The 143,023-nt window shown below is 46.1% G+C and overlaps 1 protein-coding gene across 3 annotated transcripts; it reads left to right on the forward strand.

Moving 5' to 3' along the window:
- Positions 1 to 2,529: 2,529 nt before the first annotated feature.
- SKI (SKI proto-oncogene) lies at positions 2,530 to 103,904 on the forward strand. Of its 3 annotated transcripts, none has more exons than XR_014227042.1 (8): positions 2,530 to 4,198; positions 91,731 to 91,856; positions 92,325 to 92,440; positions 93,939 to 94,219; positions 94,617 to 94,918; positions 96,974 to 97,204; positions 99,223 to 99,462; positions 99,587 to 103,904. XR_014227042.1 is itself a non-coding variant. In XM_082295882.1 (8 exons), the coding sequence occupies exons 2-8, from the start codon at positions 3,287 to 3,289 to the stop codon at positions 99,409 to 99,411; spliced, it is 2,157 nt and encodes a 718-aa protein (XP_082152008.1). In that variant the 5' UTR covers positions 2,530 to 3,169; positions 3,277 to 3,286; the 3' UTR covers positions 99,412 to 103,904. The 3 variants fall into 3 exon arrangements, 2 of the variants coding, with proteins under 2 accessions (XP_082152008.1, XP_082152007.1); XM_082295882.1 differs by having other exon boundaries at positions 2,530 to 3,169; positions 3,277 to 4,198; positions 99,223 to 103,904; XM_082295881.1 differs by having other exon boundaries at positions 99,223 to 103,904.
- Positions 103,905 to 143,023: the final 39,119 nt, after the last annotated feature.

Raw genomic sequence — 143,023 nt, forward strand, 5'->3', positions numbered from 1 at the left:
GGATTTCAGAATATAAAAGTACAAATAAAACACAAGAGCTTGGTGTGTGCCCTGCCCCATTACGGTGAGTCTGAGTAAATCACAGTGGGTTTGTTTTTGCAATTGCTCTTTTAATCACTGTTTGGATATTTGTCTGTTTGCTCCTTCTTTTTTGTCCTGATGTGTCTTTTCTGCTGTTGCACTGCCATGGTGACCTCTTTCAGAGGAGACTGTCCAAAATTCAGTGTCTGTGTCACTCAGTCACACTCTGTGGATGAGCAGTGCTTAAAGTCCTTGTTGCATTACAAACACTATTAACAATTGTACTGGTGTGAAAGTGCTCCCCAGCCCTTTTTGGCACACACTGTTGACAGAGCAGTGAGATAACAGTGGAAACCTTTTCAGCTTGTTCCTTATGGTGGTGCTAAGTGGTGATTGAAATGTTTGTTAGAATTCTGGGTGTGCAGTCCATGGAAAATGGGAGAAGACACAGTTTTTTTGCTTTGAAATTTGATATTAATAGAAAGTAAGAGCATCTCACTCCTGATCTGAATAATAAATCCATAGTGGAGTTGGCAGTGCTGATGGGTGCCCGTGCCTGGTCGTTGGGTGTCCATGCTGTGGCCCATGGGTGTCCATGCCCTGGGCAGTGGGTGTCTATGCCCTGGGCACTGTGTGTCCATGCCCTGGGCACTGTGTGTCCATGCCCTGGGCAGTGGGTGTCCATGCCCTGGGCAGTGGGTGTCTATGCCCTGGGCACTGTGTGTCCATGCCCTGGGCAGTGGTGTCCATGCCCTGGGCAGTGGGTGTCCATGCCCTAGGCAGTGGGTGTCCATGCCCTAGGCAGTGGGTGTCCATGCCCTGAGCACTGGGTGTCCATGCCCTGGGCAGTGGTGTCCATGCCCTGGGCACTGGGTGTCCATGCCCTGGGCAGCGGTCAGTGGTGTCCGTGCCCTGGGCAGTGGTGTCCGTGCCCTGGGCAGCGATCAGTGGTGTCTGTGCCCTGGTCAGTGGTGTCCGTGCCCTGGGCAGTGGTCAGTGGTGTCCGTGCCCTGGGCAGTGGGTGTCCGTGCCCTGGGCAGTGGTCAGTGGTGTCCGTGCCCTGGGCAGTGGTGTCCGTGCCCTGGGCAGCGGTCAGTGGTGTCCGTGCCCTGGGCAGTGGTCAGTGGTGTCCGTGCCCCGGCGGCGATTGCGCGGGGCGGTCGCGGTGATCTCTCGTCGGTCGGTAGAGGGCGCCCGTCCCCGGCGTGCGGGGGGCGCTTGGTGCCCCGGACAGCCCGGACACACCGGACAGCCCCGGACAGTCCCGGACACACCGGACAGCCCCGGACACATCGGACAGCCCCAGCCCTGTTGGGTTGGGTGCGAGCCCAGGAGCCGACCCGCCCGTGTGCCACCAGCGTGGCCTTAGTGCTGCCTCTGCCTTCCTGCTCCAGCGAGGGCTCGGGCAGCCCCCAACCTCTGTCCACCCGCGCTGCGGTTGCGCCTCTCGCTCCTTCCACGCGTTAAGCGTCGCCTGTGGGTGGAAGGAGCGTGTGACGTGTGCCGGGAGCGGGGAACACATGTGTGTCGGGACAGGGAAGCACATGTATGTCGGAGCAAGGGAGCACACGTGTGCCGGGACAGGGAAGCACACGCGTGTCGCTCGCCTGTAGCGCTCGGTGGGCTCGGGGCTCCGGTGCCCCGTGGCGCCCCAAGGATGCGCTCTCGTCCCGCGCGGTTGTCGCCCATCAGTCGCGCTCTCACGCCTGTGATTGCTATCGGCGCGGGGCGTGTGCCCGCAGTTGACGCCGGGCAGGGCGCTGTGAGTGCTCACACACGCTCCGTGCCCGTGCGAGCGCGACCAGCGCCGCTCCGTGAGCCTGCTCCATTTCACCGCTGCCAGAAATCCAGCGGCGAGAGGGAAAAAGCCCTCGCCCTACCGCCCCTCCTTGGCGGCGCGGCGGTCCGTGAACCCAGCAGTTTATCCTCCCCCCCCGCTCCCTCCCTCCCTCGCCGGCGCTGCCGCCGGGGCCGCGCCGCGCGCCCGCCCGTGCAGCAGTTCGGCTCGGCTCGGCTCGGCTCGGTTCGGTTCGGCTGAGCTCGGCACGGCTCGGTTTGGCTCGGCACCATCAGCACAGCTCGGCTCGGCTTGGTTCGACTCGGTTCGGTTCTGTTCGGCACAGCTCGGTTCGGCTCGGCACGGTTCGGTTCGGCTGGACACGGCACATCCCAGCTCGGTTCGGCTGGACTCAGCTGGGCTCGGATCAGCTCGGTTGTGCTCAGCTCGGCCGGGCTCGGTTGGACTCTCTCGGCTCGGCCGGGCTCGGCTCGGCTCGGCCGATCCCGGCACATCCCGGCCGGTCTGGGCGCAGCGCGAGGGGGGAGGCGGGCGCTGTTCCTGGAAGAGCCCGGCCCGGGGAGTTGGTCACATTCTTGGCCGGGATTCAATGACTGAGGCAGACACCAACAAACAGAGGGGGGGAGGCGGAGGGCGGGAGGCTGAGCCCGCCTGCATTAGCTCAGCTCTCAGGCACTCTCAGTCACTGCTGGAAAGAGGAGCTGGGAGGATGTGTGCGCTCTCACCGCGGCTCCCCACGGCACAACGAGAGCACCGGCAGAAATAAGGGAAGGAAGGCGAACCGAGAGCCGAGGAGCCCTCCCAGGCCGAGCAGAGGGACCACGAGGGGCAGCGGAGCCGCTCTTCGCCCGTGCGGAGCCCCCGCGCCGCTTCGGCAGTGCCGGAGATTTGGGCCTTTTCTCCTGCGTTGTTCCTTCCACAGACCGAGCGTTCTGCCTCCTCCTGCTTTTTACTTTCCTCCCCCGCGCCTTCCCTCGGTGGATATGGACAGAAGGGAGATCACTGCAGAGAAGCAGCAGCCGCCAGAACATATTTGAGCCCCGGGTGCTCGGAGCGTGGCACAGACTTTTTGTGTTTCTGTGGGTGGTGTGTGTGTGTGTGAGTGAGTGTGTGTTGGAGGTGTGGGAGGAGGGATTGGTTTGCCTGGGGGTTGGCTGAGGGGGTGAGTGCTCGGATGAAGACCTCTTTTTGCCGTGATTCTGTGCTCCATCGGGGCAGCTTGGAGACTTGGAGGGTTTGAAATTGTAACGCGAACCAAGAGAAAAGAAAGAAGAGAGAGACACGCATACAAAAGGATTTATTTCCTCTCCGTTAGTGGATTGCTGAGTGAAAAGGAGGAAAAACACAAGGGTGGGTTGTTTTATTTTGTTCATATTTTTCCTTAAAAAAATCCCTTAAGTGGATTTGCACCAGGGTGGAAGATAATTGGGGATTTTTGCTGTTTGTTTTGGGAATAGAAACTAAAAAATGGAGACTGTAAGTAGAAGCAGCTTCCAGCCTCATCCAGGACTGCAGAAGACCTTGGAACAGTTTCATCTGAGCTCTATGAGCTCCCTGGGTGGCCCTGCTGCTTTCTCAGCACGATGGGCACAGGAGATGTATAAGAAAGACAATGGCAAAGACCCAGCGGAACCTGTACTGCATCTGCCCCCGATCCAGCCTCCTCCGGTCATGCCTGGTCCCTTCTTCATGCCCTCGGACAGATCCACAGAGAGGTGCGAGACCATCCTGGAAGGGGAAACCATCTCCTGCTTCGTGGTGGGCGGAGAGAAGCGGCTTTGCTTGCCCCAGATCCTGAACTCGGTGCTCAGGGACTTCTCCCTGCAGCAGATTAATTCGGTGTGTGATGAGCTACATATTTACTGCTCCAGATGCACTGCTGACCAGCTGGAAATCCTCAAAGTCATGGGCATCCTGCCCTTCTCCGCTCCTTCCTGCGGGCTCATCACGAAAACTGATGCTGAGAGGCTTTGTAACGCTTTGCTTTATGGTGGCACCTATCCTCCCCACTGCAAGAAGGAATTCTCTAGCACAATTGAGCTGGAGCTCACGGAGAAGAGCTTCAAGGTGTATCATGAGTGCTTTGGGAAGTGTAAGGGACTCCTGGTGCCAGAGCTTTACAGTAACCCCAGCGCAGCCTGCATCCAGTGCTTGGACTGCAGGCTCATGTACCCACCTCACAAATTTGTGGTCCACTCTCACAAATCGCTGGAAAACAGGACTTGCCACTGGGGCTTTGACTCTGCAAACTGGAGATCCTATATCCTCCTCAGCCAGGATTATACTGGGAAAGAGGAGAAAGCTAGACTGGGCCAGCTCTTAGATGAAATGAAAGAAAAATTTGACTATAACAACAAATACAAGAGGAAAGCCCCCCGGGTAAGTGGCGCCTGTAATTTTAAAGGGGGCGGGGGGGATTTCGGTAACATTTATCGATATACCCAAATTGTTGCCAGCTGCTTTTCCTTGGAGTCATTTAGCAATTTTAATCGTGTTCTCCATTCTCCCCGTGTGTGTGTTGCTGTGAAGCAGCAGTGCTTGAGATGGCACATTTATTTCTCTGGTTGTGTTCTGAGCACGGTGTTTGGAGTTTGTTTAAATTACGTATGTGTATTTGTATATTTTACTATACGTGGACCCTGGTCTTTGAAGCCCATCACCCTGCCCCAGACTTTATCTGGAAGTGCGTGAGTTCGGCTCTTAAGGGCTTCTTCACTCAGGGGTCAAGACAAGGGAGAAGCCAGAAAAAAGGAACAGGTACTGATGGCTCCAGACACAAGTCCGTGCACTCTTCTGGTCGATTGAGTGTCGCCAGGGATGGAGGTGGGGGTTAATGCTCTAAATGGTTGTATGGAAATAAAATGTGCCTGTTAAGAAAAAAATCGTGCCGGTAGTGCAGGTTACTGGTTTTCAGATGAAGAGTGCGGAACGTGAATGGAGAAGTCCCTGCTTTTAGAGTATCCCTGTGGAGCCTAAATTTCCCCAGCAGACAGGCTTTTGTATATTGGATTATGTATACATCCAGCAAATGACTCTGTCTAGGGCCAGCTGCAGCAGCTCCTTAAGGTATTCCATGCCGTGCTGTGCTGAGCCAGACAGCTAAAGCACATTTTTTTTTTAGGTGTCGCTTGTTTTTCTTTCAGTCTGAGCTGCCTTTAGATCCCAGAATCCCTGGTGTGTGGGTGGGAGGCTGCCTTGGCATCTGGCACCGGTCCTGCTCCATGGGCAGCAGTGCCACAAGGCCTTGAGGACTCCCAGACAGCGGGATGTCTGTCTGGCTCCTGGCGATGGTGCAACTGGCTGGGGATGAGCAATTCTGCTTCCTGCTCCTTCCCCCCGGTGCAAGGGGAAAGCAAACTCCTGCCTCCCGAGTTTTCCCCTGCAGGTTTGTTGCTTGGGCTCTGCCTCATTGTCAGAGATTTCCAGACTTTGGGTTTTTATGTCTGGAGTGGAAGGGCAGTACACAAGCCTGGAAAAGAGAAGCGGTATTTAAAGCCCACGGTGAAAAATCTCAATTAACTTACCAAATACCTGTTTAAAGGGTCAGCCACGCACTCTGACTAAGGTAGAGCTTTTATTTCTAAAAAAGTGCAACAAAAATACCCAACCAAAACCCAGATTTTTTTTTAAAATATGCTGTGCAAACAGTACAGTAATTCCACAACCAGCCTAGGAGGCCTAGTGAGCCCATCTGACTGGGCTCCACACTTCTGGATTAGGGAGCAGAGTCTCACTTTTCCAGTTCCAGTTTCTCTCCTGGCCCCCGGCTCAGTCCTTGTCTTCACCCCTCCTTTTCCTCCCCGGAGTGTCAGGACGCTGTGACAAAGCTGGGCTGTAATGAGGCACATTATCCCCGTGGTTGGAGGTGGATGTGTTTTTAATGGCTTGTCTATTGTCAGTCATGTGCTGAGATGGAAAGGTGGGATAGATCTACATGGATGTGAGAGGAGAATATGGCTCTCAAACTGGAAACATTTTTCATGCTGGGAAAGGAATTTCCTAGGGCATGCTTCGTTTGGGAAGTAAAATTAAAAAACCTCCACATTCTTGTTGTAGAAAGGTCCTGTGCCCCTGACTTGGTCATTTCCAGAGTTTAATTAAAATGAATGTTAGTAGAGGAGTACTTTCCTTTTCTTGCAAGGCTTTTTCAGTGTTCTCTTCAACTGCATCATTTATCCAACACCCCAGGCGAGGCTGCAGGACAAGAACAAGAAAAGGTTACTAAACCTTGGCTGTGCCTCAGTTTTTTTGGGGACCCTTTCATAAGTCCTAGTTCAGAATATGAGAAGCACTCTTCCCTCACCCTCCAAAATCTGCCTGGAGCACAGCACTTCTTGCAAGAGTGAGTTAAAGTTATCTAATAGTGAACGCCAAAAATTCTGTGAGGAAATGGTGGCCATCTATTTTTTGGAAAATTTTGCCAGAAATCCATCATGGTGAAATGCTAAGTCTCCTGCATAAATTCATTTGGAAGGTGGCAAGGGGTGAGGTGGGGAAGAATAGAGTGGTGTCTGCTCAGACGATGGGGTAGAGAAAACAGAATGTTTTATCTCGTATTACGTTTCAAGGCTTTTGAGCTGCCTTCAGGATGCTTCTATTGAACCAGTGCAGTCCTGAGGAGACCCTGACAGTGCTGGCAGTGTTTTGTACGCTTATCCTTCCTTTTCCTGAAGTCTTTTTCCATTGGGCTTAGCCAACGGATATCATATGCTAAGGTCATTTGTGTTGTGGCAGTGTGTGTGGATAATTATGGAGAGATTTAATCAGGCTCTAAGATTGGTAGGCTGTGGCCAGGGGCAAGTAACATTGGAGTAAAGTTTAGATGCCTAGTGAGGAAATGACAGGATGGTCCCATTCCATGTGTGTTAAATCCTGTGTGGGTTTTGTGTGTCTGTGGGGCTCTGGCTGTCTCCGGGGATGAAAGGGTGAAGCACATGTGTCTTTGTGGTGGGCTTCCTTTCTGATGTAGATCTCAGCTTTGCTTTGTTCTGTTTCGTACAGAGGTGTTCCTGTGCGTGGCGTGCCATAAGCTGCTGTGTCAGATATTGGGTTTTCTGCTTTCAGGAGTGGCCTTATTTTTTCAGTTTCTCAATTTATTTATTTCTCTCTGTGTGTACACGCATTGTGTTGTGTGGTGTGTTTGCCCTGGGGTTCTGGTAGTATGTTGGTAGCATGGGTTGCATATGACCAATTTTATGGCTGTTTAAGCAGCAGTGAGTGTTTTGACCTTTTCATGTGTCTCCATGAGGTTTCTGTGATGAGGTCTGGAGATTTCTGCCAGCACAGCTCTGCCTTTTAAGGGTCTGACTTAAATGGAGGAGCTGGGTTGGCACAAGCCCCTGATGCAGATTCAGCGTAGTGGCAGAACTGCCTTTTTTTCCTCTCTTTTTTTTTGTTTCCCTTTTCCTTTTTTTTCCTTGGCATGGTTTTAAAGCTTTGCTACAAGGTATAGCTTTTCCTAGATATTTCATTCCCAGTGCATATTTCTCTGTACATCAAGTATCTGTAGTGCATATCCATCCGTCTGTAGCAGGAGATGGATGTGTAGCTGCAGAGGTCTCATCTCTCGGTCAGCGGTGTTGGTTGAACAAGACTCCTGTTGCCTGGTCTTGCAACTTGCAGAAGAATCCTTTGTCTAGGCCTGTGTGAAGCCAGCAAAGGGTCTTAACCAAAAGCTGGAGGGAGTTGTGACAGCTGGAGCCCCCCACTAGAGCAGGGACCATAAAGGCCTCAGTCACTATCCTTACCCTCTTTTAAAATTTTCAGTTTTATATCCTCCTTGTTCATGCTTGGATGAGTAATTGACTGTCCATAAGGTCTTTCACCTTCCTGCCACTTCCCAATGCTCTTTCTTTTCTTGAGCCCTATAACTTCTCCATTTTACTTATTTTGTATCCTTCACGGGGTGTTCCACCTTCCCATGCAGGGTTTGTTGTGCTTTGCTTTCTCTCTGCACCAACACGGCTTTTACTTGTGTGGGTGTCCTGTTTCCCTACCTGTCTCATTTCATCCACCATTACTGGCATGCAGCACAACCATGACATTCTGGGGTATTTCTAGAAATTAAAAATGTGAATAACCTGATGGGGTTGCAAAACAGGGTCCTAGATATCCACCATCAGTGCCAAAGCCTTTTTCTTGGGCTCAGCCTCTGGTGCCTGGTGCATGCTCTCCTGTGGGACTGATGTGGCTTCAGTGTGTCTGTGGCGCTGCTCTCCTCTCCCGTGTGACAGACAGCTCCCTGCTTGCCTCACATCAGGATGCTCCACTCGCACAGAATTAATTCAGACGCAGCCCTGAAGGCTTTGTTGGTTGCTATTTCCAGAAGAGGAGGGTGGGTTTGACTGTGTCTGTTTCTAACCTTTTTTCTCCAATGCTGAACCGAGCAACATTTCACAGTGCTTTGAGATTCCCCACCTGTGTGCCAGACATCTGTGCTCTGAGCAGGACTGGCTGTGAGCAGGGCCCAGGAGAGCCAGAGCTGTCCTTGCACGCGTGTGAGCACACCCACACACCCAGTGCTGCCGTGTTCCCACGGTTCAAGTCCCAGCAGCACTTCTATGAAGTAGCTAGAAGCCAGAAGCAGCATTCTGGGTACTGACACACAAATGAGCACATGAGGCCTCCCACTTTATTTCACAATGCCTCCCAACCCAGTGCTGCCACAACATGCAGCTCGCTCAGCTGGAGGAAGGTTTAGCCAGGTCAAGTGTGCAGCCGAATCAAAGAACCCAAATTGCTGCGAGTGGAGCGGCGCGGCGCTGGCGCGGCTGGAGGGAGGACGTGGGCTTTTAGGTGCTGCCCAGTGGTTGCTGTGCTGTGCTTTATGGCCACCTGAAAGGCTGCAGGAGTAGGGCTGGAATGTGTGTCTTATCCTCAAGTCCTGCCTCCTGGCAGTAGTAACCTTTATGTGTTAATAGGGTATATCCTATGGTGGGTGTAGCAGAGAGGTTCTGAGTTTATTCCCTGGCAGTGGTGTTCAGACTGCAGGATGGATTTATTCTTGATGCAAACTGACACAAGAAATACTGTTGGAAAATTTTTGCCCGAGAACTGAGGGTTCAGTTGTTTTCCCATAGAATATTGAAGTCCTGTTTTCTACTTGATGTCCAAGAATTGTTTTAGAGATGCTCCAGTAAAAATTTAGAAGTCCCTAAAACAAAAACATTGATGTCTTGGGGCAGTAGCTTGGTTAAGAAGCCTTTTACAGCTTAAAAGTTGGACTTCAAAAGTGACACCAGCCTGAATGAAATCCCATATACCTGGGGAGATGTCAGTGTTTAAGCAAACATCAGCAGTTTTTCTCAACCGTGCAAACAGTTTTACAGATGTTGTAGATCGAGAACAAAGCAGCAGGTACGTGCATGTGTGTTGGACAAAGAGTGTGCTGTGAATGATCTAATGGTGTTGAGTCAACCATGGCTCTCTCTTGCTGCAGAAGAGTTCCTAAGTTCCTCAAGTCAGTTCTCTTGAATTAGGGAGGGAATTATATGCAATCTCTGCTTTTGAAGATCGCTGCCTAAAATATTTAAACCTCTGCCTCTCCCTCCATTGTCTGGGCTGTCTCGCTTGCCTCTCCATTTCTGTGGTTTCAGGCTTGGGCGTGTGTTCTGCCCAAACAGTAGTGTGCTTTGAAGATGCGTGTAAACACTGCTTATTTTTTGGATGTGCTGGAAGCCCGACACCTGGTCCCTGGCAGGCTGAGAGCCCAGTTATCGCTGGCTGGGGCTGGCTGACCCGGGAGGGTGTGTTTGCACTTGCTGAGAGGCTCCTTTGGATCGGTGTTGTAAAAGCATCTGGAGGCGTCTGCGCCAGGCTGCTCCAAGCGTGTCCGGGCAGCGCAGCAGCGCTGGGCTGGAGCCTCTCGTTCCTTATCTGCACCCCCAGCACCAGCACTGCCAGAGCAGGGGGGCTCCAGAGCCACAGGCATTGGGTGTCTACAGAGATGCAGTGTCCAGTCTCACTGAAAACTCACCTTATGTTCATCTGCTGGCAGAGTCATTTCACCAAAGCGAAGGGTTTGAATGTCCCCAGTGCCGTAAGGAGTGGGCTGGCTCTTACTGGGGATCACTGGTGATTGAACTCACATTGCTGACTCAGCTGGCCAGACTGCTTTGCCATCACATGAGGAGCTGTGTCTCCATGTGTGAAGTATTAAGACAGATTTTTTTTCTAAAAAATATTTGGCTTGGTTTGGTTGTTTTGGTTTTATTTTAAAGCACACTTTGGACTTGACACTGTAATTCTTACTTAAGAGGGAACTGTCGTGGAAGAGTTACAGCAAAACCAATAGGAGGATCTTGGAAAAAGTTAGACAAAAATGACTTATACTGGATTGTGGAGAATCTACTGATAGAATCCCATCAATTACTAGGCTGGTCTATTTTAGCTGAGTGGCCGTAGAGCACTTAATTCAAATTAATCTTCACATACAGGAAGCATTACTTTAAAATGTAGGAATATACCATGTTTTTGTTTGAAGTCTGTCAATTAAAGCATGTGTGCTAATGACACATTTTATTAGATAATATCTACTTTGCATATGTTTTGTGTATCTGGGTAATGTGTATTATGAATTAATAAATCAGCACCAGTTTTTTAATGCCATTCCACTCTCTGTCTCTAATACAGGCAGTGTATATTCTTGGAAAATAATTTCAAAGAAGCAGGTTTGCTCTGAAAAGATGTGCTCTGGTCCCTTCCCTCCTCCTTTACACCTTGTGCAGTCTTGTATGCCTTACATTTCATTGTCAGCATAGAGATTCAGACTCAAATCGTTACTGAAATCACCTGCTCTGTATCTTCTGGAGCACCAGAGGTTAATCCGAAGGTTTGGGGCTTTGGAGCCGGTTCTACAGCTCCCACTCAAGCAATCAGCCCACAGTAATTGGAACCAGTTCACCCACAAACCACAGCAGACTCTGTGTAATAGACTCCTTCCTGTGTGTTGACTGGCAGTAGTGGCAGAGACCAGGGACAGACTCTGAACCAGAATGTCCCAGTGCTGAGGCAGAGTGGCTTCACCAAGTTAATGGCCTTAGCTGGTATTTACAGGACTGTGCTGACTCTGAGACCCTGTAGTTCTGCTACTTGAAGTATTTTCATTTTGCTCATTAATGAGGATTTGGTTTAGTAGACATTTGGTGCTCTGATCCTGGTGGACCTCACTGAATGGGGCAACTGAGAGCTCGCTTCAGACTGAAGGGGTTTTGTCTGTTGGTCACTACATGCAAGATTCGGTTCTAAGGTTGTGGTAGAGATCTACCACAGAGATCTTCTCTTCCTGTATTGTCCTTGTTTGTTTGTTTGTTTTTTTAACAATGAAGAAATATGTCTAAGGTTGGGATAAGGATCAGCCTTTTTTGCTGATGCAAATTCAAGGACCATAAGCTTGGCCTCAGAGTTAAATCTGACGCAGTTCATGGGGTGTGCAGCTTTCCTTGGCGTTGGGGACTCCTGCTGGCTGATAGAGACTGGCCCCTCTGCACTGAGATAACGATTTTGCTTTGACTTTTGGTTGGATGAGGTGACGAAAACACTGATACTAATTCGGGCTCTGATCCTGTCAGTGTGTGATGGACAGAGCTCTTCTGGGAGCCAATGGGAATTCCCATGTGTGGAGCTCTTATCATCGCCTCCATCTATGGTTTGGTTGCTATCATGTAAGATTGGGCTTCTCCAAGCAGTGGATGCATATTAACACAGCCTGATAAGCTGCAGAGACATATGTGCTGTGAAATGAGACAGGTCCTGCCATCCTAACTCAGGCAGTCTTGTTCTAACAGTCCTGTTTAAAGAGTCAGGGAAAATGTACCCGAGGCTGGAGATTCTATGGGTATGTAAAAATTGCAGCATCATTCTGTATGCTGGAGGTAAACAGCAAAGTAGCTAATCAATAACGTAGGCTCTGGCTTTGTTGTTTATTGATTTCTGTACAGTTACCTTTGCACATGCTTTGTAGAAAATGGGACTTTTATGTTTGGTTTTCTGTAGATTTTTTTTCTTTTTTCTTGAAGTAAAAATGGAAGCTGTTTCTGTTTTGGTATGAGAATCAGTGCCACTGGAAGCACAAGGACTGCTCAGGCTTTAAGGATTAAAAGACAGGAGCAATATCAACAAGATAAGGTAGAGCGTGGTGCTTGTCTTTTCCTGGGGAAGACTTCAGTGATGGATTTGGGGGCCGTGGTACCCTGTGCTTTGTTCCTCGCCCGCTGTTCACTCAGTGGTATCGTTTTATAGAATAAGGTCATTGACTTGGATTGCTTCTTGGTTTCTCAACTCTTTTCACCAGCCAGTTTGTGTAATGTCTGTCTGAAACATTGAGTAAGGGCATTGAAATAGCAGACAGGATATCAAGTGTTCGGAAGTCTGGGTTAAGTATAACAGACAGTTCTGGCTGGTGAAAGGGGAGCAGCCCCTGGAGCTCTCTCACAGCTCAGTCTCTGTGGAAACAGCAGACTCGGGGCTCTGCATCCCTGTTCCAGCTCTTCCCCTCTGTTCCCTCCACACCCATATAATTAATCGTGTGTGGGTGCACCTCTTTTCTAGATATGTCTTCCTTGTTTCTTAGTGGCACAGAATTGTATGTAATAATGTCTCTTTCTAAGGATTACATAAGTTGAAGATGATTTCTCCACTGGGAGAATTATGCAAGTTTAAACTGAAATGTATTTAGAAAGCTTTTATGTGTGTGTTTTCTGACTTGCAATGCAGAGGGTGATTTATTTGCATCCTTAATTGAACAACATCTGTTGGGGTTGGAAGAAAAACCATTTCATATCTTTTCACTGTCATATCCTGCATTTTTATTAAGTCCTCTACCCCCTCCACTTCCCACATTACCTGTGTTACAGGTGGTGATTTTTGTCCAGGTAGATCAGCCAGGCACTCACGTGGGACATCCTTCTGGGCTCTGCAGCACTGTTGATGCATATCTGCTGTAGTGTTTTCTTTCAGTTGTTGGATTTCAGGGAATCATGCAATCATTGAGGCTGGAAAAACCTCTGGGGTCCTGGAGTCCAGCCACTGATCGCCACCTTGTCTAGAGACACTTGAGTGCTGTGTAAGAAGTCGTTGCCTTTATTACCATTAAAAAGTCTGAAATGCCTCTGTAATGCTGCTCTTGGTATTCTTTGACCATTTATTAAGGAAGTTCCTGCTGCCCTTGAGCAAAATCAAAGTTTGTGTCCCAGGAGAAGAAAGCACTGCAGTCAAGAGTGTTTATTGAACTTGAAGAGGGTGAAACAACTTCTTGTTTCAGTGTGAATTTCTGTGGGAGGCTCTTTGTGTGACCGAGTCCTGGCACCTGTACCCATTCCAGAGGGTGCACAGGTCTGGAGAGCTGTTCCTGCAGTTCCACTGGCATTGGGAGAGTCATTCTCTTTCCATCCCTGTGGAATGCTGGAGTGCTGCACTCATGGTGCTGGGAGCTGCTGTTTCCAGGATTGAGCTCACAAAATTAATTCTGCTGAGTAGTAAAAAACACAGGTTGCACAGGCATCCTGCTGCTTACTGAGACAGAGGTTGCAGTAGTACCAGTTAGAAGCAGTGAATTACTCTCAATAATTAAAAAACTAACTATTAAATTTTTCTAGGTTCGATATTTTTTCACCCTACAAATTCCTCAAGATTGTTCAGGTTTACCTATTCCTAGCAGTAAAATAAGTTTTATAGCTTTTATAAAGAGTAATGGACTAAAAAAGGCAGAAAATGCACAATATTAAGGCTAAAGTATGGTTTGATTTTGGTAACCTTCCTTGATGTAGTGGATTTCAGACTTACACTTCTGTTATTGTGAATTATATGTCAAACAGGCTTTTCTGAAGCACCATCATTCCACAGTTGGAAAACTTATCTGAGTTGAAAGGATAACAGTCATCCAAAAAAAAAAAAAAAAAAAAAAAATTGCCATTCTTTACTCCCCACTGGCAGTTCCAGTTTATTCAGTGAATTATCTCACCCATGCTGGTATAATTTAGAAATATTCCTTTGAAATAACTGTGTTTAGAGTGGTGCAGAGCTGCTGGGAGAAGTAAATCAGCCTCAGAGGAGCACAGACTGCAGCATCAGGTCCATCACTGATATTTCTTTGTTCCCATTCAGTCACTAATAAGAAACAGGGCATGCAATGAGTCCTTGCACTAATATAGCCAAAGATTTACTTTCATTTGGCTTTTTGCCCTTTTTTTACCACAACAGTGGAGTTTTTTGTAAAACCAGGGGAGCCAAATAACCTTTGGGCCATATTTAGTGACAGACAGGGATAAAAGTGGAGTAAAGTGCTCTCTTTTCCTATCAGTGAATATGCAGAACTACTGCTCAAAGGCCTTGGCCCTCACAGCCTGCAAATTAGATACTCCTTTTCTAAAACCTTAATTTCTAAAAACATTTCTGTGACAATCTTTTTTTATAATGGATTCATTGATCTTTCTTTTGCCCTGTTGATTCTAGAGCAAAGGTATTGTATTGAAAACTACCGAGTTCTGAAGGAAAAAATTAAATTATATTTTTATTATTATATGGTTTTATACTTTTATTATATAAAATTGTGAATACAAAATAAATCAGTAATTTTGAGGGGAAAAAGGAGTAGAGGGAGTTGGCAGTGCCTTAACTACTCTTTGCTTGTATTTGTTGTATGACTGTCTTCATTATTTGTAGCATTAACTTACTCATGTGTCTTTTAAGTAAATTTGGTCTTTTTGCAGTTTTTTGGCAATTAACCTAGCTGTGATGAGGCTTGAAAGAATATCATCTGCACACCTGTTTAATGTTAAAGATGAGGCATTCAGTGCTTTGTGGCTTTAGCTTGAAATTCAAGTTGCTTTGAGTCATCCCTTTAGTCTTTTGTTTGGGTGGAAAAAAGGAGTGGCAGCAAAGGGCCTGCAGCTAAGAAATGAAAGAGTTGAATTAGGTTTTAGAAATGTTAGTCTTGGCATTTGGGCCATTTGCATTTGTAGAGATCGTCACGCTTTGCTTTAGTTGGGGTCGGAGCTGGGGATGGAGAATGTTCCGCATCTCTGTCCCAGTCACTGGGCAGAGGTACTGGGACAGTGGGGAGGAGCTGGAGTGGGAGCTGTGGGCTCACTTTCCACCGCATTCCCTCATGGGGATTATTGCCTCACCTGTATTTCCATGCTGTGGTGCACAACTGACTCGTTTTTTTCCTGACAGCAGCTTCTAATTCTGTGACCCAGAGGACTCTCCACTCTTTAAATCACAAACTGAGTCCATGGGACACAAACTGCTACCAAAGAATAGCAGTGTTCTCTTTGTTTCCCTTATTTTGGGTTGTTTTGTGAAGCTTCATGAGTTCCTGCAGCTCCAGGAGAAGCGGCACAAGCAGAGGGGACAGCGTGTGGGGAGGTTCCCAGCAGGAACATCTTCCCTGGAATCATTGCTGAGAATTGTGTGAGCAGCCCAAGCTTGTGTGACATCACTGCACTGCTGAGTCCCTGCACTTCCATTGGTGTACCCATGGTGAGCTTTAACTCCTGCCGTTGGAGAAAAAAGAGAATATTCTAAATGTCCCTGTGCTCCAGACCTTGAGGGTCTTTACCCAGTTCCCTTGGCCTGGGATGCAGCCAGGATAATCCACGTGGCATCAGTGCTGTCAGGGAAACCCTGCCAGGGTTCGATGCAGGGAAAGGGAAGAAGTTGGAGCTTCCCTGCCCCAGACCCTGCCATGGAACCTGGACTGCCTCACTCCAGCCTCTGTGGTTTGACTCCAGTGAGGTCACTGGACTTGGTCCAAATTTATTAAAATGTATCTCAAAGTGGAAATCACTCCCAAATGTGGCCAGGTTTTCCTCACTGGCAATAATCTGAGGGTCACATTCTGCTGAGATGTTACAAGTGAAAATTTTAGTAATTGATGGGATTTCAGTGGAGGTTTTCCTTTCAGATGTCTATTTCAACATTTGAATTCTGCTCTTACAAATTTACATGCAAATTTATAATTTAGGTTTCTAAAAAATTTTATCAAATTTGTCCTTGTTAGCTGGACTAATTTATTGGTGCAGTTTTCTCGTATTATAACTTGATTTGATTTCAGTGGAGTCACACAAAACTCCATATATTCCTTTGTTTCTAAGAGGGATGCTCATTCATATGCTTGTAAAGGAGCAGCTGGATCCCATCTTAGCAGATGTGAAACCCTTACATTGAAATTGCTGTACTTCTTGTATGTGGGTTTTGTCCTTGAAAAAATCTCTTATTAATTAGATCCCCCTCACTTTTGAACTTTTTTGCTCCCTCAGCCAAAATCTTAATTCCCTGTGACATCAGAATTAACTGCTGTAGACAATTATGATGTCACAAAGTCTCAGGGAAGAGAAATATGGAGACACACAGATCCTGCTCAAACCAATTTCTTAACTAAGAAAAGGTTGCTTGGGTTTTGTTTTCATTTTAAAACCAAAACCAGTTCTTTCCTCAGATTATCATGTCAGAGTAACAGTTGAGTTGGTCCAAATTCACCCTCAGCCATCGTGTAAAGGCTTCTCCAATCTGTGATTCCTCCTTGGGCAGGGGAGAGCTGCAGCTTTGGGCGGTGTCACCGTAGGGCCAAAAGTGAATTGCAGCCCTGGAAAATTTGGTAAAGACCAGCAGGGCAGAGCCATGTCCTGAAGGAGAAGTCTGCAGAAGTAAATTCGTAATTACCAGCTCCGTTGCTCCTCTTCCTGCTGGTTTGGACACACTTGGTAGCGCTTCTTTTCCTTCTTTTTTTTGGAGGGGGTATGTGGTGGTGTTTTTGTTGTTAGGTTTGTTGGTTTGGGTTTTTTTCTCCAAGCTCCTTCTCTAGGCTCTGTGCCCGAGTGCATCTCGGGATTTCCCTTTTGCTGAATGAGCTGCTTGTTTGAGAGGGAGGAAGTAAGGTCCCTTCTGGATTAGGAGGGAATGGGGGTGGAGGGTGGGGAAATGTCCTGTTTCATATGCAAAGCACACTGAACTGAAAAAACCCCACATGAAAACCTTTTAACAAAACCATCCATGTCACAGACTGGCAGAGCAGCTGCTGGCTTTGTTAGGGAGAATATTAATGTTTCAAAGACTTACAGAACCTTTTAAAAATGAGATAAAGAATTGATTTTATTTTTTTTTTTATAAGATACAAGAGGAGGTAAAAAAATATCTCCTTATCAATATCTGTGAATGGAATGTGCAAATCAATTGATGTGACACCAACTTCTACACCAAAGTGGTGAGGTGTTGTTATGATCTACACTCTTCTTTTGGAGACTGGAATGCCAGAATGGCCCTGATTCTCCAGGTGCTCATGTGTACATTGGTGTAAGAACTCTCACTTGAAAAGCAGATTATTGAAAGGAACTCCTGGAACCGGTTTTTACCATGTGGGGAGGTTGTGTTCCTGACTCTGAGTCTTTACCCACTTTAAAAAACATCATCTGGCCTCCTTGGAGCAGAGCTTCTGCCAGGCTGGATTCATCCCGCACACCTTGGGTCATTTGGGATGGGAATGGCAGATAGTTGTGCATTTTCCTTGACTGTGGTTGATCTTAAGAGTCAAAGTGTTTCTTTGCTGCTACAGGTCTGGAGGTTTGCTCAAACCTTCCTTAAATGCACACTAAGCTTAGTGGTAGAGAGGGACAGACACTGATATTTTTTCTCCTATGGTTATTGAAATGAAGGTATGGGAGTTCTCCAAGTAGAAATGGATTCTCTTGGTTGTAAACCCATTTTTTAGAGTAACTGGGAGCTGTATGGATGAGCAGACAGTGATCATGGGTTAAATAGTAGGGAAACAGCACAGATATAAAACATTTGCTGTAGTTCTGAATATTACTATTGGAGTAGTAACTGATTGCAGAGAGTTCTGTTCTAATGTTCCTCACAAAACCATGTTGAAAATATCTGCTGAAAATTTTCTATTTCATTCAGAAACTAGGCATTGTTTTTGTCTTATAACTTAGTTTATGTTACTGAGCTGCCTTCCTGTACAAGGAAGTGCTTGTGTAATGCCCAAGCCATTCCCATTCCTCACTGAATGATATGCAAATCTAGTCAATTAAGCAGGGGGGATTTAATTAGCAGTTTAAGTTCATGTGTGAAGTGTCTTGCCTTAATTACTTAACAGTTTTGTTGCAAATTTGCTAAGGGTTTTTTTTTTTTTCCCACAGAACTATCAAAACTGTGATTATATTTATTTATTTATTTAATTTTTTTGGTAACATTTTCCAATCCTGAGCATTGTCCAGTGCCTCTAACCTCTGTATGCTTGTGTCCCCCTCTTTCTGCAGCTCTTTTCAAAACTGGAGGGACAAAGCAGAGCTGTGGTTATTGTCTCAGAGCAGAACAACACATAGAGGAAAGAAAAGAAGGAACTTTGGAGTGAAAAGCCATTTATTTGTTGTTTTTTTGCAGCTAGGTGACACCATTATAGTATCAGTAGCAGCCTGAAGGAGCCTTCAGGACCATGTCGGGGGTGGATGCTGTGGCTTTCTGGCCCAAGGGTTTGATTGCAGCCTGATCCAGGCTGTGGGATGGAGTCATCCTGAACTCTGATCCCTTGAAGAGCCTTTCTTGATGGACTGAAGGTGTCCATCTGTTTGTCTCTCATGGCAATGTGCCACTTGTGATCCTTTTCCTGCTCCCTGGCTCCAGTTTTGCATCTGTGATGTGCATGCATGGAGGAGAGGCTGGTGAGGAACAAGAACATTTTCACATCCAGGGCACTGCACCAGATTTACAGGTGTGATCCAGTGATTTTTTTAAAGGGTCTGTTCTTTAGGATTGACATAACTTTTTGATTTCCCTTCACTACCTTGTGAAATTTTGTCTTCCACAAAGCACAAACTGCCTTTAACTTCTGTGGGTAGTTGATGCTGTAGTGGTGACATCCTGGGTTTAGAACTTTCAGACTTGAAAATGGGGTTTCTGCTACACGGGAGTTTGAGACACATGGGTAGGAAAGTACTGCATTAGTTCTAGTGACTAATTCTCACATCTGGGCATCTTGTAGAGAACAGATTTTAAATAATTCAATGCACAGATTGAATTGTCTGCAGTAGGAGCGTTGTTAGAATCACTTCAGTCAGCAGACTTCCAGTCTGGGCAAAAGGCTGGGGTGCTCATGTTACCTTCAGGTCCTTGGGTTAAAGGATCCTGTTTAAAGATTTACTGTAGCACCCTGTGATGGGAAATTCACCCTTTTAATAATTCTCTGTATGAAACAGGACTCCTCATTTCATGTAACTGCTCTTTGTAAATTGCTTTTGTGAAACAAAGTGATCAAAAAAAAGAATAAAACCACTACACTTCTTACAGGCAGAGACTGAAATCCTGAGTTATCTCCACCACCCAACCCCCAATATTAGTGGAAATGCCAAAGAATACTGTAATAGAAAGCACTTCTCCCTCTCCATGGCACACAGCACATTTCATTTCAGCCTGTTGAGGTCTTACTTCCTAAGTGCGATGTAAGGGGCTCAAGAAAGCAGAAGTTACCAAAGAGCATGGAGTGACCTGACCTGTTTGGTTTCCAAACAGAGGTGTAAACGATGTGATTCAGAGTTTTCATTTTGCTTTTAAATTTCATACCGCTTCTAAAAATAGAATAATAAAAAATACCCACTTTTAATTGGATGTGTTCATTCCTTCATTTTTTTCTTGTGCTTTCCCAAGCTACGTTCTGGAGGCATTTTCTGCAAATGTATTATTATTACTAATCTTATTAAGATCCTGCATTGGTACCAGGATATTTTTGAAGAGAATTTCTTTCCAGTTCAGCCAGGGCAACCCCTTTTGTTGAACCTTCTTTTGGATAGTGTTCCCATGTGCTGCAAAGGCGCTGACACATGACCTCGTTACACATAGAAAATCCTAAATGTCCTGCCCCTTGCCAAACCTATCACAAAACTACCCATCACCCCCTTTTCAGGATCCCAGATGGTAAATAGCAGCAGGAGGTGAAAGGGGAGCTTTGTCTCCATTCTGAGGCCTGTTTTAAGTATTCTGTGTCTGTCTGTATCCCTCTGCTTTTCCCACTCTGCCCATAAATTAGCAAGCCAGCTTTTCTGACGAGGGAAGACAAAATGTCCATAAGCTGCAGTAACATCACCTACTCAACAGAATGTTTTTGAACAGTTCCATTTATTTGCTTGTCATCTCTCTTCGTTTTGCTAGAACCTCTGCCTGCCCTGCCCACTGCAGCACTGAGGGAAAGGCGGCTTTCCCCAAATACCAGGCTGCAGTTTATAATCTCTGCGCCACATTGGAGTTTACCTACAAACGAAAAACCCGAACCCAAAAAAGAAAAACCCTACAAAGATCTGCCTGTCTGGTTCCAGTGTTTTTATAAAGCCAAAGTGACAGGAGGAGCAGCAGTTCCTGCTGGATGGGGAGTGCTGGGAGCAGCTGGGAGCTGAGTTAGGAGGGGATTTCTCAGGCAGGCAGTGAGGATATGGGCAGGGATATGGGCAAGGGATTCAGCAGCAAATCTGGGACCGTTTTGAGGAGCTGTGGGGATGCACCAAGCAGGATATTGTCTCTGCACACTTCCCATGGAGTTCCCCTTGCTGGCAACAATTTCCTGTCGCTTAGTGCAGGAAAGATGTTGTTGACTTTTGTGCAGGGGGGAATTGTGTGGTGTGAGCTGTGCTGCCCTCTGGAACAGCCCTGGCAGGGTCTGTATGGAGGCAATAGCTGCGTACTCGCTGTGGGTTTGGGCTGGCAGGGGTGAAGGACGTGTGGAATTCACACATGAGCATCTCTAAAAGCCAGATGTCAAACTGACCTAAAATGCAAGAATAGAAGACTTGGTGGTTTCTGTGCCCTGCTCTGTGCAGGTTTCACACAGTGGCTCCAGTAACACTGATTTGTGCTGCCAGAGTACATGTCCTTGTTGGCACAGGTTGTTTGTTTTTCCTTAATTAAGATACTGCATTCTCCTTATTCTCCCTTATAATTCCCCAACCACCCTGCATTCATCCTGAACCTGGAATCTGGCAGCTTTGTCAGTCTGGGATTAGTCTTTCCTCTAACCTGGGCTGTAGCTGAAGTAATGACTTTCCAGTTTCAGCTGACTGGAAATCAGAGACTGGTGAACTGAAATACTGAAGGCTTAATGAATTCCCTGGATTCCCTGGTGGTTTTTTGGTACATCTTTATTTTAAACTGTTGAATATTAATAAGGAAAGGGGAGTGGGAGTGCAAGGCCTGTTTACTGTCTAGTACTTGAAAGGGATATTCTTTTTTATTTGTTTGTTTCATTTTATGTTGCAAATATTGTTGTAGAAATCCTGTATGTTTGCCAAGTTCCTACCTAGTCTTTGGATGCCAAGTTGTTGTCAGCTGGGAAGCTGCTAGGAGGGATTTAAAGCAATATTACCTCTTTTGCAAATGTGGCTCTCAAACCAAGAGTGAGTCCACCTTTGACCATTTTTTAATGAGCCTTCATTTGTAAGTTATGAGGAGAACGATGAAGAAGAGAGAGAAGAGCTCATGTGTCGTTTGCTCCTTTTTTCTGGGTGAGATTACTCTGCTTTTCACATTGTAAATTAATTAGCAAAGGTTTTTTCCTCCTCTGAGATCTTCTGTGTTTCTCCTGACCTGTAATTCTATGTATAGTCATCAAGTAAACTCGATCTGATGGGCTCAGTTCTGACATGTTGTGTTTTGACAGCACATTTTGTTCATACTGACTCAATACTTTTGAAGCTGTAGTTGCTTGGTCACTTTAATTTGACATATACTTAGTTGCTGCCAAAACTCCTTTTGGCTTCTGCCCTAACACCAGCCTACTGTTCCTGTCACCTTCTTTGACTGTCACTGGTGCTTTTATGGCTGCACAATGTGCAACAACTCACCAGGGAATCAATCTGCCTGAAAATTAGTTGTTATATAAGGGAGAGTCACAAAAATTAACTGAACAAATGTGCTGTTGAGTGCCCAGCAAAAGCACTTTGGGGTCAGCTGGTTTGTTTACTGGGGTTGTGTGTTACTGTTTGAGATTGCCAAAGGTGTTAGAGTTTCACTTAAAAGTAGGGTGTGTTCATGTTGATGGTTTATCCTTTATCCTAAACCCAAAACCCATAAATAACAGACCAACAATGGTGGGTGTGTGGGTTAGAATCAAATAGTACTTCTCTAAGTACATCTGTAATTTGTTAAACTTTTGTGTAGTAGATATGGCTGCTAAAGCTTAGGTCAATGTCTTAAACACCTTATTATGCTGTTGTTCCTAAACCAGGAGCTTCTGGGAATGCATTTTTCAATTTTTTTAGAAAGGCTTTTGATGGATGAAGCTGTAAAATGAATAGAAATAGTGTCTCCCTCTTCCTTTTTCCTCCTACTCAACGCTCACACACAGTCAGCCCTAGGGTCTTTTCTTTCTGTGTGGTTGGCAGAACAGAGGAAAGAGAGAGAGCAGGAGACTGTCTGGGCCCCTGGTGCTGTCAGGAGAAGAATAGCCGTGCTGTTACCGCTAAATCCAAAGGGACAGCCTGGGAGATGTGTGCTGCAGCAGCCAGCGGGCTGAATTAGTGCCATTTAGGCACTGCTAAGAGGCTAATTGAGTCACTGGTACTTGCTGATTAAACCAGCAAATCCAATAATGTGTGGATGTGCATGTTTGGGTTTGGTTCTGTGCTCCCTAGAAAATAAGCACGCTGGGTTTGCTGTAACCCCTTCCACTTTGTCAGGTTACTCAGTAGCTTAAGGAATATCAAAATGTCAAAATGAATGTTTTGGGAAGAGCTGCCTGTATTCCTGTATTCGATTCTCCTCCTCCTTTTTGCAGTAGGATTGGATGAGAAAACATTTAAGCAGTTCCATTGCCAATGGCTGAACTCCACAGTTTTAAAAACACTGCCTTAAGTGAGCCCTTGGTTTAATGTGGGGTAATCTGAACTGGGAGGTGACAGAAGGTAAAGAACTGAAGCCATCTCTGGTGGGTGATACATCCGTGCCACGTGGGGATGACAAAGCCTGTGTTGGAATTTTGGTTGGCAGCTATCTCCAACCACCCCACCTTCTCAGAGGTGTGTTAGTAATGCACAGGTGGTGCTGGCACTGTGTAATAATGAGGATAGAAGGTGGGTAAAGAGAATTCCTGTTTTCAGTGGGTTATAAGGGGATTTCATTGAGAGTCTGTAAAGCTGACCTAAACTTTAATACACGCTTGCCGTGTATTTTCTACTCCATTGTCACTCCTGAAATGTGCCCACAGGCAGGCCCTGCTTCACTTTTGCTCACAGTGGTTGTTACAATGATTGTGGCTTGATTGACTTCAGCAGAATGATTCCTAATTTGCAGCACTCTGACTGGAGAGCAGAATTAGATTCTTGTGTTTTTCTTTGAAGTATGCAGAGCTCTCAGGGAGGCTGTTGTGCTGAGGGCATATTGCTTTCAGTGATTCTTTTAAATTTCGTTTTTAACATTTAAGAAGAATAAGACGCCTCTCAATCTAAAGCAGAAGGACTTGTATGAAAAAATAGTGAGACTCAGAGGCGAATGGTGGGTTCAGAACCTTGTGAGTCACTGCGGGGAGATTGACAGTTTGGGAACATGAACGCGGAGGAGTGAGGATGGGATGCTCAGGGGCTGATGAGATAAGGGAGTCTATGGAGTGGTAGCACAGGGGTCAGCAGCAGCGTGCATCTCATTCCAGAGTTAAACTCAGGCATTGGGAAATGGCATTCCTTGATGGCAAACACAATCTGACAGTTCTCAGCTAGCTACAGTATTCACCTCCTCCTCCTCCCCCCAACTGCGGAGCAGTGGGTGCTTGGGAGATCGTGTCTGTTCTTGCCTTCAAAGCAGCAACAAGAAAATATTTAAAGCCACAAGCACACCTTGGAGGCTGAGCAGGGTAAGTCAGGTTAGAGAGACATTTCTGCACTTTAAAACCCGTGTCCCTGTTGAGGCAGCTCTGTCCTTGGGGCAGTCAGTCTGGTTTAGCTCCTGCTCGGGGATAACGACGCTTTACTTGATATGGAGCACTTCACTTCTGTCTTTCTTCTTTGTCTTTCTTTCTTCTTTCTGTGTATGTGAAAGAATTTCCCTCTGTTCGTGGGCAGGCCTGAACTGGATCAGCCCCTGGAATTAACTAAATAGGAGTTCATTCATCCCTCCTCTGGAATGACTTGGTGTTTGCTAGGTATAACTTGTTCATGGGTGGTGGTATTGTTATTACCAAAGGTGCAGGGAGGTAATGCTGCCTCAGTGGGTAGGGCAGAAGATTGAGGCAAGAGCAGGTTTTTATAGTCCCAGCTCCTGACACCACTTAACTGGGTGACCTTGGGCAAATTACTTCCCTGGCAAGTCACCTCACTTCTCTGTGAACAGGACTAACAATATTTACCTCCCTGCCCAACACGGCTCTTAAGAGGAATTTGGTGAAGCATTTTACATATAGACAGGAGTGTGTTACTGCTGAGAGTTGTTGTTTCTTTATGAATATGTATGAAAGGTGCCAAGACGTTACCTCACCTTGGCCTTCACACGTTACTCATTACAGGCTTGTGGTTGCTCTGAATTTAGGCAGTGGCAGAGACAGGGAGTGTTGTCCTCAGAAGCTGGTGACGTACTCAGAAGAGAAAGTGCCAAACAATTTCTCCTCTAATTAGCACTGTGTTAAAAGAAAAATGTATTTATTGTGAACGTGCAGTCCTTCTGGTGGCATTTTAGGGATGGGGCCTCGGAAGGCTCCTGTCAAACTAAGCCTGTATTGTTTTTCTGTAGACCTTTTTGTGAGATCCTACAGTGCAACTCATACTGCTGAGGGAGGAGAAATAATGGTGAAACACGTTGTGCTATAGTTTTATTTTTGATTCCTGACAACTGAGCTTTGACAGGGAAATCAAGAGCGCAGCCCCACGAGGAGGTTGCACAAGTGCCGTCTCCAGGGTGTCACTCCTCTGGTGGCAAGGAAAACTTCCTCTTTTAATCAATTCCTCAGTGCAGCTGCTCTGAAAGGGTGCTCAGAGCTGGGAGGGTTTCCAGTTTGTAACAGAGAGACGTGATCCTCATCTCATTGGATCTTTTAAGCAGGGTGGGGAAAGGGCAGGAGTGCTGTAAAGGAGATCATCATGGATCTGGGATGTGGAGGGGGAATGTTCTTAGGCAGAAGCTAAGGAACACAGCCTTGTGTAGTGGCACTGGTGCCCATACAGCCAAACCCTGCTTATTTTATCATAAATGTATGTTCCCAGCTGCCACACGAAGAATTTGTACATTCATTTTTAAGATTTTATGGATGTTATTCTTGAGCTCTGCCAGTATTTCATTCCGTTTCTGTTGTGCTGTCTATGAAAAAAAAAAAAAGGAAGGAAAATTTTTGATGGAGTTGCCATAGGACTTTATGTTTTGGTTGCAGCTGTTGAAAGGCAGACAGACCTGAGGACCAAGTGCTTTGTAATAACATCCCAGCCCTGCAGTCCAGAGGTCTTCTCAGGTGATGTGACTCAGTGGTATAATGACAGCTCTCAGATAACATCTGTCCCTGCTCAGAGCCAGCAATCTTAGATTCAGTCTGCTGTGTTGGCAAGGCAGGTTTGGGTCAGAGAGAAACCTGTCAAAGCTCTGATCTGAATAGAGAACTGGGCTTCGTTCTCTTCTGACACCTTTGGGTTTGTGCTTTTTGGCCAGGGCGTTAACACTCGTCTCTAAAAGCTCGTGGTGTTCATTCCACGTGGTGGATATGAGGAATTAAAAAGTGGATATGTGACATGAAGAAACATAAAAGGCTGTAGAGCGGGTTAAGCGTTGCTGTTGTTCTTATCAGTCTGTAAGAAGTTTCTGGAGTGCTACAATTCGCTCTTCTACAAGTCTTGTCAAGCTGAATGGTTCAAGAGATGCAGTGAATTTTCACACATTTTAGGGGAGGTCTGTGATGAATTAATTGGGGTTTATTCACTAGTAAAACATTTGGTGGTCAGTTTTCTCCCCAGTCCTTACGTGAGTGGATTTCTGTGCTGGCTGAGAGTGGGGCACACACAGTTCCTCAGCTCCCCATCCTTTTTCTGGGACTCATTCTTCCAACTGCTTTTCACCTTCAGTTCATCTGGGACTTCCTGGAGGAGCTCTTTACTCAAGGTGTTTTAGTGCAGACTATGATAAAGGCTGATGGAGGAGGACAAGTTGCTTGCTTTGGTCACAGAAATACTTTTGTTTCTAACTTACCACAGGATCTGTAAAGTAGAAGTGCTTCATATGATCAGACAATGTCCAGTCTTTGAATGAACCCCCTGACACCTTCCCAGCCAGCTCCTTGTGCACTTGGTGTCTGAGGTCTCTTATTTCCTTGTGCCATATTGGCCTTAGCTGAAATCTTTGAAAGAAACAATGGTATTTTTCCTGTATCCATGTGAATTCTGGGCAGATCTGTGTCTTCATTTGCATACTTAGAGATTTCACGTGGGGTTTCTCAGTTTTGTGGGTGTTCACATTTGCAGATGCAGCTTCTGTAAGTGTGTGTGTTCTTATGAAATTCTGTATTGGTGTGGTTAAACTGAAAATGCTTTACCTGGTAAGTGAATGAGCATGTAAGGTCAACCGTTTGTTAAGGTTAAAAAATTCTTAATATAAATCATTATTTACCATTTCGGCCCCATATTCAGATTATTGTTTGGAGAAAGAAAAGTTACTTTCAGTGGTGGAAGATGGAATGAAACTCAAACTTTTTGTTAATTTTTGGTTTTTGTTAATTGAGGACAGAACATAGCTTTTCCAGATTGCAAGCAAGGTGCTACATACAAAAGTCTGGTTGATTTTCACTAGAGGCAGGAATTGCTTGCTGGATTCTGTCCATTTTAAGGTTTGGGAGGTTTTGTTGTTTGTCATGTCTCTGTGGGCTCTTCTACCCCTGACACGGCCTTGATCCTGGAAGGGCTGTGTGAGCACAGTGGGGTGACCTCTATTAAACAGCCAGGTGTTGTGGCTGGTGAGGACTGTTGGAAGGTTACAAAATTTGGTGTGACCCATTCCTTTGTCCTCGCCTTCCTCCTGACCCTGACTTGCTAATAGTTTAAAAATCATAGGTTTGAAAAATGTTATTTTATTCATTTTAAAATTGCATTATCAGTAGGCATCAGGTAGAGGATTGGTGTAGATCAGAACTTTCCACAGTAGTAAAAAAGGTTCACATAAAGAAACACTTCATTTCGTGGTTTGAAACACAAGTGCACTGATTGACACTTCCTCCCTGTATTTGTGACTGACTTTACTTTGTGACATTCGGGGAGATCTGTGTCACTTAGCACCTGATTCTGCTGTGCAAAGGTCAGGCAGCTTTCACAGAGGATCTTTTTGGGATGTATCAGAGATACTTTCCGATATGCTTACACTCATACACACTTAAACTCATGGCACCTGTGCATTCCCTTCTACTCAGCTGACGAAGGGAGTTGAGTGTAAGTGAGAAATAGTTTGTACACTTACTAGGAGTAGCATTGCCTGGAAAGCACGACTGGAACAGTGCAGATGCTTATGGGAAAGGTCTCCAGGTTTGAGGTTGGAATTCTTACCTTTGAAAACAGGAGAGGAATTTGAATACGGGCAATTACTCTATATTAAATGTGCTTTCTTAAAGTGCTTGAAGATGTACTGACATGAATGGCTCTGTAAAAGGGTGAGTCTATGGCAATAAAAAAGGAATTTTGCAGATTTCTGTTCTGTGTGAGGGCTGATTCGACTGGAATGGATTTGTTTAGTTGAAGTGGTTCTTGTTTGAGAAAATTAGAAGGGCTTCATTCCTGTCATAACAGAATTGGGTCACTGTCTTTAACTGGGTCATAGGAGTTTCCAGCAAGAGTTGCCTCTTACCATGTTTGATGAGGGTAAAGTATGAAGCAGCCCAGTCCTGTTAACTCTTAGAAGGTGGTGTGTTTTCTGCCTGAAGTAGTTGAGAGAAAACTGCATGCCCTCTGAAATGCCAGGTACTGCACTACCCGTGTTTTTGGTAACTGAACAGGCAGCCAGGTTTTGGCTTCTGTTGTGGCCCGAGGCTCTCCTGTATCTCATTGAAGGAGAGGGAAAATGCAAATATGTAAGGAGCTGTGACCTGCGTGCTGTGGGCTCATCTATTCCAAAGAATCCTGCTCTAAAATTACTGCGTTAGTGAAGCACTGGGTGAGTGTGGGAAGGCTTTAGGAGTTACGGAGCAAACCCCCTCTCATTAGGGAGAGAGGGAGAGTCTCCCCATTTGTCTGCGTGCTGTGAAAAGAGGCAGTGTCTGAAAACCCAAACAAAACCCCCGGAGCACAACAACTGGCCCGGCTCCATGAGGCAGCCCTGCTCCCAGGCTGTCCCCGCTCCAGGAGGCAGCCCTGCTTCCAGCCTGTCCGGCAGTACCAGGGCACGGGCTGGCAGGCAGAGCCTGCTCTTGTGTGTCCATAAAACCCTGGGATTTGTCTTGGAGCCGGGAGGCTCCTCGAGTTCAGCTCGGCTGGAACACAATGTTCAAGACAATACTGTGGGATCCAGCTGGAGCTTCAGCGTTAGTGCAGCGTCAGCCAGATGGAAATGAGGTGGAGAGGGCTGCGCATCGGTGGGGGATGGGGAATCCCTTCCCTTTACAGGGAGGGGAAAACAACAGTAACTCTGAAATCCATATTCACATGTATCTGCAGAGTTCAATGCGAGCTCTGATGGGCATGTTGGCAGTCAGCTCGTGCCAGCGAGATGTCACTTGTGCTTTGTGTGGGATTGAGGAAACAGGGCAGAGACGGCGCAGAGAGAGCCTGTGCCACTGCACTGGGGCTGGATGGACACCACAGAACCAGAGCAGGATTTGCTCTTTGCCTCTGTGTTTCAGCAGCCCCCGTGAGTTTGTGTGTGCAGCTGCTGTTGACCTGCTTTTCATAAAGTACCAGATGTACACATTCTAAAATTGCCAATATTGAAAGGTGCAAGCAACTCTTTCAAAACTTTAGAATCATTCCTCGATGCACCGTGCAGCCGGTAAGCGGTGATAGCCCAAATTTGTCCTTTCTGACAGCTTTTATTTCTGCTGATGAAAATGGATGTGCTAATGGATAGCTGAGCACAGAGCAAGGTCCATCAAGTTTTTCCTCCTCGATTTACAGCATTGCTTTGTTCTTTGCAATGGCTATGATGGGGTAAGGCATCATCTGTTTGGATAAAATGATAGTGAAACGAAGCTCCCATCTCCTATTTGTGCATGTTGATGCAGTTGAAGTTTTAGATCTCTCTTTGCACTTGATGCCAAAATTTGATATGATGAAAGTAATTTCACGTTAGTAGTTGCTTTGAAGAAAAATCTGTTCTGTTTCATCTCTCACTTGCCATACAAGATTGAAAATTGTGAACTCTAGTGAGCTTCTGGAAAATCTGTGTGCCTATGGAGAAACTGGGAGTGTTGAGTTCATGTTTTCATGGAGAACACAAGGTAACTTTTTACTACTTTGTTTCTCAGTCACACAGCCTTGTGCTGCTCTCCTGAGAGAAAGCATAAAATTCAGCAACCCATTGTCCTTCATATCTTGGTTTAAATGAACCAAAATCCACGGAGTTCACCTGAGGATGGTTGAAGGAGCTTGGTAGGTGGCTTTCCACTGGAGCCATGGAAGTTCTTCACATTGTTTGTCTCTCCATTTTCTGTTCATTTCCCATTGGAACTGAGCAAAAGCAAAACTGCCTGAATGCAGATTGAAAGAGCCAGTTCTGTTTTTACGGAAATAAGGTTTTAACAAGAAGGAATCTCTCCTCTCCCTCTTCTGTTGGTTCATTTTGCTCTTTCCTCTTTAAGACTAGAGGTCAGCAGGTTCTAGTGAACTCTACTTGAAAAGATTGGGAGATACCTCATGTTCCATTCCTGGGAGCAGGCTTGGTTCAGCAATGACTCTTAGAACATCTTTGAAAATGCTGTGGGGCTCTAAACCACGTTTCAGGGCCCTTTTGAGTAACATCAAGCATTAATTTAACATCACAGAGCCTGGATGGCTGCAGTTGGATGGGCAGTGGGGCAGCCAGAACATCTCTGGGGAGAAAACATTTCCTTCATGTAATAAAGGAAACACTTCTAAAGTAAGAAGAAGAACAAGGAGAGGAAGCACAGAGGTGTTGCACTTACTGGCCTCAGTAGGCAAGAGGAGGTGGATTATAGTGGTGCATTCTCTCTCCTGGAATATTCTGAGGTCATTCTCCAAGGGGCTGAAGACTGGCAGTATCAGAGTTGGCTGCAGTCGTGTGTTGGATGCTGAACTGTTAATTAAATTATCCACAGCACAGGTCCCTGGCTAAAGCCTTTAAAAGTGTTCAGCACTCTTTGATCTGTGCCCGAGGATCTTCTGGGAGCAGCTCGCAATTACAGTCAGAACCTGATGAGAACTGTGGAGGCTCTCGAGCAGGGCAGTGTTAGTGGCAGTAAAAAGCCAGCAAACTCAATGATTTACTGGTCAGTGCTGCAAAAGCCCCTGCCCCTTCTTTAAAAGTCGCTTTTAAAGTTCTCCCAAACCTGCAGTTCCCAGGCTCCCATTCACGACTCAGAGAATGAATATGTCTCTCTCCTCCTCTCCTGCATGTTCCTGTGGTCCTGCGATCATAAGTTGTGTTGCTGTGTTCCATTTTCCCCTGCCTGTGGCTTCTGGGCTTTTGTGTGACTTCTTTAGAATTTCACAAGTACATCACAAGATGCTATTTTGAGTCTCTACAGGATAAAGAGTGTTTAAGATCTTCAGGATGCCCTTTGCCACTCCCCATTAAGACTGTGGAGATACTCACAAAACAAAATGAATAAACCAAAACTCTTGGTAAATCTTGGTTCAGCCTGTTCACTTTTACTTGCATAGATGAGTTCAAAAGGTGTTACTTCTTTTTTTTTTTTCCCCTGGGTTTATTTTGATCCTGGCACACAGTTTTCCAAATGCCTGAGTCAGAGGCATATGCTTAATCAGCCACAGAACTGGAGCATGTCCCTCAGCCCCTCTGACACTTCTTACACACTGTCCTTGGGCAAAGGAGCTGGGCCCAGCATGAATAAACACACTGCAGGTATTAATGTTCTGTCTGGGGGCTTCTCATCCCTCAGCTGAGGGATCCTGGGATGTGTCTGAACATCCACCAGGCTGTATTTTGTTCAGGTGTAACTCCTCAGCTCTCTCATGCAGAAGAGGCTTCACTTCTCCATCAAACTTGTCCCTTCTTACATTTGTGGTGCCACCTGCTCTTGGGGATAGGGTGCCCTGTGGGTCATGAGTGTTGCTGTTGAAGGACAGAGTCCCTGCCTTGCACAGAACGTTGGAGAAGCACCTGCCTGGAATCAGCTGAAGGAACCCGCTGGCCCCAGCGCTTCCTCCCTCCTGTGCCGCATTCCTGGCGGTTCCCACTCCGAGCTTATGTAACTGTCTGTGAGGCAGGAGAGGGGTCACTCCAGGTGGCTGTTTTGATCCGGTAGTGTCTCCTCTCCTCTCTAATGCTGTCTGGAAGGATTTGTTCGAGTCTTTTTTCAGCAGGAGAGGCCGGCCGTGCACTTTGGCACATGCACGCGGAGCTGCTGCGCTGGGATTTAAGGGCAAATGGAAGCCAGGGCTGTGACGGGAGGCGTGATTAGGAACACAATCCTTTCACAGCGCTTTGCTTTTGCATTTAAAGAGACCTGTGTGTGCTCAGCGTTCAGATGGCTGCCCCAGTGACATCCCAGCCTGTCGGGACCCGGTTACAGCAACACCCCCAGCAGCGCTTTGCCTTCCCTGCTTAGTTTGCTGGAGACTGTTGGAACATTTACATATGTTAAACAACCATTGTGTGACTCCATGACAAAGAGTTTTATTTTATCCGCTCCTTCGAGGAGTAAACTGAGATAGAGAGCACCCCGTGGCTTGTCTGTGGCCACACAAGAAGTTTTCTGGTGGACCTGCAATTAGAACCCTCCGGTCCAGGCTCTGCTGTGTCCTGATGACCTGATGAGCTTTTCCTCCTGGCACACAGCCTTCGCCTCCAGTGTGATGTTCTGACCTCCCTGGATAAAAGCTGGGTGCCACAATTCCAGCCGTGAGTGCCTGGAGGAAGCCGTGTGGTCCATGGGGAGGATGCCCTGCCAGCTCCCAGGGATCCCGTGCAGCCTGGGATTAACTGAGGGGGCATTGGTAGCTGCCCGTATGGAGAAAATCCGTGTGCTGCCTTTGGCCTGGTGAGCTCTTAGAAACACTTATTGTTGCCCTTTGTACACAGAAAAAAACTAAGCAGGATCCTGTTTGGTAACATGGTGCCTCTTTGAAGAAGTAGAAAATCCAGAAACCAACCTCAGTGCTGGAAAGATGAAAGTTTGGATGAATGTCAAAACGCCCTGAGCTGAATTCAAAGTAGAGTTTCTGACGAGTGTAAATAACGGGGGGGGATTGCACAGCACCAGATTGACACATCTCGGTGTCCTTCCCATACAGCGCTGCCTTGTAAAATGGAAATCGTGTTCAGCTCTGGTTTTCCCCTAAACTGTATTCCACTTTTTTGTGGGAGAAGTATCTGGATGGCATTGCATGTTAGGAGAGCTTTCTGCAGAAACATGCTGTCCAAACCAGCATTTATATTAATGAAAGCTGCTGCTGGGATGTTACTCTCCAGAGAAGATGCTGAAGGAGATACTTAACTATTTACCCAAACCTCTTAATGATAACAACAATTGACTGTAAATAAGCTCAGACTTTACATATCTTGCTTTATAGTGAGCCTTGAACTCATGTGCCTTTCCTCTGGCTCAGTTGTACATAGTTGGACTGGCTCATGTCCCTTCTGGGTTGGGCTGGTTTTGGGATGATTTGTCCCTTTGCTAAAGAAAAATAAGGGTTACATGGGTAAATTCCTAATTTTTTTAAGACAGTGAGTCCAGCTGTATTCAGGCGCCACTATAAAAGGTATCCACATTCCACATTCCCCTTTCTCAAAATGTTTCCCAGGCCTGTGTTAATTAATAAAAAAACCCCACTTTTTTTCCCCCTGGTGTTAACTCATTTATAGGCGAAGTGCATGTTAAATTCAGTAAATAACTTCCTGCATTTTTGTAAGTATTTTAAGAGTATCAGACTCTCTGGCAGTGTTGGAAGGATTCATGTGGTCTGTGTTTAGTGTTGGGATGTGAGTTACATGCATGCAGTAAAGAAGAGGGGTAGATCAGCCCTTCTGCTGACCAGATGTTGCATGAAAAGAAAAACAGAATACAAAATCCTAAACCAAAAAACGGCAGAAAAAAAGGTGTGCAAAGAATTTGCTTCTCAGTTCGGTGTAGGTTTTACAACAAATACCAAGAGAACTCAGTATGGCCAAAATAATGTATCCTTTGTCATAGGAGTGAGTAAGGAAAACTCCATCATGGGAACAGAATTGGAAACCCTTCCATTTTTTCTGGAAGTGGGAAAGAGCAAGAGCCAACAAAGACGAAGCTGAATTTCCCAAAGAAATTCTCCCTTCCAGCACAATATGTACTTATAAAATAAGAGATTAAATGAATTCATCCCCAAGTGGGACAATTGGGAAACTGCGTTCATGTTTTTTGGTTCTGTTCATTATGGAATATTGGACTACATTGACCATTATATTAATTTCTTTTTGGGCCTCATTAGTGAGTTATTTATAGTTTTAATTCTGTTGTATCAAACCTACAGAAACGTGTTTGAAGCTGTCTGATGTGACATATACCGTGCACCTCTGTGGGTTTGGTTTTGTTCCGTGATGGGATCTCATGGGTTACCTGAGGATCCCTGCAAGCATTTGGGCTTGTTATTTAGCAGGAGTCAGATCAGGACCACAGGGAAAAGAAAAATAATAAGCATTGCAAAGTCTTCTTGGTCTGTGTCTTTTTAGAAAATTCTATCAGAGCAGGATGAATCCATACAAGAAAAATAACGCTTAAGTAGTGATTGAGCCTGAACAATCCACATGTAAATGAGAAATTCTCCCTAAAACAACCCGAAGTCCTCATTTTGCATGTGTGACTGTGGCTTCCTCCCAGCGCTGGTGATTCTGTGCTGCTGTGGTGAGATCTTGTTCTGAACCACACTGACTAAAGACAACACCTAAGGGAGAAGAGGGAGCAATAAAATCCAACTGAAGTATGTGAGAGGAGAATCAATCCCCTAATTAAATCTAGGTGATAAAAATTAAGATACCTTCTGAGTTCCTGCCCGTGCATATTCTAGTAAAGTTCAGCAGAAGTTAAAGTTGTGTGTAATTGAGAAGCACGGAGTTGAGGCTTTCTCTGGGTTTGAAAGGCTGAATTCTTTTCTTTTTCACTTTCTTTCTTTCTCCCCCTTCTCTGCTCATTAAAAAGGTGCTATTTGTGGTCATTAGGAGGCACCCAGAGCAATTAGGTCCGAGTGACCTTCGTGATAGCTATTCAAGACAGAAGCTGAAGCAGGATTGTATTGTAAACAACCCCAGAAAGGGGGTCACACTAAACTTTATGGCTTGTTGGTATGTCGGGGGGAGATTAGAGGATGATGCAGTCACCATCCCTGTAAATCTTATTTATCACTGCTGTGGGGGAGGATGCTATATCTGAGGGGAATCCTAGGACAGTGAGGTTGTGAACTTTGGGGTTTTATCAGTTAAAATGGCAGAGGGAGTAATGGGAGGAGGAGGGAATGAAAACAGAGTAAGGCCAAGTGACTCACCTCTGAGTGTGAACTGCTTAAGGACTGGAGTTAGAAGGGAAAAAATGCCTTATCAGCTGTGATGTGTGAGGGTGACCATTCTGCTCATCCACCTACCCCAGTGCCCTGACTTGGAAAGTGGACAGCAGGGGACAAATGAAGGAAAGAGATTGGGCAGAGCATGCAGAGATGCTTTCCCCAATATATACCCCAGCCGAAGGTGGCTTAAGGGCTTCCTGAGTTGGGAAGTTTGTATTTAAGAGCCTTAAGGGACTTCTCTCCCTTAAGTTTGTCAGCTCTCCATTTCACCAGTGTTGTCTCCAAAGAAAAGCTAAATCTGATTGAGTACTGGAAAAGTGAAGCTATAGCCAAGCAGTCCCTGCCATTTGAACTGCCTCGTCCTCAGCTGGGTGGGATCAGCAGGTGGGTGTGCACACTCCCAGCCTGGGAGAAGTGGGTCTTAAAACACATTTGCTTGTATGGCCCTCCTGGCATTTGCAGTGGGACAGCAGAGTGCCCACCTGCTGCAGTGCAGATTAACTGGGGACAGGAGTGCCTTTAGCTTCATAATCCTGTGGGAAGAACCTGTGGTGTCCAGGCTTTTCTAGCAATAAAGATTTTTGCCCCTGAGTATATTGAAGGAGGTTGGTTTACACCAGCCCTTGAAGCAGAAGCAGCATGTGACACTGCTGAGGTGAGGATATGGCCAGAGGAACATGGTTAGGGTGTATCAATAACCAGATTCGTTAAAATGGAGTCGTGGGTGGATCTGCTGCCTCCCCAGTAGAAATTCCTACTTCTTTGGAAAATGAATCCATGAGATTTTTTTGGGTTTTGGTGAGAGGTTTTCTGATTTCTTTGGTGTCTGCTTGAGAGAGATGAAAAGGATCTCTGTAGTGCGTTCACAAGTTGGATGATTCTGGTGATGGGGTAGAGCACGAGGAAAACAGGATTCAGGGAAAAGGATCTGGACAGTTAAAGCCAAACAGGACAGTTGCCTGCAATTGAAGTAGAAGTGGGAACTGTGTTCCCTCCCTGCTCTGGGCTCTGTGGTGTTGCTCAGTCTTAGCCCAAGCAGGGGGTGTTGGAAGTCCAGAGCTTGTCCACGTAGGGAAACTGAGGGCGATGGGAAGAAAAATAAGAGTTCAGCCTCGCACAGCAACTCCCTGCCTGGGATTCTGTGGTGTAATAAAAGTTGACTGTACTCCGTAGCTCTGCTGTGGAAGCTCCCTGGGCACTATGGCATAAAATGCCTTTTATTTGGAGTAGCATATCCACACAGGAGCTGTTCTGGAATAGGTGTTGGGATTTTTTTTGTGTCCACAAGCCAGTATCCTTAAAATTGCAGTTTTGCTTTCCTTGTATGATTATGTTCACTCATTGCACAGCAATCAAGAGAAACAGTTGTGAAATGCTCATCCCTAAGACCATCTCTACCTGTTGTGTGCAGGGCAGTACCGAGGTTTAAATCCCATTCTCAGAGTAAGGAGCTCATCTGGTGTCCCCCTCCTGGGCTTGCTGTGTACTTTTGGTGTAGTGTAATGTTTTACGAATGGCTGACCTGCTGCTGGTTCTAAATCTGGGTGTGAATTCCTTACACAGAATTGGAAACAATGTCGGTACAAATGGGGTCGGCTTCTTTAAGGTTTGGAGGTCTCGGCATCCTCTGTGGTGGGATGGGTAGGGAAAGGCTCGGCCCCTTCCAGTTTTATGTGGGGTCAGGCAGTCACGGGGATGAAGAAGGCTCTCAGTAGAGTCCACCATCTGGCAATCATAAAACAAGTAATCAACATTTTTCTGAGGAGGATGGTGAGGAAACAAGCTGCAGACGATTGTCGTGAGATCCCGGCCCTGCACAGACACCTTTATGGCTTTTCTCTGTTCTGGTTGGGTGTCTGTGCTGCAGGTCAAAAGTTCAGCCTGTCCTCTCCCCCTTCTTTTTTCTTCCAAAGATGGGTATTAGGCAGCGGGCTGGAATGCCGAGAGACTGTAAAATGGCTTGTCCTCGAGCCCCTCCTACCCCTTTCTCCGTGGTCTCCGTGCTGGGAGGAGGTTGGGCAGCGCAGGCTCGCAGTGCTGGGGAAGGCAGGAATTAAACACGGCCTCAACTTTGTCAGGGAATGCAGGAATTAAACACGGCCTCAACTTTGTCAGGGAATGCAGGAATTAAACATAGGCTGAACTTTGTCAGGGAACACAGGAATTAAACACAGGCTCAACTTTGCCAGGCTGTGCTCAGGATGGAGCGGGCAGGCAGCTCCCAAACAATGAGCTGGCAAGGGCAGGCTGGCTGGTTACTTTTTTTTTTTTTTTTCTCCCTGAACACAATTAGTAGCTTATAAAAGTTGTTCTGCTGCAGCAGCAGACCTTGAAGGAAAACACGAACATGAAGATTTTGGAGTCTGCTGTTCAGAACAAGACATGAAATCTTTTTGAAAGGGATGAGGTGTTGTCACTGGAGCAGTTCTGGGCAATGCTGACAAAAGAGCACATGACATTAAGGGGGCAAACATGTCAATGATTCAGCAGGTCTGATATTTCTTTGAATTACACCAAAAGAAAGTAAAACTTAGAATAACTATATAAGGCTTTCTCTTCTGCTGACTTGCACGTTGTGTACAGTCGCAGCTCCTCCCACTGAGCTCCTTACCCAGTGCCGTGGCCATCCCTCCCTTCCAGGGTGAAAGTTCCAGCTGCCCAGATGTGACAGGAGTAACATCTGACAGATGCACTTTGTGCATTGCCCGAATGCCATGATGGTTTCATGCTGAAAACAAAGAGCAGGAGGCACTGCTGGGCAGGCAGCTCCATCCATGGCAGGGCAGGAGGGGGCTCAAGGTGTTCAAACAACTACAACACAAGTCAGAGAGCAGTGTCTGAAACCAGCAGCAAGGATGAAATACAAGGGAGGCTCAGCTGTGAACATGGAATGTTTTTAAAGTGATGGATGGTAAAAGAACTGATCTCTTTTTTTCTAAAGAAGAGAACCTGATTAAGTTCTGTTTCTGAATAATAAAGAACATTTTAAACCAGCCATACCTGGTTAATATGAATCATTCTAGAGACTGTTTTTTCCTCCCACACAGCACAGAACCTCCAGATTAACAAATATGCTGGAATGCAGAAGGCACATCTGGTCTGCATTACTGTGGACCCGGCTGTAATCACATGAGAAAGCTACCTTGGGTTTTTATGTAGAAATGTTTGTATTATACAAACCCCTGTTGCCAAGCAATTTTTATTAAAACAGCCAGTTTATGCTCAATATAGTGTCCTGCTGAGGAGCTTGGAATGCCATGAAAATCTACACACAGCTTCACTCCCAGTGCTCGAGTTCCAGGGGCTGAGCATCACCAGAGGAGGAGGTGATAGCTGAGGTGCCTGAGCTTTGTCTGTACCAACGATTTCCCTTTGGAATCTCCAGTTGTTGCTGCCATCCCGACAGCCTTGCCTTGTCACAGTCACAGTGGATTGCTAAGGAAGCTGGAATTGTAGCCACCATTTTGCGTGGTTCTAATGACATGGAAATTAAAATATCACTACCTAGGCTAAGCTAGTGCTCCAGGTGGACCTGGATTCCAGAAGTGGGGAATTAAACCAAAGCGCATTGTAGCCAAGGGGAGCATGGCAGGGTTAGTTTTGAGGGCCGGAGGGTTTCTAATGATGCATGGAAGATTAGAAATGCTTACTTTGAAATCCCAATTCTCAGGACATAATTTTAGAAGTTGCTTAGGATAATTCTCTTAGGGACTTAAAATGATTAAGATTTACCGTGTGCTTTAAAGATGCTTCACATTAGAATACTGATCTGACCTGACTAGCAGTGCTTCCCAGAACTTGAGTCTAAAAGTGTAACTGCAAATCCAGAAGTTTGGCTGAGTGAAATTTAGGTAACTAAGTATCTGTGAAACTTCTCACACTCAAGGCGTGTTCATCTAGACATACTGGGGAGGTGCCTAGGATTAGAAAGTTGGAAATAAATACTACAAAATTATTCTCCTTTTATCCTGCAAGAGTCAGAACATTTTGTACTTGTGGTAGATTAGGAAAACTTCCCCAGCATTTTTCAAGATTTGACTCTCCTGAGTTAAGAATGTTTTTTTGCCTTTCCAACTCAGAGTGTGCTTCAGAAATTGTTACACGCAGTAAACCTGAACAAGTGATACTAAAGGTCATGAGACAGGAAGGGGAAGGAGGAGGTTTTTTTGGTTGTGTCAGTCACAACTGTCTGCAGGAAACCACAGAAACCTGCCCCAGTCTGGGGGACGTCCAGTCACAACACACGTCGTTGGCCAAGTGGTTCCTTCCTGTCCAACAATTCTGCATGTCCTCAAACAAGGAACTTTCTTCTCTTCCCCAGCCTGTCCAGGGGGAGAGCTGGGAGCTCTCACAGAGTGTGTGCAAATTTATATCCTGCCCTGGCATAGATTGTCTTGCTTTAGTTTGTTTTAAAATGCTGTTGCTGGACAAGCAAGGACTGAGGATAGAGGGACTGCAGGTGCTGCATCCCCTTCCGGTGCCCTTTCCTGCATTCCACAATAGGGACATGGCTCTTCCTGTCCAGACTGGCTGGAAATTGAATGTGCTCTTTCAAATAAATGTGACAATCCTCGATGGTTTTTGCCTCCACAAAGTGGTGAGGAGTTTGTTGAATTGGGCCCTAAGATTTTACACATCTGGGATCCACTACATGCTGTGTCCACATGGAAAATCTGCATAATATTTAACCTAATGGGTGAATTTAAACTCCTGCAGCTAAGTCAGTGCAGCTGTACTTGGAATGTGTGCAAACAGATCTGATAAGAATAGTCTTTTTGTTTAGATTTGTCAGTTAGGAACATCTTTATTTTAAGTACAACACAAAAAAATACGAGCCTGTTGCTGTTGACACCAGTTTAGTTTGAAACGGGTGTGACTTTTCAGTGTAGGAATGATGTTGGTGTTCCTTTCCTCATGAACAGTTTAATTGCTCTCCTTTAAAGAGAAGTTTAAATCTCCAAGGGAGTGTGTGCCAGACTCCTGACACGCATGACAATTGAACTGTGTCTTTTCCTGCCTGCTATTTAACAACACTATTGGCATATAAAATCACTTAAATGGAATGACTTGGCCTAGCTGAAAGTGATGTTAGGTGCAGAGATAAAACTAAGGTAATGAAGTTGCCTTGTTAGCATAAAACTGAATTTTGCCTTGATACTCTTATTACAGTGATGATTAAAAAAAACCCCAACCCACCATGCCTGTCCTGTAGCAGGACTTGTACAGCTTATTAAATCCATACACAGTCATGCAGTGAAGTGCCACTTTCCCTTATTTGTACTGAACATGCTCATTATATTTAATTTTTTAGTGCAGGAGCCCTGTTAGAGCTATAGATGTACCACCTTTTTTGAACACATTTTCTTGGCACAAATTGGTGTGTTTTGTTGGTCTGTCACATCAAGCAATATCCTTGTCAGTGCCAACTAATTGCTATCAATCAACTGCTGAGCATGAAAGGCTGGTCTGAACGTTTATTAAAGCACGTTAAAAAGCACAGGACACACGATTCCTCCTCAAATAGGAGGCTGGGAGGGTGGTTCTGTAGGAAATAGGCTGACACATCCCCGTTTTGTGTGGCGGGTGGGTAGATGAAGCAGGCGTGAGTGATTTATGTCAGGATTTAGTGCCTGTCACTTGAGAGCGGGTGTGAAAGTGGTCAGGAGGAAACCATTCCTCCCTGATTGCTGCAGGGACCATCAGGGACCATCTGCCTGCTCACACACGGCTGGCAGAGCTGCTGCTGGTGGGGTGGTGGTGTAGGGCAGCGAGGAGTGCAGGTGATGCTGCATGGAACAGGGCTGAAATAATCCACCAGCATCCAACTCGGGTAATTTAGGGCATAATTGACTCGAGTCTGAATTTCTCCCTCTTGTTAATTCATCTGTTTGCAGGCTGTTTATTTCAGTGTGTGCTGCCTCTTGGATTGTCTTGGCATCCAACCTGATGTTTAAATTGCATATAATTTATTAAGATAGCAGTAGTCTGTAGCCTGGTTTTCCGGAGGAAAAAAAACCAGGGAGGAATGGTTGCTTCTCCTGCCTCCCTTGTTCCTGGGTTCAGACCCAGGATCCTTCTGAAGGCTTTGCAAGCCCTGAGTGAGGAGCTGCCTCTGCAGCTCCCAGGTGTCCTTCCCATGGAACAGTTGTGTCCAGCACCTCCGTGTGGATCCAAGCCCAAAAGGTCAGAGCTCTCGTGTGTGCGAGTGTTTATTACCTTCCCTTGGGTTCTCAGGAGTCCCATTTCATGACCATCATCAGTCCTGGCCAGGGCACCAGGTGGGTCAGGGCTGTTGCCTCTTTTTTTATGGCTCCTGATGTTTTTTTTAGGGGAAGCAGTCACTCCTTCTCTTTCTCACCAGCTCGATTGAAAGTTCTAGAAATAACGTTGGCTATCAGCGTTTGAAACGTTTTTATTCTCTAAGAGAAGCTGAGTGTTCACCTTAATTTTAAAACAAGACATAAACTTCAAAACCTAAAGCAATTGCAAGACTTCACAGCTGTCTGGAATAACAGCCTGAGTGTAGGAAAACGAGCAGGGTTGGAAATAAGGAACAAACAGCTGTGCCTCGTTTTGGCCTCTCTTTCCTAACAGCAGGAACCCTTTTCCCAGTGAAGGACTTGTAGACTACAGCTTACTGGTGCCCAGTACACTCATAAACAATTTCAAGGGCCCTTAGGATTTTTTTTTTCCCTTGAAAATGTGAAACATAATTCTGGAAAATGTGACTTGCTGTGACAGGAGGCACAAAAAAAAAAATACACCTAAATTCTGAGGAGAAGTGAACAGGTTTGGGGAGAAGGAGGAAGAATCACACTCCCCCTCTCCCCCTTTTTTTAATCTGTGCTGGATGGTGGAGTTGGGTAAGTAATACCTATTTTGTGTCTTGTATTCATTTAAATTGTGGTGATGGGTTTGGAAAATTTTTCCCAGAAAAATATCTTGCATTCTGACCGGAAGATGTGTTTTGTCCTTACTGTTCTATTCTGGCATTCTGTTACCTATCTTCTGTTGTTTCACAAGGGATTCCTTGTGCTTTGGGAACTTTTTATGTAGTAGTAGTTTAGTTCTCCCCCTCCCCTTATTTATTTAAAATAAGCAAACAAACAGAAAGTGGACAAATTATCATCAAAACACTTGAACGCCAGAGCAGTGTATTGCTCCTTCTTGTTAGAAGATATTTGTCTTACCATTCATATGCGTTGTCATTAAATTACATTTTAATTTCCTTGTGAATGGTATAGGAAAATATTTTCCAAATGGATTTCTCGAGAGCTTTGCTGATAACAGGCAGTAATGGGGCATTTTTCTGCAAAAGCACAGCAGAGCTGCTGTTCTGTATCACAGAATTTGAATGTATCTTTGGAGAAATATCCAAGAGTGCTGATTGCTTTGCCCAGGTGGACTGTTAGAGAAGTGCACATTCCCCAACTGTAGATCAGCTTTCATCATTCACAGGGGTCTTTCCTAATCCATCACTGGCGCCTTCGAAGAAAACCCCAGAGAAGCCTGCAGAGGAGACCTGGGCTTTTGCTGGGGTAGCCTAAGTAACAGAACATAGTCAAAATATAGAAAGAGGACTTTAAATTTCATATGCTGCTTTATAAATGGGCTAATGTTTCAGGATAATGTTGTTGTTTGGGTTTTTCTTCCTTTAAAATCAGGCAGTACAAGGCCCAAAAAGAAACATTTGCTCATCAAAAATGAGGGCTTTGAACAGGTAAAAAAAATGAAGATGTATTTAATTAAGATAAGGATCTTCACAGGAAAAGCAGAGGGATTATAATGCACTTAAGGTCTTAATTTTTGTGTTCTCATACTTCCAGGGAAGCCTCAGTTGTCTTGACTGGAAGCGTTGGGTTTCTTTTCCAGTGAAGCTGGGCTTTGCAGACGGTGTTGGATGAGAAGCTTTGCTGAGATGCTGTTTGGAAAGCAGTGCCAGGAGAGGAGAAGCACAGGCTGTGTTAGTCCAGGGTCTCTGTTGTGTATTTGGGTTTGCCTTTGGAACCCATTTCTTTCAGGCCTGTGGACTTCAGGCCATGGGACTTTGCTGGGGTTTGCCAGGTGAAGCTTTGTTTGCTGCAGGCTTAAATTGCATTTTTCAATACATTAATTCAGAAGTATTTCAAGTATGTGTTTTCCCCTTTCCCCCCCAGTTAAAATAAGATCAACCTAAAGTCTGTCAGCTCTCGACTTCCCTCCTGAAGCCTGAGCTGGACCTGTCCTGGAACTTCCCAAATGCAGCTTGGTGGTGTTTCAGTGCAGTGAGTTGTTCGCAATCAAAAGTTCAGCATCTGGCTGCTACTGAACTTTTCCCTTTTTGTCACAAAATATTGAAAGTGAGGAAGTGAGTATTTGTTTTTGGTTGTCCAAACCAAAACCACCTCAAAAGGGTTCAGGTTCTGGGAAGCAGTGAGGCTTGTGTTGGTTTGTAGGTTTGTCATAGAGTGTTCCACAAAGTGTTATTCAATCACTGCCTGTATTTTTAGTCACAGTTTATTTGTATTATGGTAGAAATTGGAGATAGTAAAAACACAATAGATGTTCCCACCACTGGGAGGTTTAGTACATAAACCCAGCGAAAACTCACTGCATGCAGTGGGAGAGTGGAGGAAGAAAACCAAACCCCACAATGTGCAGTGGTAAATGTGTCCTAAAACCAACCCCAAATCCTTGCCAGATTCCATTGGCTTGGTTATCAGGCCAGAGCAATTTCTGAACTGCAAAAAGCAGGAGTGCCATTATGTCCCAGGGAATGTTGCAGGATCATTATTCACATCACACCAAATCTGCCTGTCACTGTTTGAATGTGGAATAGATCTGATTCCCAGCTGCACTTCCAGAGGGAATCTGAAAAAGGCAGGGTCACAGGGAGGTGTCCCTTTTGGCTGTAGAGCTGGTTACAAGATTATTTGCTTTTTTTTGGTGTATCCAGCAACAAGAGCCTGGTCTGTATGTGTACACAACTTGAAAGCAGAATGATTTGCATTCGATGGCACAGACACAAAAACGGACATATGGATTGTTTTGAAGGAAGTGAAAGTTGTTTTGTTTCTGCAAACTGGAGCAGTTAAAAATACATTGTCAAAAAATTTCCAAACCCTCTTTCCCTTCAGGCAGTTCGGTGAGAGAGCTTGTTTAGGGGTTAATATTGCAGGCTTGAGTGACTTGAAGTTGTAAGAACCCTTGGAATGTGTAAAGAGGGGAAGGATTTTGCAGATAAGGCTGAACTCTGAACTCGGGGCACAATCCAGTTTACAGTTAATCTCCCCCCATAAAAGCAGCATCAGCTGTCAGACTGAGCCAGGACACCGCTCCTCCTCTTCACCTTGTCCAAATAAAGAAAGTAGGCTATTGCACCTGAGAGGAGGGCAGGGAAGGTGGATTGTGTGATTGCTGAGCTTTGAAGCACACAGAGCAGTAGTAGAAAAAGAAGGAAAAGAGGAAGTGTTGTTCTGAGGTGGCTGGGTCTGTTCAGTCTCATGGAAACTGAGTCCTCTTGCAGGGGAGTTGTTTCTTGTGGGTTGGTTTGGGTTTTTTAAATACTAAGCCCATTGCTCTGACACCCCGTGATCCCCCCAGCCCATTTCCATTCCTGGATGTCATTGGGAGCTCTCGGGGACTGCATTGTGCAGCTGTGGAAGCAACAAATTCGGAGTTACCTGTTTGTGTGCAAGCAGGGAAGAGGGGGAAAAGAGACACCCACTGCAGCTGTGCTGTCATTCCAAAATGTTTCCGTTTCAAAATGATAAAAATCTGATGAAGATGTGACTCGAAGTCCAATATTTTATCAGTAGAAGCCTGTTATTTAGTTTGCATATTAATGTGCTTTATTTTTTTGGATTGTTATTCTGTCCTAAACTTCACCCCTCAGTGAAGTTCTGAAGAAGTTGCCCATGTTGGAAAACATGGGAGTGAGTAGGTTTGTGTGAGTCTTATTTTCTCAGACACAAAACTTTGATTCTGTAGCCACCAGTGTTGTTCATGTGTTTAATCTTACGTATTTTATGTGAGAGTAACCTCTTTGAGTTGATTCTAGAACACAGAAAAATAGTTTGTGATTATAAACAGAAGTAGGACGAGATTATTGTTGGCTCATACCTGCATCTTGATGATAATGGTCAGCTCAAGGCTATTTGAAATGTGGACTTAACAGTTGCTGAAAAATCTGCAAGGGAAAAAAAATACATCAACTTTAAATCCAGGAATTTGCATTCTTTGCCAAAAGCTGATTGTGAATTTCCATGGACTGCCCAAGTAATGGCTGGGCAGCTGGTGACAATTAGATCTCTTTATCTTGATTTTAGCACCTGATGTGCGTTGACCTTCTCTCTTGCTCCTCCAGAAATGAAGGGATGAGAAATCATAATTTGTTCCCAAAATCTTAAACCAGTCCCACAGGCAGAACAAACTCATATTTGGTCATTCTACCTGGAGCAACAATTTGTGACCTTACTAAAATCAGGAGGTTGCTGTGTCATTCTGACTCTCATTCCCTCAGTATCTTCCCTTTTTACATCATTCCAGCTGATTTTCTGACCTAGGCCATCATTAATTTTCTTACAGAGTATATGGGGGTATTAAGAACTGGGCACAGGCATGAAGGTCGGGCAGTTGGTTTCTATTTTGGACTGTTGCTGAGTGATGGGCTCAAAATCCTTGTCTCTGTTAACCTGCCTGCAAAAATGGAGATAATGCTGCTTATAGACTTATATGAAGCACTTAGAGGGTTATCTTTTTTGATAGGCTGCTTGTTAGAGAAGGATAAAATGGCTTGAGAGCTTGTGCCAAAACTAGACTGCACTGAACATTTGGAGAAATAGATTTTAATTTAAATTTTCACTCTCGCTGCTGGTGGAAGCCAGAAGGGAAGGAGCACTTCAAAAAGCAAGTCTCACTGGCTTTTTTTTTTTTTTTTTTCCTTTTTGGACTCTTTTTGGAAGACAGGAGTGCAGCAGTTCCCACAGAAGAGGTGCAACCCATGTTTTTAATGACTGAGGCTGGGGGATCACTGATGAGGCTGAGTTCTTATTTAAACTAAGTTTCAAACCCAGCTACTTGTGCTGAAGAACAGAGTCCTGTGAGGTGCAGAAAATACCCTGTTCTGCCATTCCTTTTCAAATAGGGCCCTGCTAATATGAGCAGAGGCTCTTGCTTAGGAGATTCCCAAGGACATGGCTGGACTTTGAAATAGAGGCAATACCAGAAAAAACACCCACAGGACTTGAAATGGTACCTTTAAAGTCTGTAGGGCAGGGATGGCAAAGCTTGCTGCTGTCAGCTGGAAAATTTATGATTAAGAGATCATTATTAGGAATGCCAGCTTCTTTTCAGTGCCAGACTTGGTGGTGGTGTCAAGGACTCACTATTCCCACTACAAATTACATATTTGAGAGAAGCCTCCTGTATCCCATTGGGATTGCAATTCCTGTATCCCATTGGGTTGCAATTCCTGTATCCCACTGGGATTGCTGGTGGGGCCAGTGTGTTACAAGAGGCTGTTTGGCTCTTGCTGTGCCCTTTGGAGCTCCTGCAGCCACCCGGGCTTGGAGAGGGGCACAGGAGAGGTGAGGGAGTGTCTGCTTGGCTGGCCCTTATCACCTGCCACCACTTCTTCAAAGGTTGCTCAAGGTTTAAAGTTCTGGGTTTGAGTAATCGGCCCAGGAGGACCTTACAGAGGGAAACAAAGGCTGAATACAGAGCTGTAAACGCCTTCACTAAGGAAGTGACTGGGTTTGTCTGAATTTACAACCTTCTGAGACAGCCCAAAATGCTCTTCTTACATTCTGCCTTTGAAAGAAAAGTGTCCTCTTGGCTATATTTTTCAGCCCAATTTCTGCTCCTTCCCCCCCATATTTTTTTAAGCCACCATTTTCTTCTATGCTTGTTCTCTAGGGTTTTTTTTTTTTTTTGTCATTATATCATGTTTCTCAGTGGAGATGCTTTTTTTTCTTAAAAAAAAAAAAAAAAGAAAAGCAGCCTCTCATCAGAGGAATGTGCAAGCAGAGTACATTTAAGAGCCACATTCTGTGCTGCCATGGCAACCAGAGTTTTAAAAATGATACCGTTGGTGTTCCAAAATGATGCAACCTACAATGAACATCAGGAATAATTAAGAAAAGTCGTGTGTGCTCTATGCTCAGGAGAAGAAATGATGAGGGGACCATTTCTCTATTGATTTTTTTCCCCCTCCAAGTGACGTGTGCTGCTGTTTGGGGTGGGTTTTTGCACTGGCAATACTCTCACAGGGGTCAGTGGTGTGTTTGTGAGGGACCTCCTCGTTTTTTCCTGAGGGGTTTTCTAAGGTTTTCCCCTGCTGAATCTATTTATTTATTTATTTCAATAACTGCAGAGCTGGGATGTAGCTCTGGGATGAAGGTCCTGCCCCAGTGTCCCATGTTTGCCTTCTTCCAGGGCCTTCCCACCCTTGCTGGTATCCGCAGCCAGGAATTCTTGTCACAATGTACAGGCTGTGGCATAATACAAAGGCTCTGCATTTATTATTGTCCCTTTTTAAGCTTCCTTTCCATCTTTCATTCTACTGCCAGTACTGGAGAGGGAGCAGTAAAACCTGGAAGTCCCAGGGGTGGATGCTGGTGCGTGGAGGAGTCAGGAGGGCTTGCAAATGGTGAAGGTCACAGGTTAAGACCCTTCACTGAGGAGCACAGAAGTCTGAACTTGTTAATGAAATGACTGGGATTTTTAGCTGGGTTGGGAGAGTGAGGAGATTGGAAAAGAATAGCAGCCCCAGCTTTTGGGAAGTCTCATGAAGCTTAATTGTGAATATTGCTGCTAATCCCATGAACTGGATACCTTCTCCTACCTCATTTTTTTTTCCAAACCAAAAATTAGCTTTTTTCCAAAGAAACTGTTCAGTCTATTTAGGAGAATAAGACTGAATCCTGCTGTTTGCCAGACATCTTAAGTAGAAATTATATCTGCTAATTAAATTACTATGAACCAAATAGCCGTGCAAGTTCCAAACAGGATTGCTACTCTGGGGGAATTTAGTGCCTTTGCAGTTGGAGGAGAAACATTCCTTTAGTGGACATGGGTTGTGCTCTTTTGCTGCTTCCTCAGGTCTTGATTACCAGCCAAACGAAGTATTTCAGACATAGGTTTGTGCATGAAGGTAGTGTAAAACACCAAAATTACTTCCACTTCCTGAAAAGCTGTTAAGTTTGTCTTTCCTTTTCCTGCTCTGCATGTGTCTATTTTTTGTGCCCGAACACAGACAAGCCTTGAGAAACAGGTTCTGTATCCCTTCAAGGTTGTTTCACGAGGCTCCTAAACAACAACGATAATAAAAGAAAAAACCCTAAGCAATACCCAGAGCAGCCAGAAGTGAATGGTCCAAGGCCAGCTCACTCCCATCTGTTCCAGAAGGGTGAGATTGCACATCCCAGCAGTGTAATTGCCACCCACAGCTGTACCTCCACACCCCCACGCTCCCTTCCCCCTCCTTCCAGCATCCCCACCCGGAAAGCGAGAAAGAAACAGTTCTGTGGTAACGTGGAGTTTCTTGTTGTTAATTGTTCTGGGTGAATCTGTAAAAGAACACGGAGTTCATGCCCCAACCACTTCCCTAGAGTCTGGTATTATAAGAATCTGATTTCTTTCCTCCTTTGCTGACGAGACAGATTGAAAGTGTATTTTACAGGCACACCCTTTCAGGTTTCTCTATCTCCTCGCTTGCATTAATTTTTAATCACTTCCTCCAGTTGACATGCAACAACGCCTCTGAGGACTGGCTGGATTTATTCTCAGGCAGGCACTGCTCAGCCTTTATCAAAAAATCTAAGGTGACATGACCTTAAAAACTTCAGAAAACTGATTCTGTTTTCAGATAGGCTGGTGTGCATTGGCTTCAGGGGAGCAACACGAGGCTCCAGGAGATGGGAAGCACAAAAACACCCCTTGCATAGGAGAGCAAATTCAGGCTTCTGGATTTCCTGGGCTATCACGTGTGCCTGTTAGCAGAGGATTCCTTGTGCAGTTATGGAATTATGGAAGTGCTGCCCAGTTTTCAGGCAAGAGAGAAAGGTCCTGCTGGTTCATTAACCCTCTTGTTCTGACGTTTTACACTCAGCAAGGGAAGTGAATACTTGGGAGGATGCGAATGTCTGTGTATGAATATGTATTCAAAGGCTCTGTATGAAATACTCCACAGATGATTAAAGATGCAGTTTCATTTCCCAGGTGATGTGCCAAATTCATTCCAATTAACTAGAAAACCAACACGGGGGGAGGGGGTTTATATGCCTAGTGTGAGTAACCTTTTCACATTTTGAAAAGTAGCCAGCACTGCGTCTGTGGGATCCCAACACTCTTTACTACTCAGTTCACAGGCACAATGGGGGCAGATTTTAGTGCTGGACCCTTGGTCTCTGTCTAGCAGCCTCTGCTGCTCGTTCATGGGCTGAGAATCTGGGTCGGAAACCCGAAAGTAGCTGCAGGGGAGTTCGGGGGGGAGCCCCTGGGCACCTGCACACACCGAAATCCCGAGAGCAGCAGCTCTGCCCATGCAGGTGCTCCTTTAAGCCACTGCTGGGGGTTGCCTGTCCTGGAGGCACGAGAGGAAGTCATGCGGTGCTGCTGAATGGATTTGCCTTGGACACAGTCCCAGCCAGGGAAATTGTGTGACAATTTTAGGGCAAAGGTTCCCCTTGGGTGACATTCGACAGTATTTCAAATATCCCATGTGTTTTCCCCGGCCCGGCCCTCCTCCGCCCCGAGACAAATCAGACCGCGGAGAATTAATGAGCTGCTGGCTGGGGATGCCCTGAGCGTCCCGGGGTGACAAAGGGTGACAAAGGGTGACAAGGGGTGACAAAGGAGCGGCGGGTGCGGGCCGGGCTGGGCAGGCGCCTTTGCGGAGCCCGTGCGCTGTACCCGCACGGAGCAGAACGCCTGGGAAAGGACACGGCACATCCCCCCGGCGGGATGTCGTGCCGGAAAAGCAGCCAGGGCTGCAGAGGCCGGCAGGGAGCCCAGGCTCCCCCGGCTCCTCCAGGGATGCCGGCGGGATGCGTCAGCGGCGGCAGCCGGGGCGGGCGGGCGCGGGGCGGAACAGCCGCAGTCTGGGCTCCAGCCTCCTGGCTAGACTGGAGAAACTTCTAATTGAGTTCCTGAGCCTCCCCTCCCCTCCCTGCAGCTCAGCTGAAAAACACCCTGGCTCCCAGCCATGCCCTTTCGCAGTGACCTTGCCTGCAAATAGCGCGCAGGAATTTTTACAGGCGCTGTGCACTTGGAAAGAGGGCTGGGGGGGGTGACAGCAGGGAGCTGGGGAGGGGGTGCTGGTCCCTCGGCTTTAAAAGCCAAATCCATCAGCTTCCCTTGTCAACCTCCTCCCCTTCCCTCCCCCCAAAAAAACCCACTGAGCCCATGAATTGCAAATTTCGATTCATTGTGCTTTCTCCTTTTTTACAATGTTATAGATTAATTTCTCTCTCTGATGGTATGACAAATTTTAAGACTCTAAAGATTGATGTAACTGATTGGTTTAAAGGGAATTGTTTTGTGTAGTGGCAGGATGATACACTGTGTGCTGAGTTTCCTTGCACATAGAATTACTCTTTGACATGTATGTAAAAAAGACATACTTAAAATGTAGGGAGAGTGTGTGTGTATGGATGTATAAAAATGTTCCTACATCTAGTTATGCATGAACATAATGTAAAATGATCCTGGTAATGGCTGTCTCCTTAGTGTATATACATAAAAAGCAGCAGCAACCACTGGCTAAAAATAACCCCAAATTCTTCTCTCAGATTACATCAATTAAACTTAGAACATTTGATGCAAAAAGTTGGGCTGTTAAATTCTGGTTAAGAATTCCTGGTTCTGGGATACTGGGATGCAGGCTGTGGAAATCCCCGGGGCAGGGACACAGGAGCCACCCGTGGCTGTGCCTCTGCCCAGGCGTGTGACGGTTCCTCCACCTCCTGTCAGCAGCACTAAGTCAAATTACGAGCTTTTCTGGGAGGGACGAGTATGACCCGTGTCAGCAGAGGTGTCAGAAGGGATATTCCTGCTGGAGCTGCATCGTGCAGTCTCTTGGATCTGGGGATGTTCAGCACTTTGCAGGATCCTGCTGTTCACACGTTGCCACCTTGTTCTCAGTCCCCAATCGCCTTGTGTAACGTGTCGCTGGTATCACACTCTTCAGGCGTATGTTCGAACTTCGTGGTACAAAAGGGAAAATTGATAATCTAGAAGTGGCTTTAATTAAAACTTGTTTTTCTTGTTCCTTCTCCCGTGTTTGTCTGGGGCAGCCCCACTCCCTGTAGTCAGCAAGCTGCTTTTCCCTGCTCTCAGAAGTTCAACTGTTGCAATCAAAGGTAATTTTGTTTGTGCAAGATACTCATCTCCAAAGGAAGGGCCAAGAATAGGGGTGAAAGAGAGGACAGCAGGCTGATGACTTAAGTGTTCCTGTCAGGCCTTTCTGACAACCCCAATAATTCTTTAATGGCTTCCTAATAAAGGGTAACATCATTATGTCTGAGAGGTTTTTTGGATCGCTTTTCTACTCATTTGCTAAAGAGGATGAATAAGAAGTGGTCAAAACCAGCAGACCTCTGTTTGTGCCTCCACGCTGTGTTGAGAAGATGCTTCAACAGTGTCCAAGTTCTTTTTAGCTTCTCTACAAAAAAAAGGAGTAATAGACTAAAATTCATTGCACATAAATTCAACTGCAAGATTCACCAGTACACGTTATGCTCCTGGCACTTTTTGCATAAGCACCCCAGAGTCTCCCGAGGGTTCTGATACCTGAGGGATCCAAAAAGAAAAAAAAAAAAAAAGAGAAGGATTCTTCTGTTGCAAGATAGAATTTGCTTAGTGTGACTTTCTCTGAGACATATGGTGCAGCAGCACCTGTTTTGTAAGTATGATCTCAGTGCAGAGAGAACAGATCCTCGAGAATAGAGGAAATTTCTGCTCTCCTTCCCATAATTCCACCTGGCTGCCACCTGCTCCCACATTTAATTGGCCTTAGTCCCTTGGCTTCCCACTCCGACCGCAGGGTAGGCAGGAGGAAGCAGAGACAGACAGTGAGTGTGCAAAGTGTTGTGGGGAAACAAAAGGGACTTGGAAAGAGCAGCTCAGGGAGAAGCTGGGCTGCTTTGTGTGAGCCTCATCATCCCTGGGAACACAGCATGGCTTCTTGTCCACCTGGGCCAAATAACTTCAGCGCTTCTCCACCATCCTCTGCTCCTGGGTACTGGACTGCTGGTTCTGAAATTCCCATCTTTCCAGTTCTGTAGCACAAGATAGTGGTGATAACAGCTGGGAGTATCCAAGTGTAGCTGGCAGTGATGGAGCCACACACCAGGGATAAACATCCTGACAAAATTGAAGTGTTTATTTGCATGTGCATGTCACTGCTTGGTAAATCCCAACACATCTGGTTACCACCACTGAGATTTGCCAGTAAAAAGGAGGGTGTTTTGCCTCGTTTTTCCCAGAACAAAGTGAGCATGGCTGCTCATGGAGAGGAGCTTGGAGGAGCTGATACTTAACAGATTTCATTCCTCCTTGGCTGTGTTCACCACACCCCTACAGAGTTCAACCACCTTTTTTCACTTAGTATGACCACAGATATTTAACCACGGATTCTTAACTCGATCTAACCACACTGGTAGCCGTGGTGAAGACAAGCAGCTTCGGAAGGAAAAGGTGGTAGTGACACATGAACCTGTGGGGATCTGTCTGCAGAGCTGAGCGCTTGCTTGAAACACTTTTTGTCTCTCTACTTCTCTTTTACACGTATGCCCTGGACAGCAGGCTGGAGTTAGAGGCTCAGGACACTTGAGGTAAGGGCTTTTTATGAGATAGGCCCTGAGTTAGAGGCAGAGCTGGGATGGATCAAAGCAGTTCTTGGTAAAGCCAGGATTCCGATCAGTATTGTGCTGTAAAGTCAGCGAGCTTTCCCGTTCTGAGTGAGGCTTGTAGTTGCTTAGTGTCTTACAGCACATTCAGAAGTGTTCTCCATCCATTTTCTGCTGCTGAAAATACTCAGGTCTGAACTATTCTGAGTTCCTGAAGCCCAGAATTTCACTGACACGTGTTAGGAGATGCTTCTCAAATAGCTCCGGGAAGCCTTTTTCCATCCTAAGGTTTTGCTTTTGCTGTGCAGTGGATTTTGGGATTTCATTTCAGCACCTGGCTGGGAGTCAGTGGATGGACACCTTCTCCCTCTCAGCGTGCAGGAAGAGGGAGGAGAAGGACAGCCGGAGGAACAAAGTGGCTTAGGAGGTGTCCAGACTGTCTGCAAAGGGTGTGCTGGATAATCTGGGGCCACTCCCAGGCAGTGTGAGGTGGCTCTTGCTGATCTGCAGCATTAATTTAAGGTTCTTTCTATGTTAGTGCACTTTCACTTCCTTTTCTAGAAAAACAGCAAACTGTAGCTGAACGCTCCTGGTACTGCCCTGTAGGCCCCTTATGCAGCACTGGGGAGAGTCTGTGGAGGGAGGAGATAAGAAAACCACCTCACTTGAATGAGAACTAATTACTTTTGTCTTGGTTCTGGAACATTCCTAAGTGTAAGGCTGTAGTGGTTACTTTAATATATACAGCAATATATGAAATTGTCTTTTTTCTCTGGGAGCCTTTGAATTTTCTTTAACTTCTGCCTACAGGAGAGGTCAGAAAGCACAGGAAGCAGGGCTGACTGAACTTTCCACTACTTACATGAAGGAATAGGTGCACTGTTCTTCAAGTCCAGTGCCCACTTTTCAGTGCTTGGGTCACTGTTGGATTTAGCAGAGGAAGGAAGAGGCCAAGATGACCCTTGTTTAGCTCTCCCTCAGTGATCTGGCTTATAGCTTTTGCCTCTCACCCCTCAGTTCTTAATGGATTTTAAAACATTTTAAGTAGTTGGAAGATGATGGATGTGGGGGCTCACATGTCTGCACGTGTGGAGAAGTGGACATCCGCAGGCAGTGTCCATAGCAGACATTCCAAGGTGAGCTGTCTTTTTTGGTCAATTAGAACTTGAGACCAGCCTCAGGCCTGCTCTGTCTCGCAGTTCCTGGGTAGAGACATGACCTGGACGGGTGCAAATACACACAGAGTGCATTGTTACACCTGTGCTGGGGCTGAAACAGAACTTGTACCCTTACACAAACCATTGGTATAAAATCTGTTCTTACAGGGCCTTTTTGTTTACTTTGAGGCTGCTTTATGCTGCTGTAAAGAGGGTTTAAGGCAGTTCAGAATGCGCTGCATGCAGTCTGTCACCAGCCTCCGAGCACGCAAATGGGAACGTTCACAGCTGGTTCCCAGTGAAGCTGATTTCCCCAGGCCCACCTCTGCCCCTGTCACAGAGCACAGAGGTGAGAGTGAAATGCAGTAGCAGAGCAGCAGGAGCTGCCCCTCTAAATCATCTCTCAGTCAAGCAGCACCGAGCAGTGCCGGTGCCAAGTGCGCGTTATCGGCGCGGCTCCGGAGGGCAGATAAGGGAAGGTCAGTGCCCTCGGAGCGGTGTTTGCAGAGGTGTCTGCACAGTCAACACAGCATCTGCTCCTCTGCCTTCACTTCATATTTAAGGCCCAGGTAGAATATGTCTGACTCGGCACAGAGGCAGCCAGGCAGTGTTCTGAGGATCTAAAGTTCCATGCGCTCCATGGAATATCGTAGTGAGGAGTCTCGCAGCCGCTCCAGTGGAAGCTGGGACTAAGGATATGTAAATTTAATTCCTTTGCCACATAAATCCCCTGTAAGTATGATCTAAATCGTGTTAATCCAGATCTGCAAAAAGGGGCCTTTCTTTTCCTTTTCTTTGGGTTTAAACTCTTTGGAATAGGAATTGCTTGTAAATGCGTGTGCTCGCAGCACTGTGCTCTTGTTAGAGGTCTGTAAAAACTTCTGCAGGGTCCCTCCTGAAAGAATGGGATCCATTGGAAGTTTTTAGAGAGAGAGCAAGGTCTTAGTGAACTGAGAATTCTTCTGTCTGCCAAGGAGGAAGCGAGGGCAGAGATAGCCTGGTGCTGTTTGATTGCAGAACAAAGAAGGAAGTCATTAGGCCACACCCTTTCTGTGTTCCCTTCCCCTGCACGGATGTGAATTTCGGACTGAGACTTAAAGAATCCTAAAGGTAGGGGTGTACTTGTGCTCTAGAAAAACCAGCCTGAGTGGTACAGAGTCCTCACGAGCTGCTGTGCACCCACCGAATCTGGGTTTGCTGCCAGCTGAAACAAGAAGTTACGTATGATTCTGTTTTTCTCCTTTCCATATTTCTTTTTTCCATTAGCTTTAGAGTCAGTTAATGTTTATACAGACTGAGTCACTCATCCCTACCCAGCCACCAAAGAATGCATTTAATTCACAGCTCAAGAAGCAAACTGAATGTTTAAATTGACTCAACCTTTGTGGAGGCTTTGATCCATTCTGGAGCAGAGTGACTAAGTGAAACCAGGGGAAGTCAGATTGCAGTACCCAGCTCACGACTGTTGCTGTGGGATCATTTTTACAAAGAACCCTGAATGTTACAGCACTTTGGGAGTGGCATCGGGGGTTCTGGGCTGGGACAATGGCTGCTTTCTGCAGGGCACCACAGTGCAAAATGACTGGGCAGCAGCCAGCGGCACAGACCTTTGGGGCTCTGCAGACTGCTTTTAGAAATGCCAGCCCCTTCCAGGGCTTGGATTTGGATACCTTGGAGGGATTTAATTTTCACAAAGTGCTGAATACACACGCTCTGAAAAACAGGGCACTGGAAACTTGTCCTGAGCAAAGCCTTGCTTGGTGCCTTTTTCAGAGTGTGATGTTAAGTCAGTCAAAAGTGGCCAAAGACCAACGCATTAAAAGAAGCCTTTTCTCTGTCGTCCCTGTCTCATCTGTCTGTCCTCAATCCCTCTCCCCCATTATTCCTTAAACTTCTGGAGCACTGCAGGATTTTAATGCAGCTGGATTTAAGGTGTAAATAGCTAAGCTGTGTGTGGCTGGCTGTGGGAAGTATCCTGGATCTCTCCTCCAGGGACTCTGCAGTATCTGGAACGTGTCCTGTCCAGGCTGTAGTGCCATGCTCCTGTCTCTGACCACCATTCCATACTGAACCAAGGGCTCCAGAGCCTTGGAGAAAGGGGGTAAATTGTCTCTTTTGAGCTGTGCAATTCCTGTTGTACGTTTTCTGGGGAGCAGCCAGAAATCCCTGCACACTGCCTCTCTCTTCTCCCTCTTATGCACACTCTGTCTCTCTAGCTTTTCCCTTGCCTTTTGTGCCAAGAATGTGGTGGGGGAAGGGGGAACCGCACAGGAAATGCCTCTTCTTTTCTCTAACGACATTTCCAGCTGCATTTGGATGGGAGAATTCGAGGAGGGGGAAAGCATCAAATCAGTGGAAAGTTGTTCAGCTGCCAAGTCAAACTGGTACATTTTAGCTCTGGAGACAGTAGAGCCTTTTCTCCTGAAATTTGGCCCATTTTTAAAGTTCCGTTTTTGGAAAAGCAGGGGGAAAAGAAGTTAGTGACATCAGTGCTCCTGGTTTTTATTTATATGTGTATTTTTTTTCAGCAAAAATGAAGCTAAATTGTAGCTTTACTTCTAAAGGTTGAAAGTGCAATAGGAAGGGGTTTAGGAAAGCTTTGAGCAGGGTGATGCCTTTTTCTTTCACAGCAAGGAGTGCCTGCCTGCCTCTCCATCTTTTATCATCTTTTATCATCTTCTATCCATCCAGCCACCCACGTGCAGAGCCAGAACCTCCTGCTCTCATTCTTCTTGGTGTTGTTGTTCAGTAACTCTCCTGTCACACCTGGGGCATGGGCTGAAGCAACACCCTGCAATGCAGGATCAGCCCTTTTCCAGCAGCTGTGGATTGATCCCTGCAAGGGTGGCCTCGCAATTTATGAGGTGCCAAGGATGCAGAGGGGGTAGTTGCAAAGTGAAGATGTAGATAGGACAGGAGATGAAAGGTGTTCCAGCCAGACAACAGGATTTCTTCTCTTCATCTCAGTCCAACGAGGAGGAGGAGTTCTCCCCGAGTTGTCTGAAGTGTTGCAGGAGATGGGCTTTGCCTGTGACAGGCTAAATTTGGAGTTTATCTCTCTCCTTGGTTCAGTGCCCAGCATCCTGAGATGTTTTGTTCAACTCATGCTCAAACAGTATTCTTTTTTTGTGGCCCGTGAGAGTAAAACTTGTGGTGGACCCACAGAAGTGGCAGGCAAACACCAGGATCATTCCAGTGGTGCCTGTTACACTTTTAACAGCTCGAGTGCTGTGGATTTTACAATTGTTTGCCATATAAGCTGTGTTTCTTTGAGTAAGGTGCAGTGAGACATCAAAGCTCTGCAGCAGTTTTACCTTGCGAAAAAAAAAAATACAAAAGGAGGAGGAAAGAAAAGGGGAAAAAAAGTCATCTTGTTATTAGCAGCCTGGTTGTCTGCATTTAGAAAACCTATTAAAAATGCATCATGCTGAGGAGACAGTCTGCACAGTGTGTAAAAAAGATGGGTTGCAATAATTCTGTCTCGGTGTTTTGAACCACAGCCTCAGACAACATACACAGGATGGGGAAGGGGGGTTGGGAATAGAATTCTAAGAAAAGTTGTTTATTGCAGTGCAGTCGTATCCTGGACTGGAACCAAATGCGTGACTGTGCCAGGGTCACAGAGGAGCTGCACCAGCAGAGAGGAAAAGGGGAGCAGGATGGTGGGGGGCACGAGGAGAGCTCTCCCCTGAGCTGGGATGATACTCTGGGGAAGGTACAGGAGAGCTGGAGTTGAGCTCAGCTGGATTGATCCCAATGTCTCTTGAGCTGGGGTAAATCAAAGCTGGATTTCTGGAAGTCACATGGCAGTACATTGATGGGAATCTCCAATATGACTTAACTGAAACACAGGAGTTGTTTGATTCTTCTCTCTGTGTTTGTTCGGGTAAACAGGAGTGCACAGAGGGAGCAGAATGGAGGAAGGGGGGGAGAATGGAAAGTCCAGTCTGTGAACTCTCTGTGAGGGAGCGTGCTCTGCTCTGGATGCTGGTGAATGCCCTGGCACAGAGTTTCAGGTCACCACCAGCAGAGAAGGGGAATCAGTCACCTGCACAGGCCTTGTTTTCATGCCCATGGGGGCTCTGATGCTGCCAGGAGCGCGTTGTGTGTTCAGGGTGTGCCACGGGCCTGGCTGGGTCACAGGCACGGTGTGCAGCATCCCACACAACCCAGCTGCTGTCCCGGGGCTTTTCCCCCCCAAATCTGCAGTTGCTGGTAAGTTTATTCTTTCTCTGGCAGCACAGATGAGCAGATGGGTCATGAAGCAATGCCAACTTCTCTGGAGATGCTCTGCAGCCTCCTGTCTCTGTGCTTAGAGAGAGGAGAGGAGGGAGGGGGAGTTGGAGCTTCCTCCTTTCCAGGGGTGAATCCCCATTTGCCCACAAAAGCCAGAGTCACCGAATTTGCCTGGCACAGACTGTTTTCACAGCCTTGAGGGTGATGTCCTTGCTGTGAGCAGTCTCTGCCCTTTTCCTTCTCCTCTCCAAAAATGCTGGGCTCCTTTATCTCTCTGCTCCCAAGCCTCTGTGGCCGTGTTGTCCCTTTCTGCTTTCCAAGTGCACAGGGGAGGCCAGTGAGTGCCCAGGGTGGGCTGGGCTGGTGTTTCCTGCAGATTGGGAGGGAAGGAGCAGCAAGGGAGCTTGGAGCCTGCCCCTGCTGATAGCAGGAATTGTTTTCACTTGGCTTTTCCATATTGTAGCAGTTTTTCTTCTCTAACATTGCAGAAGAATAACTGTAATATAGCAGGGCTGGGAGTGCACTTTCTCTGGCCTCTTTGAAACCTTTTTATTCAAAATTCTTGTGCTGAAAGGTAACAGAAACATTGCAGAAAGCCCTACATACCATAATTTCTCCCATTTATTACTTTGTAACTCTCTCTTTGCTTCAGTTTTTTGTGCTAAGATCTTTCTTTATGAAAATGCACTAATGGAGCACATCAGTGTCCAGCAAGGTGTTTTCTCCCAGCCTCTCCACTCAAAACTTCAGTTTAACATTGGAAACACTCTCCTGCTCTTGCAAGCATAAATTCCTTTATTAAGGAATAAAAGAATTTATTTGTGCTTAGATAGGGGAGAACTGTCTAATGGCTACACATGGCCTTGGACACACAGCTGAGCTGTTCTGCTCCTGCTCAACAGGTTAGGGCACAGATCCGAATTGTAGAAGAATTGGGGTTTGTTCTTGTATTTGCTTTTCATGGCAAATTATTGTGTCCTCTTATGTCTGTTTCTCCAGCTGCAGAAAGTCACTTATAACCGTGTTTAATTTGTGTGCATTTTGGTGTCTGCACAGTCATACACGAGTGAGGTGTGTGGTGATATTGTCACCTGTTGTGACAAACTGCTGCTCCTTTAGTGCCATTCTGGGCACATTATTCCTTCTGCTGTGCTTGATTAATTATCTGTGATGGGCACTGTTTCATAATTTCATTATTTTATATATGCTGGAGGAGTTGGTGTGGAGGAGGGGGGCACAACGTTGTGTTGCTGTGCTGGACAGACCTCACTGGACAGATGGGACTTTGCCTTTCTCCTGAGCAGTTCAGAGCAATACCTTGAAGGATCAGATGTGCTTGGCAGCCTGTGGGTATCCTGGACATTTCTTTCCATGTCTCTGTGTTTCTCTTGAGTCTGCCCTGGGCCAGGCTGTGTTTGTGGAGCTGGAGCCTGGCTCAAACTCGCTGTTATGTCGGTTTCTATGGAGGAAAAAAAACCACATGGGTTGCCAGACCTGGAAGAGTATTAAAAAAAGGAGAAGAAGGAAGTGTAGGGAGGGTGGTGAGGGGACTGTAGGGTGGAGAAGAAATGTGATCCTCTTGTGCTCTGAAGGTGGAATCTTGGTTTCACCCCTTTCTCCCCATTTTTGAATTCTGAGGGGTGGGTTTTGCCTTCCCAGGCATGCAAAGCCATACTGAAATCTGTGTGTCTTTGACTGAGGGGTTTTTCCAGCAGGGAGGGATTGTGGCCCTGAACCCAGCTGGTGTGGGGAACACACTGGGGTTCACCAGCACGGAGGTGATTTCTGCCAGAGCCTCTGGGTGAGCTGCAGAATCGGCGCTTAATGGAGCGAGTGTTTCATGCACGTGCTTCCAAACCCTCCCTTGCCTCCCTCAGGTTTTTCAGTCCGTCTCGACTGAAAGCTCTGTGCTCTGCTTTTCTAGGAGTAGTTTCAAGCTGCTCCCCCTCTCTTCCCATCCACACTGTGGGTTACATTTCAGTAGGTGCATTTCAAGTGGCTCAGGAGCAACCTCTGGCATCAGATAAAAGCCCCTGCACTGTTCCTGTTAATGGCAGTGAGTGGGTTTTATCATCTCCTCTCCATCTGCCTGGTGCAGAAGACATCTCTTAAGATCCTGACTCTAGGGAGTTGTTGGAGGTTCCTGTAAAGCAGCGAGGCCTGACGTGTGCTGGGCGGGCTGCAGGGGAGCCACAGCACATCAACAAGAAATTACCTGCCCCCACATTCATCCCTGGCCTCCAGCCTCTTGACACATGTCCATTTTTAAATACCTTCATAGCTGTATTCTGGGATGATGCCTGAAATTGTTTTGGATGGGTTTGTAGCTTTGTGTTGCTCTATCCCTAAAGGAGAGACATCCCCCTCCCCCCCAACCTCATTTCACTCATCAAAACAGCCCTAAACAAGAGCTGGTGGTGTCTCTGCAGGGTCCCAAACCTCAGACTAGAAGGAAATTCTGGGGTATTCAGGTGTCATTATAATAATTGAAACTTGGGCTGAGGTGGTTGAGATTTGGAAGCTTGTTTTGTGACCAGGCTTGAAGCTGGCTTCCAGGGAAGCTGGGAGCAATTTATGGTTTTGTGCACAAACCAGACAGAATTTCTGTGGGTTTTTTCCCCCTGAGTTTTGGTTTTATTGGCTTCAGAAATAGTCACAGGACATATACAGGCATCTATAGCTGAAGTGAAAAAACCCTCAGTGCAGTTTCTCACGGTAGAATATTCAGTTGTTCCTCATTATAGGGAATATTCCCTCCTTTAAGACCTAAAGGTACATCTCTCAGAAGTGCTGAGTCATAGAACTTTGGTATCTTTTCTTTAAAAGAAATCCCCAGCTCTCATTTGTGTGAACTTTCCTGTGCTGATAAAAGTGTGTCACATTTGGGGCTCTTCTTGCTTCCACATTTTACATTCAAAATCAAGATAAATCAAGGAACAAACTCTGTACTCTGTGGACATAATTATTTGCACCTTAGGGCTCAGTATAATTGCTTTTACAGGTAGATCATATTCTCAGAAATATTCAAAAAACATGCTCTATTTGATATATTGCTTTTACAGATAGAAGATTATTTTTTTTAAAAAAGAAAAGGAATCCATCAGAATCTTGCACATTAGTGACAGTCTTAAGATAAATGTATATTTGCTCCAAGCAGCCCAGTGTGTCTTTTCCTTTTCACCAAAGAGAGGTAATTTCATTTTCAAACAGTGTTTGCATCTGCTTGTTGAATGTTATTTTCATATGAATGTGGTTTTTGGTATTTTTACCTGGGGAAAAAGATGGGTGAAATCACAGGAAAGGCACAGACACAGCCAGGGGATCCTCACCAGCCTGGCAGCAGGAGGGAGTTTTGTGCTGAGATAAAGGTGGATGAGCTCACGTGGGATTGTGTTGGTGTTGTTCGAGGGGTCCACACATCTAATTTAGAATTTGGCTGTTCCCGTTGGGTGTCCCGGTGTCATGTGGGATGTCCTGACATTGCTGAACAGTGTCATTGTGAGCAGCATTGTAACTGCAGCCCAGAGGTCAGCCTTGAGAAGATCCTGGGAAATGTGCAGCTCCTCCATATAATAGCTGGTTTTAGAACAAAGCCTGGAACACTTAACCACATTTCCCCTTTTATTTTGACAGTTCAGGCACTGACCACAGGAAAGGCAGTTCCAACCATCTTAATTGCAGCCTGGGCTGGAGGAAGAGACATTTCTGTTGAAATCCTCCTCATTCCAGCAGTGTGGCCCTGGACTAGCAGGGGAAGGTGTGGTGGTCTCATTCCATCACCCGGTGAGGGATGGGGTGGGATGTTTGGAGCTGTGGTGTGGGACCCAAAAAGAGCTCAGAGGCTGTTCAATGCACCCTTGTGTGTGACCACAGTGAATATGATATTTGTAAAAACTCTGCTAATAACCAGCTAATAAGCTGGAGAAGTTTGATAAGGAAGGGAAAAGCAGCAGTGGGCCCAGGCTGCCACAGAAATATTGTGTGGGGTAGGGGGGCACAGCGCCTGAGGTTGCTGGAACTCCTCCACCCAAAAATCTCTGTGGTTCTGAGCATTCCCCTCGGCAAACATTGGCCTCAGCTGGCAGCTAAAGCAGGGCAAGAGTTTATTTTTATTTCTTGGAATTCGGTAGACCTGAAATCTCTGTTAAATGTTAACTTTCAAAAGGCACATGCATCAGCATTCTGAGCCACCGCTGGTAGGAAAAAAGAACAGATTATAGAGAACATAAATTAAGGCAGATTTTGGCCTTTCTCAGCCTGCTGTCTTCCCTCTCCGTGCACGTCTGCATGACCTGAAGAACAACCTGCAGACAACTGTTCACCATCTAATAACTACTATGGTTTGCTTTTAATTTGATCACAGAAGAAACTGTGCTGGCAAGGATCTAATCCCATTCCCTCTCTTCTTTTTTTTCAGAATGTTTTCATTTAAGTGAGTATGGTGGTTGCCATAGGAAAAACCCAGCAGTTCAGAGTCAGTTGCTGGAGTGTTGACTCATAGTTCGAGTGCTAAAGAGGTGTTTGAGTCTGCGGAACTGTTATCAGAAATGGCACAAAATGTCTCTCTTGACTCAGTTTGTAAACTGCATATGCATATATAACGAACAAAGAGACCTTGTTAAATAGACAGTTTTGACCTCAGAAAGGAAAAAAAAAAACCTATCTGGAATTTTAGCTTAAGTTTAAGCAGTTTCTCATTCAGATTAAGCTTCATTCTGTAAAGACCCCAGAGAAGAAATGTCTCTCTGTTGCATTAATTTGGTACTTTTAGGGATTTCATCTGGTCATTTTAAGTTCTTTTTCCCACTTTTTCTTCCCAACAGCGATTTGAAATTATTCCAGATTTATGTCAAACTAGATGACAATTGAAAGAATTGTAGATATATTGAATCTTCTCCCACTTCTGAGTATTTGTGGCTAAGGACAATAATCTGTGCAAGGAAACAGTCTGAATTATTCCCCCCCACCAAGTTTCAGGTTTGATTTTCTACGACAGTTGTGTAAATCTGGACTGACTCCAATTGACATCATCTTGGCATTCATTTGTTGACTTTTGTTTCTCTCTATGCTAATAGTAGTACGTCCCTCTCTGATCTCACGCTGTGATTACAGGCTCCATTTCACTGTAACACCACCACCAGATTCATTATTATTCCTGCTGTAGTAGAGGCTGGAAAGCAGAGTCATGACCTTCTGTGCTTCATGCTCTGTAAATGCATCGAGAGGCACTGACTTCCTTCTTGAAATCTAATTTAGCAGAAAATGAAGCAAATGAATGAGAGTGTTGAGAAGAGGACAAAGGTAATGAGTAGGTGTAGCAGAGTCGAGGTGGCTGTTGTGCAACCTGATTGTTTTATCATAATACTAAATATATGGATATAAATGTAATCCACACCAACTCCCTTCACCCAGCACAGCCTTTCAGTGTGCTTGAAATCAGAATAGGTATGAGAGCAGGGAAGTGTTCTAAATAGAGGAGTGTAGGGGTTTCAGGGGTAAGCTCAGGCAGGAGGATTCCATCCAGTGAACGCTTCCAGGGAAAGATGGCACGTGCCAGTCCCTCAGCTTCTGCAGAGGTCCTTCCTCAGGCTGGGAGACTGTGCCCCAAATGTTTTCCGTAACAGGTACTTTGTGAAATGAAGTTGTTCCTATTTAGGAAAGAAGTGAGGGAGAACCAGAGTTTTTGGAGTTTGGCTTTTTTGCTGCCGTTTGTTTTAAGGATGAATTCCAAAGCACCTCAGCTATGTAGTAAAAATAATAACATCTACTTTGCCCTCTCCCAGTTCCCATGTGAGCTGTGCACTCCTTCGTTCCAGCTGTTCTCATCGAACTGGGGCAAAAACATTTGCTTCTCCCAAAGCTTGTTTATCCTAAAGGCATTTGCTACCTTACTGTAATTCCAAAGGGCGATGGGAAACCATTGACAGAATCTAACTGGTCCCAGCTGTGTGGGGTGAGCACGAGCTCTGGGGCTCTGCTGGGATGTTTATAGTGCATCCTGGAATCTCAAGTGAGGCTCCTCTGGCTCCAAGTATCCTTTTAATTTACACAGATGTTTCTTCATCATCTATTCTTTTCGGGCTGTTGGAATGATCAACAATTTAGTCTAATTGTGCCGGCTGTTTGGGTTGTGGGGCTGTTTATTTTGTCTGTGTGTCTGGAATAGTCACTCTTTCAAGGACTCTGCTCCCCAGACCGCACATGATTTAGAGAGGAATGGGTTGTGTTGGCTAAAACCTTGGAGATGATGTGCCCAGGCCTTGTTCCAGGCTCGGTTCTGTTCCTGGCCCTGCTCCATGGCAAATTGCTTCACTCATCTTCGTGCTGCAGGTGGGAAGGGGCAGCGATGGTCATGATTCCCTGGGCTTGGGATCAAGGGATAGGAAAGGGCTGTTATGCTGCTCACAGAGAATCATTTCCCTTTTCTGGAGGTGCCTGTAGTCAATCCCTACACTACTGTGTCTTATTTTAGCATCTAGAATTATCTGTGTGGCCTTAGAACAGCGCTGGCAAGGATTGTGTCAAAGCATCCAGCACCAGTACCCCCAGTCTGTGTGTCAGCCTGGGCTCCATGGCTGTTCCAGTTCAGTAGCTGCAATTTCTCAATCGAGTTTGCCTGATAAATAAAAGAGGTGGTTTGTCTTTTAAAAAAATAATCTTTGTATTATTGGTAGTGTGGGTTTTTTTTGTAATTAAGGTATTGGTTGTAAGTAGATGTTTATGACAGGTCCCAAGGCAGGGTGGTTGTGCTTGGGGAATTCATCCCAGCACACCTCAGTGACTGGAGTAAGTGCAGGAGATGCTGTGATCCCTGATAAAAATGGATGTTCCTGTAACTGAGGGAGGTGAAGAGAAACTAGAAAAGCAATAGAGTAATTGTTCTCTTTTTAACAAATCTGATGGATCTTTAATAGCTGTAGTCAAACAACCTTTCTTCACCTCCTGTGATCATGATAGATAATCAATTGTCTAGGACCACTGATGTGTAATAAAACACCAGTTAGTGCAAGAAAACCCAATGTGTGGAGAAAGAAAGAGCCTTTAATGACTATAAGACTATTATTTAATCTCAGGATGTTCCTTGGAGACTTCTTGAGTTTATAGAGGTGTCCCGGCCTACAATACATTAGGTTTGCAATTAATAGCTGGTTTTCACTGATGAAAAGTATTTATAAAGTGACTCAAGTATTGCTTTTTAACACAAGCAGTAAATTTAGATGTGCGTGGCATCAGGTGGTGTTCTTGCCATGGAGTTGTTGGTGTCTGGAGTGTGCACTCAGTTACACTGGGGGAGGTGAGCAAAATGTACTTTCTCTTTTTTAGTCTTGCACTTCTCCCTTAGACACTGTGACTTTCTTCAGAAAAAGTGTTAGTTTTCCTTATTACCAAGAATAATAATTTGAAAGCTTGCAGACCACCTGATGGAGGCCGTTTATTAAGTAACATTTGAAATACATAAAGTTGATGGGTTGGTTTGTCACTTACTGCATTTTTCCACAGCCAGCTGTGGGACCTGGGGAGGTTTTGGGCAGACTGGGAATGTGTGTGTGTGTGTGTGTGTCTGTGCTTTCCACCCCACAGCTGGTCAGTGCTCGCATGTTTTCCAAGTTATTTTCAGTGTGAATGCATTACCTTGGTTTGTGTTTTAGTCCTGACCAGCACTTAGATGGAATTTTCCTGGTGATACTGTGGTCGTGATTGATGGTTCTGCAGGTGTCAGTCAGCTCTGGTGGCTGGAGCACAAGGGGAGTTGTATATTCCATATTTACTGCTGGGACTTGGGGGGGCTCGGAGCCAAGGTAAGCAGGGAACATCAAGAGTGACCAGAAATGAGACCTGGTCTTTTCAGGACTAAGCATTAGAGCCAAATATTGGGCCACTGATGATGGGAGTGTGTGTTCATTTTTCTGGGCAATAGTAGCCAATAATCACAGTGTGAGCAAGGCTTTTGTGGCATTCCAGTGACACAGCCCCCAGAACTATCAGTTGTGGATTTTGGGAACTGACAGCTGCTGTCATGAACTGTTCCATGAATTGATCTGGTTTTTAGGTAAAACTCCATTTGAACAAAAGCATGAAACCATTTTGAAGACAAGCTGTAAAAATGGGATTGCCCCTTCACTGGTGCATTTTGTTCTTTCCTGGCGGTGAAGTGGACAAGACAACTCTTCACTGGAGTGTCAGAGCTGCCTTCTCAAAGTTCCTCTGGTTGGGTTAATGACCCATCTTAATGACCATGGTGACATTGCTGGGTGTTTCTTAATCTCTTCTTGCACGGATGGATCAAAACTCCTGTAGCTGGGGCACATTCCTTCGTTTCAGGGGCCGTTTACAGCAAACAGGTCCTGTGGAGAAAGAAAGAAATAAAGAAAGGGATGCTGAAATTGGGGCTTTTGTCTCATATTGCAGGTAACTTATATTTACAAATTGTGGTTTGGTCAGGAAGTCACCACAGGGACTTCCCAAGGGATGCACATGCTCCCAAACCGATGGGATGGGATTTCTCCCTGTCACATTGGTCAGTAACTTGCAGGGCAGGCAAGGCTTGGGATGCATTTTGATGTCTTAACTGTGGGGGCTGGATTCTATGTCTGAAATATTTCATTCCCTATTCTGCTTTATTTAGCTTTTCTCCTAAAACTGTGAGCAGTGGCATGTCCTATCCTTTCCAAAAGTTCCTTGATTTCCCTTCCCTTTTCTTGTTGCTTTACCTGATGTTTTCTTCCTTCAAGTCATCATTCTATGCCAAACCAAGAAAGAATCTTTTGCATAGGGAGAGGGGAGAAAGAAATTAGAGGAAATAAAAGGTTTATTTTGCATGGAAACTTGGCAGAGTTTGGTGCCAGCTCCCAGACACAACCAGTACTGGGCCTACCTTGCACAGGGGGTGATGTAAAGAAATCACCTCTTGCTGGACATCCTAGAACTTGTTTTCTTCTTGTGACTCCTCCTTTATCACCTTCGAAATGGTGTGCTTTGCAGCAGATTACTTTTCCTGACATTCCTCTCCCAAGTCTTTAAGGCTAATAGCCAGTGGAAAGAGCTCTTTCCTGTTGCTCTTTTTCCTGCGTGTGCAAATAGTGACGGTGCTTTGCAATTCTATCGGTGGATCTGGGGACGCTTGGCAAAGATGTGGTAATTACAGGCTCCCGGTGGGTGCTTTTCAATGGGTCGTTGCTGCAGTGAGCAGAGAAATTCATGACTCGATTTAAGCCCTGTCCCCCTGTGCTGGGACCCTCAGTGCAAGAGAGACATTGAGGAGCTGAGGAAGGGTTTGGAGCCCCAGGAGAGGCTGAGGGAGCTGGGAAAGGGGCTCAGCCTGGGGAAAAGGAGGCTCAGGGGGGACCTTGTGGCTCTGCACAAGTCCCTGACAGGAGGGGCAGTGAGGGGGGCTCGGGCTCTGCTCCCAGGGAACAGGGACAGGACTCAGCCTGTGCCAGGCTGGACATCAGCAGGAATTTCTCCATGGAAAGGGTGCTCAGGCCTTGGAAGGGGCTGCCCAGGGAGGTTGGGAGACCTCATCCCTGGAGGTGTCCAAGGAAGGCCTGGATATGGCACTGAGTGCTCTGGGCTGGTGACAAGGTGGAGAGTGGGCACAGCTTGGACTCTGATCCTGGAGGTCTTTTCCAACCTAAATGATTCCATGATTCATCGTCCAGACTTCACCTAGGACTGGGCAGTACCCAGAATTTGCCCTCTTGCTGTTGTGAGTAGCTGCTGATGTCAGAAATGTCACTCCTGTCACAGCTGAATGTGGTACATCTGTACGGAGTCTGCAGCCTGTCAGTATTAGCATTCCATGGAAATGTGGCCAGCTGTCCTGAGGCACTATCAGCTCAGGAGGAATGGTGTTTTGACATGCATAATGTTACTTTTCTGATTCTTAAGGTGCTGTAGTAGAAAATCAACACACTGGGGATTTAGATCTTTCTGGTTTTCTCTGTTGGTCTCCCAGAACTCTGAACTGGCTGGGGTTAAAAATGTTTTGCAGGCCCCTTATGTGTTTAATTTCATCGAAGGTGGGAAAATGTCCAGCCAGTGATGGATGGGTTTTTGGAACTTGTTCAGACCTTTTACTTTGCTGGGATGGAGAGGGTTCTTACACTGGAATTGGATCCAGCCTTCCCTGTGCTGCAAGGCTTCCCACTGACTTTTTGCTCTTAAATTTATAAAGAGAAGAGAGGGGAAAAGCAGCAAAAAGAGCAGACCTGAAGTATTTCAGTTGATTCTGTGTTGAGGATGAAATTTAAAATTTCAGAACAGACAGGTCTGCACTTCCTGCTTCCTTTTTTCCCCTTGTCTTATTGCCCTGCATGGGCTCCTGTGTTTTCTGAGATTTTCATCTGGAGCCAAAATCCAGCTGATCAGGTGAGTTAAATATGAGCAGTCAGTGTTAGAGGACAGTTCCTTCTGTGGAGTTTTCAGTGGAAGTTAGAAAACTTCCCAAGTTCGGGATTTTTGAGGACCCTGGTAAGTGTTAAATGCTGAGCCTGAATTGGGGCCTCATTCCAGGAAAAGGAGATGTGAGCATCCCTGAGGGAGCTTGGGACAGGTGTGTCCCAAAAGGAGCAGGTTTTGAACAGCGCAGCAGAAATGATGTCGAAACCCCTCCTGATCTCTGTGCAGAAAGGGGTTTGGAAAACTGACTTAGAAGGCAGGCCTGGTGCATCCTTAATGCTGGAGCAGCTTTCAAGCAGCTCTGTAATTTGGAATGTGAGTGACGTCAGTTCTTCTGGCCATCTGGTTAGAAAATCTAGTTGTAACTGAAAATATCCAGCCCTTTTTTCTCCATTGCTAGGTGGTGACTACACACTTATGTAATTTAACAGCTCAAATTCTTTTCCATTCTGGTGATCTCTTCACGAAGCCGTAACGGGGAGGATGCTGCGGGAAGGGGATCAGTGATTCCTCAGCTGAAGGGTCACTGCTCCGGGGGGAAGCACAGGGCTGGGGGTTAGAAAATGGGATCCTGTTTGTTCTGGGGCTGTTTGCTAGGTGACCTTGGACAAGAACGTTCTCTTTTTTCCCTACCTCAGTTTCCCCCACTTATTAAATAGTGATAATGACACTTCCTATCTCCCAGGCATTGTTAGGATCTAATGAGTCATGCTATGGAACACTTAGCAAGGCACAAGGTATTGTTATAATTACTGCCTGTGCTCTTCTGCTCAGTCCCTGCCTTTTCCCCCCCTTCTTTCCTGCTCGGCAGATCCAAACATCCCATTTTAATGCTGTTCTTTAAATACCTGTCGAGCTGCACCGTTCCTTCTGCACGGGTTGTAGACTGGGTTATAAAATTGTATTGATGGAAGACATGCATGAAAATGCACCCTGTGATAGTGCCTGGAAAATAAAGGGAGCAGAGCTGTCGGCCATTTCCTAAACCCTTTCTAATGGCAAAACTTGTAAGAGCCCAAGAACAAGTTGTAAACCTAAAAACTGTATGCATTGCCATACAAACTTAATGTTCATATAAAACATTTTTTTTTAATTATTTACTCATTCCTAGTAAATCAATTTTCCAAGCAGAGTAACGACAACGCCCTGTGATTCATTTTTGTTTAGCATTTCCTCTAATTCTTGGTGAAAAAGTTAAATCTTTTGGTGTTATTGATCTTTAATGCCAGCAGAGTCCTGGAGCAAGGATCCCTTTAGTTCCCTCCCCTTCACCAGTGACCATGAAAGGAGAGCTGATACCCCTGGGGACAGGAATGACAGAGAATTTGCCAGGGGATGAGCTGAAGTTTTAGGATCTAGGGAGGAAAAAAAAGACTTTTTGCATATTCCTTATAGCTGCTCAGGTCATTCATGTTAAAATTAAACTTGGAACAGGAGGAACTACTCCAGTTTATTATTCCAAAGCAGTGCATGAAGGGGAAAAACTAATGATAAATAAAATAGAAACCAACTTGCTCAGTGGAGGTAAGAACTGATGAGAGTGTTCTGCCCCCTCCCCTTTTTTTAAAGCAAACACATTACTGCAGGTAAAATGGGGTTTGAATTTGCCTTACAGCAGCTACTTTGATAAAAGACTTTTAACTCCTGTAAATACATAAATAGTGGTGAAGGGGAAGCTGAATCACTGAATGTAGAGCTACCCTGGCCTTACAGGAATATATGTCTGGGCTGTATATTTGCTCCCTGACATATTTGCTTATGTGCCACCACTCCTGTGCTCTTAGGAAATAAATTAAGAAATAAATCAGTTGTCAGTGAATAAATAACAGTGAAAAAAAACCCTCCCAGCCTTAAGGAAGGTTGTGACAGGCAGGAAATGCTCTCATTTGTATAATATCAGAACCAGCCACTATAAAATAATTTATTTTTTTTTCCCTGAAAGCTTTTCCACCTGTCATGCATAGCTGAAAACTTTAAATGACCGTTCAGCTGGCTCCAGCACCCGCTCCGGGAAACAGTAAATCTTTGTGTTGCATCTCCTGTTACAATGCACCATTTTGGTACAATAATTCTGACTTGGAGCTCTAGAGCTTACATTTATTTTCCTAAAGCACTAGAAAGAATGATTTCATATCGGGGGGGAAAAAAAAAAAAAAAGGAGTGGGAATTACTCAGTCGTTAGGTTTAATTGTTCCGAATCCTTCCAGTGCTCCATGAGAAAATGTACTGAGGAGATGTGCAATATAGTGGGAAATGTGATGGAAAGGTATAATTTGACCACCTACCAGTAGCAGCTGAAAAGCAATTCCAAGGGCTGCATGTCTATCAGGATTAATCACCGGCTCATTATTGAAAATCCCTTCGTGTTCGCTCCTGAATCCTCCTTCAGGACGGGCTCCAGCTCAGCTCTTCCCCTCGCTGGAGGGAGGCTGGAGTTCCAGCCCAGCTCTGCGCTGGGAGGTGCACAGGAGCACCTTTGGTTTGGTGCAGTTTTGGAGCTTTTTGCTGTGGCAGTTGCCTTGGTGGAAGGGCTGGGAGGGCAGGGCAGCCCCCCCGGAGCAGCAGCATCTCGAGACAGTTTATGGCCCCCCTGTCTGGTCATTTACCTCCAGCTGAACTCTGCCGGTGGACGTGGCCAAGTATTTCATTTGGACAAGAAAAAAAGAGCATTATTGAAAGGGACTGACCTTTCCGTCACCCTGTTCTGTCGTCATGGTGCTTTTATAGCATTTCTCTTGACCAACCCCTTCCCTTTTCTCAACCACAGTAATTCCCCTCCTCCTCTCCCGTCCATCCTCCCTGGAGACCTGGTGGTTTCTCTCTGTTTCCACAGACACCTGCCCTGCTGTCCTCATCCCTGAAAGTCCTGGGGGTTTCTGGCAGAAGCTGAAATCATCAGCTTTAGTCCGTCAGCAAAGCTGGGAGATGCTGGGTTTCCCTCTGTGCTGGTTTAGGAGAGAGCCCAGGACACGGGAGCCTTGGGAATGGATTTCCTCTTCTGCTCTGGGAAGAGGAGCTGAGGGATTTCATGGCACTTGTGCTCCTGGGGCATTTGTTTTCCAGAGAGAGTGGCTGTTCCTTTGTGGAGCAGGGAGTTCAGTGCCTTTCCTCTGATGTGAAATCCATTTGGAAGTGGGAAATAATCTCGTGGAGCCCAGCAGTTGTGAGAACTGGGCTGTGGCTGTGCTGAGGCCCAGGGCTGTGACACTGAAGGGGTAATTTGGGCAGAGCAGATCCGTGCTGGACACGTGGCTGAGCGATGGAGAGAGAACCTGTGGCCATGGGAAATGTGTGTCATTTTCAGTGAAAAGTCCAGCCTGAAAATGGGATTACTGATTTTCCCTAAGCATGTAGGAAACACCTACATTTGTGTCGGTGCAGTGGTAACAGTGAAAATGGCAATTTATTATATTTCATTTTTATTTTCTTTACAGAAATTCCTGGCCAATCTAGAATTTTTTTAAAATAACAGATTTACAAAGTATCAGGGAAGGTGGGGTGTTTCCATGAATTTGTGTCCAAAGTGCTCAAAGCCATTTTCAGGGGAGACTGAGATGCTTTTGGGGGTGATAATTTACACTAAAGAGTTTTGATTGCCACTGGATTCCTGGGATAATTTGATATTCTGCGTGGAAAAATTCTACCTGTCTTGCTTCAGTGTATTTTGCACAATTGGGACCTTTTTTCTGGCTGTAGTCACCTGGACTGTACCTACTGTACAGCTTCACGTGGACCCTACAGGAATCTGTGCAAAATTCCAGGTGATCCCTTGTCTTGCTGCAGTTATTACTGGACGCTTGGTGTTTACTGAGGGTATAACTTTTGGAGACCTGAGTGGTCTTCTGGATACAACTCCCTTGCACTGATTCTTGAACCTCACATGATTTTAGGGTGGAATCCAAACTTGACATATCCCACAAGATTGAAGTCAAGCACAGCCTCAGAGAGGTGGATGTTTAAATACTGATCACATATTTCTGCTTCAAAACTTGGCAGAAAACCCGTGGTAAAGTAAAATTTCAATGAAAGCATCACACTTGCGCATTCCTTAATCAAAGATTCATCTCTGTGTGCTTGGACAGGTAAAAACCTGGATTTTGCTCCAATTTCTGATGGATGTTTTAATTCAGTAATATTCAGCTGACATGTACTTGGGCTGGGATAAACTGACTGTACTGTACAGGGTCTCTTTGGCCAGTTGAAACATTTTTATTGAAAACCAAGTGTGATGCTGGAATCTTGAGGAGGGGTTAATGTAGTTCAGCCCCTCAGGTGAGACCTCGACAGGTCAGACAGCCAAGGCCTCACCTGGATTTTGTTCTTGCTATTTTTGTTTTGCACCTCTGCAAATTTTAATCTTTGTAGTGATCGCTCTGCCTAAGCATGAGGCTTGAGGGAGGAGCCAGGAGAAGGAAGAGAGAAGACAAAGTGCTGCTGGGTTGTTCCACCCGCCGTGTCGGTGGCTTATTGATGGAGCACGGGCCGTGTGCCAGGATTCCCTGGCCTCTCCCAGATCTGGGGGGGACGGAGCAGGGGGGCCCTGGCACGGTGTGGGGGAGAGCCAGACAGAAACATTGATCGTCCCTTTAATGTGATCTGACATCAGAGAGAGTGGAAACAGAGGACACAGAGGAAAATCTGCAACCTCAACACTCCATTAGGAGACTTTATGGGATGGATTGGTGGCCTTGCTCTCCCGGAGATGAGTGTGTGGGATCCTTTCTAGGGAAAAACAAGGAGTGTGTGTACTTCAGTTGCTCAGTGTCCCACTAGGGCTGTGTGTACATTAGTCAGACCCTTGATGATTCCTGCAGAATTGTAATCTCCTCTTAATAATGCTGTCAATAAACCCATCAGAAAGGGTAAAATCACAGTAAAATGATTCAGGCGTGTGTGTGGTTGGAGTGGTGAAAACCTTCCAAACAGTGTAACCTGTGTATGGTGGCTCAGCCACCTTTACACAAGGATGACTCGCTTTATTCGTAATCTTCATTTTGGGCGCAGTTTCAGGTATTTGCAAGTAAAACATCTTTGCCCACAGGAAGGAGTTGCCTTTCACTCCCTCTTTCGTGCCCCGGGGCTTTCTGTGTACGGCGACAAATGTACCTTGGTTTCCTTGTGGTTCTGAACCAGATCACTTTTGTTCTACTGAAAAATGTAATCATTAAAAGAGAGCCATTCATTAAAATAATCCTTTAGACTTGTTGTTTTGTGTGGAGGAGAAAACACCACAAAAATAAATCTGACTTATGCATGAGGCATAAAAGTGTTGTCTAAGATGTTAACAAATCTCAGTCAGCTGACGTGAGGGAGCTGGGAGAAAAGATGCTTAAATATTGCCCCTCTAGAGAGGGACCAGTCTTGTACAGGGGCTTTGATCAAGTTTTTGAGGATATTTAGACATTTATTTCTCTCTGCGGAGTCTTGTCAATGAACCTGGATAAACCCAGGACTAAGTTACTGGTTGGCTCCAGCATAGGTGTCTTAAGTCAGTGCTAACTGGTGGATTATCTGTAGGTTTTAAAGCATCTCCTTCAGGGTGAATTGCAGTCCAAAAGTGCCTTTCTGTTGCCTGCAAGGGAATCTGGACAACTGCCTCAAATACAGGCAGCTCCATGCAAACATCTGTGAGCAGATGATAGCTATGGTAAGCCCAATTTTAAATAACCATATTCCACATATCAGTGCTTGGGCATGGGCACATGGACTTGGTGTTGGAGAACACAATGAGCAGGAGTTCACAGGGATGTGTGAGATGTGCCAGGAAAAGGAGCAAAATCAGAGCAACTCCTGTGGAGTGTCCAGTTTTGGAGAACTTTATCATAGACTAACTTAAATCTTCTTTTCCATTGAGCTCCATGCTTTTGTTCAGAAAGATGAACTGAGCCCTTGGGAGTTGTTGGGGGTTTCCACAACTACGTCCTGCAACAGTTTTCTGCAGCTATTGACAAGCTGCAGTAAAAGGTTTGAAAACTGAGTGTTCAACATGCATGAGACAAAACTCATGAGCTGCATCTTGAATTGTTTCCCAGCTGGAATTAACAGCTTTTAACCCTACTAAAGAATTAGGAAAAGGAGGTTCTTTGGGGTTTGTTGGCTATGAAGACATCAGTCTTGTTTCTGTAGTGCCTTCTGCTGGAAAATACCAAACTCCTTCAGAAATGGTGATACTGTTCACATTTTTTAATGTTTACGTTTGATTTACCTAAAGCCATTCAGATAACGTCAGTGGCAGAGCCAGGAATAAAATCCAGTGCCGCTGACCTTCAGGCCTGTGTAACTCTCAGTCCTGCCCTAAAGCTGATGGACAAATCATTCTCCAAATGTCACAAGGGGGAGAAGGGGGGGTGTGCTTTTCTTTTCTTTTATTTTAATTTTTTTTCTGGGAAAACAAGGAAGAGTTATTGGAAATATCCATGAGAAGGGTATGTGCCCTTCATGTGGGCTACAGTGAGATGAATTAGGTAGAACCAGTGACTTTTGCACAAACCCCAAGTCTGTGACCCTGGATTTAAAACATAGGTGCCTGCTTTAATTCAGTAGATCTTAGATTTGGGCTGTTGGCATTTATTTGTTCAATGTCCTCACTCCCAGGAGTGCTTGAGGACGACTTCATCTCCCCTTGTTTTGGGTTTAGACTGATACACAAGCTAAAGAAATTGGCTCCACGAAGAGTGAAGTTGAGGTTTGGGGATTTTGGTGGGATTTTTGTCCAGCTTTAATTCTATTTAAAAAGGGGAAGAAAGTGCAAACTGCTGCTTTCTCACCCATCTGAATCTGCCTCGACTTGCATTCCACGTGGGTCCTACTGGCTCTACAATGTCTGCTGCTGACAGCACATGATTTTAGTATCTAATTCTATTAGTCATGACCCAAATCAGCTCTAAAATGGTTAAACACATAGAAGAGGAGTAGGAGTAGAGTGTCAAGAATAGCTTGGAAGAAGATGTTATCCCACATACCAAGGAGCTGGTATCTCAAAGGTGTCACAGTGATGGAAGTGAGGAGAGGGCTGAGCTGCCAAGTCGGCGTAACAAATAAATATTGACTCCCCATGGAACGTGCACTTCTGCAGTAATTCAGAATATCCCATGGCACTCCTGGGGCAGAGCTTCCATGGAGTTCAGGGGAAGCTGTTCTTGTGCTGCACCTTTGGGAACCATTCCCATCCAACCTGCCGGGGCTCAGGGAACAGGAGCAGGAGCCAGAACCCAGCAGCTTCATCCTCAGCTGCCGAGTGAGTCACTTGGCCTCTTTTTGTTGTGCAGGAGGAAGCTGGGATGGGGCTCATGGATCTGATGGCACAGCTCGTTGGCTCTTCATGCAGGTCATGATGTAAAATTAGGCCTCATTTCTGAGACCAATTGTCAATAAAAAGGCATTTTTTGCCTTAATGTTTGGGTTGCTCTGGTTTACTCTGTGTAGAGCTGTGGAAATGCTGCTCCATTTACATTTTTTATAATCCTATTTCTCACCACTCCCAACATGCTATCGTGCTGTCTTTGGATGGATGAAAGGAACCACAGACCTACAAAGCAGCAAGTGGAAAACTGTAGGAAAGAATGTCAGGAGCACTGACAGGGTCTGAGGGAGCTGTGCTGGAAGTTTACAGTGGATGTGTTGGAGCGAAGGGAGTGTCAGCAAACCCACCTTCCAGGGTGTCTTGGTGGTGTTAATGCATTCACATCAACTGCAGCCCTTAATTCATTTGCATTTCTTCATTTCTTGGTACTTGCCAGGAGCTTCACACCCTATCGAGAGGAAAGGTGACCCAGAAGCAGCAAAAATCCAAGATTCTTTAAAAGCATGCATTTGCCAGAGATAGATATTGCTTCTCCTTGGATTTTAAAGGGGGAGAGCTCATTTGGAGCTCTCCCTTTAAGGCTTGTGGTTATAGCCCATGTTTTAATCGCTACTTTGATCTGATTAAATCCTCAGCCACAGAGAAATCAGCTTAGAGAAACATGTCTCCTGTTGAACCTGAGAGCAGCAGCAGTTCAGAAAACCAAGCCAAGCCAAATACCATGAGAAAAAAAATGGAAGCTTCAGGTCTCAGCAAGAGTCTGTGACGTGGTGAATCACGGGCACTGCTTTCCAGCAGGGTGCTCGAGCCTGCTCCTGGGGATCTCCAGACTCCCCCGTGGCTTCGTGTCCTGTGCAAACACACCAGACCTGTCCCAGAAGTGAAACCTGGGTTTGGTTGGGTTTTCATTCTTGTGCCTTCTGCCTCTTAGCAGTGTCGGGATCAGGTGTGTGTAGGATGGAGGACAGGGAGGAGTTATTGTGCTTTGCCTGGGAGTTGGGGATCAAATGAGTTTTAATCTTCTTTCAATCTGTCTGTCACCTTATTGCACTCAATCTCCTTTCAAGATGTTATTCAGATCCATATGTGGGTCTCTTTACAGAGATTATAACAGAAGAAGTATCCCATTAAACAATTCCGGTGGCACCCTACAACAGTCCTTAACCTCTGGATCAATATTAAAGTTGCATGGAGAAAAAGGGGGGGGGGGAAACACCACTTAAAACAAGAAATGTGTTTTCTCTCATCTCACAGTGCAGCTTTCAGCAGGCTCTGTGTTCATCCCTACTGGTACAGGCAAGGAATGTCTGTCACTGACTGCTAATCTTAAATTAAACTTTTTACCTTTCACCTGATCTTGTGAGCCAGCTGGACTACAACTGTTTCATCCTAGAGCGAAAATTAAGACCTGTTTCTCTCCAAACTCACACCAAGTAGGAGTCAGGCTATGGGAGTCTTGGTTAGAAAACTTCTGCAAGAAAAGTCAGTGTCTTCTGGCTGTGCCTTCATCTGAAATTCCAAGGAAGCAGTGAAGTCCTTGTTTACACTCTCACTTCAGCTCTACTAAGCCTGACCAGTTAGACTCTACCACTGTGTAAGAATTGCCATTTTAAAGCTCTTCTGCAATGGAATCAGGTTCGCAGCATTCCTGGGGCGCAGCAGCCGTGGCTGGATGAGGGTTCAGTGCCTTGCCCAAGGTCGTGCAAGGCTGCAGTGAGAGGCAGGACAAGAATCGTGTTTTATTTACCATGGTGGCCAGAATCTTGGCAAGCCAATTTTTGGCCATTTTTGTTCACTAAACTTTGTGAACTGTTAACAGACCCTGTTTTAGCCCTCTGGGTGCTACAAGCTCTCTTATACTCTGTACAAACACCAGTGTCTCCACTCCCCTTTCTCCCTGTTGTAAAGCTGCTCAGTGGTGACTTGAGCTCAGGAAAAGCTGGGATTCTGACAGGTTTGTCACAGTGTCCTGCAGCATGGCATTAACCTTGTGCTGGGAGAGAAATCAGAGAAAATAAGTTTCATGGGACTGATTCTGTTTTGAGCTTTTTTTCTACCCCTTGCTGAAGCTTAAAGCCTCCACCTGCCTCCTTGGTCAGCTGAAGGTATTGCAGAGGTGCTTGGGAGCCAGGCACACAAATGGGGGGGATGGAGGTGTCACTTTTCCTTTTAAATTGTGGAGCTGCAGGGGAGAAAAGGCCTGTCCAGACCCAACCCCTGAGCTGCCCCGAGTGTAGCCAGCTATTCTGGGAAGGCAGCAGCTAACAAAAGCCATGAGAAAGGCAAGAAGACAGAGGGCCCCAACCTATTGTTTCCCCTCTTCATTCCAAATAATCGTGACTCCCGTGACCTCCTGGCTCATTCCCTGCAATGAGGATCTGGGGACAGCTGCTGCCCTGGACAGCTGAGCCCGGTGTTATCCCGCAGCTCCTTCCTCCCACTCCAGCAGAGCAGCAGTGGCAATGATCACCTTCTCTCCCACAACATTAATCTGTACTCATTAACGAAGGTTTGGGATTCTGGTTGGTATTTCAAATGCTGCTTCTCTCCCCTGTCCTGAGATTTGCTGCTTTATCCCCATTCCCTGTTCCATTTGCAGTTGTTACAGTGCAGCTCTGCCTGTTTCTTAGGGAATTTCGCTGAACTTGGCCTTGTTGAGCAGGATTGTGATTTTGTCAGAGAGAGTTCAGCAGAGGTGGGGAATTTGCAGCCTGGTTCAGTTCTTTTCCCTCCTAAGCAGAAGTTTTCCTATCCTGGTTGGAGGAACCTGCCCGAATTTCTTGGACAATAATTCTCAAGCCACGTGTATGGAACAGCTTTGATGGTTGCAAGGGATTTTTGCCTTCACATATTTGAGGCCTTTGCAGCTTTTGGCTGTTGCACCACTTAAATTAGGTTTATATCCACCTAAAGGTGATAGGTTTTCTTTCCATTGGTGGCTGCTGGCAAAATTCTCCTTGAGGTGAGCTTTGATTTTCTCAGCCTCAGTTGTGTTTAGGTGAAATGTCAACTTCCCTCTGCTTCAGGCTAAATGTACACCACAGCCACTGTGTTTAAACCAGCAGGTTGTTGTGTTTTTCTTTGGGGAGACAAAAATCGACCCTGGCTGGAGTCATCCCTCCATCAAACCCATCTTGTCCCCTTCTCCTTGATTTCTGTGGTTCATCACCTCCTCCAGCCTCTTCTTGCCATGCATGGAGAGAGAAGGGATTTTCAGCCAGAGAGTGACACCTTGTCCCACTGGGATAGGGACCAGTGTGATCCTTCACTGCTCTCTTCGGTGCAGGCCTTGGGCTTCACCTGGCTTAGGTATATTCTGTTAAACCTTCAAGTTAACCTGCCTCAGTTTTTTTAGTACTCAATCTCAGAAAAATGGGGCAGAGAGATCTCTAATGTGAGGTAGGCGTAGACTGAGGGGTTGGGATTGTTGGTAAAACAGGCAATAAATTAAATACAAAGCTTTAGTTGGAACACATCACTCCTGACATCACCATGTAACAGTAACATCTGAGCCCTGACTTTGTCCAGGCTCTCCTTTTCTGTTGGGTTGCACAAGTGAACAAGGGGATCAGTCTAATTTCACATTTTTCTTTCGTGCTTGACTTGTGCACTTTTTTCCTTTGGTGTTTCAGTGCAACGAGACACATCAGTGAAGGGTGATTTGCAACTATGTGAAATCCTTGCAGCAGTTTATTCTCAGAGTTTTGTGCTTCTTTAGACATCCTTTAAAGCAAGTAAAGCTGTGGCAGTGTAAGAATGGTTAAATCATCCTTATGGGGAACTCCAAAGATCAAAGCAAACCTTGGGATTACCCTTCTCCCAGGACTGCATTGTTGTTGGATTCTTCACTGGGATGTGACCGATTGTGCTGGCATGATGAGTGACACTGGCATGGATGCTTTGCTTGGGTTTCAGCTGGTCCTTTTGGGAAGATGTCAGGCCATTTTTCCACACAGTCGTCTTCCTGGTGTTCATCCCTGTTTCTCTGTAGCAAGTGCAGGCACCTGGCTGAGCGCCCTGGTCTGGAATATGTGGTGCACACCCAGATTGAGTGGCCCAGGAATACCCAATGTCCTGCAGAGAGCAGCAGCACAGGACCTTGTGCCAAATCTGTCCTCTGGAAAATGACTGGGAGTTCTCTTCTTCCTCCCAGGAGCATAGGAGTTTGTCTGACTGCAGATATCTGACATTTCTGTTGCCACCCCACAGATCTGAGCCCTTCATCCATGTTAACCACAGCTTCCTACAAACTCAGCCTATGGTTATTAAAGTCCCTTCTGTGCATGATCCACCCTCACTTCAGCTCCTGGCATTAGAGATTTCCTGTCCCTATTCTAGGTGGATACACACCGCCTCCTTCCCTGATTTGTTATTTATTTATCATTCCTTGTGTGCTGGATGTATGAAAACAGCGCTGAAATGCAGAGCCTGAGAACCTTTTGTGTCACTGAGCAGTGACGTTCCTGCAGCTCCCACTGATGTGACAGCATTTGCTCTCGTGGAGTCAGGGTCTAAGTCAGGCTTTTCTTTGATCCAAGACTTTTAGGTCAGGCTTTTACTGGCAATTTATATCACTACTATGGCCAAAACATCACAGTTCTACTCTGCCCAGGGTATGGAACACCACAAACCTCTGCTTTCTGTAAGGTCTGGCTTCATTAGGTCTCAGCTTCTCATGATGGTTTTAACCTCCTGTACTTCTCAAAGCCTTGTGTGTGTCAGTCCCTGCATTAGAGGCTGCCACAGAAAAGTTCAACCCAAGTGGGTTTGAGGCTTCCAAGTATCAGACAAAAGAAGACAATTAAATGTGACACCTGGAATCCTGGAGTTCAGCTCTGTGTTGGTCCCCATGCTGGGTTTGGTGCAGTGTCAGTGTTGTGACAGCAGAACTCCACAAACAGAAGGACAGCAAGAAAGGCAGCCTCAGTCTGACACCTTGGGAATCTTGCTTACTTTGCAGTTTGGAAGTTGGTTGTGTTGACAATAATAAGAAAAAAAATCCGTCCCATGGTTCAAGCAAAGCAAAGTGGGGGAAGGGACATTGGCATTTAGAGCTCCAAACTTTCCCTCAACTCCTTTCTTTGTGTTTCTGATCTCAGGCTGCAGTCCAGACTCCGTGGTGGTTTGTAATGAAACCCAAGGCTTGAAGGTTCTGTGGAGTTCTCGTTGCCTACCAGGTCAAACTGAATCTGGTTTCTATCATGGAATATTTCAGTTCAGTTACCCCTTGAGGAAGTCTGGGAACAGACAGGCCATTCATATTAAACAGATGACCCAGGCTTAAAAAAACCCTTTTTGTCTGTTAAGCTTATGGCTAAGATATTATGAAAACGGCTTAATAATGTGCCCTAACATTTATACCACACTATTTTCTTACTTTAATTTTCCAGGCAATTAAAAATAATTGAAAGTTACTGCCAAACCCCCTGAAGATATACTTTTTCTTTCAAATAAACTTATTTTCATACTTGTGAGGTCACCAGATATTTATTTGACCATCTTTATAGGGGTCAGGCCCGTTACACACACAGAATGGGGGTGTGGAATAGAACTTGCATTGTAACAGCAAAGTGAGAAGTGAGAGCCAAGCCCAGCACACGTCGTGAGGGGCCGTGTTTATTGCTGGGGCACACAAACAGGACTTGTACATCGGCCAACCCAGGCCTAAATTCTGCAGTTCAGCACTAAAAATCCCTGTTTAAAGCCTGTTAATTCTGAATAGAGGCAAACAGAACTTTGAATGCTTGGTGAGGATGAGTTAGGGTCAAGCCTAACAGGGGCACTTCTCAGTAGAAGGGTCTGGTTTGGGGTGGCAGTGGAGCCTTTTTGGGGGCTCTGGGCATTCTGAACCCCCACATGGTCACTGTGGCCATGAGAGGGGATGCAGTGGGGAGGGAAAGCAGGAGTTTTATTGGTGGATGTGGAGTGTGCACAGTCAAACCTCCCTGATCTGCTCTCCTATTAATAGAGTTGTAGCAGACACAACCCATGGCTGCACAGTCACGCTGCTCTCAGTGTTGCTCAGCCAGTTCTCCCCTAAAGGCTTAAAATCTATCATGTTATACAAGAACTGAAAGCCTTCTTGGAGTGTCCCAGATTTCCCCCTCCTGTCCATCCTATTCCCCTTCCATTTTTCCCTTCAAATTATCTTTTGCTGCCTCATCTGATGTTACACAAAGTAGCTTTTTGGAAATGCTGTGCCTTTCTCTCTCTGTATTCACATACATAGGGCATTTCCTCTTAGATCTCTTACCTGTAGTCAAAAGGTGAGTTTATGTTGGGAAAAAGGAGAGAAATGGGTGGGCTTTTTGTCAAAATTCTGTCTGTTGGATGAGACAATTTGCTAAAGGCTTCTTCCTCTGTGATGGTGTTCACGATGAACATCCCAGTGGAGGGCATGATATTTTCACAGAATATCCTGAGCTGGAAGGGACCCACAAAGATCATCCAAGTCCAACTGCTGGCCATGCACAGGACACCCCAACAATCCCACCGTGTGATTTTGCTCAGTTACTTCAATTTTTTGGTAACTGTTGGAAGTGTTTCTCTTTTCTCAAGGTGACCAGGCCTTCTGAAGGACAAAAATCCTTTTCTGAGTGCATCACCCTTGCATGTTGTGGCTAAAACTAATTCTGTTTAGACAAATCACTCACTGGAACATGGAAGGTTCCTCCAAAGCAAACCCTTCCTGACACAGCAGAGCTGCTTGGCTTTGGCACAAAGAGCAAACTCAAGGGCCCTCTCCTCTCCTTCGTTCATCCTCCTCCTTCCTCCCCTCTTAAACCACCCTTAACCCCCCCCTTAACTCGATGTCTGGTGGAAAGAGCATGTGATGCTTATTTCTAAAGGCAGCAAAATAAGCTTTGGTAGTCTAAGACTGTAATTGGTTGTCTGCCTTTATCCTGGGAGCTCTGGGGACGGTTCAGAAGTAATAATTGTTACTTAAAGTGGATGAGCTTCTTGTGGCTTTCTTAGAACTGCAGAGCACCATGGTTGTCGGGTGCTTAGGGAAGCATCTGCCTGTCTGCAGCTTTCAAAACATTTTGTAAGCAAAGAATTTAGGTTTTTTCCTCTCTCCTGTGTATGGAGAAGTTACTCCTCAGTGTGTTCTTACAGCACTTGACTGAAAACTGAGTTCCTTGGAAGAATATTAAAATTGCTCAGTAACTTAAAGCCATTGGCTAAAATATCTGGAACTATATGGTTGCTCCTCCTTCAGTCATCTTCTGATACAAAGACTCAAGGTGTGAGTTTTTACATATCTGAGGACTTGCTCTGGTTTTTTTTTCCCACTGGAACTGGGGGTTTTCCATGGCACTGCCTTGTAACCTTAATAGGATTTGTAACTATTAATCCATGGTCACTCTATTGACTTTCACTGATATTTATGTAAAGCAGTCTTGGGTTTAAAAACTGCACTGGGTGCTGAGTGGAGCAGAAAATCCAGACTCTGTGGTGATGTTACAGTGACTTTGTGAAGGTATTGGAGGTAAATGCAGTTGTTTCCCTACAGCTCATTGTACTTGGGCTCTAAAGCAGAGCCTGTCCAGGTCCTGTCATTCCACACACACTGCATCCTCCAGAATACTCTGAAGCATTTCCTGTGGTCATCTCCAGTAAATGAAATTCAGTGAAAAATAAATGTAGGGCAGTGCTGCCTTTCTGCAGCCTGAGGATCCCAATTGTTTCGTACAGTTTTTATTCTGTATGACCGAAAAAGGACCCTGCAGGCTGCTGGATGAGCTGATCAACTGCATTTCCCCAGAGTGGGAGGGTGAGGATGCAGAGCAGGAGCCCTGTAAATAATCCAGGTGAGTGTGAGGCACAGTGCAGACGATGGGGGCTGTGCTTGCTGTGCTCCGCTGCCTCTTCAGCCTTTGAAGTAATTCCCAGGGATGTCCTCAGGCTCTTGTCCCAGCTTAGGCTGACAAAAGGCTCTGTCCCTGCCCTCACCAGCAGTGTCACACGCTCACACACATGTGCCAGGCCAGGAGAGCCAGCCTGGCAGAAAGACTAGATTAGGTGCTGGGAGGATGAGTGGGGCGAGGGCTGACTGTATTGATTCTTCAGCTGAACTGGGGGAATTGTTAAATCAAGGCTGGTTACTGACTTGGCTGTTCTCTGCACTGTTTGCTTTTCCTCACAAAATTAAAAAGGCTGGGTGCTGGCAGCTCTTCAGTTGAGGCAGGGGCAGATTTCTGTGCCCCAGGGAGCTCTGCAGAGGAGCTGGGAGAGACCCAGATCAGGGCACTCTGGAGCTTGGCAGCTCCATGCCCAGGTACTGCAGAGGGGTTTGACAAAAGAGCATCAAAAGCCCATCAGTTTTATCAGTTTTAGAGCTCCCTCTCTCCTTTCTTGGCTTCCTAAACTGTGCTAGAGTTAGTGGAAGTCACAAGGGGAATACTTGTCCTTTTATATAACATTGGAGACTCAACTGAGGTTCTTGGCTGGCAGAGTGGACGTGTCTCCACAATCCAGAACAGACTCCTGGGAGAGTTTGGAGCTGGAACTCGAGTGCAGTTGGAGCTGGAACAGCGAGGGAGCCTGGTTGCATTGCAGAGAAAATGTGAGGAGAAAATTTTGTTCCCAAACATCTTCTTAATTACCAGAACTGTGACCCCACAAACAGTGACTGGGCAAAGCAAGTCTGTCCACAGGGGAAATTCTGCTCTTCCTTGACGAACCTGATGGCATCACTGCCCTCCCCTTGGTTCTTTCTCAGTGCCAGCAGTGCTCCCTGTGTTCCTGGGACACCCATGCCTGTGTGTGCAGCACAGATCCCTGTCCATGTTTCCCTCCCTTGGTCACTCTCCTTCCCTTGGTCCTGACAGGGCATCCCAGAGTTCCCAGGCAGCTGCTGCCAATAAAAACAGCCAGAGGAAAAGGGGCCATTCTCTCTGCTGAGCCCCTCTGACCTGGTTTGTGCTGGGCTCTGCTCAGCCAGGGGGAAGGGTGAGTTGAGCTGTTTTGTTTTGGTTTAAACTACAGGGCAGGGAATTCTTTTCAAGCTGTAACTTTTCGTTTTCACTGGAAGGGCAAAGCAGACTCTTAGCCAGTGGAAAAGAGGCTTCCAGTTGCATCAGCCAAGAGGCAAAAGGCAAGCACGTCATGTAACAAATGATCAGCTCTTTGCAGAGGCTTCTTTACCAGAAGAATCAGAAGAATCAGGGGTGCTTCACTTGAGGGGTTTAACACTGAGGTTGAGGTAGCCACAGTCACACATGGCTTTTCCTTTTTTCTGGCTTATTTCAGTGTTCCCAACTGGGCAGAGGATATCACCCCACGATGGGTTTGTGCTCTGCCCATGGCAGAGGGATTTCTGGGGGAATCAGAATCACTCTGAATGGGAAATACTGATTTTGTGAGCAACTACTAAAGATTCATAGAATTTTGAGAACAAGAGAATGGCTGTTAAGAAGTCATCATTTGTAGAAGACTTGGAGAGTTGTATGGATTTACAGATCCATATCTATATCAAAGAGTAATTTTACGTGATGGATGTACCAGGAGAACAGTGAATTAAAAGAATAATTGTAAAGATCAGCAATTAAACAGCCAGGTGAACTGCCTGAGCATTTTTTATCAATGCAGGTTTCCAGGTAGAATCTTCATCATGGAACTTGGGGAAAAGTTCCTAAGTTGCAGTGAAGTCCCCAGTGGCCCAGCAGCTTTAGCAGTGTGTGGGAAATAGAAAAGATTTGCCTTTCCTCCCTGCATTTCAGACTGGAGTTTGTGGATCTGGGGTGTGCCTGGGAGGTGCTTGCTGGGTTTGCTGTAGCACAGCCTGCTAGAAATGCCTTGTGTTTGCTCCCAAGGATAAGTGCAATCAGCAGATGTCATCTGGCCTAATTTTTGTGCTAAAGGAATAAACGGAAAGAAAAGTTGAGACAGGAGAGAAAACGGGTTTTTTTCTTTCTTTTATGCTAGCCAAGAAGCTTTGAAAATGGATGATGAGTTGTGCCAGGGGCTATGTAGAGTGTTCTAGAAAATAATTTAAATTTGCCTTTACAAAATGAATTCATCAAAGGGTACTTGTAGGACTTTGCTTTAAACTGTGATAGTGCCTGAAATAAAATAGCCCAGTCCCTTTTCACTTTTGCTGTTGGAAATTCTGGATGTGTTTCCATAGAAATTAAAGATTTTTGCACAGGTGTGAGAAAAACTCAGTTCCCAGCTTTCTCAGATGAACTTCCCATGCTGCCACATGACCAAACCATCTCCTCTTTACATCCAGTTCTCAGATGAACTTCCCGTGCTGCCACATGACCAAACCATCTCCTCTTTACATCCAGTTCTTCCAGACCAGCTGGGAAGGTGCATTTGCATTGAAAAATCAGATTTTTGCACTGCCAGGAGCCCCCTCTGAGGAAGAGACAAAGCCCCCAAGGCTCATCCGTGGGCAGGGAGAGCAGGTCAGTCCAGGAGGGATTTTTCCACAGCTCCTTCTCTGCCTGTGCCTGGCAATTGCTCCACGCTGTGGTTGGTGGAGATTCCCCCCAGGTCGCACTTGGGGGACACACTGGCAGCCAGCATGTGCTGTGAAGGCAGGAATAGAAAGCAAATACTTCCCGTAATCACACGTCCCAAAATGACAGGGGAAAATGAGTACTTGTGCTTCCACCAGAGCAGCGAGAAATGGGAAGATGGAAAGTCTGGATTCCTGCCCAATGAAACCAAAATTGTAAAAAAAAAAAAAAAAAAGGAAAAAGAAAAAAGAAAAAAAAAAAAAAAAAAGAAAACAAGTGCTCCATACACTCCCTGGAACTGACACTGCAGTGTGGTCGGTTTTTACTCTTTTAAATATCTACAGGAGACAAGCAGTAAATCTTCTTACAGCTCCGTGGCACAGCTTTATTTTTAGCTTTTTTTATTATGGAGACAACCCTCCCCAGCTTTCAATCTGTACCTGAATATATTTATTCCTCTAATCCACGTGAAAGTGCAGTCCTTACAAAGACCTCTAATACCTTATTAATCACTTCTGGACCACGTCACAAAGAGGCTTTAGGGAGAAATGTTCTGGCCATGGGCAACGTGCTCCTGGAGGCTTAAAGGATGTGGATAAAGGGCTCTTTTCCCACGTGGAAGAAGCCTCCACTGGGCAATTTTTAATTTGATTTTAACTGGGAATCTGAAAGAAATCTGAAGACAGAGCCCTCTCCCTTCTCGTGTGGTTCAGCCTGTTCTTAGAGAGACTCAGGCCTGTGATTCTTGAAAGCAGCACATGGAGAATTCCAAGTTCAGTTCCCAGGTGTGGGAATTGTGGTCTCAGTAACCTCCAGAAGTAGATTTGAATCCTTGTCACTGGTCAAGGTACATTCCTTCTGAAATGCCATTTTACACAGCTGGGGAACTTCATACATCCCTGTGCCAGCAGGAGCCCGAAAATGGGTGCTCCTAGAGGAGGAGTGGCCCCACAGGGTCAGGACTTCACTGGGCTTAAAATAAAACCTTGCATCCATCTCTTCCAAGTAAAAGCAGCAGATAAATGTCATGGCACCCTTTAAAAATGGGTCAGTGGTGTTACCCATTTTCTCTCTGCTGCTCAGCTGGGTGTGACTGGTCTGTGGTCACACAAGTGAACCAGGAAAGCCACCTAGAATAGACCCTGGAAGTTCTCTCTCTCAGTTCCACTTGTATTTCTCAACGTGCCCTTCGTGGAGCAGGAACAGGGCTCGGACACTGATTGCTCAACTGTGCTTTATTTTCTGGAGTTCAGAGTACCATGAAATAGAGATTGGCAGCTCCTTCGGGGGCACAGGGTGCTCCCTGTTGGCTCTTATCTCCTCTGCTGTGGTTTTTCCTGTGCTGTCTGGCACGTCTGGGCCCCAGCAGAGCCTCCCTGGGTTTCTCTGGGTTTGCATCAGCCCAGCTCTGGTGGTTGCTGCCCTGCTGAGAAAGTGGCTGAGTTTTTGCACCCAGACGGGGAATCCGATGGGACAGGAAGCTCCACCCGTTCTCAGGGTGTAGCTGAGCTCCCCGGGTGAGAATGAGCAGCAGCCTGAGCAGGATGAGAGGATGCTGTAGATTTGCAGCCCAGTTTTTATTTTCTCTGCTTAGCCCTGCTTTTCCAGCTGCGGGTTTTCCAGTGGAATCGTTTCTGATTTACACCTGCCTTAAGGATGCAAAATGGAATTCTTCAGCCTCGCAGTATTTTCCCTATTAATTTTTCAAGAGGTTGGAATACAGATTTCTCTGTGTTGGGATAGTTCAGTAGCTTTGGGGACAGTAAATCTTTAATTTCTAAAGATGCCACACGATTCTGCTGGTCTGGGGCCCACATTTCCCACCTCTCTTCTAAAGGAGGGGGGTGAGGCCAAGGGATGGATTCCCCAGTGACAGCAGCACAGAAGTGCAGTCACCCCTGGCCTGGGGAAGGTGACCAGCACAGATAAATGTGTGCCACTGCCCTGTTTTACCAGATCTGTGTCTTCAATCAGGTTTTGGGATTTCTTGCCTAACTCAGACCCAGTTACAGGGAGATTTTATCAGCAGAGGGTAAATCAGGATTTGGAGCGTGGGCTGATTTTTGAAGGTACATTTCTAAGCTAAAAATTCCACAGGTATGGAGGCCTCATAAATCTTTTCCACTTGTTGATGTTTTCATTCTGAACAAGGCAAAAGCAGCCCAGTTTTCAGTACCGCATGTTGTGGGTTTGGGGTAGAGGAGCAAAGGATGAGGAGAGAGGAAAAACCTTTTCTCAGGTGCGTGGCATTGGGGTACAGCAGGGGACAAAAAGTGAATTATTCTGGAAATGTGTTTTGGTAGATACTCAGGCACCGAGAATCCTCATACCTGTGAGCACTCCCACATCTTAAAATAAAAGAATTCTTTTTTGGGCTTATTTTCCATTGCTGCTGTAGCAAAAAGTGTCGTTGAGGTGCCTGACCTGGAACTGCTGGTTCTGTTCCTGGTACCGAGCTCTGGGGCAGGTTTGTCTTCCTAAGAAGGAGAGGGTCAAAAATTCTTTCCACTGGTCTCATGGTTTGTTACTGTAATACTTAATTGAAGTAGAAAATTTGATCTGACATGTCAAATGTGGCCCTGGTTGGCTGCAGGCCAAGCTGAGCCACCTAATTTCGGTTTGCCTTAAAATGGCTGGCAAAGTTCACAGCCCAAATTTTCCTGTGGAATGTACCTCTGAAATCTTTTTTTAGTGACTTTATAAACCTTCCTGTATCTTTTTTCCCCTAAAATTTGCTTGCTTCAGAAACCAACAGTCCCAGAGCTTAAGTAAATGTTTCACGTAAGCATTTCTGGGCCTGCTTTGAATCCTGAAGTTTCTTCCATCTGTGGGTTGGAGAAAATGTCTATTAACGAGTGGCTGTGCCCAGCACAAAGCCCATTTGACAGCAGATTATTAAGTTGCCTCCAGTGGAAATAAAAATGAATAGGAAATAAGGAAATATTTATTTCAGTCTTCTCGAGTTTTTGTTCAAATGTTTCATAAATCACTTATGAAGATGGCAAAAAAGTTACATCGGGTTTTCAGTGTTTCTTTTGCAACTTGGTGTGTTTCACTGTTTGGCAAAGAGGAAAAAATGAAATCAAATCATCCCCATTTGAAGCAGTACCGAGGTTTGCTGGCTGCTGTGGCTGGGCTGGAAGTGTTGGAGTGGGGTATCTCGGTGCCTGGAAGCTGTCCTGGAGTGGGATGTAACGGCTGAGTCACATGGAGAGAAGATTTGGTGTTCAGTGTCTGTCTTCTTCCACATCTGAGTCTCTTCCTGTAGTAGAAACTACTGGAATTGTTGCATTTTTACATTGTTAAAGTGAAACCTAAATCCAAGGTGGGTTTTTTAAAGCATCTACAAAGAGGCAATTCCTGCCTCAACCAGCAGATGATCCATGTAAACCAACCAAGTGGGATAGGGATGGAGAGATTGGAGGAGTCACCACAGCAGTTCCCAAACCACGTTGGCAGCAGCCCCTTCTTGAGTCGAGTGCTGCTCCACGTCAGGCAGCTCTGGGTTGTCAGGAGTGTCCAGGGGTGGGGGGATGACTTCAGGTTGGAAAAACCTGCAGGCTCTGCCCAGCAGCTCCTTCTCTGTGTCCTTTCCATCCCTTTGGGGGAGCACAGCCCTGTTTTCCCCTGTGTTTTCCTCCTTTGCTGCTTTTTTCCAGCTGCAGCCCACGTTTCCAGATCATCACGGGCTCCTGGACAGGGAAGTGAAGGAGCATTCCCCAGGTTTTGGGCTCAGACCCTCCTGGTCCTTGGGGTCAGCCTTGACTTGAAGGCAAAAGAAGGGGGACAGTGGAGAAAGCTGGAGATGATTCCTTAGAGAAGCAAACGAGATCATTCTGTTGGAACATCCCCCCCCGGCCTTTCTGGGCTGAGCCTCCTCCCCATTTCCAGAGCTGGCTGTGCTCGGGGTGCCGGCGGTGCCGGTCCCGCTCCGGTCCCATTCCCGGGCCCGTCCCATTCCTGCCTGGACAGAATGTTCAGGACGGACGGACGGACGGACGGGGGGAGGGACGGGTTCCATGCTGAGTCTTGCCACCTGTTGCCTGTTTCATTCCAAGCCCCCCTTCCTCCCCACCCTGCAGCCCGAGCTCCCCTCCCTACACAGCTCCCCATCCCCAGTGGATAGGGCTGGGATCAGGAGCCACTTGCCAAATGCCTTTCTGATGCTGTCACTAATTCTGCACAGGCAGCATCTCTGAGAGCAAAACCAAATCTTTTCCAGTTCATTGTCCTGTGTTTTGTACAGAAAGGGCTCAGAAATGCCTTTTCCTAGTTGGGCACAAGGGGAGGGCCCGTGCCACGGCGGGGCAGGAGGCAGCCCTGGGGAAGCCTGAAGCTGTGCCCAAAGAATCCACTGCAAATCCCATGGAGCTGGAATTTGGCACTGGCACGGGCTAATTTTGTCCTGGGGGTTGCACACACACACACACACACACACACACACACCCCCTCCCATGTCATCCTCCTTCATCTGCTGCGTATGGAAAGCTGCCCCGAGCTCCGTGGTGCCAGGGAATGTTGTGCTGAGCCCTGCAGGCTTGGCTTGGTGACGGTGCTGGGCACACTGGGCTGTCGAGGGCAGCGAGGGGGTGCTGCCAGATGGGCTGGCATGGGCTGGAGAATCATCTGCCCTGCTCCCAGGGGAGCAGCAGGCTCTGCTGGGACATGAGGCTGTCATTTCCTCCTAAGCGAGGTGCTAATGGGGTGCAGTTAGAGAGCTCTCAGGTAGGGAGTCCGGAGGAGGGCATTTGGACAATTCCGCGGGTGCTTTTCAGGTAAATCATTTAAATCACAGTGCTCAGGGTTCAATAATCACCTGGAGAAGCAGCCTCTGAGTTCCCAACTGAAGATGCCTTGAGGGGACTGATTTTCAGGACACAGGACATTGGCAAGTAAGATCCTTTCTGTCACTGGGAAGGACACCTGGGCTGGAGCAGTTCAGGCTCCCAGGATGTTGCCATCCACAGGTTCTCCAGACACACCTGGATCAACACTTGTTTGCCCACAAAAATCACAGCGAGGTGTGAGGATGAAACAAGTGAATGCAAATATGAGCAATTATTAATTACTGCAGTGTGGTTCTGCCACCTTTCTGGGAACCAGGCAGAGTGGGAATGGGGAAAGGTGGAGAGTTAACTGCAAAAAGACAGAAAAAGGAATAGAAACAGGGGTGGGATGTTTCTTTTATTGTTTCTGGTCATGATGCAGCACAAGGTCCAGAACCCTCTCCCTCCCTGCTGTTAGAGGTGTTTGTACTGGCAGGGCTTCAAGCTGGTATCCCCAGTGCACCAGTTAAACCAGTAGTTACCAATTTTTTTGCAAGCCACGCTGGGACTATAGGAATTTTATTCCTTCACAGTGTTGAAGGAAAGGGATTTTGCTTGCCAAAGGGCTTTCTTATGCTTGAGGATGATTTATGGGCCAAGCTGAGCCACTTGTGGAAAAGGCAAAGCAGCTCTTGGCAGCACCCCCAGAATCCACTGCAGCTGTGGGGTAGTGAAGTCATCGGCATAACAACCACTGCAAACAGAATAACAAAGTCTGTTCTGTTCTCGTTTAAAATAATCTTTCCAGTTCAGCAACCACATTAAACTTACCTTTCTGCATACAAAAATCATAAAAGGCCGATAGTTCTCTGCAGCTTGGAGCGTCTCACTTTGATCACTGCCCATCTCTCCTGCGCCATCCACACTTGACCCGAGTGTCTCCCATGAAGGAGTGAAGTGTGTTATGTCACAGCCTGTGTCTGCCCCTTGTTTGCACTCCTTTGTTTGGCTTTACGTTTGAAAAAAGTGGAAAAACACCCAGAGTTTCTTCCTTTTAAATAACAAAATTTGCTTTTGCCTTGTAACTTGTTTCTAAGCTGATTGCAAAATGAGGAATTCTGACTTTGACTTTTTCCTGCCTGTTTTTGTTTCAGGTCTCGTCAGATCCTCCTGCTTCCAAAAAGCCCAAAATAGATGACTCTGCTTCCCAATCTCCAGCTTCTACTGAGAAGGAAAAACAGTCCAGTTGGTTACGGTCCTTATCCAGTTCATCTAATAAGGTGATTGTTGAATCTTTTGTAATCAAGAAAGATCAAATTGGCACAAAGCATCACTCCACTGAAACCAGAGGAGAAAGTGAGGGAAAGAACATGCCCAGGGTTTCTAAATTAGTAACATTTCTATAATTTTCCTGGTCAGCATTGAGCTACACAGTCCCCCCAGATTCCTTGCCACCCTCCAGTGCTCATTGACCTGAATTGTGACAGGGAAGTAAGGAATTCCCTCGTGCCTTTGAGGTACAGGAATCCTGCGAGGCTCAGGAGCTGTTTGGGATCCCTACAAACTACACTGAACTTGCTGAGTGCAGTTCCCCTCCGCCAGTGGAACCCCTGAGCGAGGAGGTCACGGCCAGTGCGGAGCAGTTGTGGGGATAACTGAGGGTGCCCTGGGAAGCCCGAGTTCCCCTCCGTGGTGATTTATGGTTTCAAAGGTTGTTGGGAGTCACTCATTTCCTGCCCTGTCCCCAGAGCATCGGCTGTGTCCATCCCCGGCAGCGCCTCTCCGCCTTCCGGCCCTGGTCCCCCGCCGTGTCCGCCAGCGAGAAGGAGCTCTCCAGCCACCTGCCCGCCCTGATCCGGGACAGGTAAGGACACAGGGACAGGGACAGGGGGCTTGGGAATGGCAGGTGGCTCTGGGTTTGTCCCCGTGCTCAGTCAGAGCCTTTGCAGCTGCAGGGATTTAATTTGCAGAAAGGAAACACAAAAAAGTGTTGATGGTTTGTGAAGTGTGGGGTTTTAGGTGACACCTGCCATGAAAGTGCCAGGCTTTGAAGTTCTTGGGCTTTGCTGCTTTAAAGGAAGAGTCCCTGTCCTGGGGCGGTGGTCAGGGAACTCCAGCCACTCCCAGGCCCCTGTCCGTGGTACCTGCAGCAGCTCCTGGGGCTGGGCAGTGTTCCCAGCACAGCTCCATCCTCCCCCATCCCCGCAGTGCCAGGGAGGCCGAAGGACAGCAGAGACTTCCCCAAAGCCTCTGTGGGCCCTACCCTGGGGGGCCCTGGCTCCTGAGCCTGTCAGACCCGTCCAGACACCGAGGCCATGCTCTGCTCTTGGAGAGGAACAGCACTGAGTGAGTCACCCACAGCAGGTGGGACTGTGGTGTCACACTGAGAACAGAAAGTGTGGGGGCAATTCGACATCCCTGTGCCAGACTGGAACTGTGCAGTCTGAAAAACCTCCAAGCCAGATTTCTGCCTGAGGGTGATGATTTCTTTGGAAAGTTTGACTTAAGTGACCAGGTGTTTTTAGGGAGTATTATGGAGAACATACTGTGCTGCCCTAATGAACAAGTTTCTTAGAAACTGCGGGGATTGATTAAAAAAAAGAAAAATAGAAGGAAAAAAGCCTACCAGCATATCCTAATTTTTAAACTAGGTGGAGAGAGAAGTAGTGTAAGAATGTGCCCTTGGTATCTCTGTGAGAAATTTGGCTGATTTCAGTATTGGATAAAACCCACCTTCAGCAGCTCCAGGAGAAATTTTAACTGATACCACATCATGTTGTAGGTGCTGATTTGAAGTTGCAAAGTCTTTGCTCTGCTTTTTGCAAAATTCCATGTGTTTGATGTTATGGTATTGCTGCCCTTTAACACCAAGGTTTAACCAAAGGTTTGTTGAGTGTTGTACCCAACGTTCAGGTGTGTGTCAGAATCACAGAGGCACAAGAAGATGCTTTTCCACTCCATGGTTTTCCTTGAGGAAGTGCTGTTTTGAGATGACAGAACATTTGTGGATAGACACAATTCCAGCTGCGCAGCTGCATAAAACAGCAGTGCCATGAAGAGCAGGAGGAAACAGCTTTAGGACTTTTAGTCCTAAAAGACTGGGAGATCTCATCTCTTTGGTGCTCTTAGGATATGTGGCACTTGGGATGGGATCCCTTCTCAGGGACAGCCATCATCCCTGGGTTTAATGAGGGCAAACCACTAAAAGGTACCATGGGCAGGTTGTCAGCTGGTGTAAATCAGTGGGATTCACTGCCATTCCCACGTGTGTTTGCAGCTGCAGTGTAACTCTGGATTGGGAAGCTCTCCAAAGGCAGGAATGTGACCATTTTCTCCTTCCTTTTGCCTCCCCTCCGAACCAGCTTTTACTCCTACAAGAGCTTTGAGAGTGCCGTGGCCCCCAACGTGGCCCTGGCCCCTCCAGCCCAACAGAAGATCGTGAGCAACCCTCCCTGTGCCACCGTGGTGTCCCGGAGCAGCGAGTCCCTGGGCTCTGCCCAGCCGAGGAAGAGGAAACACGGCACGGAGCACACGGCTGTCCCCGAGGCTGCGGCCACCGCGGCCACCGCGGCCACCGCGGCCACCGGCCCCGAGGAGGACAAGGAGTCGGAAGCAGAGATTGAAGTAGAAACCAGGGAAGAATGTAAGTGACACTTGTGGCTGCCTTTGTTTCGGTTTAGGTGGGCTGGGTTTTCTGCAGGAGTTCCTGTGCAGCTTCCATGGGATTGAAATGGAATTCTGGAAGCCCAGTGCCTCAATGGTACCTTTGTGACATGAGTTGCACAGTCACAATTCAAACAAATTGCAAGTCACTCCCTTAAGTCAAGGTTGCATTTTCATCATATTTCAAGTATCAAAGTATAAAATGAGTAGTTTTTTAATTTTCTTTCCTTTTTTAAATTGATTATCAAGTGTCTCTGTACAGAAGGGCCTCAGCACATTTTGACCTATGTAAATATATAGAATACATATGCGTTGTATATAATTATGTATTAATTTTTGACATTTTCAAATTAATTTTTAATGTTTCTGTTTTCCAGTCACCTCCTCCTTATCCTCGCTCTCCTCCCCATCCTTCACCTCCTCCAGCTCTGCCAAGGACATGAGCTCCCCTGGGATGCAGCCCCCAGCCCCTGTGAACAGCTCCTACGAGGTGGCCGCACACCCCGACTCCCACAGCAGCGGGCTGGAGGCTGAGCTGGAGCACCTCAGACAGGCCCTGGACAGTGGCCTGGACACAAAAGAAGCCAAAGAGAAGTTCCTGCACGAGGTGGTGAAGATGAGGGTGAAGCAGGAGGAGAAGCTGAACGCGGCCCTGCAGGCCAAGCGCAGCCTGCACCAGGTAAGGCTGCCCTGCCCTGCCCTGCCAGGTACAGCCCAGCAGGGAGCTCTGAAAAAGGAATTGCCTCATTTTTCCCAAATAGCAACAGCCTTTGCTGGGGCTCTGTTTGTAAATCCAGCTGGGAAACCAAAGCGCAGGAACCAGTCCTACATTTTAAGCTTGCCACCTGTTTTTCCTTGGGTTATAAATCCATGGTTACCAAAATCAACATCTTTTCATTACTGAAAAAATCTTCTCGTCCAGCAGAGTTTATTTTGTTTTCATTTTACTGAACAGGAAACATTTCTGGAGGCTTTAGCTGGAGTTTTAAAAGCTTTGTGAGGGAGGGTGTTCCTGGGACATGGCCACAGCTGAAGTAAGGGCTTTGTCAGGCATCCCACTGGCCTGCTGAGCTTCAGTCAGGGAGGCAGCTCCTTACTTCTGGAAGTCCTGGATCCATCAGTTGTATCAGAGGTCAGACAGGGCTGCAGATCAGGACTGAGCACAGTGATGGGTGAACTGGCTTTTATCTGAGCTGGGGTAAAAAAAGTGCAGAGAAATAGAAGATGGAGCCAATGTAGAAGATCTGTGTGTTGTCTTTGAATGTTTTGTGTGGAGCTGTTTCCAAGCTGGGGCTGGAATCCATGGGATGGAGTAAACAAGGGCCTGGTTTGATCGAGTATGGGACACACAAAACCAGCATTGGTGCTCCTTATTTTTAGTTACCCCGAGCAAATTGCTGAATTCCTTTGTATTGCAGTAAGTCTGTGTTTTATTTTATGTATTTAAAGTAAACATTTACGAGTAATACCTAAATAGTGTGTACTTAAGGCAGGAATTACATGAAGCAGTTGAGTGTTAAATCAAGCCCTGTGTCGGAGGCAGAGGGACTCTGGTGTCCAACCATTGTTTTCCATTTGGGAAGGTGTGGATTCCCAGTTCCACACACAGAAAGCTTGTGTGTGTGTGTCTATGTGTGTGTGTATATACTTCAGAGGCTGTGTTTGTACTTCCAGGGGCTGTGTTTGTACTTCCAGAGGCTCTCTGTACTTCCAGGGGCTGTGTGTGTATTTCCAGAGGCATGGCCAAGCTAACAATGGCCTGGCTGGGAAGTGAGATTGTCAAGAGAGTGAATTTCCCATGACCCTGCAGTGTTACTTCACAGCAACCGGGGCTGGAGGGTTTGACTCGGACAGGGAGGAAATGCTGCTTCTGGGGCAAAAAATAGATCTTTAGTTTCTAATTTAACCATTTAGGAAACGTGAGCCACATCTCTGTGCTTGCTGTGAACGTGTATTTTGAACAACTTAGGAGTTTCTTCCTTTGTACTTTGAGGTTCCTTATCATTATCACCTCAATTAATGGCTCCCTCGTGGATTTGAGATTCCAAGGCAGCAGCTCCCAGCCTGGACAGGGGGAGTGGCAGCTCCCAGAGCAAAGTGTGGTTTCAATTCACCTTCAGGTTTTAGCCTGGAGTTTTCCAGCTTTTGTGACAGAGCAGCCCATGGGCTGGTGGTCAGGCGTCTTGGGGCTCACCCCAGTCACCTACAGCACCCCAGAGCCAGGAAAAAACCAGTTTCTGCTTTGTCCTTCCATTAAGTGGATTTTTTGGGGCTTGATAAAATGGAACTGATTTCTGCAGGAAGTAGAGAACTGTCCTGTCGAGCTTTGCCGTACACAAAGGACACTCAAACTGCACTTTCCACGTTGTGCATCTTCAGAGCCTTCAGCTCCAGCCCAGGCACTGCAGTCGAGTGGTTTGGAACGTGGAGCTGGTGCTGGAGCTCTCTCCAACTGCAGTTCATCTTTATTCAGGCCCAGATGGTCGCAGCTATTCTGCTTGACAAAGCAAAATGGGGCTGTAGCACCGAGCTTTTTGTTATGCTGGGCTTCAGGGTAGCTGGAGTGCAGGAACTCCACAGGATTTAAAGGCGAAGGGCTTGTACAAAGTTCAGAGTGGGGTTTAGCCATGGGCTGCCTTGGTCACAACCAGCAGGAGGTGGGAATGTGGTTTGGATGGCTTCCCTTGCAGCTCTGCTTCCTTGCACTCACTCCTTACCTGCTTCTGTGTCCCAGGAGCTGGAGTTCTTGAGAGTGGCCAAGAAAGAGAAGCTGAGGGAAGCAACAGAAGCCAAGCGCAACCTGCGGAAAGAGATCGAGCGTCTGCGAGCCGAGAACGAGAAGAAGATGAAGGAAGCCAACGAGTCCCGGATCCGGCTGAAGAGGGAGCTGGAGCAGGCCCGGCAGATCCGCGTGTGTGACAAGGGCTGCGAGGCCGGCAGGCTCCGGGCCAAATACTCAGCACAGGTGAGACCCAGCAGGGGCTGGAACAGCTCCCTCCCCCTGCCTCTGCATCCCCTGCCAGGCACTGCTCCCAGCCCTGCTCCTGAGCTGGAAGCCTGGCTGGGAGAGGCACCAACAGAGGGCAGGGGCCTGCCAGGGCTCCAAAAAATGGGGCCTGAATTTAAACTCATTCCATGCACCTGCCACAGAGGTGTGCGGGGCCTCCTGTGTTAAAGGGAGCCCTCAAACACAGCCCTCAAAAGCTACTGTTTAACATACTTCAGTATGTGTATATTTATATGTACTTCAAATACTTCACATAGTTTAACACAGCCCTGAAAAGGTCCTGGCAGAGGGAATTCCAGGAGTTGTGAGACACAGGTGCTCCTGGAGGTGTTGCCAGGCCTGAAGTGGGAGCTGCAGGTCCCTGGTGTGGTGGCTTTAAGGGTGCAGGGGAAGAGCAGAAGCAAAGCTCACACTCTCCAGGGCTCCGATAAGAGGAAGGGGAGTGGCCGCCTGTGCCCGCTGAGACACGTCTGGCCAGGAGCAGGAAATGATGTGGGGCTTCCTCCCAGCATCACAGGATGTCTCACTGATAAGGGGTGATAAGGGGTGTCCAGACTAAACAGAGCTGCCCTGGGGCTGCTGTGCTGGGCGTTCCCCCTGGGCCCTGGGGAGCAGCACCAGGGCAGGTGAACACGGGCAGGGCTGGGCTGGGGGGCTCAGGTGTGTCCTGGGGGTCACTGGGGATTTTCAATCTCCTACTGCATTCCCTCCTTGGGAAGGAACAGATGAGGTTTCCTAAGCTTAAAGGCTAAAAATCACCTCAAAAAGAACTCAAGTAGCCAATTACTCCTCTTCTCTGAGGCCAGGCCTGGCAGGGTGGCAGTGTCCCCTGCAGCAGCCGCCTGTTCACAGCCACTCCTGAGTTCCCCAGAGCTGTCCTTGGGCAAAGGGCACGTGGCAGCTCCTGTTTTGGGGCTGGCACAGCTGGTAACACAAAGCTCCTCTGAGAACTCACTCCCTAGGCTGAATTTTTTAGGATGTCATTATAACTTAAGTTCTTAACTTGTGAGAAATTTTAAGATAAAGCTTTATACATCCTTGTAGCTACAGCTGGGGTGCAACAGGAAGTTGATCACACATTATTTTTGAGGAAACCACAGTTCTCTAGACAGGCTCAGTCTGACAGAAATAGCATCAGGCCAGGAGGGAGAAGACAACAGAGTCAGGGTGGAAATGTCTCTGTGTAGGCTTAAAGTATTAATGCTTAATACTCATTGAGTAGCTGTGGTTTATGCCTTCTTTTTTCTTACCCTGAAATCTAAACATGGATGGGGGAGGTATACCTGCATTTTAGCCCAAACCATTGGAGGTTTCCTTTCCTTGTTAAATGGCCATCTGACTGCTGAGATCTCCTTTTTCCAAGGGTGCTGTTCTCTGGTACTTGCACCCTCCAGTCCTGGGAGTTTTCTCTGCCTTTGTTGTCAGAAAGTACCAAACAGAGAGATCAGGGAGGCCAAGGGCAGCTGCAGGTCCTGCTGTGAGCAAAGTGGGGACACTGCAGGGCTTTAATCCATAGCTGGGACAGGCCTGGCCCATCTGCAGCTAAGGCCCTTTCTGGTCACTTCCATTAAAAATCATTGTGAAAGAGCTGAAAGTGAATCCCCTGTGCCAACACCTGGGGTTTGCTTTGCTGAGCTGCTGCCACTGCCTGAAGAAGTAACAGCCATGCTTGAAGAAGTGACCAGAGTTCTGTGGCACTAAGGAATTCTTGAACTATTTCTTAACTCTTCTGGTTTTCACCTTCCTTTCTGGAGCTGGAGTCACTGGCCATATTTAGGTTTCAAAGATAAGCAGGCACTGTACTGCAGTAGTGTATGGAAAAAAGGAACAGGGAATTCCTTCCTTGCCTCAATCTTGATAATCCCATGCCTGGGTACACATTTGATTGCTTCCCTGACTCTGTGCAAGGTCTGTGGAGAGGCACAGGCTCCATCCTACCCCTGTGTCCTACACCCATGTCTGTCCTGTCCCCACAGATCGAGGACCTGCAGGTGAAGCTGCAGCACGCGGAGGCCGACCGGGAGCAGCTCCGCGCCGATCTCCTGCACGAGCGGGAGGCCCGGGAGCACCTGGAGAAGGTGGTCAAGGAACTTCAGGAACAACTGTGGCCTAAAGCCAGCAGCCAGCCCAGCAGTGAGAGCACCTCGAGCCCCATGGAGAACTGACCCTTTGTCCTCCAGCACAGGGAGGGAGAGAGTGGGACTGGGAGTGCACGTGTGAGTAGTGGTGTCCTGGCACACACTTTAGGAATATGGATTCTCAGTAGTTGGAAGGCAAATGTTGTTACTCTCTAGAACAGAAGCACTGAATTCCGCCTCTTTTTTTTCCCAATCCATATAGCACAACATCTTACTGTGCCTAGAAAACACAAAGTGTTTGTAAACAAAATACTTTTAAGTCCACAGCAAATTTTCTACTGGCAAACTCCAAGCAAAGCAGCGTGGTCCAGCTAAACCCGGAGTCCAAGGCGAGCACGGCAGTGGCTTTGTGTTCTCCTGCCTGTTGGAACATTTTGGAATTTAAAAACAAACCAACTTTTCTTATAAGCTATTTAAAATAATTCATTACACAGACTTGGTATTAAAAAAAAAAATTAACAAGATTTTTATAATGAACCTTTAAAAGCAAAACAAAAAAAAAGACAAAAAACAAACCTTCGATGCACAATTTTTAATGACTTTATAGGCTTTGGGATTCTTTGTGCAGAAGCCCCTCTGTGGTGATGATGCCATGTCAGGAGCAGTTTTCCAGCCATCTCGGAAGCCATTGCGGTTCCATCCCGTCACGTGGGTGTAGGAGAAGTTCAGAGTGCTTTTCCAAGTTGATTTTTTTTTTCCTTAGAATGAATTATGTCCATTTCCCGCCCTGGACACAGGAAGAAGGGAAGCTGCAGGAGTGTGCAGGGGGTGAGGGGAGGAGAAGGGGTTGGATTGAGAGCCCCAGCCCGGCCCCACAGACCCCCCTGTGTTCAGAGACTTCACCCAGGAGCACTTCAGCCTTGGGAAAAGAAAGAGAAAAAGGAAGAAAGGAAGGAAATGGATGATGAGTTGGTAGAGGAACAAAGCAGAGACATCTGTCATTCTGAAATCTTCAGCTTTCAGTTTTCTGGAAAACTCATCTTGTTGCACCATCTTACCATGAATTCAGTATTTCCCTGCTTCCATTCTGAACTGTCAGTCAGGATTTCTGTGCCCAAGGAGAGTCCAACGTCGCAGTGTCGGATACTACAGAACAGAAAACCAACCTTTTTGCTGCTGTGAATAAGCCTACATCTTTTTTTAAAAAACTTTTTTGTTTTTAAAAAGAGAAATTACTTTAATTTTGGGATCCAAGCCGCAGCCCCGGGATACAATGCAGCAAACCATCACTGCCTTGGGGGTAGTGCTGAGGCTTTTTATATGTTGTTGTTTTTTTTTTAAACCTGCACTTTGTCAGAATCTTACTCTGCATTTTATTCCCTATTTCTAAAATGTACATGTCGAGCATTTGAGATTGTGCCCTAAGAGCTGTGCAAACCATGAACCCAGTCTGCCACCACTGACACCTCCCATCAGCATCCATGTAAGCAAAGGAGGATGCAGCAGGCCCAGAATCCCCAGAGCAGGAATTCCCCCTGTGCTGCTGGTTCAGTTAGAACCTGGTTTCGTGGCTGTGTATCTGACCCGAGCTGGGGAGCAGCAGAGATGCTCCCAAAAGTGCTTAACAAATAAAGCTGGTGCTTTACTGATCATGAGAAAAGTTAATTTTCACCCATAAACACTCACCTCTGACACACTCAAGCAAGTGAAAATGTGATCTGGGGCTGCAGATGTGCCTTCCAGCTCATTTTTCCTCTCAGCATCTTCTCTAGGCAATGCTGACACTTTTTTTACCTTAAAAGAATTTAAAAAAAAAAAAAAGGGAAAAAAAAAGAGAACCCACTATGCATCATCATACCCAGAAGTTATTCTAAAAGAAGAAACATATTTCCAGTAATCTTTATTTGCTTTTGGACATTGATGCAAACTATGTAAGCTTCAAAATTATTTCCCAGTAGACAGAAAGCGGCTTCCAATCCTAAAATTATGGTATTTACTTACCATACATTAGAGAGAGTTTTGTTTTTTTTTTTTTTTTAAACAAGAGCTGTTTGCTTGAAACCATTATAATAACCATGATAATAACTGTGAGCATTAACAGAGAAGTTCATATATATGTTTTAGGTACAAAAAAGAAGAAATATGAAAGGAGTGGAATTACTGGGACAATGTAAAACTGTTGGGAGCAAGAAACAGTCACACCAAGTCAATGACCTGAACCTGCCTGTGGATACAGGGATTGGCCCTTGTGTGTTTGGGATGCTGGAGACTGGCTCTAGGTGCAGATCTCCTTCTAAAGTGCAATGCAAAAGGAATTTTGATTATGCTTGAGCAGGTTGTTGTTTTGTTTTTTTTTTTTTAATGTGGGGTTTTATTTTCTTTGTATGTTTTTTTCTGCGATTATTAAATCATATGCATGGATTAAACTCTGCCATATAGTCATTAATGGGCATTATTACTGTCTTATGTAAAGGGGTTCTTTTGTTATGCAGTATGCAGAAAAATGTTCTCAGCCTTATGATTTCCAGATCTGTATTATCCACTTATTTCTTCAAGGGAAACTAAACAACTGTAGCTGTAGCTGATCACTTTTGTGCATTTCAAGTCTCTCATGCTCTGCTTTACTGCTGTGTTGGGAACCACACAGAGAACAGACCCTGCTCCTGTGGCAGCTCATGGAAGCCTGGCTTTGGAAATTTTGCTTGTTTGGGTTTTTCCCCCTGATCTTTGATAGCTTCTCTCCCTTTATACCCAAGAAAAAATGGCAACATGTCCAAGTCCAGCTGGTTTTTCCCAGGAAAAGCCACTCACCTGAGCACACCATGAATTTTCCTTTTTGTGTTCAGGGAAATGCAGTCACTCACTGGGCATGAGGCTTCCCCACTCCTGAAGGAGGGAAATCTGCAGGATTTTTAAAGGAAAAAACCAGAACAGTAAATAGTCAATCACCACCAAGCAGCCTCACCTGTGCTGCACAGGTAAAGGGTCACAGGGGCAGCAAAGAATCTCCAAACCAGAATTACAGCTGGGGCTTTCCTCTCTGTCCCACATCACAGTCACTCCATGCAGGGCAATACCTGCAGGTGAACTTGCCCCAAGACTGCCTAGAATTTGGTCCTTGGGAGTGAAAGGCCATTTCTCTCAATTAAGGTTTAAAAGCTCCAAGATAAATAAGGTGCAAGAAGAGCAGGAACAAACATTCTCCAGCAGCAGCCACTGCCCAGGAGGGGCTCGCAGGAGTCTGGCTTAAACTACTGGGCATTTCCTAACCATGTTTAACAATCAGATTGTTCTTTCTGCAGAATAGATCAGTTATTTCTGCAGAGTGTATAATTTAGTTCTAATTCAGAGTAATTAGAAGTGTGTCTGTCCCAGCCCCAGAGGCCGATTCTCACCAGGGTGGGTCTGCAGAGCAGCCCCCCCGTGTGAAGGTGCTCAAGGCCAGGGAGCTCTGGGGTCATTCCTGTGTCTGCAACACCTCAGTAAAGCTGTGTGAGCCTGGTCCCGTGGAATTCCTTCCTTCAGCCCCCACTCCCTGCTGCATTCCCAGGGAGAGGGGCTGCCCCTCCATCTCCCCCATCCTCTGTGCTTTAGTTTCCTTTAAGAAGTTCCAAGGGAGAAGAGGTGTTTCATACAGGCTGTTGACTCTCCCTGTACCTACAAATATATTACTACTTGTATATTCAGTTTAATTACTCCTTGTTTCTATTACTGAACGAAGACTTAACGAAGGGAAAAAAAAAAAACAACAGCAATAACATTCATATCTATGGAGCAGCTAACTCTATACATAATATTCTGCTTTTCAAACAGAACTAGCCAATGTAAAAAAACATTAAAAGTAAATTCAACATGTAAATACTTTTTTTCATTTTACACTGTTGTATTATAAGTGTATATGGTGTTTACTTTTTCAAAACTCTTTCTTACCTGGTAGTTGTCTTGTTTTATGAGTTGTGTTTTTAACTGAGAAGAACCTTTGCTGTCTGTTAGGAAAAAACAAAACAAAATCTTTTTGCAAGTTTTCAATGTGGGTTATAACCTTTCTCCATCATTTGCATTTTATTTGTCCTTATTTTCACTGTAAAGTATTTTATTACCAAAAGGTTGATTTTTGTTCCATTCTGCCCTCTCAGCAGTCCATGTGTTTTAGAGAGAAGTTTTTTGTTGGCTTGGTTGTTGTTTTGTTTTTTTGGTTTTGTTTTGTTTTTTTAAATCGAAAGAACTCACAGAAATGACATTTTTTCAATTGAAGAAAAATAAATCTTTACATTTATAATAGCCAATAGCATTTCAGCACATTTTTGTTATCCTGGTCTCTCCTATGCTGCTGCTAATGACAATATTATGACTTACTCTACTATTCTAGAACTATTTTTATGTAAGTAATGTATGCTTTCTTGTTTATAAATGCCTGATTTAAAAAAAAATAAGAAAAAAGCTTGGCATATTTATCTATTTCGCTGTGTACCTTGATAGTCCTTTTCCACCCCCTTTTCCACATCCCCTCCCCCCGATGCAGATAATATTGTAAAATAAAGGACTTTATGAGATTATGTATGAAAATAGCTATGCTTATATACCACAGTGACTGAATGTACAGTGTATAGACGCATTACCGAAAATAAAATTGTTTGTCCAGAAAAAAATAAAGAGCTCTGGGATGTTTTTGGAGTTCTCTGTGCTTTGCTGAGGTGCTGCTCCCCCTTTGATGTGCCAAGGCCACAATCCCACAGCACCTGGTTCGTGTCTTCCTGGCCAGCCCAGGAAAATGACCCTCCCCAAGGCATCATTTAACACTAAACCTCTGCAGGGCTGCACAGGACACTGCTGGAAGGAGACTGGAATTTAATTGGGATCACTGCAGTCCCCTGCATGGGGAAGCTCCAACACACAAGTGAAATTTCTTTGGAATAGTGAGAATTGTAAGCATAGAGAAGTTTGTTCTAGGTCAAAGAAAAAGAAACACAAGAGGGGAAAATGCAAAAAGCAGGAGATGGAAACATATGTCAGAATAATTCTCTCATGGTTTTCTGAGAAGTGGCTGCAGAATTTCCACAGCTCTGGGACATTTCTGAAATGCCCTTGTAAAGCAGTGGAAAAGCTGGAGAATGAGCAAAGAGCTTAAAAAAATAAATCTCTTCTTCTTATTTGTGACTCACTCAGCTTTCCAATGTACGGGTTTGTGTCCTAAATGCAGCTCCACATCCTTGGGGAGGGATCTTGTGCCCCATATCTCATCCACATCTGTGTCCTTCCACCTGCACAGCCTTACTGTGACTCTGGGTCCTGAAATTAAAAGTTCAAATACCTTTCCTCCTGCTCATCCTTCTCAGAGAGACTTGTCATGGTATTCTTATTGCAAACTAAATATCAAAGCAGATTTGGATTGATAAGACTTAGTAGCAGAGGCCAAAAAAAATGATATATTCTGTCTCCAAGGTCCTCTGAGTGCAGAAACACAGATTGGTAAAGCCCAGTCAAGCTGTCTTGTGTTTATGGCTAAGGGGTAATTAACTGAGTTTGAAAATTCTGGTTCTGCTGACAGAATAACTTTAATTTACTAGGAATGAGAAACATTGAGACCTGAACCTGCTCAGTAACAAAGTGAGCTGAAATGACCCAAACTCAAAGTAGCTGAAATAAATATAATAATCAGAAATAAAAATCCAATTTCCTGAGGCCTGGAGTAAAAACTTTTCATGTCTTATTCAACAGCTTGTGTTACCCAGCCATCAGGAAACACCACTAAAAACCCAAACAGGGGATGTACGTGGCAAATCCAAACCTTGTGTGGGGCACAGATGAAAGAAACAGCCACAAAATCCCACAAACCGGGTTAAACAGAGCACCTCAGTGGCTCCCACTGTCCTGTGAACAGCCCCCCCAATCCCAACCTGGCAGATGGAGCACAGGGAAACTCAACACACATGGAGCAGGGAGAGGCCGGAGGGATTTTGGGGAGAAATGAAGAGAGTCCTTGTTAGTGCCCAAGGGATCCAAACCCACCTTCATTTGCTGAAAAGACATTAAAGAAACACATCCTGCAGGGAAGGGATACAACGTGTGGAAAATGACAGGAATCTGGGAAGCAGCAGAAGCCCAGGAATGCCAGAGTTAATGGAGATCTGAGCTCCAAGGCACTGTCAGGAGGAAGAGCACAGCTCTAATAAAACCCAGCTGTGTGACGTACACACCACTGGAATTTTTATGAGATGGCTTATGTGCACTTTAAGTATTACCTGACTGCAATGCAAATTCCCACACACTTTTATTTGGGAGAAAAGAAAAGTTTCCACAGCTCTCTGGGCTGGACTGATTGAGCTGAATTGCTCGGCACAGCATCTGTGGGGTTTCTGGCTCATTGTTTTGGATTTACTTTTGTATTTGTTTTCTGTTGAGTCAGCTCCTCAAGCTGGAACCCTGAGAATTTCACCCTTCTAGCACCACCCCAAAGCCACCCTGGCCCAGCCATCCCAGTCCTCTGGTCCTTCCACCACTCACCCCCAGTGAATGCTCTTCCACCTCCCATACTTACAGACTGTTGAGGAAAACTCCAACGAACAAGAGGAAACCTGCACGGGTCAAAAGAAAATGAGGTTTCACTGCTTCAAAAGTCAGATTTGCTCCAAAAACTCATTTCTGTAAATGCCATAAGGACCATGATCTTGAGTGACCATGATCTTGGGAAGAAAGTTTACAAAGAGCCCTTTATAAACCCTGTTTATAACACAGTGTTTTTGGGTTTCTCCATGTGCTCGGTTCCAGACCTGGAACAGAAATTCCTTTATTGTCTGGTTGTCAGAAAAGATCATTAAACCCTTCCCTTTATGTGGCCAAGGATCAAAGCAGGTACCACCCAGTGCATGAAAGAGCTCTTGGCCACACAGCCCACAGGTGAAACCACTTCAGCCAGCACAGATGGATTCCCTTTGCAGCATCCCAAGTGACAGTGCTCTGCTGTGGCCCCTCTGCAGTTACATTCCTACTGCTCATGGTCCCAGCAGGAAGCACCCACCAAACATCTCCTTTGCAGTGCCAACTGCAGGCCCAGCAGGGCAAAGTGTCCCTTCCCAGGCTGCTGAGCATTCCCAAATCCAGCTCCTGGATTTCCAGCACTGCTTTGCAGGGTAAGTGACCAGTCAGACACAGAGAAGTCAAATTTCCTTCAGTTACCTTTCCAGCCCACAAGGTGAGTGGAGCAGCAGATGAAGGCACGGCACCAAACCTTCCATGTTCCATTTCCTGGCATGTTAAACTCCCCCACAAACCCTCTGCCCCAAATTCCAGCCCCCCTGCCTGGCAGCAGCTCCCAGCTCAGGATTACACTGCAGTGCCAAGGGATTCAACACACACAGCATTTTTAGGCAATAGAGGTTTCCTAGTCCTGGCTCTGCAGCCTGCAATTACTGCATCTTTGCTTGATGTCAGCTCTGCTGCTTTCCCTACAACGCTCCGCATGGAAAAACTGGGATGGGACTTTGGCTACACCAAAAAAAGAACACAGGGTTGTACATCAGGACTGCAAACAGACATGAGGCTCCCACCTGGACCTGCTGCTGTGGGGTTGGAGGTTCTGCATGGGAAGTTCTGAACTCCTTGTGCCCACCTGAGCCCTGCTGGTGTCAGTGGATGCCCAGGAAGTTGCCAGGGAGCAGCAGCCCAGGGCAGCTGCCACCATCCCTGCCCAGCTCTGAGCACACCACATGCAGCTCCCGTGCAGGGATCCCGTGCTGCTTAATTCAATTTGGCAGATAACACTGGGGAAAGGCATTGATTTCCTCCCCTCACTCCCTCCTTCCCTTCCATCAATTTTCCCAGATAAGCAGCCTGTGGCTCAGGTCCTGCTGGTGACGGATGCCTTGTAATTGCTCTGAATGGATTATCCCCAGACATGGAGCAGGCATTTACAGTGCACAGCTGTAATCAGAAACACTTGCACCCAGGAGAGGGGCTCCGAGGAACAGACAGCTGGCTCTGGCCTCTGCCTTTTCTCTCTGCTCTTATATTAAGCCTAACTTTATGTATTTATATTTTTAATACAGTAATATCCAGGACATCCACTGAAATCAGGGTCCAGATGGGCTCAGTGCCATCCCAACCCTTAGAACTGATCTCAGCTTCTGAGAACAAACAGTACAACTCTGGCTACAAAGGGATTGTCCACCCTGCTCACATCTTTCTAAAGATCTTGCAAATTATTATTTGGCTAAGTAAGAATCCACCCATTTCAATGGGTAACATCACCCTAAACTTGGGAAATCCATGCAGACATATTCTGTCCTGGAAATCACTGGCTAAAAGGCATTAGATGAGCCAGTTCTCACCTCAGTTTATTGCTGCTTTTCTCCCTCTGCCTGGACTAAACTGTCAGCAGTTTGTTTACCAAGATCCCACTGACTTTCTAATTTGTATGTCTGGGGGGAAAACCCCCTGAATAACTACATGTGAGACAGACTGTTACATAGGAACAAAACACAGCAATGTCATCCACTGTATTTTAATTTTGTGCAATTATCCACAGCGGCCCAATACCAAGGGGCAGCAGATCCATGACCAGGATGCTTAAACTGAAAATCTGATCAACATCAAAGTGTTTTGCCCTGCAAATTTCATTAGAGGTAACTCAAGGAATGAAGGAAAACAGCAGACCAGGACTCAGCAGAGCAAAGCTGATCCTGTTCCTCATTCCCTGTCACTGGAAGGCCTCATTCACTGGAGTTTCCTCCTCCAGCACTGGTTTTTCTCTAGGATCCCTGCATTAAACAACAGAGCATGGATTGTGCTGGAGGAACCAGGACTCAGGTGCTCTCACCCCCTTTGGTTTGGGGCTTGTTCCACCCTGGTTTTCATTCTCTGCTCCTGCAGCACCAGTTTGGTCACCCTGTGCAGGACACGGGCAATGGCAACTCCACAGGAAAGGTTTTGTTTTCAGTATGAACCGTGTTCCTCCAACCTTTAATTCTAACCAAAACCTAATCCTACTCTGAAACAAAGTCCATCTAACCCCACGTTCCAGCTCCCTCTGCTATCTGTGAAAGCAACAGGAATTCTTTCCTGGAGCAAATAACACGTTGCTGCTGGTTTGGTGCTGGAATTGGGAATCCTTCCCTGCACACCCCACCCCTCCCTGGCCAGCACAGCCCTCCAGGGCCTCGCCTGAAACGGTGCCCATTTCCCAGAACTCCAGGGAGTGACACCTTAGAATGTTGCACACTGGTTTATTAAATGTGCAGAAATCAACTGCTCGAAAAAGCAGCTTTGTTAAAAAATCATACAGCACAAACCCCTTTCCCACTTTTGCCCCCCAGAAGCAGCCTGCAGGCAGGGGCAGAGGGGACAGTGGGTTTGGGACCACACGTGCACACCCTGGCTCGTGCAGCTGGGAGATAATAGGCTTTGCAGGTCACTGGCTCTTGAGCACTGTTATCTCTCTGTAACATACACCTTGTTGTGTCTTACTGCTTAATTACAGCTGATACACAGGCCATAATATTGCTTATCATTAGCCAGAGGATGACAATTACCATTTAAGATTAAACAGCTTGCTTTCTTCAGCCAAGTCTCCATGTGACACTTCCTTGCCCAAGAAAAGATTTGCACATGCAGAACAAATCCCCAGACCAACTGGGGATGTGCCCCTCACAAGGAGGTGGAATTTTGGAAGCACACGTTGCAGATGAACACCACCAACAGTCACTGCAGGGCCTGGTTCAGCAGAACCCCGAACTTCATGTGAAAACAGTGTTTCACAGAATTTCTAAAGTCTCTTGGCTTTATCAAGGCTCTTGTTTCTGAAAAGGACACAGCGAACAGAGAGTTGGAAGCAGTTGGAAAGCCTGGACTATTAAAAGATCAGCAAAACTGCTGAGGCTGCACAAGCTGAGCTGTCATTAAGTAGCTTCGCCCTTTCCACAAAACACAGATGTGTTCCTGTGCACAAACATGTAATTGTGTTACTGTGCACAGACAACAGGAAAACTGCTGGGAAATATTCTGCACTACAACCGACCAAGGCCTGAGGGGAGATTTCACTACTGATCACCTACAAAAAAAGCATAAAGACTGAGTGAGAACCACGTTCCTGCACCTCTGCTGAGCATTTCTGAAATTGCCTCAGAGCAAAGCCTTTGCCTCCAGAACATAAATGTGATAACATACAGTCGTGATGACTCGTAGTGTCACAGGTCAAGGGTTTAAATCTCGTGTCCTGTATTTTGTCAACTCCCATTTATCCCATCCAGCACAGCACAAGGGTACCACACATAAATCTTCCAAAAATGTGCTCTGATCTTTCACCTACAGTAGATTAAAAATAGCCTGGAGCAAGAGCTTTTAGCATTTTGTCATAGCAATTTCACCTTCAAATAAGACGGATCGCCAGCTCCACGGGGAAGGAATGAACCCACCCCGAGATCAGAGCATGGAAAAGGCTGAGTTCCACCTCCAAGAAGCAGGAGTTGTGCCCTGGGTGGAAATCCCTGCTGAGCTCCCCCCGCTGAGCCCTGTTGCAGCACAGAACATCCAGGGAGGCTTTTCTTTCCTCCCTGCACACTTTTCATTTAAGCCTCATAACAGTTTGGGGAGCTCAGGCAAAAGTCTCAGGTCCTGGTTTGGATTTTGCAGTCCTCCAGCATGACTTTGGGCACAATGCCCATTTCAGGTTTTATTTTTACAAAGTATTGTTTGAAGACAGGTGCTAATTTTGGCAATCCAACATAATTATTAGAGCTCCAGCCACTCAAATTTTCTGAAAACCTAAGGGCCAGAAAGTGAACACCCACGACAAAACATCTTCCCCTCATAATCCTGCTGTTATTATTCTGTTATTAAGCCTTGTTGTTTCTTAGGGTCTTGTGGTGATCTTGCAGCATTGAGATGCACATCACTGTTACTAAGGCACAGAACATCTTTTCACTACCTGCACAAAGCAAATCTTGACAACAACCTCTCCAGATCCATCAATATCTGCTGGACATTAATGGTTCCCTTTCAAAACTTCAAGACCTAACTGCCTGAAAGTGAATCCACCTTTCTGTTCTTACCAGTTGGTTTGATAAAAGGTCCAGCCTATTGCTGCAACTGGGCTTTACTTGTATCTTTAGCTCCCCACAGCCACGGTTGCCAAAGTGGAATAGATGTCCAAAGAATTTATTCAGGAAACTAAAGCTTCCAAAGCTGCAGCTGCTTCCATACGAATTGAGTGATCCATGGTTTCCCAGCAGCTCTCAGAGACTGGAACATCTGTTTACCAGCCACCTTTATGACATTCTACCTCAGTGTGCTGAGATCTCAAGAGTCATCACATTAAATCTTGCAGAGGTGCTAAATAAACTGCACCCCAAAAAAACCCAAAACCCACAGTCTTGCTCATAACCCAGAAAATCCTGAGAAATTGAGAATTTGTACTCTCTGCCACAATTCAGGGCCCAACTTTCAGGTTTTCCAGAGAGGTTGCCCTTTTATTTCAGGCTGATTGCAGATCCCATTGTCTCAGAACGTAAGTAGACATAATATCGTATATTATAAATATATATACACAGAGAAACAGCAAACCAGTCTGGGAAGTCCCCAAAGCAGCACCTGTAACAGAGATGTGCAACTCTCACTCGTACAAGTTATCAATGAGCACTTTCAGCATCATATGAGATAAACTGGAGCACCACCTGTGAGTCAGAACTGGGTAAAGGCTACAGAATTTACCCAGTATTTCCCACTGGTTCCACTTTTCCAAAACACATTCTCATTTTGATCAGGTTTTACCTTTGCACCAGGGAAAGAGTCTCTGCTTTGCTCTCCACTGTCACAGCAGGAACAACCTCCCACAACGGAGACTTCCACACTTTTCTAATGGGATGCTCATCAAGAAAAGAGCCGTCACCTCGCTTCCTCTCAAGCCCACAGTGCAGCTCTTGGATTAGAGCAGAAAGCATGGGGAAAAATATATTTAGGGCTTGGACTAGATGATCTTTAAAGCTCCTTTCCAACACAAACCATTCTGTGATTCTATGACACTTCTGGTATTTGTATTTATGTTTTTCCTCAGGTTTTTTTAACAGGCCTCAGGGAACCATTTGTGGGGCCAAAGTAATGTGGATTCACATGATCCCATCACATGTTCCTGTTGGTTTTGATGTCAGGACCAAGGGAAGAGATCCTGTGTTATTTTTATGCTTCTGTTACACTGATGTTATTTTAGCCTCATTAATAGACCTGTGGAAGGGGAAGGGCCCATGAAAAACACACATAAATGCCAGGACGTTGGGTTAATTCAGATTTAACTGAACATTGAAGTATCCTCAGAGCTCCCTTTGGGGAGTGGGGCAGGGGGGCACAGGCTCTTCAGTGACAACAGTGCAGATTCCATCTATTGGACACTGCAGCGTTCTCTGGCTACAGAAACTCTGCAATGCAAGAAACTCTGACACACAGAAATCTGCAATTTCACGTTCTGCAGCAGTGAGAGAAGAGAGAAAACAAAGGTACAGCTGCTAAACTTCCCACCAGAAGCCAATCCAAACGGAGGGAACAGGGGGAGTCAAGCCAGGGCCAACAGCATCATTAAAGGGAAGATGAGAAAATAAAGGAAAACATGTTTATCACAGTTATACTGAAAGATATTTGTGGTTTTTATCACTGATCTTTTGGTGTCCTGTTGATTATTTACATTTGAAGGATCGAGGTGAGTATGAGATTCAGCTGCAGCCCCATGTGATTTGTGACACCATAGATAAGGAAGGGCCTGACTCTTCCAACCCCAGTCAGGGATGGAAATGAACATCTCCCAGAGCCATCCAGTCCCTTTCAGCACTGAAACAGGCAGCATTTCCCATTTTCTTCCAGCTGCCAGTCATCCTAATACCTTCTCATCTGTATCCTCTGGATAAATCCTTATGCATTAGAGCCCAAAGGACCCTGACAATTCCAGCTAATGCACCCTCAAAGGGGGACCTTCTCCTTCCTCTGCAGGGTCTCACACCCCTCCCGTGGCAGGAGGATCCTGGCGCTCAGCAACTGAGGCCCAACACTGCCCTCTCTGCCCCTGCCCTTGGTCTCACACCACACTAATTTTCCATTTATAAGCAGTTTATATGGAGGCAATAAACTATTCTCAGGTGTTATAAACATTTTACAGGCTGGGGCACTGCACACGCTGGGGTGAACAATTATTTACTAAAGCAGCCACTAATCATTTACAAAATGGGTATGAACTGAGGCTGGGTGTAATCCCCTGCTCTGTGCAGTGCCTCTTATCTTGGCTGCCCCACTGGGACTGGCCAAGGATCCCCACAGTTCAAAGATTAACCACACACCTCAGGGGAGGAGCAGCCAAGCTTCCCACACAAGGAGCTGTGACAGGCTCACACCTACCACAGGTTGGAGTAACAAAAGTACAATAAATACAGGAAAGTGCACTAAACCTCCTTATCAAATGACCCAAATTTCGCAGTCCTGATTTTTCATTATCTACAGTTTTACCACCTGTTTGTAGGGATATAAAGAATTGTGCCAAAGTTCCTGCATGTGGTGCTGCAATCTTTAAACCCACCTTTAAATTTTAGGTATCCTGATACGATGGGTGCTTTTCTTGACCACCTGGGAGTGTTTCCTGTCCACTCTGGAAGGATACAAAGGAATAGCTTTATTTCTTTTGCATTTTTAGTGGGATGAGTCAGAGAGTCGTGAGCTCAAACTGCTGAACATACTGGTATTTTCAGACACCTCAAATGCTTCTATGACACAGAAACATTATGAAATATAAAACATTTCTTTACTGTCAAACCAACACTGCCTTGTCCTGCCAACAACCTGCCCGCTGATTGCGTTTTCTGTGGATTTTTTTTTCCTCAGCATGAATTCAAATCCTGTGCACTTCTGCCATATTTCAATTATCCATTACATAAGTGATCTTCTTGCATTAAATCTGATTTAGGATGAGTTCACAATACAGGGTATCTGCACACAGCACTCCCTTCAGCAAACCAGCTTCCTCTGGCAGTATTTTTCATGCTTCGAAACTACTTGTGAACCCCCAGAACTAAGAGTTCCTCTTCCAGCACCTCTTCCCGCAACAGGTGTGTGCTTTCCACGTGGAATTATGCAGCAGAACCTATTTCCCTCTTGATCATTACATCCTGCTCCTGCACAGAAGCTGACTTAGATGATAAATCAGCCACCCCCAAGCTCTAATCTGAGGAAATGTTTAAGCAGATCCCTGACAAAGCCAAAGGGAACTGCACAGCCACTAAATGGGGCTATTCACTTGCTCAAGCACGTGCTTGAGCACTTTCCTGAATGGAGACTGTGTGAAGCCAAGGGCAGCCCGGTGCACAGTGTAACCCTGGAGATACAAGAAGTGTCCAGGCTGTGTTTGTGAGCCTGATAAGCTCTAATCTGATAAAGACTTCACCAACCCAGCTGCGTCAGAGCCATGCTGGAGCAAGTGGATATTACAAGGGTGCTGCTTATCTGGCTGAGAACAAATGGAAACTCATTCAAAGAGCTCAGTGCCTCAGAGATAAAGCTGGGGAGGCCTTGTAGGGCGGGCACGAGGAGATGAGGTTATCACAGAGACAGACAGGCCTGAAAAACCCCACCTCTTCATTACAGTGGCAATTAAAAGATAAAAGTCATAGACCTTCAAAAGCTGTAGAGGTGTCTCATTCCAATTTAAATCAGTGGATGTAAAGCACTTACGAGCTTTGAAAATCTCGATCCTAATGGCACTGATTTTAAAGGGCAATAAAATTTATATTACACTTTTTAAAAAGACCTGCCTGTCCCCATTCATTTTTCATGAGTCATTAGAACAAACGAATCTACAAATTTAGGTTAAAAAGGGAAGAAACCATAAGGGAAGCATGTTCTGTATTTCATACTGTTCCCTGTGATGGAATATCAGTTCCAAGCAGGATCCCAGCACCAGAAATGAGCCCTTCAGTTTGGTGCAGGACAACAATGAAGACATTTTTGTATGGTGAACACCTGTGTACCTCTCCCGTTGACTCTGCGACAGCTACAGGGACACAATGCCTTCAAAAATAATGCTCAATAACTCCCTAAACTGAGCCACTGATGACTAGCACTGAAATTTTAAACAAAAGTATTTCTCCTCTCAAGATATGCCAGAGCTAAAGGAAATTTAAAATAACTAAATAACTCTTTTTTTCTTCCTATTTCTTGAAAACCACTCTGTAACAAGTCCAAACCCTACGGCATGGGCTGTTTTCTCACCCAGTGAAACAGAGCACCGGCCAGTTTCATTTCCCCAGCACTGAAATGCTTAAATTCCCTGCTTTACTGAAGAATTGCAACTCTGAGCTCCACTCCGTGCACTGTTTCAGTTCTCAGGAGGTTTGTTTCCCACAGCTGCTCTTCAGCCAAGCTGTGAATGAACCTGAAAATTCATTTGAAAACCCCTCTATGGTTTCTCATGCTTTCACAATTACAGTATAGCTTTTTCCTCAACATTTACACCACCCCCTGCAGGGAATTCACCCAGCACAGGGCTAAAATTTACCAGGAAGGCTTGTAAACCCTGATAAGCATTTCATCTCAAACAAGGCAAAAACTTAGTTTCAAGTGAGTCTGGGAAATTTTCTTTTGCAGACTCCGTGATTGTGTTATGGAAGTTTGGACTTTCAGAGCTCTGTGATCCGGCTCTGGAGCCCTCCGAGGCGACTGGGAGGACTCTCATTAATGTGAGCGTTCAAAGTGCTCCTGTCTGTCACTTGGGCTGTGACTCAGTAGGAAAGTACGAGAGCTGCGGTTGGGGACAGCCCTCCCTGTGCTGATCAGAGGCTGAGGTAGAGCCTGGGGGACTTTGTGGGAAACGGCACAGGAGCCACTGCCCGGGGCTGGACTTTCTCCCCTTCCAGCAGACAAGAACAGGGTGTGCAGGCTCAGGGTGTGCAGCATGAGGCTGTGCAGGGATCAGGGTGACAGGTCAGAACCAACTCGTCACCAATTTCATTTGCATTAGTGATCACTGAGGTCACAGTTCGCACATCAGAGTGACAGTCACCATGGGAACCACTAAAAACATCTGCTTGATGTTTTAAGGAGCTGGGGAGCTGCTTGCATTGGACAGGAAAGTCTCCTTCCAGAGAGCAGCACCCAGCACTGGAGCATTGATCTCCTTCATGGCTCAATCACCCCCCCATTTCCCAGCCCCGTTCCTGGCACATCCCGGGCTCCAAACACACCGGGTGCTCCAGGCTCCTCGGGGCACTGCCACTGCTTTGGTCCTGGGGTAAGATTCTGCCACAACCTAACACAGAGTCAGCCCCCAAATTCACAACCTGGAACCCCAAGAGAAGCTCTTATTTTTAATTCATACTGATAAATCCAAAACATTCAAATTCTTCAGAATGTGTATACAAAATATTGATGGTCATCACCTTATTATAATATGCTATATATAAATGTATCTTATCTCTAAATCTAGCTACTTAAAATCAAGGTAATAATTAAACAAAACCCTGCAAAATGAAAATCCACAGTATGGGTTAGTTTCTAATGAGCCCATACAGAAAAAGATGCCTCCATTCTATACATGAGCCCATATCTATTTTGTTTTTACAACTTACAAATGCCTGGATTTTACATTGGCTACTACCCCGCTTTTCCTAGACCTTTAAATAAACAAAGAGGTGAACCTAGGACACTTCTTCTGTGGATTAGCTCTCGAAACTGTGGTGTTTTGGGGACAGGAACTTCCTACAACGTACGAGCACAACTCTAGAGTAGTAAATCTTTGATCTTTCCTTACAGCCAGCACATCACAAAACAATTAATATTGTTCACAAGTGTCTTACATATTCAAAATGTGCTCCTGCATAAAGTTCATGCCCGTGAACCCCATTTTAAATCAGTACTTGTGACTGATCAAAGGAAATCACTGACACAGAGTCAGCTACAATGACACTCGCTGAAGCATTATTTAAATAAACACCATGTAAACAAGCTCCTGAGACACGTTCACGTTCTCTGAGAAGCAAAGGTGACATGAAAGGCAAAAGGGGGGAGGGGTTTAGGCAGATTTTCACTTCGTGTAAGAGACAGTGGTACGTTTACCAGTACAGTAATTGTGCACAGGAATGTGCCCAAACATTGAGGGCAGCTGACACAGAACAGCTCACGCCAGGACTGGAGACCTCTCAGCTCTCTGAATCCAGGTGACTGCATAAAAACCACTTCTTGGGAATGGTCTCCAACTTCAAACCCTACCTGGGAACAGTTGAGACAAATACCAGCCTGCACAGGCCAAAATTCTGCCAAGCGACATTCCGACACTTCAGTAGTACAGTATCATGTTCCACACTTGAGGAACATTCCTGGGAACATTCCCAGGCATCCTTGATTTTACTAGCATGGACACAGCCTAAGATTTCCAGATGCTCACTAGAATAAAGTTTTGTACTTGGACACTGTCAGCTGAACAGAGAACCCAGGCAAACAAACAAAAAAACCGGGCTTTATTATGGCAGATTGAGGATTAGGGTTAACAACATCTCCTAGGAGGGATTCCAGGTCCAGTTTGGAAGCAGCACCACGAAGCTCTTGCCAGCGAGCCGTGCGCTCATCAGACCTTCACTCTACCCCCTCACTCCTCTCCTGCCCTGGAACAAACAGTCACTGCAGGTCTGGCAGATGCCACTCAAACCCCACTGGCTGATCTTCACTTTGGAATCAAAAAGGGGTCTTCAAGCAGAAATTCACCCCAGCTGTGACGTGAAATCACAAGTGTGAAAGCCCACATAAAACACAGGTTCCTGCCCACGAGCCTGAGGTTTCCATTCTCACCTCCTTCACCCTCCACCTTTGATGAGTACAACAGTGTCACCTTAACCCAGAGAGACACTGCTGTGTGCTGTGTGCCAGCTGCCGTGCAGATGCACCTTCAGGCTGGGACAAAAAGTTCCAGGAAAACAGAGAAATACTCCAGGATGTTCAGAAAGGAAAACGGTGGGAAAAATCACTGGAAAAGGAAGAGAAAACAAAGAGCATTTCTTTGTTCCCAGGCAATCTAGGAGTATGCCCACATTTGGGTGCAGTACTGACCTTTTCCCCATTTCATAAAATGAAAATAGAGCTGGAAAAGGCACAGAAAATGGAGGGAAGGATTATAATAATTAGACTGGGGAACACATTTTCTATAGAAATATTTTTAAATGGCTTAAAAATTTTGAAAATTACTTGAAACAAAAACCAAAATTTTCATTAGCTTCCTTTGATTTCTAATTCCTGATGTTATTGGATCCCATTTTCATGAGGTTTTTTCCCCTCTAACTTCAAAAGCCACAGAAACCCAGCTTTTTAAACACAAAACCAACACTCCTATGGCATGAATCTAGAGGTGGGCTTGACAAAAACTCCCAAGTATCACAATGTTAAAAACCAAAGAATTGGCAAAATACCTCAAATTTGAGGAGGTGAAGAAAAATGAGTGGCACTAGATGGACTTGAACAGCTGTCCATATTTCAGCCCAAGATTTTAAAATTTCTGTCAAAATATTGCAGTGAAAAACCAACATTCTCCATGGAAAGCAGCTATTTTCAGTGAAAATGCTATTTTATCAAAACTCTATTTTCCATTAAACACAGTTTTGACAGAAATTTTTCAACTATCCTTATTCAGTGTTATGCTCTGTAGTTGGAAATGTTAGCAGTTTTTAGGCTGTCTCTACAACTGCAAAGACTTATAGGGACTTGGCAAAGATGGAAAATACAAAAAAAATCCGATTTAAGATTCATCTCTGTCCTTCCATATTACACACATCCCTGGAAATTATTTTACAGAGGCTTAATAGAATACACAACAGTGACACGGCACAGCAATGCTACTTCAAAGCTATTAATATTTTCCTGATTTTTGTTCCCCCCTAAAAATTATTGGCAAAGCACCTCTCCTGTTTTAGCCCTGGATAATTCCTTTTTGGCTTAACAAACTACAGGGGCATTTTTTCCCTAGGCAGGTGCTGGTACCATTGGTCAGGGTGTTGATTTTGGGATTCTGTAGGTGGAGCTGCTCCTTCCTGTCCTTTGGGATTTGTGGACTGTGCAGACTTCCCCGCTGGAATTACACGGGGCTCCCAGGCTGGCTGCTGCTGTATCGCATTACAGCCCAGTCTGAATTAAAACTGGGGGGAAACAGGGAATCAGAGGGTGCAAAACAGGTATTTGGATAATCAGAAATCCGCTACTGGAGAGGAAGAAGCAGCCCAGAGAACGTTTGAGTACTGTGTGATAAGTAGCACTTTCTTTAAGCCTTCCAAATTGTATTTGCAAGGGTTTGGGGCTCTGCAGCCTCCCCACTGTGTGCTGAACTTTGGCTAAACCAGCAAATCCTCGGGAACAGGATCCCACCGGTGATGAGGGGAAGGAGAAGCCATGACCTTCACACAACCCAGTCCTGGCCTTTGCCTGAGCCTGCAAAGGGACAAGGAACTGCAGAGTCTGGAGCACTGTTACACTACCCCACCCTTCCTGCTGCTGGGGGGATGCCTGTCCCACAGGAATAGTGTGTTGGGATATCAGCTGGTGGGAAATCAGAGTGTTTCCATTGAAATCTGGGGCCACATTCAGAGCTGCCATGAACCAGGGAAACACTGGGGTCACACAACGTTACTGAAAACAGGACCTGGATTTTGTTGCCACTGTTAAAAGATGTTTCTCTTGCCCCTCCTTCCTCTTCATCTTGCTCAGAACTCACAGACTCACAATCATCAGCAAGGGTCCCTGAGCTTGCAGTCAGGGTTGTGGGATGAGAGGCAGTCTGTAAGAGCTTTTTAACCCACAATTACTCACACAGCCCATTTGCACACGCCAGCCAAAGTCAAGCATAACCCAGGCGCAGAACACCTCGGACATAAGGGAATGAAAGAGCAAAAAAGAAAACCAAGCCTGAAGCAGATCCAAGAGAAGGAATCTTCCATACAACATCCCCACCTGACTGACTAGAAAATGATGCAGGGAAACAACAGGCTGTTTCCAAATCAGAGATGTGTACACATGTACACTCAGAGTTTCTGCTAATTGTCTCTGTGGAACCCCTAAATATCCACAATATCATTATAAATCCTTCCTTCCTGCAAGCCAGCATTCCCCAGCCCGTTCCATCTCTCACTTCCCCCACAAAAATGACAGACTGACTCTAAGCTCCCACCTGCATAAATCTCCTACAGACAACCACAAATATTTTAGCTATGCTGATTTATGGAAGCACAAGCAAGACTAAACCAGGAGATCTATCCTCCATGCACGGTGACTGATGGCTCGCTGCAAATCTTTCCATTTAAAGCACTGTCACTTTTGCAGTTCCACAGAGAGAAAAAGAAAAGAGGAATAAAATAACCTGCAGTAATGCAACTTATGGCAGCTCCTGGGGGAAAAAACCTCAAACATTTGTGCAACCTGATTTCTTCCAAGTTTTCCTGCATAAGATCCTTGCTACTAATTGAAGAAATTCTATTTGAGAGAGGATGTGAAAACAGCTGCAAGACCCCTCAAGTCCTCCTCCTATCTTCTTTCCCCATCCCATTTTCTGACTTTAACTGACCACAGCAGTCCCAATTTGCAGCCAGTGGGAAGTTGGCTTTGAGGCTGATGCTTTAGTATCCTTGGATTGAAGGAATGAACAAAGATGGAGATTCCCTACTCAGACTTTATCAGTAAACAAAACCAGGCTGCAGTTCCTGATTCCAGAGCCATTAACAGGAAACGGTGGCAGAAGCTTTGGAGGCCACTAGGCCCAGGCAACTCCCCTTGATCCTGGAGAACACCCACCAAAGATGGGATCAGTCTGACAAGAACAAGAGCAGCATGGCTTAGTTTGCTCATGGGAGATAAACAAAACGAGACAAACTGTGCCCAACAAGAGCCCTGTCAGCATCTGCCTCGGTGTCTCTACACTGGGTAACAGCCCCACAGAGGCAAGAGCTTGCAGAGGACACTGAGCCTATTTAGTTGTTTTAAGATTTGTGTTTTGCACAACGACATCAACAGGGACCAATAATGCTGTTGTGGCAACACTTTACTGCTCCTCTGCTGAGCAGTTTCAAGAGCTGGGCTGGGACCTGAAGTCACAGAGCAAATCAAGAGGTTTCTGCATCCCAGCTCCACTGACACCACACTCTCAGCACTGTTCCCTGCCCTGCACTTCCCTTGCACTGGGCTGAGAGGTCCCAGTGTCACCTGTTGTCACAAGCAGGCTAGTCCCTGGAGCAGCTGGGCTCTTGCTGCCCTGCTCTCTCTGAGTGGCACATGGAGCCCTATGGCAGCACCGTGTAGCAAATGCCTTTGGGGCAGCTCTGAAATTTGACTCACCCTCCAAACCTTGCTGAGCACAGGGCAGCTGCGTTTTCACATCCCAGCTCCAAGAAAGAAAGAGGGATAGTTGGTTAAAGAGAGCAGCAACAGGTATTTTATGTTTCTGGAATGCAGAGCAGGACAGGCACAGATGAACTGCAGTGGGTGTTTCAGGGCATGTTGCATTGCCTACATGGTTATTATACAGAACCCCGGGCTCAGTTTCCTCTCTAGGGTCTCTAAATAATCACTTCCTTTCTCTAGGCCTTAACTTCCTCAGTTAGTAAAACAGGGAAAGTTAAATCCACTCTCCTTAGAAATGCATTTAATGACAAACTTCTGTGCAATACCTAATTGTGCAATATCATTAATAAAGGAGAGGACCAGCTGCCAGGTACCTTGGGACATTCTTTTCCATATCAGTGACAAAGTTATACAAGTTTTTCTTTAAGTTTCTCATCTAATACCCACTAGTGAAACTTGAGAATACCTGTACTAACAGGAAATTTTGCCTCTTCTTGCTGTGATTAAAAAAAAAAAAAGAAACAAAACAGTGGTAACATTCTGTACTTTTTTTTTACCAGCCTGTAAATCCAACTCAAAGATGGGAAAAGAAAATCCCGATTTGAGAAGCAAATTAAAAAACCCCAGAACTCAGTGACAGACACTCCAGTAAGGCCCAGGTGACTCTCCTGGATCTGAGGGTTCCCCTGAAGCTGTGCACACTGAGACAGCACTAAGTAAAACCTGATTGTGGTTGTGCAACTTGCAGCACCTTCAAACAGACAATACAACAGAAAACCAAAGAAAAGCCAGAGAACAGGGATGAAAAGAACCATTTGTAAACAACTGGATAGCAACCACTCCTTTAAAAGCCTGTCTTTGCAGATTATCCTCTTCAAGCTGCAGAAGGAGGCCAGGGAGAGCCTTTGTGATGAGGGCCCAGCACACACTCCCCGTGCTCTGTGCACCTGAGCCCCAGTGCTCACACAGGGTACAGGAGGAGAGCTCTACTCCGCATCCTGAGGCAGGAATGGTGGAATAAATGAGGGGTCCACGGAGTCTTTGCAGTTCACAGGCTTGACCTACTTCAAAGGAGGACCAGGGAGGGCAGTGGCAGGTTCATGCTGTGAAGAAATTGTTGCTGCTCCAACCCACCATGCCAGATTGCAGGATGCTGCTGTGAGGTCACCTGAACAGATTCACTACAGAATTCAAAGCCCCAGAGTGACCTATTTTACGTCTGATAGTGAAATAAGATACTGGGAATCATTTCCAGAGAAGTACCTGGTCACTGACTGCAGGGAAATGTCAGTGTAGTCAGCACAGCCCTCTCTGGTACTGCCTGACCTCTCAAATAAAAAAATACAACCACTCTCACTTTTAACCCATTATTTGTTTACTTTACTTTTACATTTTGAGAGCCCTAAAAAGCACATGCAGTCAAAGACAAACCACACAAATGTGATGGAGTCACTTTCTAATCTCAAACTTCTGTAAGTCAAAAGTAACTTCTTAATGAGAACAATTTAAACCAGGTGGTTATACAGTTGAATAACTGATGAATGGCCATCTGAAAGAATTAAGAGACAGGAATTTAAAACCTGAAGCACTAATTTTTGTGCCAATCCTGTTCTTTCTGACTACCAACCCCTGCACAAAAAAGGTGGTACGTATTCACAGTTCACTAACAAACATTAAGACAAATTTCCCAAATGAGCTCAACTCCCAGTTTAGGTACTTAAATGATGGCTGAATTTCCAAAAACACGTGGGACAAGGTCAAGGCTAAAATGGTGTTTTGCTTTCTTTTGGTCCATAGAAAATGGAGTTTTGGCAAAATCCAAAGGTTTCACTTCAACAGAAAAGGGGAACTCGTTTGCCACAAACCAGGAAATCGGCACTTTCCAACTCTTTCTGCAACTCCAAGGAACTGTTTTTCATAAAAAATTCCCAGCAGAAGCCAACAGCCTCAAAGGACAAAAATGGGCCCCAGGAAAGGAACTGCTTGTCCCTCTACCCTGACATTCCCCAACAAAACAGACTTTCCCCTGCCCCGCTCCGACAGCGGAGAGCCTCGGAACACAAAACACGGAGCCCATGGATCACAGAATCACCACCTCAGTTCTCCTTGTTTCCCCCCAGAGCTGCATGACCTCACTGCTAAGGCATTGATCCTGGATCTGTGCAGGGAATAGGTGGGAAGTGGCTGGATCCTGCCTGAGTCGTTAGCTCATTGTGCTCATGCTTCCCGGTGCCCTTCTCGCAGCATCCAGTATTTTTGGGTTTGCCTTTTAAAACCCGCACAGGGAATGAAGAGGCTGGGAATATTTTTTTGTGCAGAGGAGAGAAAAATGCATTTCAAACTGAGCAAGAAAGCTGCCTCTCCGAACACCGAGAGCGAAGGCTCAGGAAACCAAGTGCATGCAGGATTTTGCATATATAAAAACATTCTCACAAAATGAGGGAATCTGTAACTTTGCAGCCTGGATTTTTCCCTCTGCACAGGGACCAAAGACACTGCTGATGTGCTCCAGGTGCCTGGCACGCCAAGAGGGATGGATTTGTTGAGTATGAGCTGAGGATGCCTCTGCCTGCTCCTCTCGCCGCAGGTTGCAGGATTGATGTTATAACAGGAAGACTTCAAAACTGCAAAGAACATTCCTTTAAACACAAGGGTCAGATGGTTCTGATCAAAAGAAAATAAATCCAAAAAGCAAACAAATGCATTCAGGAGGACAAGTTTCACCATGAAAGACAAGAGGGTCTTTTTTCTTTGCCTGCTATCGCCGTTATCATCCCTAAAATAATGGTTTGGGAAGCAGGTTTCAATATATGCTGAACAAATATCTGTGGCCAGCCTGGAAAGAAGGGTGAACTACTCTGGATGTTATAACCAATGAAATTATTTAATAACATCAGCTAGTACAGCTTGCTTATAAATTTCATAAGCTTTCACACTGTATTTTACTTACTTGAGAATTCTTGACAGCTGTTAAGATGCTTTCCAGGCACCCAATTAGGGCAGAGAAATAGTACAATTCCAATAATTATTTTCAGAATTTGTCAGAAAATTAGAGTAAATGATCGTGACTTTTTTTTTTCTCTTTCCAAGAAAAAGGAATGATAGCTGACATGAAAATGTTTCTGGAGGAGAAAATACTAAGGAAGTATTTGCACGTGGCAAACAGGCTGGAATCTGGGTAAGAACAAATCCACACGGGTTCACAGGGCTGAGGAAATCACTTCTCCAGACAGTCACAGACAGTCAGGAAGGTCTGTAGCAGGTTTTATTTTTGGCTTGGTTAAATGCGATATATAAGATTATCAGATACACTGCAGGGAGATAAACCAGCATAGAACAGAGGCAAGGTCTGGTCTATTTAATGAAACACCTTCTGGTAACAATTCAGCTACATGAAAGAGGTCTGAATCCTGCAAACCTCACCAGGCTGAGCAGAGGGTCTGACAGCAAAGCAGTGTTTGTGTTTATTGAGGAGTTCATCTGAGTACAAACCTCTTCCCACCTCTGGATGGGCAGGAGCACACACTACAGCAAAACCTGGACACAACAGGGCCCAGCCCTGTCCTGCTCCTCAGGCTGTTTGTGACTTAGCTCAAACCTGACTGTCCCCCAGACCTGCTCAGCACAACCAATACCTGGCACCAGGCACACGGCCTGGGCTTAAAAACCTACCAAAAATAGATAGCTTGAACAAAATGGGATGTGTCCAGCCTTATACATAAATTAGGAAGTATCCACGCTCCACCCAAGGTAATGCTGTGTTATCTGCATTTCTGTTATTCATTTGGCTTCAGGATTTTTTTCAGGACAAGAACTTTACACAAAGTGGAAAAGAAAGCTCCTGAGCTCAGTTTATGGCTGACACCAGCCGCTTCTTGCAAAATCTGTCAGGTCACCCCACTTTCTGCATATAAAGTAGGTTTAAACAATAGTTTAAGATGCATTGGGAGAGCAGGATGAGCACACAGAGGTGAGCTGAAGTGTGCAAAGTGCTTCAAAATCCCTGAGCTGCAGACACCAAAGTAAATAATCATCATGTTAGAACAAGTACAGTGTTCAGAAAGCTTTATTCCATTATAACTGGGGAATTCACACGTCCAAAGGACACACTGTCCCTTTTCTTGAACCAGATAATTTGCTACTACTGCAATCACAAAGCCTGACATGGTGCTTACATCCCAGTTCCTGGTGTGTGTGTTGTGGTCACCAGGACAAAAAGCAGGGTTCCTGTGCAGGGCAGGCCAAGCGCAGAGAGCTGTGAGTGCCTGGAATGGTGAGGGAACTGGGGCTGGGAAGTGGGAATGCATCACTCCCCTGTGCAGGCACAGAGCTGTTGCAGCAGGGCAGGAGAGCCCAGCAAAGATCTCCCTGTAATCTCAGTGCCCCTGCACAGATCCTCATCCTACTAAAGCTCATGGAACTGCATGGTGGCAACAGCTCCTGTGCTCCTCCAGTGGGACACGAAACAAAAGGTTGGAGCAAAATGATCCTGGATGGAAGTTCTTGGTACTGTTTGTGTGGTGAGGTCAACCACTCTGACATCACAGCTGCTCTGTGTGGCCAAGAGAGTGACTGTCACAGTGAAAGGGGAAAAGGTGCATTCTGAAGGAAGACTGAAGAGATCTGAAGCCCAGATAGACATTTTCAAAGCTGGGCAGCACGGCAGATGCCTGTCCGGTAATTCCTCCTGCCTTCGTCTTCTGAGCTGTGCAGTGGCTGTGACTAATATCAGTCCTCCCACTTCTCCAGCCTAGTCATTTCAGCTGATATTTTAGAGTGTACCACACTGTGCTGACATGCCTCCACCCTCTGCGAGCTTTCCTGTTCTAGAGAGAGACACAGAGAGAATGACTCATGCAGCTCTCCTACTATTTGAGCCTTTTAAGCAAATTCAAAGGAAAGTTTTAAAGGTGCTCTCTTGATTTGGGAATGCCTGGGTGGGGTTTTCTTTTTCTGCGCACGCTTATTTTGTCAAATTACATGTAATTTTCCAACCTCTATGATGCTGAGACGTTTTAATAATTCATGAACCTTCCTGACATCGTCAAATTGCAATTTGGAAATGTCAGAGGTACCCACTAGTATAGGCATTTGTGAATGCTACAGGAGAGGAAATGGAAAAGAAGAAGGATGGTAGAATTAGGTTGCTAAATGCCATGTCTGGTTTGTGCTCTGTTTGACAGCCATAATTAAGAGCTGAGGTGGTAGAAAGAGGAAACTGAAAAACCTGAAAGGAAATGGTATAAAAAAACCTGATACTGATGCTAATTGGTAACTTTGGAACATTCTGAGGAAAAAGAAATACTGGAGACTGTTATTTAACAGAATATTTATGCCATTTTTAAATGCAAAGTATTTTATCACCAAACCTGGGGGCTTTGGGGTGACCTAATTGTGGTCTTCCATTACCTGAAGGAGCCTGGAAGAAAGGTAAAGAGGGACTACTTACAAGACCCCGGAGTAACAGGACAAGGAGGAATGGCTTCACACTGAGAGAAAGGAGGTTTAGATTGGATACTAGGAAGAAATTCCTGGCTGTGAGGGTGGGGAGGCCCTGGCACAGGTTGCCCAGAGCAGCTGTGGCTGCTCCATCCCTGAAAGTGTCCAAGGCCAGGCTGGATGGGGCTTGGAGCAACCTGGAATACTGGAAGGAGTCCCTGCCCATGGCAGGGGGTGGAACAGGTTGAGCTTGAAGTTCCCTTCCAACCCAAACCAGCCTGGGATTACAAAACCAAAGGTACAACAACAACTAATCCTGTCTGGAATACGAGCAAAGAAACAATAAAACCATCAGGAACTCAGAACTTGAAAGTAACTCTGTGGGTTTGACCAAACTTGAGATGTTTTGAAGGATCAGGCTGTACTGCAAATCTTCATGAGGACACTGCAAATTCTGCTTGCAGCTTCACCCAAACACAGCGAATGATGACAGCAATGGGATCATACAAAAAAGAGGTGGATCACTACAAGGCAAATCCTCATCCATGGCAGGTGCACGCAGCCAGGACCTGTTATGGTCCTGTCACACCATGAGGGACACCTTGTTTCTTTGTCATGTAAAAGTGTAACACTATTAAACCAGTGAGGGACACCCCACACTCTCTCTGGGGAGTCTGTTCCAGTGCTGGTAAAGAAGTTCTGCCTCATGTCCAGGTGGAACTTGCTGTGCATCAGTTCCTGCCCGTTCCTCTGGTGCCATTGCCGGGCCCCGGAGCAGAGCCTGGCCCATTCCTGAGCTCTCCCTGCAGCCAGGGACACCCAGGGCTGAGGGCCCCTCTCAGCTGGGGCTCCTCTCGAGGCTCCCTCAGCCTTTCCTGGGCACGGAGATGCTCCAGGCTCTTCCTCAGCTCCGCAGCCTCTGCTGGTCCCGCTCCAGGAGCTCCCTGTCCCTGCTGTGCTGAGGAACCCAGAGCTGGACAACACCCCAGATGTGCCTGACAGGGCTGAGCACAGGGCAGGGATCGCTCCCTGTCCCGCCGGGAATGCCGTGTCTCAGAGGGCTGAGCACAGGGCCGGCATCGCTCCCTGTCCCGCCGGGAATGCCGTGTCTCAGAGGGCTGAGCACAGGGCAGGGATCGCTCCCTGTCCCGCCGGGAATGCCGTGTCTCAGAGGGCTGAGCACAGGGCCGGCATCGCTCCCTGTCCCGCCGGGAATGCCGTGTCTCAGAGGGCTGAGCACAGGGCCGGGATCTCTCCCTGTCCCGCCGGGAATGCCGTGTCTCAGAGGGCTGAGCACAGGGCCGGCATCGCTCCCTGTCCCGCCGGGAATGCCGTGTCTCAGAGGGCTGAGCACAGGGCAGGGATCGCTCCCTGTCCCGCCGGGAATGCCGTGTCTCAGAGGGCTGAGCACAGGGCAGGGATCGCTCCCTGTCCCGCCGGGAATTCCCGTCCCGGTGTCCCCCGGCCCCGCTGAGCTGAGGGGGCCCACACGCGCTGGCGCCCCCTGGCGGCCGCAGCCCGCCCCGTCCCCCCTGCTGCCGTCGGGGCTCCCGGGGCGCCGCGGCCGCAGACGGGGCGGGAGCGCCGGGAAATGGCCCGGGAACGGCCCGAGGGACGGGAACGGCCCGGGAACGGCCCGGGAGCACCCTGGAAGGGGAGGCGGAACGGCCCGGGAGCGCCCCGGCGCCGGGGCCGAGCAGCAGCTGCCGCCTCCAGCGGGGCCGCCCGGGAAGAGCCGCCGTCGGGAGCGCTCCATCCCTCCGGCCGGGAGCTCTCCATCCCTCCGGCCGGGAGCTGCCGGGGTGGATCCCCCGGTGATTTCTGACAGCCGTCGGGTCCAACCCGCGGATTTTGCCTCATTCAACCTCCCCGGGCCTGCACCGCGCCCCTGCCCGCAGCGAACCGCGCGGGTGCGGGAAAGATGGGTCGGTGTGTCCAGGGTAGGACAAAAACCCTGAGCAAAACTGAGCACAGAAGTGGGGATGGGATTAAGGCTCTTCTGAAGACGTGCAACAAACTTCCCGCAAACCTCTTCACAGTTACCGCGGGTGAAACACTGGGAAAGCCTTTCCAATTCATCCACCGCCGCAGTCCCTTTGACGGGATAAATTTTGCCATCCCACAGCCAGGCTAAGCCATGAACACGCACGTCCTCCCAGTTCCGTGTCGGCAGCGCCCAGGAGCAGCGTCTGTCCCAGTGGGCCTCCGAGCCGACATATGTCAGTGACTCACCCAGGCGCCTGCCGGATCATTAGACCATGAATACTTTGCAAAAAGACAAAAAAAAAAGAAAAAAAAAAAGGCAGCCCAATAGCAGCTTCTGAAAAAAAAAAAAAAAAGGGACAGCAACAACAGCATCAACACTCCCAGCCAGCTCAACCCCCCTCACAGCTGGACTGTTTGTCTGACCTGGGAGGCAGCATTTTATCACTTAGAGATTGCAAGTTCGATTGCAAAGCCTAGGCTGATGGCTGGCTGGATAATTTGTCTCTCAGCTCCGAGAGAAATGATGGAAGTCAATTTGACAGCTGCGAGGCTCCCTAAGGATTCCAGACCCAAAGTGCACGGAGCAGTGACAGACACGCCGATGCGCTGAATATCAATGAAGCTCTGCCTGGGAATAATGCTGAGGCAATACAAATTGCACATGTTCAGCTGGAAGGTTATCACTATCATTAGAGTTATTAATTATTGTTATTATTATTTCTATTATTAAGATGTAACAGAAGCCAAAAACTCCTCATGGTCTCATAGAAAGCAGATGAGTTTCCAGCTCTGACCAACATGCTGCTCTGCAGGTCATGCAGCCACATTGATGGAATCATGGAATCACTGAGGTTGGAAAAGACCTCCAAGGCCATTGAGTCCAACCTTTGACCGATCCCCACCTTGTCCCCAGCCCAGAGCACTCAGTGCCACCTCCAGCCCTTCCTTGGACACCTCCAGGGATGGGGACTCCAAACCTCCCTGGGCAGCCCCTGCCAAGGCCTGACCACCCTTTCCATGGAGAAATTCCTGCTGATGTCCAACCTGAACCTCCCCTGGCACAGCTTGAGGCCGTTTCCCTTTTTCCTGTCCTTTCTTCCCTGGGAGCAGAGCCTGACCCCCCACCTGCCTTACACCCTGCTGTCAGGGAGTTGTGGAGTGCAAGGAAGTGGAGCTACAGAGGGTTAAGAAGATCCTGCACCAGAAACAGCCACAGAGCTTTCCACCAGTTGGAGAAGCAATAGTCCTTGGTCTGGGGTCAGGGAAGAAATGGACTCATTTGGGCCAAACTTTCCTGGGAGTGGAAACTCCATGGCCTTCTCTTCTCATGGTGCAGGGAGCTGCCCTGTGGGTCTGGGAATGATCAGGCAGGATGCACAGCCAAAGTGAGAACCAAAGGGCGAGGTTCTGGTGCGTGTTTAAACCAACAACACGAACCCACTGAGCTGGGAACTGCAGAACTTGACCATCAATACCTATCAGACTGCACTTTATAAGCTTAAAATAATAACAACTCAAGCTCCTATCGCTCGGTTTCTGGGATGGGTGGCAATAAAACTGAACATCCTTTGCTGTCACTTGCAAACACAGGTGTTCTCACGTGAAAGCCAACTTCGACTCTTTGCTTATTCCAACTTCTCAGGCTCCCTTGGCAAGCCCTGGGCAGTTGGCCTAAAGATCTTTAAATCTGAAGTCAAATGCAGCATTAAAATAAAAGGGGGAAACAAAAAGAACCCCCACCTCTAAGCAAAATGGCTTTTGTGCTCATATTCAAAACCATCCTTTTTTTTTTTTGCCACTAGAGGAAGAGGGGTCAATTAAAGCAATATACTATAACCTGCTTACATAGCAAATTTATTCCTGAAAAACAGATTTACAAGGGAAACTCAGCTCAGTGGCAACACCATCAATTCAGTCTGAAGCAGCACGATTGTTTGGCTAAAACTATGGCAACTGCACAGACACTAACATGCAATCCTGCTTTATTAAATCAAACCTCCAGTGAATCTGTTATCACCATAGTAACACTTAGTTATTACATGGAAACATGTGGAACTACAGTTGGATATTAGCATCTGGTTAGCATCTGCACAGTCTCTTATTCACATTACTAAAATTATAATCCAGGCAGTGAAAAACCTAAGTAAAACTATAGCTTTAAAGCCAAGTCCTGGTCTCAGGTGCATTATATTTAATGTACAGGTCCATGGTACATACCCTATATCTGGGTTTATAATTAGGGGCTTGGGGTGGTATTTAGAGGTTAGTTTATGTATCTCCTAGGATGTAAATGCACAGAGTGCTGGTTGTAATAACATCCATGCAAAAAATTGCAAAACCATACGATAATTGCAACTGACCTTCCCCCAAGCGCTCTCCCAAGCAGGTTTGCAGGGCCTGCTTGGAGCATTCCTGAGCTCTGAGCACTTCCAAGCAGAGCTTGTTTGAGTCTTATTTATTTTAAGCCACCTGCCACAACATTTTCCCTGTCTTCTTCCTCCCACATAAAGTGTGACACTTTGTATTCAGGCCAGTGCCATTTTGTGAATAAAGCTCAGAATTCTGCAGGCTGAGAGAAGGGGTAGGTTTAAGGCCCAAAGATCTACACATGGTCGGGATGAGAAGTGGTTGAGTTGTGTCAGTAGAAAGAGAAATTCCTGGGCTAAAAAAAATAGGAATAAAAAAGGAAAACTAGTGGTTTTCTTCTGGGCTAATAGTAGATTGTGATAAACTTTTTTCCTCCTCTGCCACTGAAGCCCACATACTTCAACTTTCAGTAACCAAGTTTCTAGATTTATAGAGAGAAGGTGGAAACTAGTAAATATTCTCGGTTATTTAAACATAATTTCTCTTTCTTTTTTTTTCAGGATGTAGCACATAGAAAACATAAGATGAAACAAAGCACTGCACACTTCAAAATATGCCTCTCCTTGCCTGAGCAAAGTTTGTCATGCCAAAGGAAGGAACAGTTTCAAGCACACTTAAATTTTAAGGGAGTCAGTAAATTGAGACATGCATATTCATGATGAGCATTTAACTGCTACCACAGAAAGTTTGAGGGAGGTTTTGGGTGGCAAAAAGACAGAAGAACACTTGAATCCATGAAATACTGAGCTTCCTGATCTTTCCAGGTGTCCACTTATCGACACAGCCTGCAAAAAACCTGCACAGCCCAAAGTGCTGTGGCAGCCCTAGAGAACTCAGAGAGGCCTTGTAGGTTCCCAGATGACCAAGCCAGAGAGCCTCTTCAAGGGCATTTCCTCCTCTTTCCTCCACAACCCAGGTGGAGCAGCTCCCTCATTCATTAATTAGTGCCAATGGAGTAGAGACTCTCCCCAGCTGGGTGAGGGGAAACCAGCCAGGTTTGGTGGAAACCATATGGGGGAAGTCTAAATGGCAGCACTACCAGAGCAGGCGAACAATACTGGCACAATTAGGGGATGAGATTAACATTACTGGTGTTTTACAAAAACTTACTTTCTTCAGTCCACAATAAAAAGCACTATTTTGGCTCAAAGTACTGCCAGAAACTGGAACTCAGAGCAACAGGCCCTCTAAGAGCCAGGTGCAGGCAGAGAGCTGCACCCATTGCACCCTGCAACTGCATTTTGGTTAAATAAAAGTGCCAGTACACAATTAAACAGTAGCACAACACACACCACCACTAAGGGCAGACAGCAGGAACAACAATGATTGAGACAGGGATTAAATTAAAATCTGCAGCTTTTTTTATGCTTTTAGTCACGTGTCAGGTTCATACATGCTTTTTGTCTTTTAACATAAATTCTATAACTCCCTCCTGACTCCCACATAAAGCAACAGGCTACAGACAGTTAGACATGATCCTTCTCTGGATAAGAAGCAGCTTTAACAACCCCAAAGTTGCACCAGGAAGAAGCAACTAACAACAGTTGCACCAGTCAGAGCAGGTGAGACCCTGTGTGTAACTCAGGGGTCCTTGTGAAACTCAAGCCCTGCTGACCCAAGGCACACAAACTCTGCAGGGAGAACACAGGTAGCCCCCAGGGCTGCTCCTGCCTCCATGGCAAAGCTCAGGTGCTGTGTGTTCCCTGGGTTTCCTCAGCATAGCTCTCACCCAAGACCATTTTGAAGTTACTCCTTGCTTGCTCTTTTTGGTTTTTTTCCCCGTTTTAAAGAGCAAAAGAAGCCCAACAAGGACCCACACTGAGCAACCCCAGGCCCAAAAATAAAAACATACTTGGTACATACCCCCACTAAAGCCAAAAGCAGCACCACAGCAGGACTGATCCTCCTCTGGCTCTGATCTTTGGTGCTCCCTTTGCCACTATTCAGTTCACCTTCCAGGAGAACCTGCTGCTTCCAAATGGCAATTTTGTAAGCACCTGTGAGAGAACTTAATTGGAACTAATTATCTGTTGGTTGTCTGGGACCTGAGGAGGCACAGCAATTACTTCAGTCAAGAAACAACCTGGGGGAGGGCATTGCTTCTCTTCAGAAAAAGGAACTCAGCTACTCCCTGAAGGAAAGTTCTTAAAGAGATGGAACCTGTCAAATGCAAGTTAAATACAAGTCAGTGAAACCACAGCAACCAACGATTTATTATTGCCATTAATAAACACATCCCTAACAGGAATCCGTATATACGCTCATCAAAAATAGGTTTATTCCTGCCAGTTTTGTTGTGATTACAGAATTGTTATCAAGGCCAACACTGCCATGAAGATACATAAACAAAGAAAAGAAGATGATGAGCAACCTGGCATATTTGGGCAATGGTCTAATTGGGACTTATTTATCTCCATAGAGAAGAAAGTAAAGGCAGAAGTGAAAAGTAAAGAAGGAAGGAAGCTTAGCAGAAAAGGCTTGAGTTGGAAGAAACAGTTGTGAGCTTAAAGCAGAAAGAATTCAATGAAAACTGCAGAAAATTCTCTGGTGATTTATAACTGTAGAGTTCTCATTCTATGAAATAATGATAACTGAAATTAAGTCCTCTTTCAACACTACAGGACGTTTCCTTTGTGATGGAGATGAATCCCATAAGAGCCCCAGTGAAATATTACAGTGTTGGCCGAGAGAGAGCAACAGCAACTCTGCAGTATCTGTTTGCCTGTGTAGCACAGGTGCATTTTAACCAAGTCTCCCAGGAGATTTGCCTAAGGCCAGACTGTTGCTGTAGAAAATGACTAGAAAAGAAATATGTTTAAGTCAAAGCAAAGGTAAATTTGGCTGGACTGCTGCCTAATGGGAGGAAGAAGGAATAACACAACTCTTTAAAAGCAGCTCTCCAGTGGTTAGATTTCCCTGCAGCACATGTGCTTGGGAAGAGACAAGCCAGGTATTTACTTTCAATTTTGTTGAAATGCAAAAACAAAAAGAAGATGGCCCTCCTGGAAGCATAAATAACAAATTCAGGACAAAGAAAGGAAGTTTACAGAGTACCCATTTTTAGGAGCAGCCAAGGTGGAGGCTGTAAATGGTATCAAGAAGCATTAATACAGTATTTACACATTCTTAAACCAGTTTAGCTCTTGACTTCAGCGTCTGTGGAATCAAGCAGAAGGTGACCAAAGGAGACAATGATGGTATTCAGTGACGGAAAAGAAATGCCAGTGAAAGGATTAAAACTGTGGTTACATTTTTAGGGCAGGACTCATTTTGGTGGAGAGTGCCTGTGTCAGTATTGGTTACGGCTGGATGACAATAGGCAAGATTCTCTTCAGGTGCAAAATATTATTAAATTTTCTCAGAAATCAGCAGGATCTCCTTGACAGCAACTCTGGGCAGTTCATGAGCTCTTACTCCCAGCATGTGATGTGAAGAAAGCAGAGGGTCTCACCTTCCCCCTTCCCTTCCTGGGGGAAGTCATTCTCCACCAGCCAACACTTCAGAAAACCTGGATTTTGCAGGTAGCTGGGAGAATCCTGCTGGATAAGACCCTACATGCTTGAAATCAAAAAGCATGGCTGTGTTTCATGGTCGGCTGCATCCGTAAAATTTTTTATCATGTCTCTGTCTGTTGGGTAATCTCCATTAAACTCGATAAAAACTTTTGATAAAATCCACACAGAGAGCAAAGAACAATGAGGAGGAGGAGAAGAGGCCAATTTTAACAGCTTCTATATGACTTTCCATAAAATCGATGGTTTTCCTTTCTGCATAATTTACACAAAGACCTTGAAGATGATAAATCAGGGGAGAGGGAATAAAAGTTTATTTGCATAAAATGGAAACAGAAGAAAGAGAACTACACAGAATACATTATATTCTACTCCAAGGAAAGTCACAGACCTGTTTCTATAAGCTTGGGAAGGAAGCCAAAAAGCCTGGAAATATACAGAAAGCTTTAAACAATTGATCTTACTGGGAGGTTACACTGGTACCTTTTATCCTCCTGGTATCCAGATGTTTCAGAAAATACCCAGAAGTGAAACACTTGTAGGTTTCTAGGGAATAAATTGGAGAATCATGCCCTTCTCCCCTTCCCGGGCTCTCCCTGGCCTCCAGTGTGGCTTTCCTGGGCACTGCAGGCACCCTGCCCCAGGGGCTGTCTCTGCCCTTCCCAAAGATGGGTGGAGCTGCCAGTTGAAAGGAGCATCCCGAGGGAGAACTGGGAGTTCTGGGGGGCACAGGATGTGGCAGGGGCTGCTGGGCACTGCTGGGGGTTCAGAGAAGGGCAAAGAGAACATTTGCCAATCTGCCCCGTTATTTCTGTGATACTCCCTTGATGCACCTTTTAATTCAGAGCTGCTGGAAATGGCTGGACTTGAGTGAGGGCTGAGCTCGTGCCTTTACAGAGTTAAACCCCGGGCTTCAATTCCACGCGCAACATCCTCGCTCCCGCTTTGCCCTGGGAGGTGCATCTGCAGTGCCCCCAGTGCTGCAGCCCCCACTCCGGAGGGCTTCACACAACACCCCAAGATATCACTGAACTACAACTGCTGGGAGGTCAGAGGGAGTCTCCCCTATTAACCACAGCCTGATGTGCCTTCCCGAGACAGATTTCAAGGAAGAAAAATCCTCTGACAACCCCCACCCCCTGCCAACATGAAAACTGGAGCATGCCTCTTTAAAACTAGCCTATTTAGGCCACAGATGCTAAATGAATTCAACAGACAGACGGAGTAATGGAATGTCAGTGTTCCAGTCTGCTGCCTTGAAGCAATAGGGGTTTTTTATTATTAATTTCTCCTCTCATTTTCCAGTGCTGCCTCTGGGCTCCATGCTTTAGATGCAGTATTCTTGTCAGTCTCGCTAACCCAATTTGGATATAATTAAATTTTAAAATATTAAAGCGATTATAAATACTTCCCACCCCACTTCCCCCGCCCCATTCCCTTTTATGCTGTCCCTCTAAAACTGCTGAATTTTGCTTCAGGACTTAAAATGTGGTACTGCGGAATCTGATTTGTTACTGCAGTTTCCTTTGCAAAGGCTGGAGAATATCTGAAGGGAAAAAGCTCAGAGGTAATTCCAGTAAAAGGTGCCCAGGAGCTTTGTGAGATAAAGAGCTTTCTGCCACCCTGACATCTTGGAACTTGATCTCGCTCCCACTTAAATTAATGTTAAGGCTCTCAAATTCTTAGAAGGGAAGGATTTTTGAGTCACTATGAGTCCTCATAATGACACAAACAAGGATGGAGTTTATCACAGAATCATTGAGGTTGGGATCTCTTGGTCCAACGCCCTGCTTAGGCAGCGTCAGGACTTTGCTGAGTGCCGTATCCAGTTGGATTTTGGACATATCCAAGGATGGAGACTCCGCAGTCTGCCTGAGAAACCTATTCCAGTGTTAGACCAGCCTGCAGTAAAAAGCTGAATTTAACTAGGTGTGGTGAACTTTGGCATTTAGTGACGATGCCAACGTTTTCAAGTTGGCTTAGCACCTACACCATGAAGCAGAATCCAAGCCTCTACTTTCTTTTTAACATCTGTGAGAAGCATCCAAATTTTCCAAAGTTCAAAACCAAGGATCTCTCATTGAGAAATACATGTGATATTCCCTCATTATACCCTCGTTTCCCTGTTTCTCTCCTGCTAATGGATGAAGGTTGGAGCTTCTGGCTGCTGAATATCTGGACACTTACAGAGGATTATTGATTTTTATGATTAGGAAGAACAGTGTCTCTTTTGAAGCCCATCTCAGATATTAACATCAGGTATTTTCTTCTTTTTATATGCCCCAGAAATAGATTATAAAGGTTTGTATTTATTAGTCCTGAAATGGCAGCTGAATTATTCTGGTAAGATGCCTCCAGGCCTGACTGTTTGGATCTTTAAAAGGCAATTCTCCAGCTTTAGGAAGACAAAGTCCCACCAGGAGTCTCAGAGTAGATGAAGGTTTCCTAACTCTCAGCCCTGCCCTTTTGTGGGTCCAACATGCTGCTGTTATTTTAAAGCTCCATCTGGAACAGAGCCTACAAAAGAAAAGATGAGGCCATTACCAACTCATCTCTGCCATCTTTGTCCCACATTTCCATCTTGAAAGGATTCTGTTTAGCTTCAGATCTTTCGGGGTCACCAGTGCTTTGTTTCAACAACTGTACTCCAGACCTCAGGGAGACTCAACCAGTCATTTTTGTTTATGGCTTCTATTTCCTGTATATTCTTCCCACTGATTGTGTTTCCCAGTTCACTCCACGTCTCAGATGGAAAATCAAAAGTTGGGGGAAACAAAGGGAATCCAGTGTGCCACACGTATCAGAGCTTAACCAGAGCACGAGAATGGCTGTTGAGGAACTTGGACTTGCTTTTGCCTGGGAAGGAGTCAGCAGAATCCAATCAAACCCAGGCTTGCCTTATGATTTAGATGCAAAATCCTGATGCCATTGAGAAAAAAAACCCAAGCAGCAAACAAACAAGGTCCCTGGACAACTTCAAAGACTCTGGGGACACATTAAAGAGGGCAGATTTGTGGGTTTTCATATCCAGAAAATGAATATAGAACGTGGAAATACTTCTATATTGAACATGGACAGGGCATAGTGACTTGGGTGCTTCAGTCAAGATATCAGTCAAAATGTCCCTGGGAAATGGTACATGGAAAGATGTGTACAGGATAATTTTATCTGACCCCGAGTTACAGTGAATTACAGCTTGTAGTTTATACTGGAGCAAGACCTATTTGACTTTTTCCCTCTGTTTTACAACATTGAGGGAAGCAGTTTGTTTTGGGCACCAGAACTCAGAAGAAGCTAGTTCTGATCCTTATTCAAGTAAAATCAGAAGGTGCTATTGGACAAGTAACATTTTCCTGCACTGCTGGGAAAGCCAGACAGTGGTTTCCACCCTGTAATAGCTGGAAATGTCAGTCCGGCTTTTCTGAAGATGGTGCCTCTCTAAGCCCGTTTATCAAATCCCTGGTGCTTTGTGAGGGGACACAGAGATACTTTCTTTAGAATTCTTGAATTTCTCAGTTCCCATAGAATCAGTGACTGTATGAACTTTACTGAATATTTAGGTCAGACAGACACATGCAAAGTAGCAACATGGTCTGGAAAACTAGGGCCATTCTACCAATTTCCCTGTGGCAGGAAGACTACTCCTCATTCTCGTGGGATTATACAGTTGTAAAAGCATGAGTGAGTCTGCCTTGAACACAGGAACTCCCAGCTCCCAGTCCCTGGTTGGGCGGGTGACAGGGACCCAGTTTTTCTGCATCAGGCAGAGAAGGGATCCATAACACACTGAGCTATACTTGGGCTGAAGAAAAAAGCTCTTAAAAGATAGCAAGTGATGCCATACGTTTTCATTATGGAGCATGCTATGCAAAGATCTGGGTAGTCAGCTCCCACCAACCATCTGGAGAGAGAAGTCACTCAAATCGAAGTGCTGAACCTGCTGTGGTAGACAATCGGTGCCAGTGAACCACTCACTACTCTCCCCCTGTCTGTTTTCCTGCCTTTTGCTGCAATAGAGCCTTAAAATAAAATAATCTGGCTACCACTTTCCAAACACCCGCTTCCAAACACCCCAGCTCCCATCTGCAGAGTGCACTTCATTCATTGGGCAAAGTGGGCCACTTCCACAGAAAAAGCTCTGCTGAAGCTCTGACCAAAAGGGAAATGCACAGAAGGGAAATAACACATGAAAAAATTGCCTCTTCTTTACTGAGCTCCCCACAGCCCTGTGTTAAACCCTAATTTCTGTTTTATGTCTCCCTGATTCCTCCCCAGTGCTTAATGTCTCTTTTGACTCCTCTTAAAGGCTTCCTGGGGCTGAGATCTTGGGAACCCACCAAGCTCACTGGGTTTGCCTTATGAAAAGTGACTTTAAGTGCCAGGGAGGGTTTAGCAGCTTTGAAATAAAAGGAACTTTCAGCCACGTTGCCATGAATTGCTTTGTTGCCTGTAGTCAGCAAGAATCAGTTTGAAGACTTCTGGAGCCTGAGGGTATCAATTGCTTTGTTTTTTGCCTCTATCAAATCTATCCTCCAGTGACTTGTGTTACACTGCAGGCTGCTCTGGGACACTCAGCAGATGCTAAATAGGGCACAAGAGACATATCAAGCCCCTTGGCATGTATATATTTTTAAATCAAATAGGCAGACATGGGCAAAAGAATCTGTGATGGTGAATCAAATGTTCCTGGCTTGCTCTGCTGTACACAGTCATCCCTCCTCCCTGTAGGACCAGACAGCAACTGAGTGACTAAAGTCTAAATAGCTTGGGATCAAGTGCTCTAAGCCTTATTCATGCAAGCACCAGTTCCAGTGGGCTCCCTGGGACAGCTGGTGTTATAGCAGGTCATTTCATGGTTGAAGACATATGAAGAATATTTGTGGGTGGGGATAATCTAATGAGAACAGAATACAGATTATCTCAATTACAGAAACAATTGGGTGCACATCAGCTGTGAAGAAAAGACAAGTAGGATATGGAGTGTTCTTTCCACAATGGCAGCTCCTAAACAGAAGAAGGAATACTGAGCATTTTAATAACACTGGGATGCCCCTGCAGACAAATCATCTGCCTAGAACTCCTCTGAAGTCTGAACAGCTTTAGGAAAAAGCTATGCTGAAAGACCAGTTCTTAGCAAATAAATTCCTGCTTGGAACAACTTCATGACAGTTGTTCCTTGTTCAGTTCCATCACATCCTCATCGCAGGGCAGCGAGCAGCCCGTGGTAAATCACTGCCTGACAGCAGCCAGGAGCCAGCCCCTGCAGTGTCTGCCTGGCTCCACGGCTCAGGAACATGTGCAGCTCCTATTAATAAAGCAGTGTGTACTGGTGGAACGATGCCAAATTGCTCCCATCTCCGTGCTTCCTAATTTCTCCCGTAGCCCTCGCCCTCCAAACAGGAACAAAGATCTCCCCTGTCTGGCATTGATGGCTGTGGAAAGGGGCTGTTAATTACTCAGCACGTCCCTCTGATGAAGGCAGCATGTTGGGAAGCCTCTTGCATGACCACTAACCCAGCCCTTCCTCTTCCTCCCTCTCCCTCTTCCCCCAGGCACACACAGGATATTCCTGCAGGCAGTGTCTCCGGCACTGGGAACAGCCTTGGCTCTGGTATGCACCAAGAATGAGCCAAGGTGACAGCCACAGGTGCTGGTTTCCTGCAGACAGGTCTGGGGCAGCAGTTTCCCTTGGCCCCGGGAGCACAGGGCCAGATGGATGCTCAGGAAAAGGAGTTGCAGTTCCTCACGGGGATCTGTGCTGCTGTCACGTACCCAGTTCTGAATGCTGGACCTTGACTCTTTAGAACATGGAAAGTTTAAGTGGAAAGAGACACTCTGAAAAGTTTACAGGAAATGGGAGCATGGGGATGTTTAGTGATTAGGGAGGAATGAGCTGGGAAAGTCCAGAAATGGCAAGTCATGGACAATTAAAACCCGATTTAGGCTTCTCTCACTGTTTGCTCAGGCAAATGTCCCAGGGAGTCAAGGCAATTCTGCCTTAGTAAAGAAGAAAAAACTGTACTTTTGACAAATGGTGACACTACCCTTTTGCAGGGACTTTTCCTAGAGGAGAAAAACTAGCACAACAGTCAAATCAGGGCTTGCAGTTAATCTCGTTCTAGTAGCAGCCTTGTTGGCTCTGGCTTCCCACTCGCAGCAGTCAGACGTGAGGATTCAATCCCAGTCACCTTCAGAGCCTTGGGGGCCACCCCTGGTGGTTCTGTGAGCAAAAAATGCACGGTGCAGCCGGTGTTCCAGTCTCATTTCCCCTCCTTCGCTCTCAGAAGCATCAAGTGCACTTGTGCTCTGAGGTCTGTGCTATATAAATATCCCCAGGAAATAAATAAATGCCAGTGCACTTGTGCATTTCCCTCAGATACTCTTCTCCCCAGCTGCTGTGCTGACAGTACTTACTAGGAATCAGGCATCTCATTCTGGCTTGCTCTTCTGCTGGAGAGAGATGGGAACAAGATGCTCCTGAGGCAGGGAAGGGGAGGGTACAGTTCAGTTACCAGAATATTGGTTTGTTTATTTATAGCGGCACACACACACAGACCTATGCAGGAAACTAATTTCTCACCCTGCAACTGAAGGGGAGAGCTGAAAACTGAAATCTTGTGCAGGGGAAGAACTGGAGGAGAGTAGTGGGGAGAGTTTAGGACCAGGGTTTTAATTAGCATCTAAATGGGTGCGGAGACTGGATACCTGTTGTGAGGGGTAAAATAGAAGGCTTTGCCTCAGTGATAAATTTCCAGCAGTTCTGGCCACAGGCCATCTGGCAGGGACTGGCTTGGGTCCCCCAGGACATTGCAGCTGACAGAGTGTCCCCAGGACAGGTGCCTGCAGAAACGGGAGCCAAGGCATTGGGGAGCTGAAGGATTGTAAGTGCTGAGCTCAGAGGCTGCTCTGCTTCCCAAAGCCAGGCTTAGAGACACCTTTAGTCCCCAACCACCCCGAGCCGGCAGAATGCACAAGAGAAAAGAGACAAAAAAAAGGAGGATTTGAGAGGGAAGCTGAGAAGCCGTGTGGTCCTGGCTAGACACCCAGGGAAGCCTGGTTCCATCTCCCTGGGGGCAGAGGTTGGAACATCTGTGTCTTCTCTACCCTCTGTCTCATCCTGTACATTTATTTCAGCTGCAAATCTGGTTGTTTTAGTACCTAGCAGCACAGTAGTCTTGATCTTTTTTGGATCCTTAGTTGATATTTTAGTATTGCTAACAATTATGTGAAACCTATAGAAGGGAATTGACTCAATTATTCCAATCTATCAGTCCGTGCATTCATGTCTGTCACATGTGATCCCCTGTGACACTGACTGTCATACCCAGAACTGTCCAGAACTAAATACACAACATCTGCTTGGCTGTGTTAACCTGCCGAGTGGCCAAGTTCTTGGGGCCTGACCCAGAGCTCTACAAATGCCATTAAAATCATAATTAGTTATATAGGTATTTTTGAACCTCACCAGAAGACATAAATCAGGCTTCTATTCCATACTTTATGTCTTAGATAAACTGTGTCACCTCTGGATGCCCTGGTGACCTACCTAGAGAATAAGAATGCTCACCTACCCTTGTGGAGATTATGAATTAAATATTAAAATACAGTGGGTTCTTCTGAGTCCTTTGGAGCAGAGACACCGAGAACAGAAATGTCAGGATCACAAATCCAAGAGGAACTGTGTTCCTGTGCCAGAGCAGCCACTGCTGCTCGGTGCAGCACGAAGCCTTTTACCCTGGAAGCTCAGGAGAGCCTGTGGAGAGCTGAGCGTGCTGCAGGCTGGGAGCCCTGGCTCTGCCTGGCTTCGTGTCCACAGGTGGGGCTGAGCCAAGGAAAAGCCCAGCCAATGTGCCTGTTCTGGCACTGCCTCTCTGTGTCAGTCAGAAGTGACCTTGCAGTGCATATTGTCTGCTGGAACACTGGCATTCTGGCTCTGTCCCTCCAGACCCTGGCTGGGCACTCGTGTGGTCACATCTCACCAAGGTCTCCCATCAGTTTGGGGATTAAATGTTTGAGGATTCCGAGGCTCTCTCCTGTAGAGAGCACAGGGTGCGGGCTCGGGGAGGAGAGCTGGGCTTTGGGGCTGGTTCTCCAAAGGGAGACAGACCCTCCTCCACTGAGCTCTCCATTCCTTATTGTCGGGTCAACTGGTTCAATCCCTGATAACAGCAGACACACTGTTAATTTCTGTGGCAGTCTGGATCCTGCTGTTCACATCCAGTTCACTTGCCATGCTGATCCCTCCCCATGGCCTCGGACTAGGCCGAAATGCCATTTTAGCTGGGATGTATTCAATGAATCTGAGGGGACGGAGCCTGTCCTGTAAAACAGCCCCCCACTGTCCGTCATTCTCATTCACAGCTGAGGTCTGCAGCACCTTCTATCCCCTGCACACCACCCTGCCTTGTGGCAGAACTTACCCAGACAGTTATTTATGGCAAATTAGTGCTGCATTCCATATTTTTTTTCTGTTTTGTCCATGAGACCCACCCAGATTGTAATAAAGGGGTGCACAGACACCAGATTATGGACACAGGAGATTCTTGTACTTGCTCAGGACTTGATGGAACAAGCCCACACCTCCTGCATCGACCTTGTGCTGTCCCTTCCACTCATAATCGCTCACGAAGCATTCAGATAGAGCACCAGAACCTCTTTGGATTTCTTTTCATATGTTGTCTTAAATGAAAGAAAAATGTGGTATAAAATGCTTGGGAAGATCCTCTGTGATGTGGTACAAATCCACATGATTTCCTCGACCCGGTATTAGGATTTTCACCAGACAATCCCACTCCAGCACCAGAACTGCAGCACAAGATTCTCTTCCCTTTTTTCCATGATCCTTCCCCCCCGAACCCAGCCCTGTCCTTCTCCCTTAAGAACTGACCCCGGCTCAAGGACTGAGTGCTGTAATGAGCAAAGCCCTGGGCTGCTGACCTCTCCCTGAGCCTGAGCCTGGCTTTGCGCAGGGATCTGTGTGTTTTGTCTGGTGCTAATGAGCCGGCCTGTGTTATCTCTAATGTCATTTTAAAATTAAATTAACCCCAGACTGTGGGGGTGTG

The sequence above is a fragment of the Coloeus monedula genome, assembly GCF_965178545.1.
Source record: "Coloeus monedula genome assembly, chromosome: 22".
NCBI lineage: Eukaryota > Metazoa > Chordata > Aves > Passeriformes > Corvidae > Coloeus > Coloeus monedula.

What these genes read in the sequence shown, in the direction of transcription:
- SKI (XM_082295881.1), top strand. Translation starts at nt 3,287, where the DNA reads ATGGAGACTGTAAGTAGAAGCAGCTTCCAGCCTCATCCAGGACTGCAG. An exon ending in ACAAGAGGAAAGCCCCCCGG is followed by an intron (nt 4,199 to 91,730) that starts GTAAGTGGCGCC and finishes TTTTTGTTTCAG; the next exon opens with GTCTCGTCAGATCCTCCTGC. An exon ending in CCCGCCCTGATCCGGGACAG is followed by an intron (nt 92,441 to 93,938) that starts GTAAGGACACAG and finishes CCTCCGAACCAG; the next exon opens with CTTTTACTCCTACAAGAGCT.